The sequence below is a fragment of the Nyctereutes procyonoides genome, unplaced genomic scaffold, assembly GCF_905146905.1.
Source record: "Nyctereutes procyonoides isolate TBG_1078 unplaced genomic scaffold, NYPRO_anot_genome, whole genome shotgun sequence".
Taxonomy (NCBI): Eukaryota; Metazoa; Chordata; class Mammalia; order Carnivora; family Canidae; genus Nyctereutes; species Nyctereutes procyonoides.
The window spans coordinates 61,336,666-61,480,844 of record NW_026575135.1 but is presented as its reverse complement, the minus strand read 5'-3'; the positions used below and the strand labels follow the sequence as shown (position 1 = coordinate 61,480,844).

General features: G+C 43.8%; 1 protein-coding gene across 1 annotated transcript; it reads left to right on the top strand.

Moving 5' to 3' along the window:
• The first annotated feature begins 43,907 nt into the window (after positions 1-43,907).
• On the top strand, positions 43,908-143,921 carry PRDM6 (PR/SET domain 6). The gene is made up of 8 exons (XM_055302235.1): positions 43,908-43,956; positions 44,407-45,004; positions 54,007-54,314; positions 113,376-113,503; positions 117,010-117,134; positions 127,791-128,133; positions 136,584-136,760; positions 143,716-143,921. The coding sequence occupies exons 2-8, from the start codon at positions 44,422-44,424 to the stop codon at positions 143,828-143,830; spliced, it is 1,779 nt and encodes a 592-aa protein (XP_055158210.1). The 5' UTR covers positions 43,908-43,956; positions 44,407-44,421; the 3' UTR covers positions 143,831-143,921.
• The last annotated feature ends 258 nt before the right edge of the window (positions 143,922-144,179 follow it).

Here is a 144,179-nt window from a genome sequence, read left to right as displayed (position 1 = left end):
TGTTTTAATATATCGCTTTTAAGTAGCGTAACTTTGAAAATGCAGTTTGGTTATCTTTATCTTACATAGAATAGGTAACCTGTTTACATTTAACATATCTACTTACATGTTTAGATTTAAATCTTACATCCAACTGCTCCCTTTGTCTCTCCCCTTTTGCCTTATCCTAATTTGATGGAAAATATTTTAATATTCTGTATTCTTTCTCTTCCAGTGTGGTAGTTACACATTTCTTTTAACACTCTTTCAGTAGTTACACTGACAATGACAACATGTGTTCTTGATTTTTCCGAGCCTGACATTACCTGTTAATTTTACACTCTTTCTGGCGAATGTGAAACCTCAGGACACTTTTCATTCATTTGTCCTCCCTGGAATTTTACACAATTGTTGTCTTGTATTTTATTTATATCCCCACAGCACATAATCACTCTTTCCTAGTAAAGGCATACATTTAGATTTATTCACATATTTACACAATCATCACTCTCCATTACATCCTATATTTCTGACTTTACACATATAGTCACTTTCCTTCGGCCTAAAGAACTCCATTTGGTATTTCTTTAAGGGCTAGCCTGTCGGTGAGAAATTATTTCTTATTATCTGAAAATGTCATTCTTTTTTTTTAAGATTTTTCATCTGAGGGATCTCCTGGGTGGCTCAGCGGTTTAGCGCCTGCCTTTGGCCCAGGGTGCGATCCTGGAGTCCCGGGATCGAGTCCTGCATCGGGCTCCCAACGTGGAGCCTTCTTCTCCCTCTGCCTGTGTCTCTGCCTCTCTCTCTCTCTCTGTCTCTATCATGAATAAATAAATAAATAATCTTAAAAAAAGATTTTTCATTTGAGATTTATTTGTTTATTTATTTATTTATTTGAGAGAGTGTGCACACACTAGCAGGGGAAAGGCAGAGGCAGAGGGAGAAGCAGACTACCTGCTGAGCAAGGAGCCTGATGCAGGGTCTTATGTCTTATCCCAGGACCCTGGGATCATGACCTGAGCCAGAGGCAGATGCTTAACCGACTGAGCCACCCAGGTGCCCCTAAAAGTGTCATTCTTGAAGGGTATTTTTGGCCAGGGTAAAATAAGGGTTTTTTTTTCCAGAAATATGAATATGTCGTTTCTTTTGACTTACAGTTTCCATTATTTCTAATAAGAAATCTGCTATTATTCTAATTGTTCTCCTTTTTTTAAATTGTTACTCCTTTAAAGATAATTGGTGTTTCTTTTTTAATATATATATTTTTAAGTAATATCTATATCCAATGTGTGGCTCAAACTCACAACCTTGAGGTCAAGAGAGATTCTCTACTGACTGAGCCAGTCAGATGCTCCACACCTGTCTGTTTTTAATCTCAGTGATATTAGTACTTCTCTCTACATATTTTTTCCTTTAAGCACTGTTACCAGAATTTGCTTAGGTGTAGACTTCTTTTTATTTATCTTACTTGGAATCTTAGGGCTTCTTAATTCTTGTGACTTGATGTCTTCTGCCAATTTTGGAAAAATCTGTCATTAACTCTTCAAAAATCACTTACAATTAGTCTCACTACTTAATACGGTTGCTTTCATTTGTGTACATTCCTTTGTCATCTCTGTCATGTGTTTTAAAAGGCATTTGAAGCAATCATAGTGTAAATTGTACAATTAAAATTATAAAATAGAAAATCAATATTAAATCTATGTAAATATATTGCATGTGTGAATTATAAGAGGGATTAGTTAATCTGTAGGCAGCGATCTTCTGTAGTATCCAAATAAACCGTGAAGGTATAATACTGTTGTAGCTTGCCACTTTTATTGTTCTGGTTTTTATTCATGACAAAAAAAGAGTGCTTGTGTTCCACTTTTTAATGATTTATGAGTACCAGAGAGTATGGCTTTATCATATGTAGCTTTTTTCTTAGTATCTAGGAAGCGATTTTTATATTTATGCTACTTTTAAAATAAATGTGGTTCTCAAAGCCACATTTCAATGTCTTTCAAAACCCTTTATTTTCCCTCATTTATATAAATAACATCTTAGTTGAGTCAGATATTACTTTCCCCTCAAACTACAATGAAACTGACATAAATACCTTTGTTAAATTTAATTTGTGCTTAGCAAATAAATATCTAAGGCTTTTGTCAATGACTAGCTCTCTGGTGAGTTTTTGCCTGGACATTTCCTTCAAGTGTTATGATGAAGGGAGCGGACCTTAAATCATCAGAAGGTGGTAGGTCTACTGGCTGGAACTCAGGATTTGGGTGAAAATTACTGGGACTTTCCTATTGTTCTTGTTTTCATGTGCATGATGTATTTTTCTGGGGCTAGTCATTTACCCATATTTTCCCTTCATGGCTGCTGTGCCAAACTGTCAGTGACAAAGTCTCCAAGGAATTAAAAAGTAATCTTGCTTTCATTTGCCAACCTGAACAAAACCAATCAACACTCTTATTTTTAGTTTTTTTTTAAGATTTTATTTATTTATTCGTAATAGAGAGAGAGACAGAGACAGAGACACAGGCAGAGGGAGAAGCAGGCTCCATGCTGGGAGTCTGATGTGGGACTCTATCCTGGGACTCCAGGATCATGCCCTGGGCCAAAGGCAGGTGCTGAACAGCTGAGCCACCTAGGGATCTCCCCCTTTTTTTTAGTTTTTACTTAAATTCCAGTAAATGTAAAATATGATATTAATTTCAGGTGTACAGTACAGTGATTCAGCACTTCTCTACATCATCCTGTGGTCATCACAGCAAATGCTTTCCTTAATCCCCATTAGCTGTCTTATCCATCCCCCAACCCACCTCCTTTCTACTAACCAACATTCTTTTCTTACAAATTTTTTTAGATTTTATTTATTTATTTGACAGAGAGAGAACACAAGCAGGGGGAACAAAAGAGGGAGAAGCAGGCTCCTCAGTGAGCAGGTTGCCCGGGGCTTGATCCCATGACCCTGGGATCATGACTTGAGCCAAAGGCAGAAGCTTAACTGACTGAGCTACCCAGGCACCCTGACCAACACTCAATGACAGTTGTTTCCCCCTTTTCCCTCTTCCTGAGCTCCTTCACCAACCATAGAGGAAGCAATAGCATTGACATTTGTTGGCACTTGCCCATGCTAGACACAGGGGTGCAAAAGCAAAGATACATAGATGCATTGTCCTGCCCTCAAGGAGCTGCAGGTGGGATGTATACATGGAAAGGGCTTAAACTATGTAAAGTCACAGTTGTTACATGTCAATCATTGGGCCACAGGATATGAGGTAGGACATTCAGCCCCGTGAGAAAGATTGCTGAGAGGATATTGACCTTTCTCTTAGTTCCACTATGTACAAGGCACCTAGCGCACACTGCCCCTTTGACGCCTGTGAGGAGATAGTTAGATAAAACTGAGCAACTGAACTGACCTTGAAGCTTCCAACAGTCATGCTTCCCTGAATTTCAGGTGAGACCGGGACCTCACAAATCTGTAATGTAACGTAATGGTTCAAAATGGCAAGTGTAGGGGATATGAAAGCGTGGTTGGCTTTGAGTATGAGAACTGGGAAGCCAGGAGACATGGCGAACCCATGAATACAGGTTTTGGAACTTAGAGTGAAGTCAGAGATTGATTAAATATTGATTATCGTCCAAACATTGGGGAAAATCCTTTCATGTGAGGGCACTATAGTCAAGGGCTGTGGACGTCTGATGGTTCCTCCTTCGGGCCGTGTTGGGCTGAGAGCGGCGTGTGTCGACCCTGATGGTTCCCGTCACCCTTTATGAAACTCTGGAGGGCAGCCCGGGTGGCTCCGCGGTTTAGCACCGCCGTCGGCCCAGGGCGTGATCCTGGAGACCCGGGATCCAGTCCCACGTCGGGCTCCCTTGCATGGAGCCTGCTTCTCCCTCTGCCTGTGTCTCTGCCTCTCTCTCTCTCTCTCTCTCATGAATAAATAAATAAAATCTTTAAAAAAAAAGATAAAAATAAAAAGAAACTCTCTGGAGACCATCTCTTGTTTAATTGATTGTTTTCTCTCCTGTTCACAGTTATTTATTTTTCACCAAGGCTGCCAACTTTTAAACAGTCCTGGTATAAAGGTGTGTCCCTAACCCTTTGTTGACAGATGTGCTTTATGTGACAGTTATGAAGTGCATTTATAAGCATACAAAATGCCCTGACCAGATGCAACTGAAATAATAAATCCAAAGTCAAAGGGCCATTTATGAAGTTACTGTGAACATGTTTATCTACTTCAAAACCTGTTTTGTGGAACTGAATCATACTCTCTATGAGGCTTAATTTAAATGACAAAATACAAATTAACTCATTTCTGGGGGACGACTTACTGTGTTGAAGGAAACCGCGCTATTGTGGAAGAGAGAAATCCGACTGTAAATACACATATGTCAGATACATTCCTGGCGAAAGAAATTGCCTGAATGACATTTTTCTTTAAAAATTAGAAATTTGGGGAAGTTCAAATGGTTAGTATTTTTAAGGGACATTAAAAGACTTCCAGCATGCCTGTTTTACAAAAACACTCAATCCCTGGTAGCAGCAGTAGTCTAGAGGACAATTTCTCCTTGGCTGCAATTTGAGATAGAATTGGTGTCCTCAGATACGTCCCCTTCCCCCCCCAAAAAAAAAAAGTTAGCAAAGTGAAATGGCGGCATCTATCTCCTCGTTAAAACATCACATTGACAAAATCCATGTACTGTTCTGTTTCAAAAAGTTCCAGCTCTTTTAAACATTGACATTCTTATCATTTTGTGCGCTTGGTGCTGGCCACTGGCTCACAACATCTGTGTGGATTTCTGCTTGAATATCTTTCCTCCATCAGCTGATAAGCCAGTCATTCTGAGGATTTCTGCTCAAGAGCCCTGATCGAGAAAGCAAGCTGATAGTACATATTTGAAATTGTTACCGAAAATGTTCCTTCTCCTCTTACTCTGTCCATTTGTGTGTTTGTTTCTGTTCGAAGGTAGGTCTGAAGGGCCTACAGCTTTCACGTTGATGTGGCCTGGGCACCATAGTGGCAGTTTAACATGCTTTCCTAAGAGAGAAAAGACACTGGTATTGTAAATCTGGCCTGTACTCACTGTCACGGGGCTAATCCGTGGCCATAAAATTAGAGTCAAATATAAGATAAACTGCAGGCCACTGTTTTCCTGTCAATCCAAACAAACAAGCCTAAGCGTTATTTTAGGAGTGAAAACAAAATTCTTAATTACTGCTTAAACATGGGGCTCTAAGTATGGGCCTACTCTAACAAACAATTTTGAGCAAAGGAATTTTTCTTGTATGTAAAAAAGATTTTTTTTTATTTTTATTTTTATTTTTTTTACCATGAAAGAGGTTGTTATGCTTCAGGAAAATGAAAGGAAAATAGATTTTTCAAAATCCCAATCCCCCGGTGCAAACACTGTTAAGATATTGGTGTTTTTTTCCTTTCAGGCTTTTGGTTACTCCGCTCACCTAATTTTGCATTTCATTTTTTTTCATTGCATTCAGTTACTGTACTGTCCCTCAGATGTCTTTGATATAGAAGTTCTAAGTTTAAGATGGTTTTGGAAGATGTAAGATGTCTCACGGAAAGGAAAACACAGTAAGGTTTGTCTCTCCTGTGATTAATAAAAAGGCGAAAAGATTGTTCAAAAGACAAGATTTTCAAACCCTGTCAACACCACACGGTAGTTTCCAAATGTAGCAACTGAAAATGGAATTGGAGTAGGGAGCCGGCAGTGGTGGAGAAGTATCCTGGCCAAAGCGGGAAGGCCCTGGACGCCTGCTTGCTCCTCCGGGGAGGCCTGTGGCAGAGGCTGGCACAAAGGCCCTGTCCCCTCCGCCTGGCTCCTCGAGCCTCCCCAGATGTCAGCGGGAAAGCCTTTCATCTAGTGCCTGGGGCTTGACAGCCGAGAGGGCGAGGCCTGGGCGAGGAAGGAACCCCGCGCCGGGCTGGCTGTGCCACCACAGGCCCACCTGTCCACCCTGCACAGCTGCCCGGAGGACGGTGCCTGGGCCCCGGTCAACCCATCTGCCAGCGGGGGCCCCACTGAAAGGTTTTCAATCAGAGAGAAGGAGACCTTTTACCTCTCTTTTTACCAAGGGCATGTGGAAAGATGTTCAGAACGACTCTTTTTTTTTTTTCTTTTTAAGATTTTATTTATTTATTCATGAGAGAAGCAGAGACACAGGCAGAGGGAGAAGCAGGCTCCCCACAGGAACCCTGTTGCGGGACTCGATCCTGAGACCCCAGGTCGATGACCTGAGCCGAAGGCAGAGGCTCAACCACTGAGCCACCCAGGTGCCCCCGGAATGATTCTGAGAAGTCCCCAAGGTTTCCATTCACGGAGGGCACATGCCAGGGGACCTGGGACACTGAAGTTTCCAATAACAGGGCCTAGTAAAGTGCTTTAAGCCTTGATGTAGATGCTTCTGTTCCGGACTCTCACTGTCTGAAGGGGCTTCTTCTGGGGACATTCTTGTTAGGAGCGGATGACTTCTAAGCTGCAGTTCCCAAGAAGCCAAGGAGGTTATTAATTCCATCCTCAGAGGTCACTAAGATTCCCTCCCACCTTCCACAGCAGCTGTTACAAAATAGTATTTCAAGGGATCCCTGGGTGGCGCAGCGGTTTGGCACCTGCCTTTGGCCCAGGGCGCGATCCTGGAGACCCGGGATCGAGTCCCACGTCGGGCTCCCGGTGCATGGAGCCTGCTTCTCCCTCTGCCTGTGTCTCTGCCTCTCTCTCTCTCTCTCTCCATGACTATCATAAATAAATTAAAAAAATTTAAAAAAAAATAGTATTTCAAGTTTTCTTTTTTTTTTAAATAAAGATTTTTATTTTTTATTCTTGAGAGAGACACAGAGAGAGTTAGAGACACAGGCAGAGGGAGAAGCAAGCTGCATCCCGGGAGCCCAACGTGGGACTCGACCCCGGGTCCCCAGGACCACGCCCTGGGCCAAAGGCAGGCGCCAAACCACTGAGCGACCCAGGCTGCCCTATTTCAAGTTTTCTGAATTCCTGGACGACCACTGGGAAATTAGTGATCACGATGATGGGTGTGTTTGCCCTGGTGCGCACAGGGCGGAGTGGCTGGATTGTCCCGGATGCCGTTTTCAGTTCTAAGTCAGCCCCGGCTGGCAGGTAGCTCAATGACAACAAAGCCCAGCTCCCTTCCGGGTAGCAGGTGTCACGCGGGGGCTCCTCTCCTCCAGGGATGAGGCTCGCTTCCCCGCGCCTTGCTGCCGGCCGGGCGGCTTTGCTCCGGGCGATCGCGGTGGGGTGAGGCGGGCTCCCGGGCTGCTTCTCATGCAGCCCTGCGCTCCGCCCTCGCCTCTGGGAGCCCTGGGGACACCGGGGGGACACTGAAGGTCACGTGGGGCAAAGCCAGCTCCAGCGCCGGCACCGACGGCCACGCCTGTGAGGGAGCCAGTGGGGACCCATCACCCAGCCAGCAGCACCCAGCCACCCAGCCAGCAGCACCCCATCATCCAGCCAGCAGTACCCCATCACCCAGCCAGCAGCGCCCAGCCGCCCAGCCAGCAGCGCCCAGCCTTGGGGAGCACAGGGAAGGCTGGCAGAGGAGCTGCCCAGCCAGCACACAAACGTGTGATACCGCGTGAGTTGTTGCTTGAAGGTGCTAAGTTTTGGGGGGTGATCTGTCCTGCAGCCACTGATAACAGCTACACCCGGTCACAATCTTGCGTCTGTAATTATCCTATAGGAGCTTATTGCTTAAAAGAACCCTGTGCAATCCCTGCACAATCTTCCATTATTCCTCGTGGAGAGAGGCTGACCCTTAAGGAAACCTGTTCACTTTCTTGTTTTGTTTTAGGATTTCATTATTTGAGGGAGAGAGAGAGCATGGGCAGGGAGTGGGGAGAAGCAGGCTCCCCGCTGACCAGGGGGCCCCACTGGGGGCTCAGTCCTGAGATCCCAGGAGCCCTGCGGAAGGCGGATGCTCAGCCCACTGCGGCACCAGGTGCCCCTGTTCACTTTCTGAACAAGAGAACACTCCAGGCTTCCCAGGCTCGTGGCAAGGAGAGGCGCTCGTAGGGGAGGGGCTGCTCCTGTTCTCTGGGGTCGGTATCACCACCCTGGCATGGGTGCAGCCCTTTCCCCAGGGGAAATCGGACCCCCACACACACAGCACGCCACCCCACCCCCACCACCCCCGGTCACACAGCTAATAATCCACCCCTAGCTGACTGGTTCCAAAATCTACACTGTCAGCAGCTACACTCCACGGCCGCAGAGCCCTGTGCGGTGGCTCCCAGCTGCGGCCACCTCGAGAGCCCGGGGCACACAGCGCACCCTGGGGAATTTCCTGCTGTACTAGCTCCTCATCTAAGCCCCAGCCTGCCTGCCCGGCCAGATGCCGTTTGCCCCCCCACCACCTCGGAGCACCCTCCTGCTACAGCCCAGGCCGCAGGGTGGGAGCTCTTCATGCCAGCCTGAGTAATGTGGGGAATTCCTGTTCCCTTCCGGGCGGAGAACCCACATGCCTCCCGTAGTAGTACCTTGCTAATGTCCCTCTCAGGTTTCCTTCTGGTGCTGTGAAGGCTGGAATGCTAAAACTACATTCTCCCAAGGACTTCCTTGAGGCTAGTGTCCACGTGGGGTCCAGCTTTCACCAATGAGCGGTGCTTTTTCGGATTAGAGGTAGAGATGCCAAATGTGGGTGGTGGCCCTGCAGGGAGAGCTCACACCTTGCAAGTGCAATGAGTAAGGCACCTGGATTTCCCGGTTCAGCTGTGCTGTGTGTTGGGCATCTGTCCCTGGTGTCCAGGGTGTAGTGGATGGCAGTGGTAGAGAACTTTCACTAGAACAACCCAATAGAGTGGTTGGCTATTTCTCCTGGTTGCTTTGAAACTGGCAGAGTAACCAGCCAGCCCAGATATCTATACTTTCCAGAAATTTTCTGAACTACTTTATATCTTGTAATAAACTCCTCTCTGCTTAAACGCACATGAACTCTGTTGTGCAATCAAAAGGCCTGACCAATATAAGGTCATTCTGTACCCCCAACCATAGGAACGTGCCCTACAAGCAAAGCACATTAGAACACAGTAGCCCAGTGTCCGTAAAAGTAGCTGCAAGGCCATTTCCTTTTGATTCCAGTTTCCACCTGCCATCTCCACCATGATGGGGGAAATCCAGAGGTCATACTGAAGGAGCCCAAGAATGGGGCCACAGAACCTGATTCAAATAGCAAATGTTGGAAAGTTGGATTGAGGATAGGATGAGCCGACAGTGAAGTCAAACCCACAGAGACCTCAGGTCTGAGCAAAAATGAGCAAGAGAATCCCCATCTGAAGAGCAAGGTCAGGTAGGTTGGAGAAGTAAAACCAGGACGCCAGGTAGCATTTGGCCAAGTCAGGAACCCTTTATAAAGAACCCTAGGCCCCTATGACAGGCTTGCACGTACTACTCTTAATGGCACAAGATATAGGAGATGTCTTAGAACGTAATTAGTGACCTTGTTCCGTGTGTCATGAGGGAATGAGAAAGATATCTCCAACCCAGACATTAGAGAGATTTTTTTTTTTTAGAGATTGTTCTTTGGATGAATGAAGGGAATTTCATATTGAAGAAGCTAACATTAGATTGTGAATATATTTTGGTTTAAGATGTGAAATGAATCTGAAGTAATCTGGTGCAGTTAGCCAAAATATCATAAAAAAATATTTTCATTTCAAGTGTTACTTCGGTTCATCTTTGTAAGATCAAGTATAGTCAATGGGAAGACACGAAAGCAAAGCAAGGTGAAGTTCCAATGAGCCAAACCCTGTCCAGAGGAAGTATCAAGAACTAGTACTTCCTCTGACTGACAGGTGGTGGGGACTCTCAGAGGGGAGGAAGCCTTATGGGGCGAGGGAGGGCAGTACTGCCAACATAGCTTGCTTGTCTACGTGGTGCTGTGGGCCCCAACTCAATCTTCATGGCCTCCGCCTTGGGACAAGCCCAGGCAGCTGACCATCAGAGAAGGCTCTCTCCATCACCTGGCATCAGCTTCATTTCTCTGAAGGGAGAATGTCATTCGCTTAGGGCTTCCTCTTTATCCTCTTTGCCCACAGCAATTGCAGTGAATATATTAGGGTTGTTTTCCTTTTTTTTTTTTTAAGATTTATTGATTTATTAGAGAAAGAGAGAGAGAGACTGAGAGTGGGGGGAGGGGGGAGGGAGAGGGAGAGAATCTCAAGCAGATACTGCCCAGAGTGTGGAGCCCTATTTGACCTGGGGCTCAATCCAACAACTCTGAGATTATGAACTGAACCAAAATCAAGAGTCTGACACTTAACTGATGGAGCCACCCAGGCTCCCCAAAGGTTTTTTTTGTTTTGTTTTGTTTTGTTTTTTACATTTTGAGTATGAAGAACAACTGGAGACTTTTCATAAACTCTTTCCTTTTGCCCGGATTCTTCTAGAGATTCCATATGCAAGGCCCTGTGGCCCAGGTGACTGATACTGACTTCCTGGCAGGTGTCTTTGCCAAACTTAGGGGAGACACGAGAGGAAACGTGACCTGTAACAGGAGGTACCCTTTGTTTGGCACTTTCCACACGAATTCCTACTTTTTTGATGAACACGCACTAAAAAAGTCATTGCTTTTAGGGACCATCTTCTTTCAGATGTCCGCGCGAGGAGACAAACATGCTAACTGCAAGGCTAATGATTTCCATGTTACTATATTGACTTTATTTCAATATTGCAACATTATAATATTCCAATATTCTAATAAAGACTTTGGTTTTTTAGCGTAAAAAAAACATGAAAGGGGACTGATTAGGGTTTGTCTCTATTAAATACTCAGTAAGGTAGCATTGATCAGTTGTCAGGTGTTTTTTTTTTTCCTCTCTGCAGCTTCCTCTCTCCATAGTGGTTTAGGGACCATTTAAGGGGGATTTAGTCTACATTTATCTTTTTTGAGCTGGTCATTTCTATTTTCCCTGTTGGCAGTTGGAACTTAAAACATCATGTGTAATACATTAAAATTCTTCCTCTTCCTTCCTCCTGTCTGACCATTGCTTCCTTTAAAACTCAGAATTTCTGGTCCTCACCTCATAGTTTTATCTGGTATGATGATTCTAGCTGGTTAGGGAGGTAATTCGTGTAAGTCTCACAGTGACCTTTATCATATAATCTTGGATTACACACTTTCCACTGTTAGCACAAATATTTATAGTGGAGTAGAAAAAAAACATGGTAGAACTTTCTAGATGAAGTGACAGATTGAACCCACTTGTCCAATTTTGCTGCTTCCAGAAGCCCTATGAAACCACCATCAAGAGATTTCAAATAAAAGATAAATTTACCAGGGGCAGGGTGGATACAACAGGAGATAAGAACTTTTTGTAACCTGGAAAACAGATGGACAGGAGGCATCTTAGCAAATGCAGGGAACCAGATTCTCAACCCGGAGCCCAGGCGCGTTGAGACTCAAGTTTGCTTCTCTGAAAAATCCTCAGAGGCTAGGAACTGGCAGCCTAGAGGGCTCCTGGAACCCGATGGAAGGGGCTGGGATGCAGAGCAAAATCAGGAGGCCTGATGGGAGTTGTTGTGGGGGTAGAGGCCTGGAGTGTTAGTCCCCGTGGAAATCCAGAGGATGTCTGGACTAGGAGATGCCAGGCAGTGCTAAACAGGAGGGCGGGGAGGGGGTGACCACATGAAAACAGCAAAATTAAGGAAATGTTTTGTGCACTAAATAATGAATCCTCTCAGCTTCTTCTGCTCTCTAGCTCTCTGAAGCCAGGAAGCCAGGCATTTACATTCTAGGCAGGAGAGAAAGGAAGGTACTCCAGCTAGAAACTGACTGGCTCCAGAGGACAGACCTGCACCTACTGATATCAAGACTCCCCCCACCCCCATCCCCAAACAATTCAGCCAGATCATGCAACAGTGAAGCTCAACATGGATAAGCCCAAACCAAACATTTCAAAACTTCTGATCAGCTTTTGGGTTCCCCCTGTTAAACCTAAGCAGACAGCCAAGGACTGCCAGACTTCTGTGGGATGTCACTAACCCTGAAGATAGAAGCTAAAATAGACCAACAGGGAGAAAAGCAACTTGGAGACATTAGTGCGGTGCAGAGAGAAGAAAAATGACAAAACAAAACACCCCCCCCCAAATCATTACTATCCTCAGAGAGTTAAGGAAAGGTACTGCATTTAGGGGCAAATGCTATTGTCTAAAAGCACAAAACAAAAACATAAAACAAACAAACAAAAAAAAACCCCAAGAACTTCCAAAGAATGAGAAGGAATTTTTAGAAACTAAAAGCATAAAAACAAAAATGATAAAGGGTTGGGATTAGTAACATTGAAAAAGGAAGCTGAATAAATTTTCCAGAAAACAGAAGGGGGGAAAGAGGTAAATGTCAACAAAAGATTAAAGACAGTAAAATCAGGTAACTAGTATAGATGTTTCAATCATAGCTTAGGAAGAGAGGAAACAGAAGAAGGAGGGGAAGAAAGCATACAAAAAATTCTTTAGCAATTTTAATTTTAATTTAATTTTAAAAAGTTTCCCGGAACTGAAGAACATACACCTCAGCTAAAGGATCCAGTAGGTATCCAGGATCATGAATACAGGTGAGCCGCAGGAAAAGGACTTCATTCTAAAATGTCAGAATAGGAGGAAGAGCCTACAAGGTTAAAAAAAAAAAAAAGAGTCACATACAAAGATGCAGGAGTCAGAATTCATGTTTCTCAACTGCATCATGCAAAGCCATAAGGTGATGGAGGAAAGACTCCAAGTGCTGAAGCAAAGTTATTTCCAGCCTAGAAGGCATTGCCAGCCAAAATATCAATCAAGTGTAGAATAAAAACATTTTCAGATGTGAAAGCTCTAAAAATTTTTACCTTCTGGGCACCCTCTCTCAGGAAGCTCCTGGAGACCATGCCCTACCAAGGCAAGGGAGTAAATAAGCCATGAAAGAGGAAGACAGTGTGCGGTATGCAGGGCTGGAACTCAAGAGCATAGTGACAGCAATGCTCAGGGTAATTGGGAATGGGATGCCAGGATAACAGCTGCACAACAGGTGAGGAGGGAAACCAGTCCCGACTAGAGCAGCCGTGACTCAAGAGGTAGACATAGTCCCTTATGCTCCCCTTTTCTCCTCATGAACCTATTAGAGGCTGTGTTCTGCCAAAACAAGAGTGTACACCAAGCATGAGAATCAGGAGACAGAGAATCTAAACTTGGAGATAGACAAAGGTAGTTCAAGGTTGGCAGCCAAGGGAAAGGAGAGTTCTCTAGGAGATTATGCAATGTGCAATATATATATGTGCTTTTTAAATATATACACATATATTATATATATTTGTATATATCATTGAAGTTGGTCTGTACGGGAAATGCTTTAAAAGGCTATTGTTGGTATGGGAAGCATTAGTAAGAAACTAAGCAAAGACAGTAAGCAAATGAAAAAAATCAAGGCAGTTATTAATCTCAGGAAAAACAGAGTATACAACATAGAATATATATATATATATATTTTTTAAGTTGTGAAATTCTTTTATTAGTTTCTAATTTATAGGCCTCATCAGTGCCCCTGGTGGTACTGTTGAGACCATTTTACCTAGTTTAGAACTGAATGGAGATTTTTCCATTGCAGTCTCTTTCTACAGAAGAAGTTGGTCACTTAGCATTATCATAAATTACAAAGTGTCCTGTATGCTTTCTGCCACACTTCAAAGCAGCTTGAGAAACGGATTTCCCTTTCATAAAGCAGAAGTTTTAGGATCAAATAGGGTCTTTAAAGAATGCTCAAAATTTTAACCATTAGAATATATTTAACCAAAATTGTACTATAATGATACTGGGAGGATTGAGGTTGTGAAATAGATGGTGGTGTAAAACAAAACAAAACAAAACAAAACCAAATCTCAGTCCTCAAATCCCATAAACAGAAGTCCCATGACAATGTCTAAAAGAGAGGAAGGAAAGCTAGCATAACTTACATACAGTATTTAGAACAGAAGTGTCATGATGATTTTAACTTACTTGCTAAAGAATTCATCAAAAATGTGAGTGTGTAACTACATGGATGTGTATTTCTAAGCTCTTTGTAATTTTTCATGATAAGAACTTAGAGATAAAAATACATAACATAGGGCAGCCCCGGTGGCTTAGCCGTTTAGCGGCCGCCATCAGCCGGGGCTGTGATCCTGGAGATCCAGGATCGAGTCCTGCATCGGGCTCCCTGCGTGGAGCCTGCTTCTCCCTCTGCCTATGTCTCTGCCTCTCTCTGTGTCTCTCATGAATAAATAAATAAAATCTTTTAAAAAATACATGATATAGAAAAAGATGTGTAAATACTAGAGGCAATAATAACTCAGTGGTACTCCCTGAAGACAGAGACCAGGAGTATGGTGAAGAGGTTAAGTTAGGGACTGGTGTTTTTGTGTTCATTTTTGGTAAGAAATCTTTTAGTTGTTACTTTCTGACTTTGTAAATGATGACCATGCTTCACTTAGATAAAAATTAAAATTCACTTAAAAATTTAAAGAAAGAGAAGAAAAAAAGGACGTGTGGTCCACTTATGTTCTATCACCATTAGTCATGTGACTGGGCGAGTTGTGGAGCACAGAAGACCACAGGGTTCTGAACTGTTCCGTGAAGTTCCACTAGCCCTCACTTCAAGTCAAAACTGCCACTACTCTCCTCAGATACAGCTTATTTGTTTATTTAAATGTTGTTCTTCGTTGCTTTAAATTTTGCATGTCTGAAGGTCCAAAACGCTTTCCGCATTATCCATTCGCATTGAATAGTAAAGTAATTCTTAACAGTGATGACTTCAGCTGTTTGTCACAAAAATTGGCACTTGTCCCTGGGTCGATCCTCTTTACCGTCAACAAGAAAACCTGGTCTTCCTAGATTCCTAGTCTTTAACGTGGAAAAAAAGATGAAGCGTGTGGAACAAAAATAGCTCACATGTAGAATCGCTCAGGGAATAATTTGGACTTACATAGTTAAGTGAAAAATCTCCAAAGTCATATTCGCCAGAATTACATCCAAGAACAACGTTTTATTTAGCAACTAACTGAGATGAATAGCAGCTTCAGTAGCTCTAAGCAAAGGCCCTATTCATCAAATTTAAGGACACAGGCAAAGGAAATTGATTCATTTCTGGACCTGAATGAGTTTCCACAGTTGGATGCATTGGAGGGAGACACGGCCTGAATGCTTCAATTCTCTGGTCATTGCCTGCATGTCATCTGGTCTGGAACACTCTGCCCTTGTGTCCTCGGGTCCCATACGGAAGAGACTCTTACCGCCATACCACTTTTATGATAATCAGTGAGATCTTTAGGAAATACTTGTGATCTTTGCATGGAAGCACAGCCTTCTCTGAGGAGATGCAGTTGATGGGCAAACTAGAGATGCACGATATTTTGGAGCACCTTATGAAAAGGAAGGCTTAGCCTGGTGCCTTGGACTCCGTTGGTATTCTGGCAATGCTTGTTAATTCAATCAAAGGTCTCATGTTAAATTTACTATGTTTGACACGGTTACAGGATTTATTCTCACCTCCTCCCCCTCATCCTGTGAGTCTGCTTGGGAACCAGAAGGTCCTTCTCCTGTGGCATGTTATCACTGCCCCTTCTGTAGTTCTTTTGAGTCTCAAATCACACTGGCTCTCGAGGTGTCTTCGTCACCTCTAGAGCATCAAGGTGAAGACCATGTCTATTAATTCACCCTTCACAAGGCACCTAGCAGGTGACTGATAGATACTTGTTAGAGGAGCGGGCTTGGTTCTGGCTTACTATTCTCGTCACCCAGGAGGTTTGTTGGGTGTCAGGATGGTAGGTTCCTTAGTTCACTCATTAAATTGGGTTTGTAAGCCTTGCCCCCGAAGTCAAAAGCCCCTGGGTCTGAGCCCCACCTTGACCTATTAATTATGGGACCTCAGACCATCTTCTTAAACCCTCTGAGCTTCGGTGTCTTAGTTCTAAAAAGAAAGTGCTAACCTTCACAAGATTTTGATGAGAGTTTAATAAGATGATGTATTTAGGGTGGTCTAGGATAGAACCTAGTACATCATAAGTACTCAGTAATGCTAGGTCTTTTCTGGTCACAGATCAGGTTACTGATCAGTATCACCTGAAAGGAGCAAGAAGGGGCTGCAAACGTTTTAGTAGTTCGGAAAGACCAGTAGAATTGTTATAGTGACTTAAAATATTAACAAAAACGGTAAGCTCTTTAGGGAAATGTATCAACTATCTCCTGTTAGCCAACAATCTTCCTTCCTACATACATATCTCAGATTAATTACAAATGAACTACTCATATATGTAACTTAGTATATAAAAACTCAAAATTTATGAAGTATCTTTGGTTTCTTGGAACGACAGCAGACCTTCGGTTATTCAGAACCACCTGTTTCTTGGGCCTGGCTCCCAGCTCTGCAATTACAAAGAGCTTACAGAATTTTGGGTGCTGAGTGTTCACCACTGGACTTTGAGTATATTTAGTAATAAAACCGAGCCAATTTTACAACAATAAGAACACATATTCTCTCTAGACTGAGTATAATTTCGCCTGAAACTCATAACAACTGCATACATCTAGTTTTTGTTAGAGGATTTTATTGCAAATTACTAAATAGTGGATGATGGATCATTTTACCATAGGCTTTTATTATCAGATGGCCAGAATCTCGCAGTGGCATGAAATGACCATGGCATTCTAAAGAAAAATAGAGTTATATTTAAAGAGTCCAGATTACCTGTGAAATCCCCAAAAACTTTTAGCTCTCTTGCGTTTTACTCTTTAAAATGTTTCAAGAAGGCAGCCCCGGTGGCTCAGCGGTTTGACGCTGCCTTCGGTCAGGGCGTGATCCTGGAGACCCAGGATCGAGTCCCATGTCGGGCTCCCTGCATGGAGCCTGCTTCTCCCTCTGCCTGTGTCTCTGCCTCTCTCTCTCTCTCTCTCTCTCTCTCTCTCTCTCTCTCCCTCTCTCTCTCTCTCCCTCTCTCTCTCTCTCATGAATAAATAAATAAAGTCTTTAAAAAAATGTTTCAAGAATTCAGTATTCTCGCTGAATACTCTGGGGGAAATAAGGTAGAGATATAAAATCAAAGGAGAGTAACTATTCCCTAGCCTCCTGAATATGCTATACAAATCCTAATGATTTCATTAGACTTCACCTGCTTATTTGTTTATTATCAAATTCCAATGGGTCGGGGATCCCTGGGTGGCTCAGCGGTTTAGTGCCTGCCTTTGGTCCAGGGCATGATCCTGGAGTCCTGGGATCAAGTCCTACATCAGGCTCCCTGCATGGAGCCTGTTTCTCCCTCTGCCTATGTCTCTACATCTTTCTCTGTGTCTCTCATGAATAAATAAATAAAATCTCTTTTAAAAAATTCCAATGGCATAAGAAAAGCAAAAGGGGGAGGAAGAGAGAGATTTTTTTAAAGGTATTGTTAATTTATCTGAGAGAGAGAAAACACAAGTAGAGGGACAGAGACAGAGGGAGAAGCAGATTCACCCCAGAGCAGGGAGCCTGGTGCAGGACCTGATCTCAGGACTCTGAGATCATGACCTGAGCTGAATGCAGGGGCTTAACCACCTGAGCCACCCAGGCACCCCGAGAGAGATCTTTTGATGTGCTGGTGTATTTCCTTATTTCTCTAATAGGTGGATGATTTTTATGTTATTTTGTATTTTTATGTTAAATTTCCCATGATCCTGGTTTGAATTAGACTGAAGCTGGATTGAAATTGGGAGAAGGACATTTTCTTTCTTTTTTTTTTTTTTTTTTACTAACAGAGCAACTAAACGTTAAGTCAGTGCAACCATGAGATAAATCCTTACTTACGTTTCCTTAAACCAAAGATGTTTACACTGCCCCCTTCCCATATTTTTATCACTGCTCTGTTGATAATGTGAAAACTTGCTCCTGGGAAGACTGATAAACCACAAGTAACCATGTGTCGTATGTGCCTCTTGGGCCTATAACATGACTCACATTTCTGTCACCTGTCCCTAAAGAATTTGTGTTGTGTGTTGTATCTTCCTTCCGAGGATCAATTCCATGATGAGGCTTGATATTCCACAGTAAATCTTGAAGATGTTGGCTACTTATTTGGATAAGAATTGTCTCTTTTAATCTTTTGCTCACAATATATAAAATAATTAAAAAGAGTTAAAAATAGATCTGCCCTACGACCCAGCAATTGCACTGCTGGGGATTTACCCCAAAGATATAGATGCAATGTAAAGCCGGGACACCTGCACCCCGATGTTTCTAGCAGCAATGTCCACAATAGCCAAACTGTGGAAGGAGCCTCGGTGTCCATCGAAAGATGAATGGATAAAGAAGATGTGGTCTATGTATACAATGGAATATTCCTCAGCCATTAGAAACGACAAATACCCACCATTTGCTTCGACGTGGATGGAACTGGAGGGTATTATGCTGAGTGAAGTAAGTCAATCGGAGAAGGACAAACATTATATGGTCTCATTCATTTGGGGAGTATAAATAATAGTGAAAGGGAATAAAGGGGAAAGGAGAAAAAAATGGGTGGGAAATATCAGAGAGGGAGACAGAACATGGAAGACTCCTAATTCTGGGAAACGAACTAGGGGTGGTGGAAGGGGAGGTGGGCGGGGGTGGGGGTGACTGGGTGACGGGCACTGAGGGGGGCACTTGATGGGATAAGCACTGGGTGTTGTTCTATATGTTGGCAAATTGAACACCAATAAAAAATAAATTTATAAAAAAATAATTAAAAAGAGAACGTTATGAGCACATTTACCACAACTTGGATCTTGTAAAAGGATAGAAGGAAGCTCTCCATTTTCTTACCGAGTGTACGTTTTAATGACGAATACAACAATAATCATCTCTAGCATCCCATAATACTATTACATGATATTCACACGTCACATACTATGTTTCATTTCGCTTCTACAATAACCCTATGATGTAGGTGGTACAAATATGATGAGTATCACTGTATTGATGAGGAAACTGAAGTCAGAGGAAATCTAAATTACACGCCTGTAGTGAAATGGCCAGTAGGTAATACATCAGGACTCAGTCTCTGATCCTCTTACTCTTCTTTCTGTATTTCTTTTTCCTCTTTTAAAAAATGAGTTGAGGGGCGCCTGAGTGGCTCAGTGGTTGAGCATCTGCCTTTGGCTCAGGTCATGATCCCGGGGTCCTGAGACTGAGTCCCGCGTTGGGCTCCCCTCAGGGAGCCTACTTCTCCCTCTGCCTGTGTCTCTGCCTCTCTCTGTGTCTCTCATGAAGAAATAAACAAACAAAAATCTTTTTTAAAAATGAGGTGAAATTCACATACCATGAAATTAACACTTTTAAAGTGTACAATTCAGTAGCATTTAGTACTTTCATAATATTATGCAATCAGTACCTCTATCTGGTTTCAAAATATTTTCATCACCCCCAAAGAAAATTCTGTACCCATTAAGCAGTAATACCCATCCCCTTCCAAACACCAATCTGCCTTCCGTCTCTATACCTCATCCAGATATTTCATATAAATGAAATCATACAGTGTGTGACCTTTCGTGTTTGGCTTTCACTTAGCATGTTTTTGAGATTCACTCACATTGTAACACGTACGGGTAGTTCACTTTTTATGGGTGAGTAATGTTCCATTTGATGCTTATGCTACAATTTTTTTATTCACTAATGCATGTTTGGATTGTTTCCACTTTTTAGTTTTTGTAAACAGTGCCGAGAACCTTTGGACACGTGTTCAAATAATGCTAATTGCTGCTAATGGATATTTGAGTTCTTTTCAGTTTTTGACCATTATGAATAATGCTATGAACATCCGTGTGCAGATTTTTGTGTAGGCATATGTTTTCGATTCTCTTTTATGTATATCAGGAGTGGAAATGCTGGGTCATGCGATCACTCTTTAACTTTGGAGGACCTGCCAAACCCTGTTCTTCAGTCATTGTACTGTTTTACATTTCCACCAGAAATGTGGGAAGGTTTGAATGTATTCACATTCTCATTTACGCTTGCTATTCTGTTGTGTGTTTTAATTATACCCGTCCTAGTGGGTCTGAAGTGGTCTCATTGTGGTTTTGATTTGCATTTTCCTAATGACTAGTGATACTGAGATCTTTTCATGCGCTTATTGGCCATTTGCATATCTTCTGTGGAGATATATTTATTAAGTCCTTCGCCCATTTTTTTTCCTTTGCCCATTTTTGAATTGGGTTGCTTCTGTATTTCTTTTTAAACAATTATTCTTTCTCCTCTAAAATTCCATACTCGCTCACTTGGAAAATTTACCTTCCTGCTCTATCAGTGTGTACTTACATAAAGAAAATATGCTTACACATTCTTGAGCTATTTTTTTAAAGATTATATTTATTTATTCATGAGAAACACACAGAGAGAAGCAGAGACATAGGCAGAGGGAGAAGCAGGCTCCCTGCGAGGAGCCTGATGCAGGACTTGTCCCAGGACCGCAGGATCACGCCCTGAGCCGAAGGCAGATGCTCAAGCACTGAGCCACCCAGGAGCCCCTACATTTATACATTTTTTAAATGATTTTATTTATTCATTCATGAGAGACAGAGAAGAGAGAGAGAGAGAGAGAGGCACAGGCACAGGCAGAGGGAGAAGCAGGCTCTATGCAGGGAGCCTGACGTGGGTCTCGATCCCGGGCCTCCAGGATCATGCCCTGGGCTGAAGGCGGCCCTAAATCGCTGGGCCACCCGGGCTGCCCCACCTACACATTCTTTTGCTATTTGTGTGTGTGTGTGTGTGTGTGTGTGTGTGTGTGTGTTAGGGGGTCACCCTTACATGCGAAACAGATCTAGATCTCCACAGGTGGAGCTCATAACCTCAAACTCGAAGGCTGAGATCATTCTTGGTCTCACGGTTCTCATTCATGGTCATTTGCCAGTCACCACAGTGCTGTCCTCAGGAACAGCCTCGAGGAACCAAGGCTGATGGCAGATTTGGGGACATGGGCTTCTATTTAACTGAAGCCAGAAAGAAAAGAATCGCCTGGCTTGCTGTCCTGTGTCAGACAACAATGTGCTTTGAGAGGGCAGCGGGTGCCCCGGAGCCACCCGAGCGGGAGGGCGGGGAGGCTGAGCACCCGCCAGAGGAGAGGGCTGCGGAGCCACTCGGCTGCCTTCCCCTGGGGCCGCCCTGCCACCCTCTGCCTTCACCCCTCTCGCGGGGCTGTGTCCCGTGGCCAACATGACTGGATAATACTTGGAGATACTAATTTACAGACTTTTTTCATATTTTCCCCCTTTCACCTCCCTGCTTCTTCTTCTTTTTTTTTTTTTTAAGATTTTATTTATGTATGATAGACACAGAGAGAGGCAGAGACAGGCAGAGAGAGAAGCAGGCTCCATGCGGGGAGCCCGACGTGGGACTCGATCCTGGGACCCCAGGATCACGCGCTGGGCCGAAGGCAGATGCTCAACCGCTGAGCTACCCAGGGATCCCTCACCTCCCGTCTTTTAATCAGATGGTTGGCTCTGGTCCACACTTTCAGGAAAAGGGGATAACTGACTAAAATGCAGAAACACCCTATCAATGACTTATTTTTGTGCTCCCATAACCCAGATACTTGGGGGGGGAGCTTAGAAGATGCTGGATCTGAACAAAATGCCTGGTGGGTAAGGGGTGTGCTTTCCTTTTACCTCCAAACTTGAAAAGAGATTCTCCTGGGCTGAGGTGGGGATGCAGAGAGCTGAGGTCGGTACAGGGACAAGATTGTGGATGGGGTGTGGGGCCCAGAGCAGTTGGGGTAGTGCCCTCCTTTCCGGGAGAGCCTGAGTGGTAGTGAGGCCCCCGGAGGGAACAGCTCAGTGAGGTGTGCCAGGACCAATAACGGCCTGTCCCGAAATGCCCACATTCTAATTCCACAGTGCACGTGTGTTACTTTACATGGCAAGGGGGACTTGGTGGAGGGGCTTACGGTAAGGATCTTGAGATGGGGAAAATGAGCCTGGAGTACTCAGGTGGATGCTGTGTAACCCCCAGAGGCCTGCAAGAGGGAGGCAGGTGAGCAGGATCCCTGGCAATGTGATGGTCTCACCTGCTGGCTTGGAACATAGAGAGAAAGCACCCGGAGTCCAGGCATGCAGGGGGCTTCCAGAAGGTGGCAAAAGCAAGTTAAACTGACTTTTTCCTCTGGCGCTTCCAGGAGGAACCAGCCCTGCTGATGCTTTAATTGTAGTGCATCAGACCCATTTTGGGACTTCTGACCACTACACATTCATGTTGTTTGTAGTGATTTGTTACAGAGGCACCTGGGAGAGGAACAGTGGGGTGGGGGGAGGCTGGGATGCCCGGAGTCTAGGCCCCAGGTGCATCCCAGCAGCAGCAGGAAGCCAGCAGGACAGCTTAAGAAGCCATAACACACAGGGCCAAGGGAAGTCCCAGCACTGACTGTGTGGATTGGTGACCAAGGACCCAGTGCCCTGGCAGGACAGGAGCACCCCAGAATTTCCTTGTCACACTCCGAAGGAAGCCTTGTTCCCTCCAAGTAACATTAAGTGTGTGTCACCCAACCTAATTGAGAACTGAAAAATTAAATCAAGTAGGTGATCATTCTCATACACTGAACACGGAGGCTGAAATGCTTACTCTGTACATAATGTTTTCCTTTCAAGTGGAGGGGAAGGAGCATCCACTGTGAGCTCTGCGCTTTACGTGTGTTCTAGTGAGTTTTCACAATCCAGTGAGATAAGTATCCCTCATCATTGATTCAATTTGCTCCTGAAAATGTGCCAGGTAGAGGATTTGCAAAATGAGACTATATTCCATTATTTTTAAATACAAGATGTTATAGTGAACTTCAGTCGTATCCAAAAATTACAATCAACTCGCTCCAAATATCACCGAACGTCTTATCTATACAGCCATTCATCATGGGTTTTATATAAAGCATTAAGAACACCAGTCGTCTATTAAACACAGTAGTTATTTTGTGTTTGATACAGAATACTGGCAGTATTACATACCGACTCTATTTTCCTTCTACATTGAAGTCAACTATAATGAAAATAACCGGTAAGCATCTATGGTAAAGATACACATTGGGTGCAGGGAGCTCTCTGCCTTTCTGCAGGGTGCACGTCTGAGATGACTGTGGGGCTCTCGACAGCGTCCAGGCCAGGCGCAGCTGCACACCGTAGCTGCTTCTCAGCCGTGTCCCTGAGAATTCCTCAAAACCTGGGTGCCCGTAGCATTCATGACCGAGTTGGGACATATTTTTGTTGGGGGAAAGAGAGGGTACTGCTGATAATTTGATAATCACGCTGGGATAATAGGAAACACTGGAACTCTCTGGGGCAAAGGGGCATCTGTGGTCATTAGAGCAACTCTGCACTTCGGAGACTGGATTTTGCATTTTATGGTAAACACATGGATAGTAAGAGTCCAGGGTTTTCTTATTCCTGTTTTTCAGGCAAGAGAAAGCAGGATCGAAAGAGAGTAAGCCAAGGCCCAGGGTCCAACAGGGTAGAAATCCCGACCTTCTCCACACTTCGTGCTGTGGTTTTTGTGAGTGGTTTCATAGACTTTAACTTGGACCTCTTTCCTGAGACCCCAGGGAGTCTGTTCCAGCCTCACAAAAGGCGTGGGGAAGCCGGGGAAGCCGAGGGCTACTCTTCCCCCCTGCCCCTGGCTTACAGCCTCTGCTGCTGACTTTAAGGGGCTGGTGGAGGGTCCTTCATCTGGAGTGCCTGGGTCTCCATCAGAGGCTTCTCAACCGCAGGGGAGACAGGCAGTCATTCTACTGATGAAGAGCCATCAATCCATTCATCAATCCTTTGCACTGATATTTATTACCTTTTGCTTGGAACCACAGTTCTGTTCAGAACCCCTCCGTTACTTTGCTAGCGCTGCCATAACAAAGCATCATGAGCTGGGTGGCTTAAAGCAATAGAAACATATTCTCTCCCAGTTCGGGGACCCAAAGTCTAAAGTCAGGGTATTGGTTGGTGGGGTCGTGCTCCCTTCAAAGGCTCTAGAGGAGAATCCTTCCCTGCCCCTGCCAGCTGCAGGTGGCTCCTGGTGTTCAGGGGCTCCGGGCAGCCTGCCTCCATCGGAACCCCTGTCTTCATGTGGCCATCCTCCGTGGGTGTCTGTGTCTCTACGGGGGGCCTCCTTATGAGGCTATTGGTCATTGGATTTCAGAGCCACCCTAATCCTGTATGACCTCATTTCAAATACTTGCATCTGCAAAGATCTTATTTCCAAAAGTGATCACATTCTGAAGTTTCCAGCAGACATTCACTGGGTGGGTGGGTGGGAGGCCTGGGGGTTACTATTCAACCCAGCAACACCCCTTCAACTTCTCACAAAATCACCACCTCTGTGTTCCTGCCAAGACATGACCTAGAGTGAAACATCACTGAACTATATATGGGGAGAGTCTCGGGTGCCACAGTTTGGTGGCAAAAGACGGGTCGAGGAGGGCCAGGGAACTTGTCTGGAAACTATGTTGGCTTGGCTCTTATTACAAGATTGGAGAAAAGTCCATTTCTTTACATGAATAGGGGTTAAGGGGTCAGGGTTTCTGGTGGAAATTTGGGATCCTTAGAGTGCACAGAGCCGAGGCACCTGGCCAGCTTAGTCAGTAAAACATGCAACTTTTGATCTCAGGGTTGTGCATTCAAGCCCCACGTTGGCCTAGAGTTTACTTAACACAAACAAAAAACAGCTCTCTAGAGCCATTTTTTGCCATCACCACTATTAGGAGAGTTCTTTAGAATGAAGAAATTCTTCTCCACCTTCTTTTTTTTAAATTCAGTCTTTAAAAAATTAATTTTAAAAAGTCAATCTTGGGCAGCCCGGGTGGCTCAGCGGTTTAGTGCTGCCTTCAGCCCAGGGCGTGATCCTTGGACCCGGGATCGAGTCCCACATCAGGCTCACTTCATGGAGTCTGCTTCTCCCTCTGCCTGTGTCTCTGCCTCTCTCTCTCTCTCTCTCTCTCTCTCTCTCTCTCTGTGTGTGTCTCATGAATAAATAAATAAAATCTTTAAAAAATAAAAAAATCAATCTTTATACACAGAAATGAGCTAAGTCACATACATATTACTTGAGTGATTTGAGTTTTTAGACTTAAGGAATTTGGGAAAAAAACGTTTCTGTATTTTCCTCTCGATTTGTCTATGTCAGACCCTCAATTGTGGGGTCTCATCTCACACCATTTCCAATACGTAATTTAAAAATCTTACGTTTTCTTACATGAGGTGTATTCTTGCCGCATCTAACTCTCACTGTGTCATGGGCCAAATGCTTTGTGTTATCACTTAGTTTTCCTACTTCACTTTGATACCTCGGAAGGAACGTGCTAGATCCCTCAGTGCAACGTACTCTCAGCTTCAGTAGACTGCACGCATGCTGTACACACGTACTTCTTCATCTTGGCACCCCCAGTAGTGTACAGCATGCCTGGCACGGAGGGTACTCAGCCACATGCTTGGTGAACGAGGAACTACCACAGGCGAGAAAGAAACAGATTTCACCCCCTCGGCTAAATGCACTTGTCACCTTACCATCGTGTCCCTCCTCTCTGGAGCTGCCCCACAGAATGATGCATTGCTGCTCTCACCTCTCTGTGCTGGCGTGTGTTTCATGCCTCCACCTAACAGCTGTGGTGCCTCTGCAGACTTTGCAACAAAGACAATATGAGCTTCAAGTTCATCGTGATCTGAATCTTCTAGATTCCAGGTACGTGTTCAGATGCAAAGCACCTCATAAACATAGAGAGGTGAGGCCTTGACACACGCCAGGTAGACCCCTACTCAGATTCCATGCAGGATAGGCACCCTGCCTTACTGCCTTGGAAAATGGCTTGGGTTTTTATAATAAGAGAACAGCCTGATGAAGCTCATGCTCCACAAAGAGCACACAGGTGCTCCATGAAGAGAGCCTGTGGGTAATTCATGACCCGGCTCTAGGACAAAGTTTGGATCTTGCCAGCCAGTGTGCCTCAGTCTGAGCCTTCAGCACTTACCACCTGGGAATCACAGATCTTAGGTCATCCTAATTTGCATGTGTTTCAAATTCTAGTTCCTTAGGAGGACTGTTCACAGCAGAACTCTCTCCTAACCTTGCTAAGTATCTAGTCTCGAGAAACAACGAAGGATTAGTTCCCCTTCTCAAATCGCCATCATATTACCTACCATTAATTTCGTTTTGATGGTGGAGAGGTATCCTGAACAAGTACATGACATATATCACATTTCAATCCAGACAGAGAATTGAAGAAAAAGACTTTGATGCCATGGAAAATTAAATGAGTTATCCACCTTCCTCCTTTCCTTGTGCTCACCATAAGCTATATGGCAACGTCAGAGCGCTGGGGGTAATGTCTGTTCTTTATTGAGAAAGAAAGGCTCCCTCTTTGATCTCATGTAACAAATGTCTGAAGAGACTTCACTAGGATCCAAACACCCATGTCACTGCCACCCTTTACTTCTGTGCCACAAAATCTGTAGGGAATTGTATGGTCAAGATTTTGGGACACAGCTGATCACGTCACCTAACTGGACAAACTCTCCATTCAGTATTCATCTTGTTTCATTGTTCTAAATGCAGTCACTGGGGGCAGGCTGGGTGGCTCCGTGGTTTGGCGCTGCCTCCGGCCCGCAGTGTAATCCTGGAGACCTGGGATCAAATCCCACGTCGGGCTCCCCACATGGGAGCTTCTCTCTCTGCCTGTCTCTCTCTCTCTCTGTCTCTAATAAATAAATAAAATCTTTTTAAAAATAATTAAAAATGCAGTCACTGGTGCGGGGCCACTCTAGGGTCTGCATGTGGCCCTCGATACTGGGCAGCCATCACAGGATGGCACACTTCTGTTCCCACATGGCATGGGGCCGAATGGTCCCCAAGTTCGGAGTTGGTCACCTCAGGCATAGCAGGGCATGGGTATGGAGCTCTGAAACTCTGCACCTTACCGCATGGCATAGTCATTCAAAATGTATTAATTGAGAGCAGGTACTGTTCTAGGCACTGGGCAAGAGCAGGAAACAAAACAGGCAAAGATTCTGGTGCTTCAGGAGCTGACGTTCTCTTGTGGGAGGCAGATAAGACAAATAACAAAAATATGCACTGCATAAAATGATGATACACACCGTGGAGAAAAATAAAGCAAGGAAGGTGGATAAGCAAGGAAGGAGAAATCAAGAAGGTGACATTTCCATAAAGCCTGAAAGGGAAGAGGGACTGAACCATAAGGGTATCAAGGGGAAAAACATTCCAGGCAAAGGAAACAGGAAGTGCAAAGATCCTGAGGTGGGAACATGCCTGTGTGTCCCAAGGAATAGGGAAGACACCAGTTTAGCTAGAGTGGGGCTGACAAGGAGGAGGGTAGAAAGAGATAAGGCTTGTCAAAGACTTGAGCAGTAAGAGATTTAGCATTGTCCAAGGAAAATTGCATTTTTAGGATTAAAAAGAAATGTAAAGTATTTGATGGAGAGAAGAATAGATGTAACTGTCTTTGATGAGATCAGGTGCCCTTTTCATAGCTCAAGAATGACAAGAGTGGGAGAAGAAGAAGAGGGAGCAAGAGTAGAGGGGAGTAGAGAGAGGAAAGGAAGGAGATGGGCGAGCTCGCCCAGCCCAGCCTGGCTTTGTCCGGTCTCTCCAATACACCAGGATCTCTTTGCTGGTCCCCCTCTGCTCACAGTGGCTGCCCCTGTACAGGACATCCAGAAACCACAAGGAACTGGGCCATCCTGGGATAAGCTCGGCCACTACTCCAAGGCACATCTTCCATCTGCCCTGCCTGCAGGTTCACCTTTGATAGCCACCAGCCAGCTCCTAGTGGGAAGGCAAGATGGGGTGTATTTTCCTGACCCTAACGGAGAGGAAGAGATTATCGGGGACCTGGTTTATTTATCCAGTATTTGTTCATTGAGCAAATACCTCTTGAAGTCCTATTATGTGCCAGGCACTGCTACCTAGGATCAGACATCCTTGCCCCTACACCCAAGGACCTTATATGCCTGCTATGAATGAAGGGCACACTATTTCGCTGTTGAGGCTGCATTTTTTTTTGAATCTGAATGAAATGGGCTGAAATGAGCACATAATTGCCTGAACACCCTCTGGGCACCACTGAAGACCTATGTGTTGGTACTTCAGGCTGAAAAGGAGGAGACTCCAATCAGGATGCCCTAAGAGTCCATCCCAACCAAGGCTGTGATATCCTTTAAGAATCAACACAAATTTAGAGGATGAGCCATTATGTTCCTCAACAGCTGGCATCTTTTTATTCCTCACTTCTCCACTATGCTACTATGGGGAGACTCTGTTTCTTGCTCTCTCCCTCCAAAGAACCTGCTTTAAAAAAAAAACCTATATCTATGTCTGTGTATATCTATATGTATATGTATATCTATATTTATTTTAGGGAAAGAGTGCAAGCAGGAGGAGGGGCAGAGGGATAAGGAGAGAGAGAATCTCAAGCAGACTCTGTGCCAACCGCAGAGCTTTATGTGGGGCTCCATCTCATGACCATGACCTGAGCTGAAATCAAGAGTCGGGTGCTGAACCAACTGAACCACCCAGGTGCCCCTCCAAAGAACCTGCTCCTCAAGACTCAAAGATTTTTGTCTCAAATTCACACCACCTGAGAGAGGAGATCTGACAGGTTAGCATTCTTCTTCCAGCCCAGTAGGACTTTGGGCTGAGATCACGGACAAGGACACTGAGGCATGGATAGGTAGCTCTGATGGGTCAGGCTCTCATTCCTGGTCAGACTAGCTGTGGCCAGCGCACTGATTTCACAGCGTACACTTCGATGTTACATTTACCTGTAGCCAAACTTTCACTCAGAAAGTGGTAGAAATGATGGGCACAGTGAGGTTTCCCTATCAAAACTCCTGCTGGCTTTTTTTGAAGAATTTGACAGACTGATCTGAAAACACCTGTGAGAATCCAAAGGACCTTAGAATAATAAAGAGAAAAAAATCTCAAAAAAGAGGGGCAAAGTTGGAAGACTCAGACATTTCAGTTTCAAACTTTGCTACACAAAGTAGTAATCAAGACAGTGTAACGCTAGCGTAGGGACAGACATGTACATTTGTGGAATAAAATCGAGAATCCAGAAGTAAACCTCACCTTTATGGTCAGTTGATACTCCACAAGGATGCCAAGACCATTCAATAATGAAATAATGGTTTTTTCAACAGAGTGTGCCCAGCCAAATGGATTTCCACATGCAAAACAACAAAGTTGGACCCCTACTTCATGTCATGTTAAAAAACTAATTCAAAAGAGATTATAGACTTAAATGTAAGAATTAAACTATAAAACTATTAAGAGAAAACAGAAGAGCAAATCTTTGTTTACTCTTCTATTTGATCATAATAGGACACCAAAAGCCCCGTGACAAAAGAAAAAAATAAACAAAATTGTACTTCATCAAAATTTAAAACATTTGTGCTTCAAAGGACACCACCAGGAAAGTGAAAAGACAACCCCCAGAATAGGAGAAAAAAATTGCATGTTACAGACTTGTATCCAGGATATGTAAAAAGAAGTGTGCACAAAACAATAAGAATGCAGATAACCTAACTTTAAAATGAGGAAAGGATTTTCAAAAGCATTGCTCAAAAGAAAATATGCAAGTGGTCCATTAGCACATAAAACGATGCTTAACATCACTAGCATCAAGAGAAAATATTGATGTATTTAGTTATATAAAAGTTGTTTTGAATAATCTGCTCTGCACATACCACCATAACAAATTTTAATACCAAACTCATCTGGAGAAAAGATACAGGCAGTTCCTATCCCAGAGCAAGGGCTAATCTCCTTAACCTGTTAGGAGCTCTTACAAGTAATCATCATAATAACAAATACCACATTTTAGAGAGGAAAACAGGCAAAGGATGTGAATAGAGATTTTTTTTGTAAAAAGAAATGTTATTTTCTTGACAGAGAGTTTGTGTGTATGTATGCACTGGTGAGCCCCAGCAGGAAGTGGGGAGTAGGCAGGGAGAGGGGGAGAGGGGGAGAGAGGGAGGATCAAGCAGGCTCTGCCCAGGGTGCAACCCAATTGGTGGGGGAGCCAAGGGGAGCTGGGAAGGCTCCATCTCACCACCCTGAGACCATGACCTGAGCTGAAACCAAGAGCCCGATACTTGATCCACTGAGTTACCCAGGCGCTCCTGTAGAAAGAAATTTTAAAACTACATTTAAAAAGATGTTTATTTTCAATAAGTGGTATATGGATTACAACCTCATTGAGAAACCAATCTCCCTGATCAAAATGGTAAAGATCAATAATTCTGATAACACCGTGAGAATAATTCAGGAATAACTTTCATACACTGCTAGGAGAAACCCATGAAGGGTAATTTGGCTATATACATCAAGATTGCAAGCACTACGTACCCTCTGAATCAGCAGTTCCAATATTGAGAAAGTGTTCAGGGGAAGCTGTATATACTTAACAACCAACTATCCTCCAAAATAAGGGAATGGGGGCCTTTAATGTGTAGACAGTGCCAGTTTTAATGGTGTAAATACTTCTACATAGTTAATTTCAAGCTGCTCTCCTAACATCAGCCAGTGCTCAGAGTTCCTGAAATTTTAACAAATGGCTCTCAAAAGCCCTTGTGAGCCTGCAACAACACCTATTAAATATTCATCAGAATATGCAAAAGAATAATGCAAAATTGTACCATTATGTATAATAACAGAGAACAGCTTAAATTAATGATTAGATCATAAATTTATTTTATTTTTTAAAGGTTTTATTTATTTATTTTACACATACAGAGAGAGAGAGAGAGCACAAGCAAGGGGAGAAGCAGTGGGAGAGGGAGAAGTAGACTCCCCACTGGGCAGGGAGCCCGATGTGGGCCTTGAACCCAGGACCCTGGGATCATGACCTGAACCAAAGGCATATACAACCAACTAAGCCACCCAGGTACCCTATCATAAAATTATTTTAAAAATTTGAGAAAGCTCTTTATTGATCTGGAACAACTTCTGAGCTATATTACTTAAGTTAAAAAAAACCAAGGGGCATCTGGGTGGCTCAGTCAGTTTAAGTGGGGCTTAACCATGGGACTGGGCAGATTGAGAGCTTTTCTCATTTCCTCTCCACCTCTCAGGGATTACGGTCTTTCACTGCCTGATGGTCAATGTTTTGACAACTATCGTTTTACATATTTTGTTGAGTTTCTTGGTTGGGTTGGACAGAAGGGTGAATTCAGTCCTCGTTATTCCGTGTTGGCTGGAAATAGGAGTCCAATAATGGTTATCAAGAGAAATATATGGTAGACTATATTTGTGACTTCAGGATAGGGAAAGATTTCTTAATGAAGCATTAAACATTGATCATTTAAAAACGATTAAAATTTTACGTTAAAGTAAGGCCCTATAAAGAAAGTGAAAATATAAGTCAAAGAAGGGGAAAAGATATCTGGAGTGCATACAATAAACAAACAACTCCTAAATAGTCTGTATGAGGAGGGGGGGATATGTTGCAAATCAAGATCTAAAAATCAGACAACCCAAGATAGCAAAAGCCATTAATAGGTACCACTCAAAAAGAAACTCTAAATAGTCCATAATCTTATAAAGTGGTGCTCAACTCATTAGTAATCAAGGAAATGCAAGTTAATATTGAAATGTCAAAATTTGCTGAAATAGACCAAAAAAAATGTAAAAACCAACTCCAAGGTTGTTTGTTTGTTTGTGTTTGTTTGTCGGTTTGTTAACTCCAAGGTTAACAAAGTATGGTCCAGCAAAAACTCTGTTCTTCTGCTTGTGGGAGTAAAAGGTAAGGTAACTGTTTTAGAAAACATTTTGGTATTTTCTGGCAAAGTCTAAGATACACAAACCTCATGATCCAGCCAATCTACTTATGGGTCTGTACCATTCAGAACCTCATGCATACATGTAACAAGATTTAGGTTCAGGAATGTCCACAGCAGCATCTTTCATAATAACCAGATAATAAAAACCACTGAAATGTCCATCAACCTAAAATGGATAAATTATGATATATATTCTTATGATATGTAACCATAAAAATCAGTGAGCTAGGTCATATACAACAATGTGAATAAAGCTTAACCTTTTAATTTTGAGGAAAAAGAGGCCAGATTCTAAATAAAGCATTTGGTATGATTCTATTCATAAAATTCAGAAATGGTGAGATGAAGCATAATATTTAGAGATGTGCTCTTAAATAGCAAAACTGTAAATAAAATAACATAAATGTTTCTCTTAAAAAGTAATTCATATCAAAATGGAAATTACATGAAATGATACATGAAAAGCACTTAACCCATTATTTGATGCATAATCTATGCTCAATAAATTTTAGCTAAAACTATTTACCTTTGTCCTAAAACCCAGTCCTTTTCCTGGCAAACAGCATGTACTTGAGTTGGGGGTGAGAAGGTGAGAAGGTAGCCAATTAACTCCAAGCTGAGTGTCCTAATAATCAAGACAGTGACCTACCACTTAGCCTACTTGTTATAGACTCTAAAATGGCATGTATTTCTCCTGAGGCATTTCTTTTTGTGTGAAATATATGTGTTCTCAATCATAACTATTGATTTCATATCCAGCCTTTTCTTACAGTCAATGAGAAAATATATTCAGCCAAGGCAAGTAAATGGGCGTTTAAGAGATCAGCCCAAACATTGGAATAAATTTCTTGAAAGTGACTGGAACCAAGTTGGAAGAGAAAGATGAGGTCTATGGTCAAGGGGAACTTGGAGATGGCACAGACTCTCTTGACAATGCAGTCTGTTTATGGATAATGTTGCAATTCATAAATAAAAGGAAAATAAACTAAGGCAACCTCAGTTTTCAGGTAGAGTTGAGTAAGGAAGTTGGTGGCATCATTTTGGAAGTGGAAGGGGAAAACAAAAGGGCAAGGACCCGGAACAGGTAACCATCAGTGTCTTCGTGCCATGTGCTCCTTGCTGAACCGTATGTGTTACCTGGAGTTATCTCTAGCATACCAAAAATGTAGGGGCCATAGAATCTTAAGCAAATTTTTAAAAAATATTTTATTTTTATTTATTTACTCATGAGAGACACACAGAGAGAGGCAGAGACATAGGCAGAGAGAGATAAGCAGGCTGCATGCAGGGAGCCCAATGTGGGACTCAATTCCGGGACTCTGGGATCACGCCCTGGGCCAAAGGCAGGCACTCAACTGCTGAGCCACCCAGGGATCCCTCTTAAGCAAAATTTTAAAAGGCAATGTACATAGGAAGCTATAACATATAGAGAGTGCTTTCTGCATTGTAAGCATTTTTCCAGGACTAGCACATTGAATGCTGGTGACACTAGGAAATTATAGATGAAGTCCTTGAGGAAAAGAAAAGTTTAAATAATTTATCAAAGGTTACACAATTACCAGTTAAAGTGCTGGAGCTAGGTTTGAAGCCAAATGCCCTTAGAGTCACAGCCACTAACTATGCCGTCAGCTATACTGCCCGCGTAGACAGTACGCCTTTGTAAAACATGAAAACCATGAGCTCAGCACCTGGATAGCAAGAATAATTACTAAAACTCGAGTCATTAGGTATACCTAATTAATAAAACTCTTCTGTAAACCACGTTGTGAATTACACAGATGATTTGGAAGTTTGTGTATTAGTTAAGATTGCCTTTGGCTGCAAGCATAGGGTTTACTTGTCTTGCTTATCAAGAAAGCTAGGGGCAGATGGTCCAAGGCTAGGATTATAGCACAGTGATTCCACACAGGGCTTGGGCTCCTTCTACATTGTGGCCCTTCCCTGTGTCACTTGTAGTTCTCTTCCACAGCAGTGCAAGATCACTGCTATACCTTCACTCATGTTGCTTGTGTTCCAGGATGGAAGAAATGGGGAGGAACAAGACAAAAGTCAGAAGTCTGAAGGGCATGGTAGCTGAAGCTCTCTCCTTAAAAGCTTTGTTAGAAAGTTCACCCAAGTCTTTCTGCTTATATGTCCTCAGCTGCTTCTCTGTTAATCCTAGAAAGTGAATAGGAAAATAAGGGGTGCAAATGGGAGCCAGGTTGGTCAAGGACTGGTGTGGGTCACAGGATGACTTACTCTTAGAGCCAAATGTGATAGTTACAGCTCTGCTCCTGGGAGACATTTATGGTGGTTTCAGGACAGAAGGCCATCTATTGCTGCCTATTATCCAAGGAATGAATACAGAATTGCTATCACTTGCCTGGGCCTGTCAATGGCAATATTCCCTATTATAAGGGACTTGTAGCTATTAGCAGGCAAAACCGTCCTAGGGGAAGGGCCATCTATCTACTTTTACTTATTCGGCATTCATTTCTAAATCCACTAACAACACCTGATGTTTCTTTGAAAAACTATTCCTGTCCTAATCTTAGTCTCTGGATTTGGTTAGGGTAACAACCAGGCTTGGCCAGTCAATACACTCCATTTCCTAGGTTGCAGTGGTTATTAGTTCAGGGATAGCTGGGTGACTCAAATGAGCTCATTAAGACTCCACACCAGAACTTTCATTGCAGCAATTGGAATGAGTGAACTTTTCCCCTCAGATTGCTATCTGGAAGAATCAGGTGCGTGTGGAATTGCTGGGAGCAACTACATGGCAGATTTTGCATGAACTTAAAGTCAGAACACAGTGAGGCATCTGATGGCTCAGTGGGTTAGGCATCCAGCTCTTGATTTCAGCTCACGTCATGATTTCAGGGTCGTGGGATTGGGCCCATGTTGGGCTCTTTGCTGAGTGAGGAGCCTGCCTAAGATTCTCTCTCTCTCTCTCTCTCTCTCTCTCTGTCTCTCTGCCCCTACCTTTGCTCACACATGCATTCTCTCTCCTCTCTCTCAAAATAAAAATAAAGTCAGAACAGAGGAAGGCAGAACCAAGAGATCAAAGGAAATATCGAGACTTTATGATGTTGTTTGAACCCCTGAATCCATCTCTATTTGAAACCCTATAACCTGGTTTTTCATATGCAAGCCATAAAATCCTTTAAAAAAAAGCTATTAGTAGTTGAATTTGATTCCTACTATCTGTACTTGAAACAGACTTCAGTAATATGCAGCCAGACTACATCATTGCTGATTCCTCAAATCCCAGTGGCCCTCTGTCTTCACACACACAATACAGTCACTCAGAGACTCATGAGGGCTTGATCCTCTCTTTTTTGTCAGGGAGAAGGGAGCAGAGGGACCCATGCCATCTGCTTTCACAACTCTGTATCTGGAAATGAGAAGACAAATAGTGCCAATAATGGTATCACAAGTAAAATGCTATCTATGCAGATGAAACACTACTAAGTGCGCATGTACCTCCACTCCCTTTCTACCAAGAAAAAAATATCATCTTGAAAATGCTTACACTTGTCTTACAAAGCATTTGGGGGGCTAGCCTTGAAGAGCAACCCATGAAAATCTCTAAGAGAATGTGACCAATAGAAAATCTTGAAGGTGATGAAATCATAGTGATGAACGTATTGAAGAGATTTGCTGGAATGCTTGGCCTTCTCTGCTGGCTCCAAAATAAACATTTGTTTGAGGAAACAATTGTGAGAAATGCTTCTGTTTGAAAAACATTTGCTTAAGGAGCAAACATTTGATGTTGAAATCTATACTTAAAGTATTAGTTTGCTGCCAAATAAAATACTTGTCCACCCAAATATATGTTTCAATTGAAAAATGCTTGCCAATGTAGACAGACAAGAAGGAAATGCCCCAAACGTGGTCATACTTAACAGTATGTTTAAAAGTCAAGTTGTTAATTACTGAATTTTTAAAATGTTAATTTTCCAATCAATGTCCCAGTGTCCCTTGTCAATTACTATATTATAAAGATGGACTAAGGATGTATTACATGAGCATATGTAGCCTTTTTGAAGTTTCATTTAAGAATCTGGCAGTCTTGCCCATGCAAAAATGGTTATTTTTCTTTGTGTCTCAAGAATCTCATCATTGTTCTACAATTTCCTTTTTTTCTTCTTTTGAAGAGGGGTTAACAATTATGAATCTGTGAACATCCTTGGGAAATCTATCTGCCTATTCTAAAACATTTTCTTACATGATTTTTACCTCAGAAGGATCTTTTAAACTTCTCTCAGGCCTAATATATACGTTTTTTTTTAAACAGAAATGTATATTTATAATAAGTTTTGTATAATAGATAAGATATAAAAATATAAAGTAGATAAAATAGGTAAAAATATATTTATATTAAATTATATATAGAGGTGCCTGGGTGGCATGGTTGGTTAACAATCTGACAATTGGTTTGGGCTCAGGTTGTGACCCTGGGGTCATGAGATCAAGCTCTGAGTCTGGCTCCATGATCAGCAGGAAGTCTGCTTGACATTCTCTCTGTCTCCTTCTGCACCTCCTCCCACCTCTCTCAAATAAATAAATATTTTTAAAATTATATATATATGTATGTATAAATATAAAAACATAAATATATAAAATAAATATAAAATACATTAAATATAGAAAAATATATTTATATTTTGTACTAATTTAATATTTAATATATATTGCATAATATTTAATATTTAACTTTAATATTTAAATATTTATGTATATTTATATATAATGATATCACAAGTAAAATAGTATCTACACAGATGAAATATAATATTTATATATAAATTTAATATTTATATATCTATTTAAATATTTACATATTTAATATATATTTATATATTTTTTATATATTAACATAGTTCTTTATAGTTTGATAAAAGCAGTTTGGAGAGTCATAGCTTATACCATCCAGAGCCAGAAGTGGCCTTGCTGAGCTTACCAAATCATGGTCCAGGGTACTTTTTGCTGTGCTGATGGCTTTATATTGGAGCTTTCAGCAGTTTTCCACTTACCATACGTAAGAGTTAAGTCTCAGACTTGAGTGTATTAGTTAGGCACAGTCTCATAAAAACATTGTTCTGAATCTATGGAATATAACTACAGGGCCCCCAGGGAGGTGGTGCTCTGCCTCCGAGAGAGGGCAGCCAGCCATCTGCTTGCTATTTTCGTGAGCGGACGAAGAAAAGTCACCCAAGTCTCCCAGTTTATTTGTGTTGGGTCCTTTCTTTGTGTCTCTCTGGTTCCTCCTAGCCTATAATGCCTCACTTTCTCTCCATCTGCCTGAATGCAGACAATCCTTACAGCCCACATCGTTTGTGAAGCTTTGCCTCATCTTCTCCTGGCCTAGATGGTCTCCTCTCTTGAACTCTTATGTCATCAATTGGCTCCAGGTCCTAGGAACTGGACTGGGAAAGCTGGGAAACCATAAGATTTCCCCAGATCACAGAAGGGAGGGGCATGGTGATTTATCCGCTTTTGCTTTCCCCCAGCAACCTGCACAGGGTCTTTGTTTCAGGCTAAAGACAAGGTTTCCTGGTTCCAAAAGGGAAACTGAGAGTAGGTTCTATTCATTCATTCATTCATTCATTTCCTGGGAGGCTCTTAGATGGAGAACATAGATTCACCAGAAATCATACAATAAAAACACACTGTAGTGTTATCCTTTGAGCCCATAATTTGGAGGAGGGCAAGAGCACCAATCCAGCCATCCAGGTGTGTGATGAGGGGGCAGACAGGCTTCCCAGGGCTCCCACAGGTGCATGCGAGAGTGTGGGCCCTATATGCCCAGGCTGCCCTGGGACAAAGCCTTCAGGACCCACTTATGAATGGGGTAACTGGAAGGACTATTGCCAGGAACTCAGGGGAACCCACCACACACTAGGAACTACCAACCCTCGGAATATGATTCAGAATATGAATCAACCGGAGAGCATATGTTCCTAATTTCAAACAGATGCACCGCAATATGCCTGCCTCATCCTGATTAGAACTTAAGGCCTACAGGCTTCAACTAATTCAGGCAAATCTCTGGTGAACAAAAGCAGACTGCATTAGAACCAGGTAGCATTTGCTAGAAGAACATCCAAGGAGATTGTCCCAGAGATCCCTACCAGTGGTCTCTTGCACACAGCAGGCGTCCACTAGATGATGTTAGGTATAGCTGTTAATTTGTAGCTAACTTCAATTGGTCTTGTCTCCTCTTACAGATTCTGGTAAAAATGGAAAAGCAATTTGGGGGCCGTGGAGGCAGGGAATAGATAATATGAGGGAGATAGTGTAGGAACTCTAAGGGTTTCTGAAGGGACAGTGCCCCGTGTCTAATTATTTCTCTTTTCTTTTCCTTGTCAAGACGGGAAGAGAAAAGAACAGCTGGTTTTCACTCAATGGCTATTCATGAAATCTTTATGGGACCGAACTTCCTCGATATGTTTTAAAGCCACGAGGCCTCTCCAAATCATAATAGCTGACTTCCCTGCCAACGGAAGGGATATATTTAAAGGCTTTCCTGGGAGAATGAATGGGCCCCAGGGATCGGTAATGGACGGGAGAGCCTTTCACCTCGAGGTCAGCAGGTCAAATCCAAATCAGGCCTGGGGTGGCGGAGAGGCATTGTGTGAGTGACAGCTGTTGGGGGACCCTGGTGAAAGGCACTGGCGGGTTCGGCTGCATTTCAAGTGAAGTGAACAGGTGCTGTCTGCGGTGATGTTGGCAGTGGATGAAAGAGGGCGGTCAGAAATAGGCTGAGCTTGGGCTCCTGGCCCCAGAGGCTGTCCCTGAGCTGGCAAAGTGAAGCACTTGCTTTCCCCATCCAGTCGTGACAGGAGACGAGCAAGTGGAGATCACGGATCTGAACTGCCAAGGCCTCAGGAGGACACAGAGCCTCCTACTGCAGCCTCTGAGCAAAGAGCTGACTTCCTCTTCTTCATAGGGACCTTTCCAGTGTCTTCCATCCCCCTCACCCCCCAGCCCTGCATCTTACCCCTCCGCCTCTGTCTTTCCAGCACGCTACTTCTATCACCCCGAGTGGGGAGGAAGGAGTGAAGACAGAAAGGGGTTAGTGAGAAGATGGCAGTGATTAAGGTAAATGATGTGGGTTTCCTGGGTTCCAATTTCTCTGTACTTTTTACATACCACACGTGTAAAATCTTAGTTGCCTGGAGGTGGTGTAGAAAATGGGTGGGAAAGAGCAAGGTCAGAATTTGGTAGCTCCTTTATAAAAACCTTAGGACAGAAAGCCACAGGAGTCCCATCCTTTCATTTGAACATTGAAGAAACAGAGGTGGGGGGGTGCAGTGGGAGGAAGGTCACTAGATGAGGCTCTAAGTCACCAACAGAGGAGGCTTCCGGTATTTCAAGTCACCATGGGACTTCAAATGCTAACTGCCCATTGTAAATTCTTTCCCCTTGTCCTTTTAAAATTTTTTTTATTTAAATTCAATTAATTAAAATATAATGTATTACTGGTTTCAGGCGTAGAGTTCAATGATTCATCAGTCTTACATAGCACCCAGTGTTCATGACATCACATGCCCTTGTTAATGCCCATCACCCAGTTACCCCCTCCCCACCAGCGACCTTCAGTTTGTTTCCTATGAGTCTCTTACGGTTTTTGTCCCTCTCTGATTTGGTCTTTTCATTTTTTTTCCCTCTCCTTCCCTATGATCCTGTTTTGTTTCTTAACTTCCACAGGAGTGAGATCCAATGATAATTGTCTTTCTCTGACTTATTTTGCTTAGTGCAATACCCTTTAGTTCCATCCACGTTGTTGCAAATAGCAAGATTTCACTTTTTGATGGCTGAGTAGTACTCCACTGATATCCCCTTACCCTTTCTTAATTGCTCTCCACAGCTCTTATTAGCATCTGACAACCACGCATTCATTATTTCATTTTTGCTCCTGCTCCCCCTCCCCCCACCCCCACTTTTAGTGTAGACCTCATGCAGATCTGGACTTGGTGGTTCGGTTTTGTTTGAATGCCCCACTGTGCCTTTCAGAGGGGAGAGTGTCCACCAGAAGCTGCCTGTGCCCTTTGCAAAGGAGCTTCCTTTTGATTCCATTCCACATGGGGGCAAGTTGCAAAGCTCCTCCTCTGGGAACTTTGTGGTGGGGGTGGGTAGGTAGGATAGTCTCCTTCCAGAGATTTCCCCCCTTTGCCTGCATTCCAGAGTCCTCAGATGACTCTTCCAGATCTTAAAGCTGGACAAATGGGGGATTTGTGAATATGGGGGAGTGAACCAGTGTGCACATAGGCAAAAGGACCGCGTGGGCGGGGGGCAGAGTCCCCAGGCTGTGTTTGGATGCCACATTTTCTACCAAGTTTTTGTCAGCAGGCTGGAGCGACCTGCCCATGAATCTGGCTAAACAAACATTCCTCCCAGCTGTGTCCAGCTCTCTCTTCATTTCCCTTTTTCTCCATTTCCCTCCTTTCACCTGCAGCCCAACACCTGCCCCCCCCTCCATTTCCCAGGAAAATAAATCTCTGGAAGGAGGTGGCAGAGCGAGTCTCAGAGAACCCTTCTGAATAAATGTCTATATTAATGAATTATTAACTCAGCCATCCATGACCTTAAACCTAGAAGCCGGAGCGCCGAGGGTAGACAGGAGAGCTGCTGAATCCTTTATTGGAGTCCTGTCAAAGGCAACCGACCATTTGTTCCCCTCCTCCATCAGGAAAAAAAAATAATTAATATGAAAGGCAAACTTTAAAATTGTATGTCAAACGAAATCAGATAAAGGGTCTCCCTGACCAGATCCTCTCCTGGCTTTCCTGCCCCTTCTTGCCACTCCCTCGTGGCTCTGGCCTCCAGCTCCCTTCTTCCCCTCCCAGCTAAGGGTACAACGGGCTTCCAAGGATAATTTTCAGGGGAAAAAAATTGCTCGAGAAAATGATGAATTTGGGTAGTTAATTTATTGATCCAGGCTCCTCTTCCCACTTGTTTTATTTTAGAGGTCATTAATCAATGAAGAAAAACACCACCGTGTCCCCCCGTTTGCATTTAATACACTCACGCTCCTTATTTATTCCTCTGGAACAAATTCCCAGCAAATATTCACGCATCGATTTGGGGGCCATGGATTTTTATAAAGGTTTGATCGTTTCCTAAGTGGTCCAAGTGATTTGTTTCCATGGCCTTCTTCTAAATAATGAAGAGGAGGGGAGCGCATTTGAAGGGTGAAGGTCCTGGCGGCCAGTGGGCTCACTTTCTAAAACCCCGGGAGGAGACGTGTGCGTGTGGGGGGGGGGGGGCGGTGTGAGCCGGCTGGGTGGGTGGGCGGCGGCCTCCACCAGCACCCAGCGCCCCAGGGCCGAGGGCATTCCCGCCTACCGAGGTCTGCGCCCGCGAGGGAGCCGCTCTCCGGGGCCCTCCGCCCCATCCCGGCCCTTCCTGCCACCTCCGGGTGCCACCAGGGCCCCGCCACCCGTCGTGGGCCCACTGGGCAATGCTCGGACTCTCGCCACGCTCCCCCGCACACCTTGCCTTGCGCTCCCGGACTCCGGGGCCTTCTGAGCGCCCTAACTTTTAACCACCTCCCTCACGGAAGTTCTCTAAGGCCTCTGGACCCCGAGGGGCCCGTCGCCGGGAGATCTGCGTCTGCCCGGGGCCCCTGGCGGCGGCGGGGACCAAGGAGCTCGAACCTGAGGAGCCAGGCACCCCACACTCCGGCACAGCACACGGAGGCTCCGCGGCAGTCTCTGCTTCTTCCCCTGGCCCCCACAGCAAGGGGAGCCAAATCTCCCTCGAGGCGCCCCTACACCCTTCTGGCGCCAGTCTGGAAGGTGAGGGCAGAGGTTGGACCAGGACGGGCAGGAAAACACGTGCGGCGCCTCACTGTCCCGGTGTCTAGCACTCAGTAAGCGCGTGACCTTCGGCAACCTACTTTCTGAGCCTCGGTGTCCCCATCTGTAAGATGGGGTTAAGGATAACGCTTTCTCCGCAGGGCTGCGGGGCCGAATAAACGTAGTGGAAGCGCCTCGCCGCGCCGCGCCGGGCCAATCCGCGGCTCTCACCAACCGCTCCGCTAATCTGACGGGGAAGGCAAACCCCGGGCTTCCCAGGGTTCGGGCGCCAGGAGGCCTCGGGAGCAGTTGATGCAAGCAGCCTCTTAAAATCTCGAGATTTTCAAGTGTGTTTGGGGGGCGGTCCGGGGAGGAGTTCTCTGAGCCGGCCAGTCCCGGGGACCCAACGCTCGTGCGCAGCCAGCTTGGCCCCAAACGAGAAGGCGGCGGGGCCGCTGCCGCGGCGTCCGGGCTCCCTTCCCCGGGGCTCCCAGTCTCTCCCGGGGAACCAGCAGTGAACCAGGAGAGTGTGAGAAAGAGCGCTCGCCCCTTCTCCCGAGGCCCGACAGCTCCCCTTTGGCAGTTCCTCCAGCAAATTAATTGAGACGGGCCTGGAACTCCCTGGTCTCCTCCCGGTGGAGTCGTTCAAAGCCCCCGCAGACTGCTCGGCTGGCCTCGGGGGCCACCGCACGTGGGTTTTCCCCCGTGGCGTTTGCCTTAAACTTGGGTATTATCAATCTGTCCAAGAATGACTGATGGCCTTGTCACAACGACGCCAGTCAAAACATTTTCGGTCCAACTCCGTTCCAACCAGCGTCGAGGCATCCTGCGTGAGACTCGGACGAAGTCTAAACAGCGCGGTTCCCAGGCTCGGGCGAAATGGTGGGAAGACAAAAAAGAAACAAGCAGAAATCAGGAAAGAAGGGCCATCAATTGTTCAGAGTGGCGGGTGCTAAATAAGTTGGCTTGTTTGGGGAAAGGCAAACGTCATTTCTTCTCTGAGTGTGGACAGAGCACCGGCGTCGGGAAAGCGCCCGAGCGCCAGTTTCACACACCCCGGCCGCGCCCTGCCCCCGCCTGGAGGTGACGCGAGACCGCGCGGGGAAGGGCAGCCGCGGCCCGGGCACCTGGAGGGGTCAGGGTGGAGGCGGGGCCGCGCTCCCAGCCCGCACCTCCGACGCCGGGTTTGGGGCCCGAGCCTTCCACTGGACGCCCTCCCCCAACCCCGGGGGCAGCCCCTAGCAGCCAAGGGCAAAGGAGCTTGGCCGGGTCCCGGAGCGCTGGAAAGGCAGTGTGACAGAGCTCGGGATACTTGCCTCCGATGCCCACAAGGAGAAGGAGCGAGTCCCCCAGGGAGACTTCTGGAGAGTGAGCGGGCTTTAGGGCTGAGCCCCGGGAGACTCCGCTGCGGCCGGGACCAGCCGCCCTTAGGGACCCCGGGCTCGCGCCTCCCGGCTCACCGCAGCCTGCCTCCTGGGCTGCAGACCCAGGGTTTCACTGCAGCGCGCAGCGCGCAACCCGCCCCACCCCGCCTCCCCCCGCCAGGATTTCTGTGGGAAGTTGCGCGGCGGGCCGGTGGACCCTGGCACCCAGCAGCACTCCGGGAAGAGTGAGCCGGGCGAAAGCGCGAGCCGGGTGCTGGGACTTGGTCCACCCGCCGGCTGGGCGCGCCCGCGGACTTGCATCCCGCTTTCCGCTGCTTTCGGGATCCGGGCAGGGAGCTGGCACCTCGAAAAGACTTATCATGGGCAGAAAGAGACAACAGGCGAGCGGGAGACGTCACGCCAGAAACCGAGCAGGCGGGTGGGGGGGGGAGCGTGGAGGAGTTATCGGTGCGGGCGAGGCGCACGGGCGGCGTGGGGATCCAGCCGAGTCAGAACTTCCCTCTTTCCCTCTCCCCTCCCCTTCGATTATTCTGGCCTGCCTCCCGCCTCCCCCACTCCCACCTCTCTCTCTCTCTTGCCCTCTCCCTCTGTCTCTGTCTCTCCCTGTCTCTCTCTGTCACACACACACACACACACACACACACACACACACACACACACACACACACACACACACACACACTTGTATTTTGTGCTGTCGTAAAACCCACGTGTCCAGCCGGGAGGCTGCCAGAGCGCGGAGCTGAGGAACCGGGACCCGGCGGCGGCCGAGCGCAGCAGCCCAGCGCGGCTCCGGTCCGCGCCCCGCTCGGGCCGCGCTCCCCCGCCGCGCTCCGCGGGCCTCCGCGGGCCTCCGCCCGCTCGCCCGCCGCCCGGGAGGGTTCCGGCGGCCCGACCACATCTAGGGCTTTCCTTTCCCGCGGCGCAGGGGCATGTAGTGCGCCCGGGACGCACACTCTCCCGCACGCGCACCGACACACACACACGCACGCACGCACCCGCCGGCGGCCCCGAATTTCCAGGTAAGGCGCGGCTGGTCTGGGGCCGGGGTCTGGGGCCCCGGGGACAGGAGGCTGGAGGTCCCGGGCTGGGGGCGGGGGGCGAGACTGTCCCGCCTCCTGGCGCCGGAGGCCAGCGCGGCTCCCGGGCTGCGCCACTCCGGCTCGGGTCGGCTCCGGGCGCGGGCGGGGGCTGCGTCCTGCCGCCGAGTCCCGCGGGCGAGCGCCCGAGCGCCCGGCTTCCACGGTGCGAGGCGGGGTGCACGGAGCTCCCTGCGCGCCGCGCCGCGGCTTCAGAGTAAACTTTGCGCCCTAGCGGAGTTGGAGAGGGGGAGCGGCGGCTCCGGGCTGCCGCCGGCGGAGCCCGGGCTCAGCTCTCGCCCCAGGGTCTGGGCGGCCATCCTCCCCGCCCCTCTCGCCCCCGGCCCGCGGGCCCGGCTCAGGCGCCCTCTCCTCTCTGCCCTCTGCCCCCAGCTTGAGAGGTCGGACATGCTGAAGCCCGGAGACCCCGGCGGCTCGGCCTTCCTCAAAGTGGACCCAGCCTATCTGCAGCACTGGCAGCAACTCTTCCCGCACGGCGGCAGCGGCGGCCCGCTCAAGGGCGGCGGCGCCGCGGGTCCCCTGGGCGCGCCGCAGCCTCTCCAGCCGCCGCCGCCGCCGCCGCCCCCGGAGCGCGCCGAGCCTCCTCCGGACCCCTTGCGCCCGCGGCCCGCCTCGCTCTCCTCCGCCTCCTCCACTCCGGCGTCCTCCTCCACCTCGGCCTCCTCTGTCTCCTCTTGCGCCGCCGCCGCCGCCGCCGCGCTGGCGGGTCTGTCGGCCCTGCCCGTGGCGCAGCTGCCGGTGTTCGCGCCTCTGGCCGCCGCCGCCGTCGCCGCCGAGCCGCTGCCCGCCAAGGACCTGTGCCTGGGCGCCGCCTCGGGCCCGGGGCCCGCCAAGTGCGGCGGCAGCGGCGGAGACGTGCGGGGCGGCCCGCGCTTCCGCTGCAGCGCGGAGGAGCTGGACTATTACCTGTACGGCCAGCAGCGCATGGAGATCATCCCGCTCAACCAGCACACCAGCGACCCCAACAACCGTACGTAGCCGCAGCCCGCGCGCGCTCTCCAGGGCCGCTGGCGCCGTCGAGCGCGGGCGCCCATCCGGGAACGGGGTCGCGCGGCCGGGCTCCAGGGGGTGGGCTGCCCCAGGCCGCGGCCCCGCACCTCCCAGACCGTCGTGGCAAAATTTTTCCAACGTTAGAGAAGGAGAGAGAACGGATGGGATGCCGGGTGGCACCTCAGGGTTACCATTACCTCGTCCCCACCCCCCCCCCCTGCTTCGCAAGCCTTTAGACCCCAGCGGCTCGAGGACCCGGCGGACAGACCTCCGCCCTCCCGCGGGATTGTGCCCGGGGCCCGGCGGGCGCCAGCAGCGCACGCTGGGGGCTTGGCCCGGCCTCGGAGGGACGCGGGAGGGACCCTCAGCGTTTCTGGGGAGCGTGCACTCCTCCTGTCCCTCACCTCGGGAGTTAGCTACAGCAGCTCACTTTCCACCCGTGGGGTGGGCAGGGGACGCGCCGAGAGCTGCTGGCTGGCCGGGCCTCGCCCGAGTAGGAATTTTGCATGACACTGGGTCAGTCTCTCCCTGCAGGCAGGCAGTATTCTTAGGTCTTCTATTTATTTAGAAAAGGAGGAGAAGAAAACTTGCCAGCTGCTTAATGAGAAAACGTTTCCGACTTCGGGGTAGGGTCATTCCCAGCGGATCCCGCGTACTCCGCGCACCCTTGGTCGTTTAAACGTTTGTTCGCAATCCGTAGGCACGCTTGATTTGCCTTTTTTTTTTTAATGACTCTGACAGTAGTTCTGTATTAGCAGTGTACGCTCCTTGTTCCCGGGTAAATGGCAAATGCCTAATTGAAAAATTAAGTAAGTGCCTAATTCAAGCTACACGGTTCTCCTTCCGCTAGCTTCGATTCCTGTATTCAGATTTTCAGAGGCTTCTCGCAAGTACAGCTCCGTTTTGCGGTCTTGAGACAAAACGCTAAATGAAGACCAAGAATATGTATTGCTCTGTATCCAGTCCTTTTGGTCGTATCAGAAGTTAGGATACTGTTACACCTAAGGCATTGGTGTCAGTGCTCGATACACTTCCAGAGATCTCTGGAGAGAGTATTAAAGGTTAAGAGAGTCAAGTTGAAAGCAGTAGAGGATTTGAAAGATCAGCGCTCACTTAGCTCCTTTCATCTCATTCCCTCGTTTAGTTTCTGCATGAGGAAAGTTGATGATAAACGTGTATAATCATTCTGTTCTGAATAAGCCCCTTCTTGTAGAATGTCTACCGCTCCATGAACTTCTTAATTCGTTGTAAAAGCAAAATAACTACAAATTTTAGTTAAAGGACTCTCGGTGTCACTACTTTGATGAGAAAACACTAGCCACGAGCCTAGTGATGGCGGTGGTTCAGTCTTTTCATAAGGGATGGGGATCATTTTTCTGATGGAGATAATTATTACTAACCAAAAAAAGCAGTTGTATTTACTTTTTTCTCTCCAGAGTTTGAGGGTAAAGTACTAGTTTAAAATGAGGGTTTCAACTCAAATTTGCCCTGCTGTTAGGAAGACGTTTGTATTCCAGAGTTTAGAACATTTTATAAAATGATATCGTCCTAATGGGCTTCAAAAAAAATACTTCTCTTCCTCCTGAATTTCTTGAACGTGTTGTTTTCAAAGCAGTTCTTTTAAAAATGTGAACTGAAAAGACAAGAAATGCTTTGGAAAAGACAGTTCTTACTGCTAAGTGAAATACAGCCACTGTGGGCTGAGAGTACTTTATCAAACTTGCACTTTCTCTTCTGCATTAAATGATTGTTGGCAAAGATGCCAGCAGCACACCCCAAAGCCCTGGCTGTGCTCTGAGTGCCTGTATTGTTCACAATGCAATCTTGAGGTTCAGTGCATTTTCACCAGAGAAAAACCTAGATTGATCTGAGAAAGAACTGGGATAGATTGCTAATTAATATATGGCTATTGAGCCAGTTTATCATCCAGGTAACATTTTCCTCTGACTGGAGGAAATGAATTATGATGTATTTAAATTATTCCCATTGTGTTATCTTCTGGTATCTCTTTTTGAGTCAGCTGGACTGCTTCCCCTGTGGGAAGTGCAAGGGAAAACACAGAAGGCAAAGAAAGTCAGATTGCCCTGTTAGAGTTACACTTCACATTGCTTCCTCATTAAAGGGCATTTGAGAAAGAAAATAGAAAGTTGAGGTAGCTTTGTGTAATGCTGGCCAGCCAGGCCTGCCTTTCTTGCAGAAACTTCTCTGGGCAAGAGCGCACACTCGTTTGAAACCTTGGGGTGCATGTTTTGCAAAGATGGACTGAGAAGTGATTGGGTTTAATCTAACGAGGGGATCAAAACCAAACAGAAATGCAAAGGGTGGGAAACTGTTGGTCCCCCTTGGCGGGGGAAGTTGGTCTGCTGTTTGCAAGGTGGTGAAAACCAGAGCTGCTCCCCATTCCCAGGTTGTATGCAGGTGGGGGTGGGGGTGGGGTGGGGTGAGAGGCTGCTCAGAAGGGAAAGCGCCCAGTGATTTTTATCCCTACCCCCCACCCACATTTTCCTAGTTTCAGGTTCCTGCCATCCATCCTCTTGTAAGAGCATTCTGTGAAATGACCACTCAGCATCGCTTCCCTTTATTACTTTGTATTTAAAAGGGTGTTGAGTCATTTTCTCTTTTGCTCAGGAGGCAAAGACAGGGACCCCCTCACTTCTCTTCCCTTTAGAAGAGTCGCTCTTTGCCTGCAAGCCGCAACCCAGTAACACGTGTGAATCATTAACACTCGCTTCACCTTGAAACTTTATTGGCATCTTTGGCAAAGGCCACAGTGAAGGCATAGCGGAGGGTCCTTAAAACACACACACAAAGACTTAAAAACAGCAGACGCGGTATAAAGCTCTCCGGGTGAACTCTTCCAATACATTGCTCTTATCTGTGTGTGTTAATTTATTCCACGGTGGAAGAAGGACACTTTCCACGGACCCTCTGCAGGCTGCTGTGCCTCCTGCTTTCATCTCCCTAACACCGGTGGGCGGTTTGCAACAGAAAAGGAGGATGGGGGTGGGGGGGCTTCCTTCCCTGTCCTGTGTTACCGCCCGCACGCATTTGCCGCCCGGTTGCCTAAAGCCATTGATTACGTCAGGCGCCTTCGCTGTGGTCTCCCCCCGGGTTCTGGGGTTCTGGCAGCCGGTGCCTTGCCTGAGACCCTGTCACTCTTCTTGGAAGGTAGCGAAAGGCAGCCACAGGGCGCCCCTGGTGTTTGTAGGCGCGATACCTGGCGGTGTGTTGGGGGGCGATCACCTTTCCAGACCTCTCAGGGAAGGTGCTCCTTTTACGTATCTGGGAAGGGGTTGGGAGCTAAGTCCGCCCGGGGTCTCCGCGGAAGCGAGACGCTTCGCAGCTTCCCCAGCTGGAGGTCTCTGCCACTTCCCGTCTCGGGGGAGCTCTGCTGCGCAGGGAACAGTGGTGGGAACAGCACGGGCAGATGCTCCGGTGTAGGAGTCGGGCCGAGGCTCTCCGGCTGGGTGGCGCCAGCCTTTCCGAGGGCTGGGGAGGGGCTGTGGGCGAGAAGGAAATGCGGGGTTCGTTCAGAGGGGTTAAAGAGGGAGCTAAAAGGAGAGCGAGTATTTTCTGACCTTCCCTAATCTCTTCGCACCCAGTTGGGCGACGCAGGTCCGGTCTTCGGGAGCCCCCGAGCCCAGCAACCCCGCAGTGGGGTCTTCCTGCTACCGAGGCACGGACCGCGTCGGCCACTCCCGCCCGGCGTCCCCGCTGTCAGCCGCCAGCGACTTAGATTTCAGACCTGGTCCCCGGTGGGAGGGAGGCTCGGAGTCAGCGCGTGGGCTTTTGTGTTGTTCTATTTTTCTTTTTCTCTTTTCTCTCTTTTTGTGTGCAGGCCCAGCCCCATCCCGTAACATACATGATTTAGCTATTTTACATCATTCGTTATCTAGCGCCCTGAAACTGAACATAGAGCCATATATTAGACTGAGGTTAGAAGAGGTGGCGACTGTTTATTTAAGGTGATAAAATGGTCCATCAGCAGTAATCTCCATCGATATGTGCCACCAGGAGATGAAGGATGAGGGGACAAGCCACAATTAATTGCCCTATAGTTTTGTAGGAGAGAGTGGAGCCAGCCCAGACCCGCTTCGATCCCCTCTCCGTCCTATTCATCATCTCCGCATTGTATACGGCGGCCTCGCAGGGGCAGGGGCTGGCCAGGTTTATCTCGGCGCAATATTCTCTCGCCCGCACACCCTGGCGCTCCCATTTAATTTATTAATACGGTCATCGGAAGACAAATAAAATCCACATTGCCCCCCCCCGCCCCTCCGCTTTCTTCCCCTCCCCCTTTGTCTCCCGCTCGCGGTCCCTGGGCCAGGCCGGCAGCCAGGCGGAGCGGGGGAAGCCCAGCGCCTGTGCGGTTCGCGCGGGGAGCTTTCTGCTGCCCCACGGAGAGCCCTCCCGAAGGTTCCGTGCGCCCACGGTTGGCTCCCCTTCCCGGCGGTGGCGGCGCTCAGCCCGCACGGCCTTCCGGACGTGCCTCCAGGACCCCGCGGGAGGCGCGGCCCTGGCCCGGCGGAGGCAGGCGAGGAGGGGGGCGGCGCGCGGGAAGGCCGGGGCCGGCAGGCGGGGGCCGGGGCCTGCGCGGTTCCGACGGGGCTGCGGGGCCTCCAGCGGGCCCGGGCCCCGCCGTCCACCCCGCCCCGTCTAGCGGCCGGCCCGGGGGCTGGCGGAGAGGGCAAGGCCGCAGCCCGGGGGCGGGATCGCGCCGACGCGCTCCGCCGGCCCCGGACCCCGCCGGGCCTCGGGACCCCGGCGACCCCGCGCCCGCAGCGCGCACGGCGCGGCCAGCAGGCGGCACTCCCGGGGCGCTCGCCGGCGGGATCGATGCGCGGCCGCCCCGCCGGGCTCGGCCTGCGGGGCCGGGGGCCGCCACCTCCCCGGCGGTCGGGGAGGATTTATAGCTTAGTTGTCCCTGCCGCCCGGGCGAGAGGCAGGCTTCTCGGCTGCTCCTCGGTGCCCTTTCCAGAGGGGGGTGAGGGCAGGCGCAGGAGGCCCAGAGGCGTCGGGGAACCCAGGGTCTGGGTGTGGGGCGGGGGGGTGGGTGGGGGGCTTCCCGCGGTCCTGGCTCCTCCGCCGGGCCCACACGAGTCCGTCAGCCTCTGCAAACGGGGGGAAAAAAAAGGTCTCGAAACGTTTTAAATTTCACCTTTCCTAGAACAAGAAATGAAACACCAGAAAAGAAAACCATGCCTGTTTTGCCCCCCACTTTACCTTAAAAAATAGAGCCGCTTTCAATTGCCACAGTAGTGTACGCACTTGGGGAAATACCCAAGCAGTCCACGAGGATGTGAAAGAAAGAGTGGAAGTGCGCTCTTCGTGACACTTGGGCTGGCCTCCCGAAGTCAGTAGGTGGGTAAGTCTGTAACCTAGTGATACCTCCTTCCCTTATTCAGGGCCACAGGAACAGGAGCCCTGACAGATCCATTCACGATGAGAGGAGGGACCATGATCTCTGATATTGCCTAATTCGAAAATGGCATTTCAAAGTATCTTGCTTGGAGAATCTGATATTTCTCACAGATAGAGAAAACACTTTCCAAATAACAATTATGGACTTTCAGAAAGTAACCCTGATTTTAGGATAATCTAGGAACATTTATTTGCTTATTCTTTATGAATACAAATACACTTGTATTATGTATTGCTTGGCGTGGAATGCTGTATGTAATGTATGCGTTTACTATGTGTGTGTGTGTGTGTATATGTACATGCACATATATAAAATACATTTGGGGGGTGCACTTTGGGCATCTAGGCAGCCTTCTCCCTCCAACCTTCTCTTGTAGGCGTTTATGGCTCCTTTCTGGAAAACACTCTGCTAGCATGTTTGTCTATTTGTGCCACATTTGTCAACCCCAGAGTAAGAACTTGCTTGTTTTAAGCATCCTCAAGCTCCTTTGGGACTCTGAGACACAGAGTCAGAGGCCAGTTATTTTCAATGGCAGGGGTTTTGTGTATTAAAAAAAAAATCAGGATATAACATGTATTTGGATGTAATTGGTCAACTTCTCCAGCAGAATATTTTGATATAGCACAAAGTGGTTTATCAATTAAGACTCATGTAATTAAAGTGGATTAGCCTCCCTTACTCTCTGGACTTTACACACAGGTAGACTTCTGTATATTGGGAGAAACTCAGCTTTTTCTTTGGCAAAATGCCACTATTAAGTTTTTCAACACCTGCTGGAGGCAACTGAAATTTAGTTGGTAGAAGAGAGTTTTAGAGGACTTCTTAGAGAAAGGGCTAGCTGTAGTTTTATCATGCATAACAAATACAGGGAGTGAGTTTGCTGTCTGTGGATTGGTGGCTGGGGTTCCTCTTTATTTTATTACTGATGTAGTGGGGGTGATAGTGCGTGTTGTGGAGATGTTGGAAGTTGATGTAATCTCTGGTGTGGACTGGTAAGGAGTGAATACCAACTGCTTTTGCTTCTCACCATATGCCTCATGGAGCCAACCAGAAAGGGAAAGTAGGTTAAGCAGCTCCTTAGGGTGATTTGAGTTTTATTTTTACGGGGCATATTGTTTTTGCTTATTGTCATTTGTTTTAAGCTATTTTTGCTAACGTGCTGAAAGGTCATCTCTGAGACTAAAATCCAAAGTTATGGACATAATCTGTTCACTTTGCAGTACATTTAACCTCCCCAAACCCACGAGCGTGGGAGAGAGATTTGGAAATTTCTGTTATTCACCGATGCTAGAGCAATTTTTGTGGCCTGCCAAATAGTGCTTTCAGTGAAATACTTCAATTGTACTGATTATGAGTTTGGATGTAAAATTTTCCCAGCTTTCATTAGTCTCCCTAGATCTTTAGATTTGGAGGCTTTGAAGTCAGGCAAACTTGACCATGAATCTTTCTCTACCACTTTCTGGTTTCTGATCCTTGGTCTAGCTACATTGCTCGTGAAGCCTCAAATTACCTCATCTACAAAATGGGGGTCATGATATGGTGATTATTCTGAGATAGGTGTCTGGAACACTATAGACACTGGGTGACTTTGAATATTTATTGTCTTTTTTTCCATTCCCCCCTTGGTCTTGAAGTAGTTATTTTCACAGTCAGAAGCAAGAGAGGATGTGTGAAGTGTATCTGGAAGGGCTGACATGTGGTAAGGGTAGGCCCTAAAGGCAAAAGTAGAGCCTGACACAGTATTTACATTAGTTGGTATCACTGGGAGAGGGGGCTTTTGTGGGATGGAGGTCCAGAGCATGGGCACCTCCCCACCTGTAGAAACAGGTTGTCTCTTGTCACTTGAGAGGCCTGGGGATATCTCCAAGAAGCTGCAGTCAGAAGGTCCTGTCATTTCCTGGGCCCTCTTGGGAAGAGTGTGGGAGTAGGGGACTGAGGGGAAGGCACAGCCTGCTGGAGCCTTCTCCACTGAGATAGGATGTTCACATGGTCAACCCTGGGCTTGCTTTGAAAGAAAAGGCAAAACCAGGGTTTGCTCTGGGTGGCTGGGTTGCCCTTGGGGATTCCTTCCTTGTAGATTCCTCCCTGACTCACTTTGTGAAAAGTTAGGTAGGCTTGCCTCTGTTTTAGGATGGATGGAAGCACACTGAGAGTGACAGTGCCCTGTGCCCCGAACCCCAGACCTGGCGGACCTGAAGCTGGGTGCAGGTGCTAGGAGGCCTCAAGGGCCACCCGTCGCCCAGCGCTGGCGCATCCACCGATGCCCCAGCTCCCGCCACCCACCAGTTGGTACCCATCCCACCTCCTGATCGGTGCCCGGGGGCTCAGTGCGTGGGGGCGCCGTGGCTCCCCAGGGAGGCTGGGCCGGGGAGGCCGGGTTGTGCTGGCGGGCGCCGAGGCTGCCTCTCTGAGGCAGGTCTGCAGGGCCGGGGCGCAGACACCGCGGCTCCGCCAGGCCCATTAATAACCCGGAGGGCGCTGCGATTCGACAGCGCGGTCGCCGCAGGCTCTGCTTCCTGCGGCCGCCTGGCTTTTTCCCATCCAGTTTGAGTCGAGGGACACTGGGCGTCCACAGCCACCCGACCCAGAGGGAGGGTGAGGATCCCCTCCTCTGGGCTGCTGGCTGCCCCGGGGGAACCTCGGAGAGAGCCGGGTTCACGGCAGTTCTTCCCTCGCGTGTAATTCACGAGGAGGATCGCTTGCAGCCTGGGGACCCATCATCTGGGCAGCAGCCACCCTCTCCACTCAGCCATTACCCAGATCCTTAAATTCACTATGTAGTCCTTTTTGGCTTCTGGTAAGAGCTTGCACTCCACCACAGGCACCCCAAACCCGCTAGAATGGTCCCCCTTTCTCCACCCTTTCCTCTCTGGCTGGAGTGGCCCGTGTCTGGGGTTCTGCACCACCAGGGGCCAAGGATGGCTCCCCACTTTGGTGCCGGCTGTGGGCCGAGGGAGCGGGTGCTTCCCCAGGAGTCGGGAGGGTGCTTCGTGCTGGATGGGTCGCCCGCCTGCCCCGGTGATTTTGGAAGCATCTTCTCTCATTGTCGGAAGAGGAAAACCAAATATACCCAGGCGACCAAAGTAGAATCTCTCTGGGACATAAGGTTGAGGAAGAGATAGGCTCTTTTCATGGGACAGTGATAAACACACATGGAAACACCCTGGAGTGAGAGGACAGGAGAGAGAGTCAGAGGGAACTAGAGAGAGAAAGGAAGAGGGAGAGAGAGACACCCCCCCTCCCCCACCCCCAGAAGCAGAAGGGAGCTGGGGGTTCCACAGAGACAGCCATGCCACCCACACCCAGCAACCAAGGCTTTTGGGGCTCCGGGGGCTCGACCCCTACCAGGCCGATTTGGGTGCCACGATTTCCAAGGCAGGGGTGCAGATGAACCTCTCCCCCATTCCTAGTGGCCCGGGTGCCCTGAAGGTGTCCCCTCCCTCGCAGGTGGCATTCCCCGGGGAGGGGATGTGGTCGTCTCAGGATTGGCCCGAGGATGGGCCGCCTTGAGCGGCGGGTTAACCGTCTTCCTTCCCTCCCTCCCGCTCGCTCTCCGGCAGGTTGCGACATGTGCGCGGACAACCGCAACGGCGAGTGCCCCATGCACGGGCCGCTGCACTCGCTGCGCCGGCTTGTGGGCACCAGCAGCGCCGCGGCCGCCGCGCCCCCGCCCGAGCTGCCCGAGTGGCTCCGGGACCTGCCGCGGGAGGTGTGCTTGTGCACCAGCACCGTGCCCGGCCTGGCCTACGGCATCTGTGCGGCACAGAGGATCCAGCAGGGCACCTGGATCGGGCCCTTCCAGGGCGTCCTCCTGCCCCCGGAGAAGGTGCAGGCCGGCGCCGTGAGGAACACGCAGCATCTCTGGGAGGTAAGTCACTCATGGCTCAGCACCTCGCCATCCAGAGCTTTGGCCGGCAAACAGCCTGGCCCTTGGTGGTGGGGGTGGGGCAGCTTACGGGAGAGCCTCCCCTGTTCTTCAGTGGGTAGGGGAGGATAGATTTCTCAGGTCATGCACAGGCCGGGTGTCTGCCAACGTACAGCTCTTAGGTGCAGAGCTTGGCCTGGCGCCTCAGCAACCCAGCCAGGAAGACAGGGCCTACAGGTTCCTGAAGGTGGGATCCCCTTAACAAGCCTCTGTTCCAGCTGGGATGGATTTGATGTTTTGGTCTCCCTGGATCTTGGGAAAAAGAAAAGCCAGCTGAGGTTGATAGAGCAGAGGAGGCCTGGCATTGGGGTGTCAGCTAGGTGAATTCTTTGTCCCATTCTGAGCTCTTCCACAGTATGTTTTTTGGGCACTGGGCAAGAAGGGACATAGCATAAACAGGAGGAAGAGAGTCAGGCTCCTTTTCTCAGATAAAAACAATTTTGTAAACTCTGAGCTTAAGAGACTGGGGCATGTTTCATAACTTTCAAAGCATCCCGAGTAAGCAAATTACATCGTGAATCTGAAATCACAAATTCTTCTTCTTTTCTGACAAAGTACAATTAGGCAGCCTTCAGCAAGACAAAAAATCCAAACATAGGAAAACTTGGAGCACTTTGATATCACCCAATTCATGATAATACTTCAGTGGCACAATCTCATGTCATGCTATGATTTAAAAACAAGGAATGTATTTGAAAAATGTTCATCTGAGATTTCTTCCAGAGCTTTGTTGTTATTGAGATCCAGTTCTGAAGAGGCAGATTCTTAGCCATAGGTAATCCCCCCACCAGGTTTAGCCACCCCTCTCACCCAGGGGGTGATTTATGAAATAGAAGATGGTGGAAGTCTTACTCTTAGGGCCATATGTAAATCTGCCTGAGGCCAGGCAGTACAATGGAGTGGGAGTAGCCAGAAAAGAAAGTCACTTAAGTGCTAGAGGCCAACTTGGCAAGGACCTTAGGTCTCCATTAATGGGTCATTTCTACAGCAGCTTGTCTCATACAAGGTTCAGTGGCCTGTCAAGATGGGCATGCTGGCTGTGAGCAGCCTCGTAGTCACTAACTAAAACTCATGGGACTTGGTAATCCACTCACATTTTTGCTGAGCGCTCTGGACGGCACTATCTTAGGCTCTGGAGACACAGTGTTGTGAAAAACAAACCTGGTCTCCACAGCCATTACATGACTGTTGGCATGGGATGCTGGGGCTGGGGCCTGTGCCTGTAAAACCTCCTTTGATGGTGTAGGAGCTACATGGTGAGCTTACAGCCCAGGAGCCCAAGATGGCCTCATGGCGGCCATGGGCTGCATAGCCTATGGTTATCTTCTGAGGCCCTGTGCCTAGGCTCCCAGGTTCTGTTTCACTTCTAAATTGGAAAAAAACAATTACAAATTTTTAATCTCTCAGGATAGGATTCTTGAACGAGGAAGAAAACTTTGGGCATGTTTATGTCACCAAATAGTGCCCCCCCCTCCTTTTTTTAAACAGAAATTTTTATAGGGAAACAGGGCAGAAGAGAATGGCTCGGTACATAGAGCCAGGTTAGAAGTGAGAGCTTTTTGGATCGGAAAAACTGACAAGTGGGAAATAATCAAAGCATCTGGTTTTGAAATATTTCCCAGTTGGTTTTTGTTTCTGACTAATTAGTTGTAACCTCCAGTGCGGTTTAAAGTTTATAAAACACTTCCAGGCACTTTTCATGTTCCAGTAGTGTTATTAGGAGCTCTAATACCATACAGTTAAATGTCTGCCAATACTTTTCTGAGGAGATTGTTAAACGATTGTTCAATGGTACAGATTCACTCTATCGGCAAATGTTAAAACCAAACACTGTTATATTGCCCTCTCATGCCCCAGGTTTTGAGCTCATCTGTTTTTACGGTGCCAGGGGACGAAGCCATAAACATGAAAAAAAAATCCCATAGTTCATAGTTTCGTTATAAAGGATGCGGATGCTTGTGATGTTGGCTGGAGATCACTACGCATATAGAATATAATGATACATATTAATACTGAAAGCTGTGGAACCTTCCTTTTGTACCTTTCCTTAAGCTTGATTAAGTTAGCACTGTTGAAATAAGGAGAGTGGGGATTGAGAGTTGTTGATACCTCAGTGGAGAGGAAATGCGTCTTACCTATTGTTTCAGGTACTGAGTTGGTTCTGTGTTAGAAAAAAGACTTGCTGGGTGTATGCATGCTTGAAGGATCTCCAGATCCCTCCTTCTGAATTCAGAACATGACCTATTTATTTTTATCATCTGTAAGAAAAGTTAGAATAAGCAAACATTTCGGGGATTGAAGGGATATTAAAACTGCAGTGGTGCAAAATGTATCAGTCTACTGGGAGATCCTATAAACTGTGGCAGAGTACAGCCAGGTACCTTAGTGCCAATGTCCATTTGTTAAGATGAAACTTACTCTCATAGGGTTTCAGGTTTTTATTAGTATGATTATTTTTAAGCTATGAAGTCTTGAGTTTTTAATTTTTAAGCATTATGATTTATTTTTTTATGAAATGTGATGATTTGAATTTAAATTTATAACAGGAGAGTCTAAATCTTGGATTGTTCCTTAAACGTTAGTCTTTGCTTTCAAACCTCAATTTTATTGTGAAAAAAAGTGTAGTCATTATATTATTCATATTAGGAAAGAATCCATAGTCAGAATACAAGATAGATCTATAGGAAACTTTTGGCAATAATTGTTTAATGACTCACATAATAATTATCCATTTAAAAAAACACATTCTATTAGATATCTTCCAGAATAGCAGGTCGACATAGAGCAGATCTTTAAAAACTTAAAAGCAGTCGAATCATTACCATTTCATTTTAAAAGTCAACTGGAATCGTCTCTCTTCCTCACATTTTTTTAAGTCACTTGCTGATGAAGAAATGTCTTTATATTTAGAGTTCAATACTCAGGTCCTGATGGATCTTACCAGGGTTACTTATCTTTATTTCAGTACAATAAATGGATTGCTAATCTTTTCCCGTCACTGTTTCCAAGTAGATGATGGATTTTTGTTTCAGTTTACAGTTCATTGTTTTTAGTATGGCTGTACTTTATTATACACATGAAGGCTTATTACAGAAACAATCAGATTCACCTTAGTTACTCCCTTTGTTTAATCATTAAAAGCTCTCTTTGTACAAAATGACTTTTTAATATTTAACGTACCTCCGCCATTGAGAGCTTATTTGATTGTTTTGTCAGTGTGCTTTTAGTTAATATTTTCTTTGTGCTAATCATCCTGGTTCTTAAAAAATATAGCAACTTAAAGAAAGTTCAATATCATTCCATTATCTGCAGTATATTTTGACTCTTTGGGGTATCTATGGGCAATTCGAAGAGTTTTTTCTTTTTTTCTCTTTTAAAGCAAGAAGCCCAGGTGATTTTTTTTTTTTTTTTTTTTTTTTTTTTTTTTTTTTTGTCTTTTAAGGAGATGAACAAACTGAAAGCTCGATTACTAGTCTTTTTTTTGGGGGGGGGTCAGTTTCTTTTAGAATCAGATTTCACTTTGTTTTACAAAAAATAATAAATTCACAGAGTCTAAAACAACAACATTACAGGACGGATTAAACAATCACTCGTTTTGCTTATATACATTTATTCCAGCAAGACTTGGATGCATGGTATATTTCTAGCTATTTGACCATAATGAGAAAAATCTTTCTGAATGTTTCGCAAAGAAAACATACTCTTTCTCAGCAATTAGGTCTTATTGATGAGAGTGAGATAATTTTGCTCTAATATGTTTCCTAATAAAGAAGTGAAAAGACACGTTTGATTTCAGCATTTATGAAAACATTATCTCAATTATTAATGTGCCCTTTTTCCCTTGAGATAAATTAATCTAGTTGCACATGGTTTCCCCTTTCTGCTTAACATCAGAATTTAATATGACTGGACCTGAGGAATGTACATCGTGTAAACTTAAAATTCTAGTGGATAGAAAATACGGAAGTTTAAAATAAAGTAACAGTTTAAGATAGGCCAGAATTACCCAGGCCTTTCAAATCAAAGTCTAATTTGACAGGAAATTTTAGTGACAATGACAAAATAAATTGCACTTATTTTCACCCTAGAAAAATTATTCTGCTAATTGAAGTATGTTGTGACTTGTTAGGATTACGGTCAAGGTACTAGAAAGGGCTTTAATTTTATAGAATCTGTCTTTGCCTCTGTAAATTTGAGTGTCTCATTTTCGTTTACACTATGTGAAAACCTTCATTATTTTTCTTCAGAAAATCAAGGGGGAATAACATAATATGGGGTAGGATTTTTTTTGTGGTTTGATTTTATGCCATAATATTTTAGATTTAATAAGAGATTTGCTTTTAAGCAAATGGTCTATTTTTCATCATTACCATTTAGCTTAGGTCAAAAGACATTGATGAAACCAATATTAAAAATATATTACACGTTGCTAAATGTTTATATTTCAAAATCATCATAGGAAACTGGTGCTTGGAGGAAATGATATGACTTCATATTTTAAACGCATTACTTAGGTTTTGTATAATCACCCAATTCCATGTATAGTACTGTACTCATTTGTATATAAATATTTAGATGTTAAAAAAATAATTTAAAATTAATCATTTAAAATGAAATTGAAACCACTTAAAAATTTAACAGAAACCATTTTAAAATTGTTCTGGTGATAGCACTATAATTATATAGTCCATAGCTTTGCTTAATAGATTTTGGCTTGTTGGGTCTGATTCACCAAAGCACTAGGGGTTAGAATTATGTGGCTGTTCCAGTTATAGTGAAGTAGAAATTGTGCTTCTTAGTAATTTATCATTTAATATACTAGACTGCTTGTCAGCTTGGTTTTGAATATGTCAATTTCATGAACTCCAAATAAATTCTTCCTAAAAAGAAGCCATAGTCATGTTGCTGTTATGTTTTAAATTTACAGAGGAACAGCTGGTGTATCTCTCTGGCTTTGCCTCATTTGATTTGAAGATGTCTGCGATAGTGGTGCCCATTTGATAGAGTGTGAGCATTTTGTAGTTTTACATAAACTGTAAAACCATCTGCCGCCTCTTGGAATGGTTTCCAGCATTGTGTTCAAAATCAAAACTTGGTACTTAAAGTTGGCTTGGCAAAGGCCCGTTCAAGCCCTGGTTCTCTTATGTATCACCCTGCACAGTGCCACTCGTGGTTTTCCAAAATTCAAAAGTGATAGTGCTTTAAAAAAAAAAAGACATCTATTGTAGCCATTTGGAAATTCTCACACTAGTGAGGTTCAATCCAAATATGCATGTGATGAGACAGTGTTTCAGTTGCAAATACTTTATGAAGAGTGATATGTTCTGTATCTGTGGGACGATTTCTCTCATTAGTTCATTTTATCTGTTGTTTACAGATCACTTCTCTTATTGACAATATTTTGTCCATGTGGAAAAAAAAACCTCATAAGTATTTCCTGTCACAACTGCATATTTCTTTACATCAGGTGATTCTCTCTGCCCCCCCCCCCTTCTTCCACACTGACTGGAAAAGAGGATCAAGGAATTAAAATCAGAACCTCAGTCTTCCCCACTGGTAGCCAGCGAGCCGATGAAAATGTGTTGATGGTCATGTTGGACCTGAGGAACTTGCACAGGAGACTCTTTGTTTTATTATTTTACTGTGTCACTTAAGGCACTTTGAATTATTTGATTAATCTCTTTTGTTACCCAGAAATCACTTCATGGTGGTAGGGTAATATTACGGGTCTGACAAATGTCATGGAATACAAAATGGTGCTTGGTAGTTAGCTGAGGAATCAGGCCCACCATCTCCAGATCCAGCCCCCATCTGCCCATCTGAAGAATGCTGGGCCTGGAACCAGGGCGGGGACTGCCTTGCGTGCACTCTCTCTCTCTCTCTCTCTTTTTTAGAATCTTATAGACTCCCAGATTTAATGAGTTTAGACATTCCTTGTGTATTTACACAAGAAATACAGACCCCGGCATCACTACTTAGCATAAAAGCCAAGAGAAGCCAGAGCAGAATATACTTTTCCTTGTAAGCATTTGCCACCTCGCTCAGATAAGTTACAGAATTCCATTATCCAAATTGTTACACATGTGTGACAGAGGTTGACCTTTTGTCATGTCAATCCTTTTTTGTGTAGGCTCCAGGCTCCAGCCTAATGGCTCAAACCCTGATTTACTCACTGTAATAAGGGCAGGAGGTCGAGCAATTGTCAGGCTGCCTGTTCGTACTCTTCTCGGAGTCTGGTTGAAGGCTGTTAACACAAAGCTTTTCAAAGTGAATTTACAACCAGCCCCACTGACAGAGGCCAATCAGTGCACCATAAATGTCAGGTTAGTGAGATTGAGCAGTAAGTAAAGTACTGACAGTACACCATTGGCTGGAATCAATTGGCCAGGGTTTAACCCAGAAGAGCAATCTACGCGTGGCGGGTTGAGGGAAGGAGCCAAGTGTGCCGCCTGGGTGTCCAGGTGGGAAAGCATCCGTGTACCTGTTAGGGGGTGCGGGAGGGTGAGGATCAGGTCTCCTCCGAGGGGCCGTGCTGCACAATGCCCTGACTTCATGGGGGGCTGCTGGCCGAGCCTGCTGACTCTGAGGCTGGGTGGCGAGGAAGGGCTCAGTGTTAGGACAGGGAGGAGAACTGATCCAGTGTGGTGCTTTCAAAACCAGAGGACGCAGGCAGTGCCTGACTAGCCAAAAGGTGACTTTTGCTGCTCAAAACTCCAAAACCGTGACCAGGATGTCCCCTGAGGCCTAGACACAGGTCAGTGGCTTCCTCTGCCCTTCCAGAGGCTGAGCAATGCGAAACTTTGGTGGAGGTCGCTAATGAATGATCATGGGCTGAGGGCCTGAATATCCATGCGATGTGGCTTCCCCACCACGCGGAATGTTTTTATCATTTTGTGTCCTGACAGCCTGGACAACAATTCATTCCGCTCTGAAGGCATCAGCATTAAAATGGAGGAATCCATTAAAATGCTGTATGCAAGGATTTATAAATTAGGCAATTTCCTTGATTATTGCAATCATTTACAAAATTGATTGTCCCAGTGTGGTATAGACAGATTTCAGCAACTGTCATTGACAACAAACACATTCTCTGATATCTATAGCTACTGGCCACTAAACCAGGTCACTGGTCCTCACTGCCCCTCCCCTGTTGTGTGTGGTCTCAAGGTCAGGCCGACTTCTAGAGAAGCTTACAATGATCAAGTTTCAGTTGCCTTCAGAGGTGACTCACTTAGGCAGGCGCAGGTTCTTTTAAAGGTTGTAGCATTGTTTGCACAGGTCGAGTTCAAATTTTGGAGGCAGGTGCTGAGGATCCTAATGTGCTTGGGATCAGAAGCGCAGATTCTGAAACGATGCCAGCTTAAAAGGAGATGATTTTTGCAAATTGCGGCTATAAATATTTGTTTGATTGAAGATCTGAAAGTCAATAATGTGTTTTATTCGTTGGTCCTTAGAGTTCTAATTATCCAATAGATATATCGTAGAGTCACTGGATTTTAGGTCAATTAATTCTGGAAGGCATAATAAAGACATTGTTACAAGCGTGAGGCTCTCAAACGCTGTAGATTTTCCTATAGGGGAACACACACAACAAGTCCACTTGGTGCTTAATCACTAACCACAAACCACAGAGTTGCCTTTATTCCTGAAATATCAGAGGTGGGCATGCCAAATGTGTCTGCAGAGCTGTGTCCAATGAAAGCTGGCCATGCGGTTTATGCTTAGTACAAAATAACTGACTTTAGACATTTGTTTTTAATCATCATTTTGTTTTTAATCATAAATTTTCCCTTTTGGAACTCTGAAGCAAAATGGGGCTTGTAAAATAATAACACTTTAGAAAATCATTTCACACTGTTGTGAAGACAAAGAAGTTTTTCAGTTTGTCCTCATTTGAATACATTAATATTTGATATTAAGGTAGTCCTTTGTTTAAAAGGGAAAAACGTCATGTTTTAGGAAGTCCCTTGGCTTGGCAACATGTCGTTGGGTTTGTGTGGGTATTGTTGTCTGAGAAGTCAAAATTTCCTTTTCATTTTTAATTAGTTGTAATATTCATGGCTTAAAAATTCAGTAGAAAGGCAGTGTTTTCATTTCAGCGTCTTGATAGTATCACCCCATTTTTATTTAAAACGTTCTCTTCCACAGGTATTTCTGATTTCTGTTAAGACTTAAAAGCCACGGGACCAGATCTGTCTTGGGTCAACTGTGAAGGGAGGCACTCACTATTATAGATGTTTCTGCCAGTGCCCTTGCATATTTATTTAATAAACCGAAATCTCCAGCCTGCAACTGTGAAATAATGATATGGGGCTAAGCCCATTTTATTAAAATGAACAGTGTTTTTCACTCTCTGTGATCACTTTAAATTAAAGCTGCCTCGGATAATGAAGTGTCTTCTATAGAAACATTCAGTGTAATCTAATTCAGCAGAAACTTCTTAAGTGCTTTTTAATTGGAATCAAATTAAATGTAATCAAGTCATGTTTTCAGGGTCTTGTAAAGCACCGAGACCTAAGTGTTCTTAGCACACTTGGGAATATTAATGTTGATCACAAATTTAGTAAAACAGTGCTAAATTCTCACATATCCGTGCAAACTCCAAAATGGTAGATAAACCATAAATAAATTTTTGGTTAGAGTACAGTGCTTTCGGAATCTGTTTTGTTTGTCTCCAAACTTATCTTCAAATTCATTTGTGATCTTAATTTTAAAAAAAGCACAAATCATTCCTGGAGGCAGAGATTTCTGGAAAATGTTAGACTAGTGAGAAAAGCACTTAATTTCAGTTTGTTGCAATTAATTGCAACTTAGAATTTGACCTGGATAATCTACAAAGTGGAAAAATCTAATAATGAAGCTTTAAAAAATGGAAATGAGCTTTTCTATGGAACGTAGTTTATGCTCATCTTAAAAAAATTCAAACTATATAGAAGTATAAATCAGTGGTAACTATTATGACTTTAAAAAAAAAGATTTTTTTTTTCTAAGTAATCTCAACCCCCCAACACAGGGCTCTAATCCATGACCCCAAGACCAAAGGTTGCATGCTCCACCAACTGAGCCAGCCAGGTGCCACCACCCCACCCCCCACCCCCATTGTTGAGGATTTTTGTAATGACCTTTTGAGAGATGACTTGTAATATAATACATATTTATCTGATTGAAATCACAGTTTTGGTAAAGATATTTGCTCAGTGTCCTTGGTACTACAAAACACTTTGAAGGCAGCAACCAATGACATTGTTTTCATAGGATTTTCATCAAATGGTTAAATTTGGCTCAGCCATGAGTAGGCTTTGATTTTGGGGTCTAGTTCCATCCTCCTGTCTGTGTATTTCTCCTGGTGGGAAATTTCATTAGCGGTCTGCAGGCCCTGCTGTATTACAGAAACACTTCTGATATTTTTGTATGTTTTTAGTACGTGTCTTTAATATGACCAGAGGCTTTCTGGGGTGGATAGGGAGATTTTAGTGGTCCTCAGAGAGGAAAAAATTTCTGTGTTCCTTTTTATACATGAAGGTGTTAACAAAAAAGCATCATCAGAGCTCTGAAATGCTTTTCTAAGTAGGAAGACTCATTAATTTGCCTACTTGCATGTTAGACTTTAGGGAAACTACTAAATTTCTTCATGCTGCTACTTCTCCTTGTGTAAAAGAGAGTCATACTGTACTACTGTGCAATTTAGACAGTATTTATGACTTCTTAAAATAAGAGATTTTTTTCCCTTTTTCAACTGAGATTTTTATGGTAATTTTTAAGTCTCTAGCGTATTCTGCACATAGTTATAATGCCATTATTTATCTGTTAAAACAAAAAATTGGGCAGAGTAGACCATGACACACAGTTTGAATGGATTTGATTACTTACTATAAAATCAGGCTTAAATAGTATTTAAATGTAAACTTATTTAGTGCTGCTTACGCATAAGAAAAGATTATGTATTAAAGAGATCCCCATATAACATGGGTGAGAAAAAAATCATTGGATGGCTTCAACTTTTTTTAAGGTTTATTTATTGTTTTTGAAGTTTATTTATTTTTTTAGTAATCTCTATACCCAGTATGGGGCTCAAACTTATGACCCTGAGATCAAGAGTCACGTGTTCTTCCAGCTGAGCCAGCCAGTTGCCCCTGGATGGCTTTAATTTTTAAAACCACATTTCCAATGGAGGGCAACAAGGATAACCGTAAATATTAGACACATAAATAAAAGTTTGTAAGTGTATGATTTCACTAAGTGATTACTCTCCATCCTCATGATGAGAACTGACTTACAATATGAAATGTAAGGGGAATGACTGAGAAGCATCTAGAAAAAGTCACACAGAAGCCCCAAAACCTGAAGGTCCTTGGACCATAGACCTCAAACCAGGAACAATTCATTAGGTAGGATTGACACTGCATATTGAATTCTGAATAGAATAGCATCTCAATGCCTAGCATATTGTGGCTTGTCAATATATATTAAATGACAACAAATCAACATTGTGGCACATTTGCCACTGTCCATAAAAACACGTGTGCCACTGCATATGGACTCATTAGTACTGGTACACCATACGAATTTTGAATGTGTCAGTGTAAACCCTATGAAAAGCAATGATTCTAAACTTGTTTTTTTTTCTTCCTTTAAAGATTTATTTATTTATTTGTTTGTTTATTTATTTATTTATTTATGAGAGAAAGAGGGAATGTGCACAAGTAGGGGGAGAGGCAGAGGGATAGGGAAAAGCAGAGTCCCACCTGACCATGGAGCCCATGCGGCTCGATCGCAGGACCCTGAGATATGACCTGAGCTGAGATCGAGAGTTGGATGCTTAAGCAATGAGCCAGCCAGGTGCCCTGAAAACAAAGAATTCTATGTGACAGTTTGCAATTAGAAAACTTTAGATGAAAAAGTCAAAATAAAACTGAAACAAAAAATAAATAAATAAAACCGAAAAATATCCTAAAGAACTAAAATTTAGATTGAAATTAGTATTTTTAAAAATATATGTTTATTTCATGTTAATTCTTTCTATTTTGGTATCTAGAGTTACTACGTGGATGGCATTCTAAGCAGGGGTGATATTCAAAATATTTGACAAACTCAGCTCAGACTTTGCCCTGTGAACTGGGATGCCTGCCATTGGATCTGTGTCCCACAGGGTTGTGTATCAGCTCTCAATCTAGGATAGTTAGCTGAGCTTTGGCAAAACTATTAAATAAAATCAGGAAGAATAATAATCTATAATAGGTATAGGGGTTTGGTTTTATAAGGTAAAAAGTTCGGGAGATTGGCTGCACAACCGTGTGACCATACCTTATGCTACTAAACTGTACACTTAAGAATAGTTAAAATGGTAAATTGTGTGTATTTTACCCCAACTAAAAAAATAATCTACATTTTCAGCGACTTTTCTTCTAGCTCAGTAATTCTCAAACTCTAGCGTACAAAAGAATTTCCAGGTGCAGAGAGCCAAGCAAAATTCAATCTGGGAACTTGCTGCTAAAGGATTCTGACTCAGTCATCCTCTACTGGGGCCCATCACTCTGTTTTCTTACCAAATGTCTCACGTGGCCCTCCAGCTGCACTTTAAGAAAACGGAATATGCCAGACCCCACTTTTCTCTACCTTACTCCTGTGGTTGTCAGCTTCTCTTCCTGCTTCTTCTCTTGTTTTGGCGCCTCTGGAGCAAACCTGGCTTCTCCCTTGCTTTGTTTCTACTCCTGGTCTAGCCTCTTCTGTTCCTGTGTTAATTCTAGTCTCGCTTTCATTCCTGCTACACCTAGGCTAATGTCCAGGTATTTTCCATCTCCTACCTTACCGCCCCCATCCAGATAGATAGATGAATAGACAGAGATAAAGATAGCTCTAAATATGGATAGAGCTAACAGACAGCAGAATGCATACGATGACTTTCATCTTCTATATATTTTGGAAGCCTACCTGGCCAGGTGTCAGGAAGTGTCTAAAAAAGGCAGAAAGCTTTATACTACGTGTGTACTGCCGTGTGTCCTTAGCCCCTGGGTAATCAAGGTGTGTTCAGAAGGAGGCGGCCTTCTGGATGGCATTTGGTGATGTTCAGAGGGCCTGAGCTCCAGCTCTCTCTGGGGCTGAGCTCTGTGACAGCAAGCCGATCCCTTAGCTCCCTCAGCTCTTACCAAACACTCCTTACCTCTCTGCCAGTCCCTTGTGTGCAGTCCCTCCACTGTGTCGAGAAACCAGATGCTCCTTGCACAACACTTGCAGTCTGTAAATTGTCCATGTACCACCTCGATCTGCAAACTTGCTGATCTTTTTCTGTCTTTCTCCTTAGTTTCCAGTTTCTGCCCATTGACCGAGATGGTCTGCGGGCCTGCAGCCTGGCTCTGGGGCTTCTCTTCTCACGCTCAGCTCACCAGTTCTTATGGTTTCAATTGCTTTCTTGGCGGGGGCGGATCTCACATTCGGGTTTCCACCCCAATCTTTGCTAAGGCCCGTGTTTTCAGTGTTCTTTGGGACATTGCTGTTGGAAGATGTTTTTTCTTTCTTTTTTTAAAATATTTTATTTATTTATTCATGAGAAACGCAGAGAAAGAGAGGCAGAGACATAGGCAGAGACATAAGTAGAGGGAGAAGCATGTTCCCTACAGGGAGCCCAATGCAGGACTAGATCCCAGGACCTTGGGGTCACAACATGAGCCACCCAGGCACCCCAGTGGGAGATGTTTCAAATTGAATTCAGTCTCTGTCCTCCGCCCCATATCTCCCCAAGTAGGTGGCTCTTAATCCTTAATTTACAGGGCTATCATAGTCCTTTTTGCCCTTTGGGCCCAACGATTTGCAGTCATGCTAATGGTTTTTAAAAATATTTAGATTCCATGGGGGCAGCCTGGGTGGCTCAGCGGTTTAGTGCCGCCTTTAGCCCAGAGCCCGATCCTGGAGACCTGGGATTGAGTCCCACCTCAGGCTCCCTGCATGGAGCCTGCTTCTCTCTCTGCCTGTGTCTGTCTGTCTCTCTCTCTGTCTCTCATGAATAAATAAAATCTTTAAAATAAAAAAGAAAAATAATTTTCTTAAAAAAATATTTAGATTCCTGGAAACTAACAGAGTAATACACAAAAGGCACCTGTTCAACATGATCTGCTAGCAATGATAAGAACTAACACAGGTAATCTGAGATGGTGAGCTGGGTGCTCTGCTAATGAGCTTCACAGGGGTTGTCTTAACTGATCCTTAGAATAACCCAGTGAGGTAAGGACTCCTGTCACTCATTTTTCAGATGAAGAAACTTTTCAGATGTAGGCAAAAGAAGCTAAGTAACTTACCTAAGATTGTATGGAGTAAAGGTAGGATTTCCACTGTGCTGGTGTGGGTTGTAGAGTCCTTGCTCTAGACGAGTCCATTGCTATACTACCTACCCCCTTCCCTTTTAACCTCTGGACCCCATTATATTATGGGGCTCTGATGTGTGCCAAAGACTTCTTTCTCCATGCAGCTGCCCCTAGCTTCTGGGCCTGGATGTGAGTTTTCCCTCCTGGGTAGACACTGCTTTGGTTTCTCAGACATCTACTACTTGGTCCCTTGAAATGACCAGTCTACCCTGTGTTCTAGGACCATGGACACCATATTTATGACGCCAGAGAATTCAGACTTGCCAGCCTTCAGAGAAGTGCATTTATTGAAAAGCCTACAGGTGGGAGGTGTGGTGCAGGTCACAGAGATGGGCGCGACCAATTCTGCCCTTAAGGACCATAGTATGGTAGGGCCTTGAGGAATTCCACTTGGAAACAGGTGCAGAAAGTGCTATTGCAGTGCCCAGAGGTGGCTTCCTGCTGGGAAGCCCCGGGGGGGGGGGGGGAGCGCTCAAAAGGAGGGAGATAAATGGTTAATACTCGGGGAGTTGGGGAATGGGTGGGAGGTGCTTCTGGGGGAAGATCAGCCCCCATCCATGGATCCAGTCTTTCTAGCCCCAGTTGTATTGTCTCTGCCTCTCCTTCCTCTCAGCAAATGGCTTCCTATTTGGTATACCTGAGTCTTGCTAGTTTTCAGTGTTGTGATTTTTGCCTGAGCTGGTTCTCTTACTCAGACCACACTTTTGACTTTCTTAAGAGCCATGACTCCTCTAAGAATTCATTTTAGGCTCATTGCAGTTCTCTACCACCCTATCCATGTTCCCTTGTCTTCAACCATCCCCTTGAAGGTTGTTGAAATTTTGCTTTATCACCTAATGTTACAGTTGTAGCCTCAGGTGGTAAGCTCATATTTGGAACATACTTAAACCAAAAAATAATTGATTATCTAGCTGTAATTCAACTCTGACCAGAAGTCCTGTATTTTTATTTGTTTAATTTGGCAATTGTATTGGGATGATAATTGAGGAGAGACCTCCCAGAAAAGGGGATGACCCTTGAGACTGTCAGGAAGGCCAGTATGCCGGAAACTAAGGGATTTCAGAGAGGTATGGTGGGAGATAAAGTTGGAGGGACTATGGGAAAGACCGCATTTTATTGTGATGAAGTAGATCTTGGGCCAGAAGTATTAGGAACTGACTTACGTTATAAAAGGGTCATGTTGGGTTCTGTGTGGAGAAGTCTGTGGTGGAGCGAGGCTGGTTGCTGATAGCAGGAACCCACAGAAGGTAGATTTGGAGTTAATATGGTTATTTCAGTCCATAAGACTCCTCGAGCTCAACTGAGATGTGTGGGAAGGCAGTGCTTTGGCTAGAGGAAGGCTAACATGTCTCTAGTTCTATCCGCCTCTGTGAATTGGATCTATTAGTCAGATGTAGATTAAGGACCGTGCAGTTCCAGCCTAACATTTGGAGAGATGTAGGTATAGTCACAGATGTCCCTCCTCTGCCAGCAATGGGACCGGTCTTTACTTTTGCCTCTCTGGTTGGCATGGCAGTGAGGCACTAGTACAGTGATAACATAATGATGCTGCCTCTCCTGAACGTGTTGGAATCTGTGAACTGTGAGGCCATTATATGCTTCAGTTGGGGTGTATCCAGGAATCCTTCTCCCCTCATCTCTCCTACTCACAGGGAGGTATCTCCCCATGCACACAGGTACAAAGTGAACACACACATGTTCACTACTGTCCTCTTACACTTATTTTCACAATACTTCTTGTGAAGTCATTATTTTTCTGATTACAAAGGGTAAAGAATAGGAATCTGGAAAATGCAGAAGATTATTTTTGAAGGCACGAGAAAAAATGAGCTGTGAATTAATTTGGTGTCATTCTTATTGCCGTTAGGATTTTCTTTTAATATATAGATAACAATATGCTCTTTGGTCTTAGCATAGAATCACAATTGAAAATTCATAGAGTATTTAGCCAGTGATTCTTCTGGCTGTATACCCTGATGATGGTCAAATCCAGTTGTTCAGCATGTGTGTTGATCCTTCCTCCTTCTCTACCTCCATCCCTTCCTTCTTTCCTTCCTCCCTCTTTCCTTACTTTGAAGATATTACTAATCATTTGCTATCCCGAGTGTTTCAGATTGTGCTTGCCAAAATACCTGCAGGAGAAAACACACACAGAGAAACTATCTTTATACAAACAATAAGAATTCTAAGAACGACAGCAAATATTTATCCACCGCTTTGTTGACTTAAAGGAGATTTCATAATGGGCTTGCTGATTTTCTTGCTGTGCCCTGTGAGAGCAGAGAGCACTCTGTTCCACCTGGTGCTAGTGAGATGGGAAAGCTGGATCTTTGAGGCTAGGTAGAGCTGGCTCTTTTGACCTGTGTGCTCCAGGGGAGCTTTCCATCTGTCCAAATGTTAGGCTGGAACTAAACGCCTCCACACAGTGATGAAATCCCTAACAAATGTAGTGACAACACTGAACATAAGGCCTTAATTTTTTTCAAATTGCTTGCATTTACAGTTAATTCAATTTGAAAGATAAGTCACCTCCATGCGAATGACTCATGCACTTATTATTATGAGCTTTGTTTTCTGGAGTACACAAGACTGAGAAGTTGGTTTGCAAACTGTGCAGAGCCAAGGTAATATCTCAACTGGTTTCTAGTTGAGAAAGTTGTCTCATATCTTTATGCACCGTGCATTCCAGGTCTGGAGTTACACAAGAAAACGGAAATATCTTTTTTTAAAAAAATTTTTATTTATTTATGATAGTCACAGAGAGAGAGGGAGAGAGGCAGAGACATAGGCAGAGGGAGAAGCAGGCTCCATGCACCGGGAGCCCGATGTGGGATTCGATCCTGGGTCCAGGATCATGCCCTGGGCCAAAGGCAGGCGCTAAACCGCTGCGCCACCCAGGGATCCCCGGAAATATCTTTTAAAAGCATATTTGGACCACTGTCTGCAGTGGCAGTGGACGGGATAAATATGCAAATCAAACTTAACGTAGGTCACAAAGTGAAAAACAGTGTTTTCACTTTGTGAAATGTTACAGAGCATTTTGCTTCAGATCAGCTGAGACCCCTTTCCCAAGTCCAGGCCTTTGGGGATCTAGAGGGGCAGATAGATTGGGCCTTGCAGACTGTGACAGAAGGGAGGAAATGATTTCAAAAGCAAATCACTTCCACGCTGTAGCAAAAGACCAGAGGGAAACAGTAAGGAAATGTCCAGAAAACAACCATATAAATAGATGATTGCTGAGATATTTGGATAATTTTGAGAATAAATGCAGGCTAACATTTTTGGACAGTGAAATCAGCTTTTCATAATAACTCTGTCTCCCAGCCAGTAATTTCCTTGTTCTCCCTAATTTACTTCACTTCTCTGTAACTGGCAAATTCCTGTGTTCTGTACCTCAAATCAACTGGCTTTCCAGCTACCAGGTTTTGTTGTGAGACGCTTGCCTCCTCTCCACCTGCTTTTAATGCACAAATTGGTTCTCATCCCTGGGCCAGGGGGCTCCAAAGCCCTTCAAAGGGGCTTTGGGCTTTCTGATGACTTTCTGCATGGCACCTCCAGGGATGCCCAGCATCCCAACACTACATTTAATTTTGGACCTATGTCCAGAGTAACTCCTGAGTTATACAACTTGTGACAATCTTATGGCTCCTGGTAAGGGCAGTAGGGACCAGGAGAGGGCAGTCAGTATGCCCAGGCCTACTCCAGTAGGGGCTTATGGCACAAGTGGTCACTGCCAAGATTGGACTGCTGTGGAAGGCAGTGGGTCATTCCAGGTACCTTTGGATTTGGCATTTGTTTTTTTCCTGGCCCAGGGTGAGGAGCAGCAGCAGTGACTTCTCCTTCTGAAAACACTGTTCTGTGGCCCTGGCATGATGGAAATTTTCATCCTCTTGACTTTGGATGGCTTCAAGTTTGTGTCTGGAAAGTTGAAAATTGCTATTTTAGGGGCACATGAGAAAGGACTAGATAACCCATAGAAAACATGGTGGGTTCCATATTGATGTCCCATGAACTCTCTTGTTTGGCTGGAGTCACTGATGGGTTTTTCCTCAGATTTACCCCATTGAGGTCAGATCGCTAATGATGGACATTCTATTTTAAATCTTGCTGAAGCTAGAGCAAGGTGTTCTGTGTGGAGTGACCGTGGAGCATGTGGCAGGGGTTGCGTGTGAAGTCCGAGCAGCATTTGCTTTGTGTAGCATGAATGGTGGTGGATAACTGGACTGGAAATTGTGGAGTTGTGTGAAATGTTCACGGAGGCAGTCCAGGTTCTGGAGGAATGAGGAGAACCATTGATCTAGCCCTATATTTGACAAGCTTTTCCTATGTGCAAGGCACTGCACAGGGTTGATAGAGGATGGCGCTGTGTTCGAAAGACAGTGTTGTGTTGCAAGGTGCCTGGGTGGCTCAGTCTGTGGAGCATCTGACTTTTGATCTCAGCTCAGATCTTGAAACTCAGGGTCGGGAGTTCAGGCCCCACTTAAAAAAAAGGAACAGAGACATAGTCTATGTTTGGGAGGAGCTTACAACCTGTGAGGAAGGCCTCAAATTTTCGAGAGACATATTAAAGTGAAACAAGTCCGGGGAACCTGGGTGACTTAGTGATTGAGTGTCTGCTTTTGGCTGAGGTCGTGATCCCAGGGATGGAGTCCCGCATTGGGCTCCCCATAGGGAGCCTGCTTTCCCCTCTACCTATGTCTCTGCCTCTCTCTCTGTGTCTCTCATGAATAAATGAATAAAAATCTTTTTAAAAAAAAGTGAAACAAGTCCAAGAGATTATCAGTGGACACGTGATTGTGAAGATCCGGGGGGAGCTCTGAGGAGGTGAGTGAAGGTCTGGTTGGAGAGCAGAGCCCTCTTGTGCCTCCCAAGGCAGCTTTGCCAGTAGGTTTTTCAGGGAGAAGTGACACAGAGAAGAAGAGGGGGGTATAAAATGGGAAGAATAGCAAGTGCAGAAGGCCAGGGGAGGGGTCCAGAAGCTATTTTTGTCTAGAAGGTCGTCTTGGTCTCTGGGTCTCTCTCAGTGGGGCAATGGAAGTCAGGCTGCAGACACAGGAGGGCACATTAGTGAGTTTCTTGAAACCCCATTACAGGGTTGAGATTTGGGGTGTGTGGAGGAAACTACAACCTGCTCTTGGGCAAGGGAACACAAAGCAGACCAGTGGCAGATGAACAGGACCTGGATTTGACTCGACAGGTCATGTTTGGATGAGCACAGCTATAGGTATCAGAAGTCTCTGGGATGCATGAGATCTCCCCTTCAGTCAGGCCAAGGATGCTGGCACTAAGGCCAGGGGCACCCCAGGACAGCAGAGGGTTGCAGTGACGAAGCCCAGTTGAGCTGACCCGCGAGTCATCAGTGACAGGGTGCAGTACCTCGAAGGCACTTGGGTCTTAGATTTGGTCTGAAACTCCAGGTGGCATCTAGTTAGGTGGACAGGGAGAGCAGGGAAGCAGGGAATGGTCCTCTACATGGGAGGGGGACGGTCTGAGCTTTTCAAAGGTAGAGAGCAGTGCTCTGGGTTGGAAGCTTTTTGTTTTCCCCTTTATGGATGGTGATTGTAGTCACTGACAGGTGTGTATGATTGTCTTTTAGCACAAAGATGAGTGTCTTCAGCTTTGTGCCAAATGAATGCATCTTCTTCCATTCAGGATCTCCTTGTGTCTGCCCTTAGGTGGTCTTTCAGCCAGCAGCACTGACTGAGCTGTGCAAATTTGGAGGAAGAAACCCAGCAGAAACCTAGGGAAACTCTGTTGTCTAGGAGCACAGAGTAGAAAGATGCTCATGTGTGTGGGTGTGGGGGGGTGTTCACATGACACTTGCAGGAAAATTTGGATAAAGGACCAGTGACTCATGTGCAGCAGGCTACATTCGTGGTTATCATTTTCTGCACACCAACACCAAAATCGAAACACCAGTTCCACAGACTCAGAGGAACAGGAGGGAATGCAAACTGCTGAGTGTGTAGAGATCATCGGAGGGAAGACCAAAATGAGATGGATCTCAGCTGAAGGAATGAGAACAGAATGGGTGATACAGGTTAGGCATTGAGAGGGATGGGACCTGGGCAGGGGATAATCGTCTACTGAGAAGATGGAGAAAGGCCAGCCGAGGTGGGGAGGACCCAGTGATAGCAGGTGGTGTGCAGGTGCCCATAGCGTCCGTCCCCCCCCCTCCCGCCCCCTGCCGGGGCCACCATGCCACTTCCTCAGCTGCAATTTCTTTACTCCTGCTAGAGTGACCAGAAGCTTCCTCCGTGATGCCTGGCCCTGCCCTGCCCGCCCCCCCTTGGAATTAGAGGAATGCATCTGTTTGAGGGCAGGAGATTAGAGTTTCGGGCTGAAGGGTGTACAGGGAAAGCTGCCTTTTTGGGTGGCCTCACAAGACAGGCTTCAGAGCCGAAGCTGATACTTCAAAACTTTCTTCTCTGATAATCTATAATATGCTGTTTTTAGAACTACATTGTCAGTGGTGTCAGAGAGACCCTTCTCAGATGATTCATCCATTTAAGACTAGCAGTAATATCTCTTGTTTGGAAATTAAGCAACAGAAAGGAATTCAAGGGGGCAAGCTCAATAACGACGTTTTAAATGAAGATATATCAGGGGTTATGCCACCAAGTTGAGCCAGATCGGTTTTATCCCAGAGTTTGTATAAGGTTAAAAGATTATATCTTAATAGCTCTTTCAATTTTTTTTTAATTTGAAAAGCTTACGTTGAGTTAAAATTATTTTGGAAAGTCTTTCCCTTCCCGCGTCTCCTCTCGTGTAGATACACATTCAGTATCTTGTGAAGAGTGTTTGGTTAGTTTTGAGTATCTTTAGTTTTGTTAGAGACCTTTGTTTAGCCTCTGTTCACCTTGGTCCAGAAAAGTGGCTCTGGGAAAGTCTGAGTTTAGAGATGAGCAGGTGTTTCAGATGAAACTGGGCGGTTCGAAATAGAAACAAAGGTGCATAATTTAAACATATTTAAGAAACTTTTTGATGCTGGGATGTGTTATATCCATACAGTGTGGTTTTGGCCTGGTTCCTTGATGGATGCCTTCTCCAGGAGTTTTGTTGTCTGTGGGTTTGTGTGTAGGATGGATATGTTGTTAGCATGATGTGATGTTTTGCTCCATCATCTGGACCCATTGAAACAGCAGTAGAGTGAGATGTGCAGTCTCAGACTGAGATCTCATTCTGTGGGCCTTAGCTGACAAGTTGTTACAATGCTGGGTTTCTTTCTTCAATTGTTATTTTTGTCTTAATAAACAAATAACTGGTGCTATTATCAAAAACTGAGAAAATACAGAAAAAAATTAAATTCTTATAATCCACTACCTAGAGACAAAGTCTTCTTATACAATTTTACATGTATTTTTTCTAGAAAATTAGATATCCATTTATGTGTGTATATTCTTCTGAGAACCTTTTTTTTACTTACAATTATTAGCTAAACATGTCCTATATGATTAATACTTGGTAATCATCCTCTTGGACATATTGTCCATCAAATGAATGAGTCAGAATTTGCTTAACTATTTCCTGATCATTAGACACTTAATGTTTGTGTTGCTTACAGTTTTCATTATTTTAGCGAACATATTTAGAAATGTTACCTCATCTTTGGGAGTCATAATTTGGACTTTTCTCTCTATTGGGAATTATTTTTCTCTTTTAGGGGTTATAGTAATAATGAATAAAGTAACACATGATAAACAAATGCCTATGAAATATGGGTCCCATTTTTTATATAATAGGACTGTCTTTAGTAGGTGGAGTTGACATTTATAAACATTAAGTCATTGATGTTTTACAAATGATAATCCCCAAAATGTGAAGTTTCGTACTTTGTGCAACACATTTGTTAATATCATCTAATTTCCGTATTCCATTATTTCCTCCCCTACATCTTTCTTACAGTTGGAGGTTTGAATAACAGTCAAAACAGGATCTGCACATTGCATTTTGTTGAAATATGTCTTAAGTCTCTTTTCATTTCTAATAATTCAGTAGTCGGGGAGCTTTTTTATTTTTAATGAGAATTCTTGAGTCTCACCTTGAAGCTACGAAATCAGGATTATCAGGAATGTGGTCCGATGGTCTGAATTTTATAAAAGCTCTAGTGGTGATTCTGACTGACAAACAGCTTTGAGGACCTCTGCACAGAGGAATATTACTTTAAGACACCTTAGGAATGAATATTTTAGTAGAGAAGTAAATTGGAAATATAAATAATCACCCTCCTTGTTTCCTAGTTTATTTATTTTATAAATGTGAACCTTTTCTTTATTGGATTTTCCCCAAATGGGACTCCCTTTTTACATGGATGGTAGTTGAGATGCCTTGTGGCTTTTTTCTATGATGGCTTCTTTTTCTTCTGGTGATATGCCTTGTTGTGGGTGTTTTTACTGATTTCTGTTGAGAACTCTATGATAAATTTCTCAGTCTATTTGCATCAGAACTGTAGTTACTTGTCTTCACTTGACAAGAAATTTTAGAACTGAAAATATGCGGGGAAGTAGGAAGAGATAAAAATTACCTATAATCTCTCTGCTTAGAGGTAACCACTGTTAGTAGTTTCACTGTGTTTCATTATGATCTTTTACTATGACAATAAAAAACATGGGGCACCTGAGTGACTCAGTTAAGCGTCTCAGTCTTGGTTTTGGCTCAGGTCATGGTCCCAGGGTTGTGAGATCGAGCCACGTCTCAGGCTCCATGCTGGGCGTGGAGCCTGCTTGGGATTCTCTTTCCCTCTGCTTATTCCTCTCAAAAATGAAAAATTAATAAAAACAAAGTCTAAACTCCGACTTTGAAAATTTTTGTGACTTTCACACATAATATATTACAGGTGTGTTTTTGGTGACTAAACATTCTTTATTGTATGTTCTTTTTTTTTTATAAATTAATTTTTATTGGTGTTCAATTTACCAACATACAGAATAACACCCAGTGCTCATCCCGTCAAGTGTACCCCTCAGTGCCCATCACCCATTCACCCCCACCCCCCGCCCTCCTCCCCCTCCACCACCCCTAGTTTATTTCCCAGAGTTAGAAGTCTTTATGTTCTGTCTCCCTTTCTGATATTTCTCACACATTTCTTCTCCCTTCCCTTATATTCCCTTTCACTATTATTCATATTCCCCAAATGAATGAGAACATACACTGTTTGTCCTTCTCCGGTTACTATGGCCAAGTTCAAAAAGGGTGTTGCCTGAGTTCTCCTCTGGGATTTTGATGGAATCTTGTCTCACATTTAGATCTTTCATCTATTTTGAGTTTATCTTTGTGTATGGTGCAAGAGAGTGGTCCAGTTTCATTCTTCTGCATGTGGATGTCCAATTTTCCCAGCACCATTTATTGAAGAGACTGTCTTTCTTCCAGTGGATCGTCTTTCCTCCTTTATTGTATATTAGTTGACCATAAAGTTCAGGGTCCACTTCTGGGTTCTCTGTTCTGTTCCATTGATCTATGTGTCTGTTTTTGTGCCAGTACCACACTGTCTTGATGAACACAGCTTTGTAGTACAACCTGAAATCTGGCATTGTGATGCCCCCAGATATGGTTTTCTTTTTTAAAATTCCCCTGGCTGTTTGGGATCTTTTCTGATTCCACACAAATCTTAAAATAATTTGTTCTTTATTGTATGTTCAATGGCTATCTAGTATTCCAGCATATAGGTGTGGTCTAACTTTGGATATTTGTCTTAAATTTTTTTCTCTTGGGACACCTGGGTGCTCAAAGGATGAATGTCTGCCTTCGGATCAGGGCATGATCCCGGGGTCCTGGGATCGAGTCCCACATCAGGCTCCCCGTGGGGGGCCTGCTTCTCCTTCTTCCTATGTCTCTGCCTCTCTCTGTGTGTCTCTCATGAATGAATAAATAAATAAATAAAATCTTTAAAAATTTGTTTTCTCTTGTATTGATAACACTCTGAGAATATAGGGTTTTTTTTTGTTGTTATCTTGGGGTTTTTTTCTTGCACATCTCTGATTATATTCCTGATTTAAATTTCTCTATTTCTGAGTTAAAATGTTGATTCGTTTTAACAGCCTTTAACTTTGCCTAATTTGCCTTCTAACGGATTCAGTCAGTTTACATTTATCAGAGTGGCAGAGGGAGTGTTTATTTTGCTGATTTCTCCTCTATACTGTGCTCCTTCTCACTGTGTAATTTTCGTGTGTCCTTCCCTCTTTAATATTAGTGGTTTTTAATATAGCTGCTTCATTATGCTCTCTGAGTCACATCACATCTGATGAGGCATATTTGGCCCTTCTGAGTATGTGAGTGTTAGGAAAACACACTTTGGAGGGGAAACTCTGGGAAACCACCCGTGGTCAGTTCAAAAGCCCTCAGCTCTCATTACAGGGATCAAAGATGATCAGAACCATGTAGCTGGCTAAGGAAGTTTTTTTTCCATCGACTTTGAATATTTTAGATACTACATTATTGGCCGAGATCATGAAATGTCCAGGTTCTTACAGGTGGCTGCACTTCATGGGTAAGCAAAGTGAATCCAGAATAAATACATTTTGTCAGTTACCTTTAGGATCCTTGGGGGTCTAGGTTTTTAGAACAAATATTTTATAGTTGGTTGTATTACTTTCATTTTTGTTGCCCTTTGTTCTTTTTCTGCATTTACACTGATGCTTTAGTAACTGTGTAATCTCTCTCTCTTCCCAGGCAAACTCTGATACCATTCTGATAAAGTTTGAAACTTTAGCTCCATTTAATACAGACCCTTAGATGTGCCTCCTGATTTCTTGTCTGATTTTTCTGGCTGCCTCTGGTCGGGTCTCTTGTCTGAGATGGGAGCTCTGTGGGCTCTCATTACAGGGTGACTAAAAAAAAGAGTAACGTGGAGAAAAAAGGGAAAACCAGCCAAAGTTTTGGTGGGGAAAGGCAGAGCTAGGATATTTGAATATTTTAGAAAAATGGGAAAAATCTATGGTTTTGTGTGGAAATAGCCCCTTCAACAGAACTCACCAGAGTCGAATGGCAGGGTCAGAGAAGATAGGATCCCTGGCAGATTCCAACCCGGCCCCGGAATGAGCAGCCTTGGAGACTGACCTGCCAGGCTGAGCAGCTGCTCTTTCTATGTTGAGGGCAAGTTGAGTGGTACGTCTCTGCTCTGTGCTGCGATAGTCCTGAGCAGCCACACCAGAATGCTTCACATTTGTGACTGTTTATGTAGCACAACAGGAAGAGCCAATCTGGTGGTTTTCTAAATAATTATTTCAGGGTAGATGGCCAGCAGGATAATTCAGACGCCAATGGAAATGATTTTATCTTAAATTGTCCACTTTAGGCATTCACATTGGTAGAACGAATGTTGCCAAATTGCAGTTTACTTTTGTGCTGTTTAGACACACTTCATATGGTGCTTTGTTTAAAAGACCTCAAAGTATTTTTTTATGGAAGTATTTACAGGAAGTTTGGTTCTCAAGGGCTAAGGCAAAAATACTATTACCTCATTGGTAAATGTATTTATCCACATCTGCTTTATAAGACAATAGCCCAACTTTGACTCTAGCATTAAGTAGAATGGCTCAGGTCTTTCACAGATACAGTGTCTAATTCAGAAACTTTGCTGTTTTTGGCATCACACTGCCTTGATTTAGGTGGGACAGAGATCAGGGATTAAAATGGCTCTACCCAGGAGGAAAGGAGACAAGTTTGACAGCAATGAAAGCCAAGACATTGCTGCATCCAGGAAATTTATGGTTAAGACTAGGGAAGTCTGGAAAGTTAGACAACTCTGTCATTTATTGATTTATCAGCCTGCACAACATGTTTTACTTTAGAAGGCTGATCTATGACCTCTGAAAGAATATGTCTTCAAGCTCAGCTTTTTTTTTCTTCATATAAAATAAGGATAGTCTACATACAGTTTTCTAAAACAGAAAAGTAAGGGAAAATGGGAGCTGTACTTTTGCATCCAGATCTGTGAAAAAACTATACTTTTCCTCCATTCACATTTTATATACTCCAAAGTTTTGATGGCAAAACCTCATCATTACAGATATTTCTCGGGTGACGGAGTATAGGCGACTTGTAAATTTTTTTTTGTTTTTTAGCTTTATGTTGCATTTTCCTAAAAATTCTTTCCTATACCCTGCCCAGTCCATATAACTTCACACACACACACACACACACACACACACACACACACACAGGAGCCCAGAGACTCTTTAGCTCTGGGTACCTTTTGCACTACTCACCCAGCTGGGCTTGTAGTACATTTTAGATTTTGGTGATTCAGACTCTTATTTGTTTTGATGCCTCATTTGCATTGTGGTATCATAAATCACTCCATTTTTTAATCATTTGAGCAGCAAACACCCCAAAGCATTAAAGTTAAACAATGTTAATGGGGATTTACTTTGGATGCCATTGTTTTAATATGACAAATGGCCGTGCATCAAGCTGCGTAGCACGGTTTATTTATGCAGACATAATTAGGCCTTTGAAATGAAATATACAGTGAGCCATTTGCCAGAAATTCAAAGCCTACTTGACTTGGTCCCTCCTCTGATCTTCCTTCTCCTATGTGCTTGACAGCTCTCAAGCAAAATGTAAACTAGATGAATACTCTTCGTTGGGACAAAGTGTAATTTGGCTCAGGAGAGAAATCACCTGGTCTTCAGAATGGAATGCTTCCTCCTCTGTAGCTTTGGCCTTCATTTGGTGACTTCTAGTGGGAGAGAATTGAAAGTTAGAAGGAAAAAAAAATGTTTTTGGCTTCAGGCATCCAAAGAAAGAGGCATTTTTCCCAAAGTGGTCTCACTGAGGAGAAGGGACATTTCAGGCTCTAAAGGACCCTGAGCCAAGACATGTGGATTCTAGAAAGAAACTACAGGACGCACTTTCTCGGATCTTTCTCAGAAATCTAGAACAGCATGTGTGTGTGCCTTTTTGGGTCTTTGTCAAGGTTCTAAAGGGTCCTTGTCTCCACAATTGTATGTTGATAGTCTGCTGTGCTTATGTGTGGGTGAGAAGAGTTAGAGATGTAGTAGTACATTTAGTGCTGGGTAGATATTACTTTAAAGTCCTAGTCACTTAACACTTTGGGAGCTGGCAGGTGGGGACTCAGTTGGCCCAGCAGACAAGGCCTGGGAGTGGGGAGCCAGCCCTCAGGGAAGGAATTCTCACAAATTCCTGTCGGTTTCTCACTCTTGTTCATGCATAACTAGGTCTCATCTTCCTCATTCTGAGAAGGACCATGATTCCATGAGTTCTAGCACATCTGTGGCAATTACTGTTTCTCTTGCTTGGCGTGGAACATCAAGGAGGTGGGTGACTGCTTCAGATTCTGCAAGCAGGGAGTTGTTGACCTTACTGGATCATGGTATTTCTGGTCAAGTTTTGAATGTAGTATCTCTGTAGTGATGTATTGCTGAGATCCCTGGCAGGGACCAGGGGAACCAGCACTCTTTGGGTGGAATGAGCATTTTTTCTAGGCTTAGCTAATTAGTTCTGGAAATGGTCTCACGTCAGCCTCAGCCACTTAGTGTGGTACATTTTACTGAAAAGCTAGACTCCCAAAATGTCAGTCACCACCAGTGTCTCAGACTCCACTTTAATCAAGTTTTGGCTGTTTAAGCAGGATGTATGCCCTGGACAACAGATGATACATGTTCTTCCATGGTCTTAGAATGCAAGGAATAAGATTAATTTAAAGGAGAATATTTCTAGCCAATCGCATATTCCTAGCCAATCATAAGAATTACCCCTGTAATTGAATTACCCCTGAATTACCCCTATAACCTTGGTTTCCGAGAAAGAACTCTCCCTGCCATTTCACCTGATTCTAGCTTCCAAAGACTCATCATGATCATAATCACTAATAAGCCTTTTGTGTTTTATAACGTGATGCAAAGTGGCTTCTACTGTTGACATGAGGAAAATCCATGAATGTTTTTCGCTTTTATTGTTTTGGTACAAAAGACTTAGCGGCCTCTTGAGCTGAAAAGACAGATTCTGAAAATTTAGGGAAAGACCCCCCCCCCTCCACTCTCAACACTTACTTTCTCTTACTCCTGTTTCCTAGAATCACTGAGAAAATCTCACAGTTGAGGTGGAAGAAAAAAATTGAGAGGTTGGGGAAAAATTCCCATTTCCAAACCTTAGGACTGTAAATTTGAGGGGAAAAGATCTGGTCTCTTTTCTCAGTATAAAAAGATGGTGTCTGCAGCATCACTTAGAGAAGTAAATGGAGAAGTGACTTTTTGGGGTTGAAAAAAAATGAAAGGGATCCCTGGGTGGCGCAGTGGTTTAGCGCCTGCCTTTGGCCCAGGGCGCGATCCTGGAGACCCGGGATCGAATCCCACGTCGGGCTCCCAGTGCATGGAGCCTGCTTCTCCCTCTGCCTGTGTCTCTGCCTCTCTCTCTCTCTCTGTGACTATCGTAAATAAATAAATAAATAAAATTTAAAAAAAAAATGAAAACGTTGTTAGTTATGAAACATAGCCCTTTTTAAAATTTGTTAACTTCTCAATCTGTGCCTGGAAAAATCTGTGAATGAAAATAAAGCCAAAGAATTTGATCTTGAAAATGGAACTTTTAGAGAAATGATTTTCTAAGGGATTTCTCAGGTAATATGTGAGTATGAAGCCATTTAGCATCACATTGAACCCAGGACTTGGTATATAGATTATTAATAATAAAACAGCATCTTCAAATGCAGGGAGAACCTTCTGGGGTATTCATTGCAGCGGTAGGTATACCCTAACCCTGCTGAGGCCAGCTCTCTGATGACACCTTGCATTGTAAACAAGCACAACAGCATTTGAGGATATTTTAAAAAGGTTTTGTTGGTCTTCCATGCATCTTCTGGTGCTGCATAGAGAATAAATCTTCATGTGAAAGAAGCTCTGTGGGATAATACAATGAATAAAGCCTTAGCAGCCATACCTCTTCCTTCAAACCCTAACTACTTCGTGGGACCCAGACAAGTCTCTTTTAACTTTCCTTAGCTTCATTTTTCTCACGTGTAAGATGAGGAACACCAATCTTATCTAACTTTGATGAGGCTGTAATATGAACTTCACAGCCTGTTGTTTATCACATAGTAGGTTCACTGTAAATTTTTCTTTTTCTCTATTGCATTAGAAAAAAAAATCTGGAGTATGAAGTTCTGTTCCATGTAGGATCTAAGCCAGAGAGAATCAGAAAATCCAGGATTCCAAACCAAGCAGTTCCTATTTATTTATTTTTAAATTTAAAGATTTTATTTATTAGAGAGGGAATGAGAGTGGGGAGGGGCAGAGAGAGGGAGAGAGAAAGAGGCAGACTCCCTACTGAGCAGGAAGCCTGATGTGGGGCTTGGTCCCAGGACCCACCCCAGGATCTGGAGATCATGACCTGAGCCCAAGGCAGATGCTTAACCACTTAACCCACTGAGCCACCAGGTGCCCCAAGCAATTTCTATGTATAAAAACAGCCTCTGAACAAACTGCCCGCATTTCCTCCTCCCCTTCACTGTCTCCTCCTTCTTCCCTCCCTTCTCCTCTTTTCTCTTTAGTTGTTTCTCAATAGCAGTTAGCCCTGGCACATGTCTTAAGTATCAGGAAATCCTCAAGCATGGGGAGTAACTAATTTCCAAATACACTCAGTGGTGCTTGTATGATTTTGGCTTAGAATAGGACCCACAGGGTCTCCTTTCGTAATGGCTTTATTTAAATTCTCTAATTTATTTAGGGATATTTTTCAAATAATAAAGTCCATGTGTTTCTTTCATGGGTTTATTTCATTAAGAGATCAAAATTACACTTGAGCCAAATGATGGGCAATAAGCAGTTGTTAATTCTCTCAAGAAATGGTCTCAGAGGTTGATACAGCTACATTTCCGTTCTTACCAGCACATATTTCCTGCTACTCTGTTTATTATGTTAAAAATTATCCTTATTTGTATTAACAGCATTTACCATGTGCCAGGCATTGTTCTCTGTGCTTTGCACACACCATCCATCCTAAGCCTTGAACCTTCCCTTTGAGAGTGGTTTAATTATTTCCATTTTACACATCCATGACTGAGGCCTTGAGAGGCTGTACCTGTCATGATGCTGTGCTGCATTTTCATCATAAACTTCACTATCTGTGTTTCTCAGGAGATGGAATGAAAGGAACTTGAGGTCAGAGGTCGTGTTTGCCTCAAATGCGTATGCTCGTGTTGTGATACATATTTGTTGAATGAACAGTGGCGATGAGAGTGATTTCTCGATAGTGAATGCTTCCTGTGTGCCTGGGACAGTGTTAGTTGTTTTGCATTCAGAATGACATGGACAGGGGCATGGTTCAGGGTTCAGCTTTGTTCCCTGGTAGGAGGATGTCCTGGGGTGTTGCTCAGGCTTCCGATGTCACAGGTCCCTCAGAAGCAACATGGACATCATTATAGTATCTTTTCTGTAGAGCAGTTTGGGGATTAAGTGAGTTAACACAAAGAGCACTTAAAACAGGACCTAGTACAGAGCGAGCAGCCTACAGATATCACCCATCATTATTTTTTCCATCTCGGGCACATCTCATTCTGAGGTATGCCTCACCTGTTTTTCTCTGAAAAAGTTTATGTAATATGTGAGGCATACAACAGGATAATTCAGTATGCGTAGACGGAGTGAAATGATGCCTGTAGGCCAGCCAGCACATCACTACCTTCCACAGCAACATGGTATGTACGTGAATGAGCACTCTTGAAATATCTCTTAGTGCGTTTCCACTGTTCAGAATGGTGTTATTATTAAGTATGCTCACCATGCCTGCTCATTTGCTTTCTTAATGTCCTAATCAAATATGTGGATGCAGAGAGAGCCAAACTTCCTTTGTCTCATTACTGGAGCAAAATTCCTACGTTGTGGTCTCTTTAGTACCTAGAATCTCATCCATTCACACATGGAGTGCATAAGTGTGGAGAGACACCTCAGGCCTTTCAAAATTAGAATTATTGCGGCTCAGGCTTCATATAAGCAGGATAAACACAGTCCCCTGTCCAAGTAACCATGAGGTATGTGGCTTCTCTTGTTTGTTTCTCCTTCCTCACTTATCACAGAGAAGCTTCCAGATCCTGGATGCTCTGTAAGTACTTTCTAATGGGTTTCCTTGTTTAGTTTTTCACAAGAGCAGGTATATCATCCTCATATCTTTGGTGGAACACTCTCAAAGCGTGTTGACATTTCAGGAAGCCTTGGTTGTTTCTAAATGCATCAGTGTTTGAGGCTGAGGGGTTGGCCTAGATTCTGAGAACCATGTCTACACAAGATTGTTTCTAAGTATGATCTCTGACACGATACAGTTGTGGTTGCAGGTCCGTGTGTGTGTGTGCGCGCGCACACGTGTGTGTGTGTGTGTGTACCGGTCCATACCTCTTACGGACCCCTGCCCCGCTTCCTTTTTCTTAACATTATTATTTTAGACGTTTTAATTATATATAAAAATATATTCTCTCCCAGATATGTTAGCTTCTTGTTCATGTTTTTTTAAATTTTCCCCAGCATGTAAGTTTTCTAACTTTCCATTTATTGAAGTTTGGAAGACTCTTACATGTTGTCTTTAACCAATATTACCTAGAAGACTGTTTTCTGACAAACAGGGCATTTCATCCATTCACTTCTCCTAGCCCATGCATGTAGAGTAGTCTTGTAATTGTCACCCCAGTAAGGGGCCTGTAAGGAGAAGGACACGCTGATACAGATAACACAATTTATGTTCTGGGAAAGAGAAAATCAGGAACACCGAGACGGGAAGGCTGTGGGACACGGAAGTAAAAAGAAAATAGGACATGGTCGCAGAAATTGTGTAAATCACCTTTGTCAGAATCTTTTTCATTGAAAACAAAGTATTCTCATTATCATGAGTTATGCATTTTGCCAAACTGAGAGAGTCGTAGAAATCTCATAAATTCCTACTATAAGTGTGTGTGTTGCCTGTAAGTGAGGGAAATAATCTTGGTTCATAGCACTAGTATTCTTCTACTTTTAAAATGAAATCAGACTGAGAAATTCCATCCTAGAAAAGGAGGGGAAAAAATAGTTCTGGTAGCTTGTTGCACTTTCCTTGGGGAGAAAAAAAAAAAGACAAAGGAACAAAACACAACCAAAATATTTTTTTTCATTAAAAGTCAGAATTAGCATTGCAAATACAATCCAGAACTTCAGAGCTGTCACTTAGGGTGAACCTTTTGATAAATTAGATCTTGATATTTACAAAATCTATTAAAATACAACCAATAGTGTGTTTGTTTATATGTTGACAAGATGATATACACCCTGAAGGTCAAGGGTGATGTGAACTGTTATAGTGTTCTTGTCAAAGTAGCTAAAAAAGAGGGGGGCTATTTAAAGAGTTTTGATGGAATGATGGTTTCACCACGCATGACAGCAAATGCAAGAATCATTGTGAAAAAGTTCGATTGATTTGAAACAAAATCTGTGATGTTTATCAATCAAAAAAAAAAAAAAAGGAGAGAGAAACTTTCTCTTCCTTCTGTAACATGTTAAAAAATTGGCAGCTTAAATGGAAAAACAAATAGTGAAATTAAACAGAAAAGCATTGATTTAACTTCTTGGGTGGTTTATCAAAATGCCACAATGAACTTTTCGTTCTTCTTGTCATTTATTAATTATCATCTTTTAATCAAACCAGTTAAGGATCACTTTACAAATTTTGGGACTACTTCTATATAAATAGTTCCAAAACTGAAAGTCACTTTGTCTTTTCTTTTCCCTTTCTCTTTCTTTCTTTCTTTCTTCTTCTTTCTTTCTTCTTTCTTTCTTTCTTTTCTTTCTTTCTTTCTTTCTTTCCTTTTTTTTTTTTTTTTTACCAAATATCTTACTCCAATTGTCAGCCAAGTTGTAGTTCTTTTTCCCTTGGAAAAACTCAAAATGTATCCGAGAAATAAATGCGAGGTTTGCGTAACATTTTTCCTAGCATGATTTTGCCACTGCATTTGGGTTCCTTATTCTTTTTTCCTTAACAGTTGTAATGGCCTTAATTATTGGAGACTTTAGTTCTAAAATGTCACACCAGAAAGGACATAGATGCATTCAAAGTCGGTTAAGTTTTTCAGTAGAGGTCTTTATTTTGTACTTCAAACTAGAAGAAACAGTAAAAATTGTTCATGGTAATTTCAAGGGAATAGATGAAGCTTTAAAGAATAGGGTTTGTTAACAGGCTGTTAACAAAATGTGAACTGGTATAGGGAGGTAGACTTAGATGTTAGATCTCCTTGTATTTAGAAATCATTTTAATTTTTACATATTTTAGGTTATAGTAGCACATACAGAAAGCCATTTATTTAATGGGCACCTTTGAATTTGTTTTTGAAAGGAGCTGAACTTTTCCATGTGTCTGCCATAAAATGGATTAATTAAATGAAATTAAGCCCAAATAACTGAAAACAGGCATAAAAATTATTAACCTCATATCTCCACTGTTTTCACTCTAAGATTTCTGCTAAACAGATTTCTGCCCCCTCGGGAATTAACTCTTTGAGAACTTTTCAATAAACCGATTCATCTCAAGTTACTGCTCTCAGCATGCAGAGATGTGTAATAGGATGTTATATAAGGCATCAGTGTTTTAAGAAGCTAATCATATTGCAGTGCAGGGACATTTAACCTGCAGTGGTTGACACATTCAGCTTCTATGGGCAACAAGGACAAACAGATCTCAGCAAAATAAATGCAAGAAAAAGAGCAAAAATAGGCTCTAAGAAATACTGATCTGTGTTCTCCTTAAGTTAATTAAAAACTTTTGCTGAAAACAAATTTCTCTGGTTGTGTTCATCTAAAAGAACGTGGTTAACCCAGAATTAGCAATTGTTAGATGGTTTATACAGGCTGTTAGCCATAGTGAGGTCAATTATATGCAATTATTTTGAAACTAACAAAGTCCTACACAAGTGTTACCATTTGAACAAGGAGTGAAGCCACCTTTGTGTGCATTTCAAAACATATTACTCATCCTATCAGATGAAGTTTTAGAAATCAACAACTCAGATGAAAGGGTTAGTGGAAGATCTTTATTTAAGGCAGTATAGGATTGTGAGAGTCACATGCTGAAAAAGCTAAGGTGGTTCTCCAAAAGAAAACAAAACAGAACAGAAAGACATCACAGGCTGCAAGAGTGGATGTAGGAGTCCATCCCCCTCACCCCTCGGGTGGCTCCACTCTTCCTACATGCCCCCAGGGCTGCAATTCAGCTTCATATTTAAAGACCTGTGGATTTTAAAACTTTACAGTGTGTCCACTAATGGTTGCTATAGATGGGATGTTGGTAATGCAACATTACCCCAAACCCCTAAACTAAGCCACTAAGCTATTACTAAAGCTGATTAATCACCCCTGACTGCTTCGAAATAAAACAAATGATTTAAGAATTAAAGTTTCTGTATCCCATTATCAAACTCATTAAGTCATCTCAAACTGCCGAATTTTGGATGAATTTCTAAATTCCTAAGAATATATTCATGCACATTCATCACCCCCCCAACACACACACACACACACACACACACACACACACACACGTTACACAAATACTAAAATAACCAAACCAATCCATTTGGACAGCACAGTTCAACAATTATTTTAGAGTTTCATTAGTTTGTTTTGTTAACTGTCCCATTGCATTGGGATATTAAAAAAATGTTTTTAATACTTTTTCACTCCAAGTAAAGGAAATTAAAGTATTAAAGTTATGTTTGCAGATGGTCTCAGATCTTACCAAAAAAACAAAACTTCCTTGCCTCACCGTTTTGCTGGGTGTGCGTAGGTTTTAGAGAGTTCTTGGTGAAGTGGAAGTGACTAGATTTTTCATGAGAGTTTCAAGGAGGATTTAAAAGAAAAGGCCATCTTTTTGAAAAGCCCTGTCCCACTTGGAAGTCAAACATTTATCTCCTTTTGGAAATCATTCTACTTATGCGTTTCAAGACTATGATCGTATGGCTCCAGCTTTGAATGTATTCCTTGGCACATTGCATGGTGTAACGTGAACCACATAGGCCTAACATGAACCACACCACTCCTATTTTATTTCTGCCCTGACCGTTTTACTGTGTTTATGGGGTTCACGCTGGCCGCGAACAGCAGTGAGCTATAGAAGGTTGTTCACCCAGCACAGTAGACTATTTTACAAAGTAGATGTCCAAGAGGCCCACATGTTTCCGATTGTTATTATTTGCTGTTCTTGTGTAGAAAGAATGAAAGTGTAAAAAGAAAGAACAACCTAATTGAAAATTACTTAAGTAGCCAATCTAAGAGATTACAAATAGAATTTTGGTACATTCGACTCAATTTGGCAACATTTGCACCACAGTTTTTTATTTTTTAAAGATTGTTATTTATTCACGAGAGACACAGAGAGGCAGAAACATAGGCAGAGGGAGCAGGCTCCCTGTGGGGAGCCCGACATGGGACTCGATCCTAGGACTCCCGGGATCACAACCTGAGCTGAAGGTAGATGCTCAACCAATAAGCCACACAGGCATCCTTGGATCACAGTTTTTTAAAATTTAATCTTTTTTGGGTAAGAGGCTGGGGATATAATGTGATTTGAATGGTTTCAGTTTGACTTTTGGTTGTTTGTAGTGCTGTCCAAAGGTTTAATTCTGCTGATGTTATGCAAATTTATGCAGAGTAATACATGTTGTACTAGAATTTTTCTTTCTAGTTTTCCTTCTTGTTTTCCAGGTGCTGTTCACTTTCCGTATTATTTTTGGTGTTCTCTCTCTCTGCCTCCCACTGCTCTACTCACATCTTCAGAGTTGCCACCAAAGTGTGCATGGGAACCTCAGCAGCTGAGGGGCACCCCAAATCCATAGTGTGCTGTGGTGACAAAAGCCCACACTCTGTGGCCAGGCCCTGGGAGCCCTGATTCCCAGCTATGTTGCTTCCAAAACAACCCTATTATCTTGCACAAGTTACTTCTTTTACCTCAGTTTCCTATCTGTGAAATAGGTTAAGAGATAGTTTGTCAGTTTTTTTTAAGAGATAGTTTTTAAGACTAAGTGACGTAACACATGATCGTGTCTTTGCAAACACCCCTGGAGCAGGGCACGCGCTAGATATGCGTTTGCTTTCAGTGTGCTCATTTCCAAATCACTTGCACATTTGTGCGCACAGTAGGAGGAGAACAAAAGAGCACCAAATTGGGAGTCCAGAAACCCGAGGGTCAGATCTGGTTCTTTCCTGATTTACTGTGCAAGGTGACTGTCACCAGATGTTCTGGGAATGTCACATTTTAGAATTTAGAAGACTTCTCAGGTTACCCTATGTTCCACTTATGAATGAGCAAAGCAGGAGGTCTGCAGCGCTTGAAATGACTGGCCCCATGTCACACATACCTAGGGCACGAGTGGCTCTGGACGTCCTTGAGGTATTCTTATTTCTTAAGCCAGCCTCTCCCAAAGTGGGGCATGTTGTTGTATTCAAAATAATTTTAGGTCATCTGCAGAAAAGTGGTTTTAATGTATCTAATACCTCAAACCCACAATTTTATAAACATTACTGCTTTTGACGATGCCAACGTGAACAGACTGATTAGAATCATTTCAAGAAGGATATGAAGCATGTAACGGTACAGGTTGTGTAAAGATAAAGGAAAGCTCTGCAATGTTGATGCTCAAGTGTAGGAAATCCTGCCTGGTCCCGGGGCAGCCTCGTCCCTTGCACATACTAAGAGAGGCCAGAACTCTGTGACAGCCCAAAGCATTTTCTATGATTTAAGATTTTTTTTTTCAGTCATGATTCTATGTCCAGAGATCAAAATCTTTCAGGCTTGAGGAGTTTTTCCTGGTCTCATAACTTTTTGTTTTGTTTTGCTTTGTTTCTTTTAAATGAGAGCATAAGTGAATATTGGTTCACTGGATGACATACTCTTCTGGAATCCTAAGTGCAAAGGGAAGCAGTAGTTTTTGGCAATGGCACCAAGCTGAGTGAAAGTGTGAAACGCACTTTAGAAGAAAAAAGGCAGATATGAAAACCAAAATGTCAGGAATGGTTCTGATAGTGGTTATCTTATCACATGCATACGAACGTTTGCCCATTCACTTTCAGCAAAGATTGTCCAGAGCCTCTATGGCCTCATCTCCTTATCTGTGTCTACACACAGGTAGACCTCATTTCACACCTAGCTGTATTTTTGAAATGTTGTAAATACACTGAATTGTTTTTCTTCGAGTCATACTTTAGAGCTCCTGGGAAGTCAGATGGTTTAAGGAACTTAAGTAAAGCATTTTGTCAGGCAGAGTCACCTCTTTATCTCTGGTAAATTTGGATTTTGCTCTGTCACATTTTCTTAAAGCAAAGCAAGCATAATCAGAACTCAGAGTTTGGGGCCTATTAGATAGCAGGTGTCTGGTTTTGGTGCAGTTGTTTGTGTTTGTTGTTTATTTTTGGAGGCATGGAGGGAAGCCATTGGGAATGTCAGCTGGTCTTGGGGAGAGGAGAGGCAGGGACTCTTAAGCACATGCTCCCTCCGACCACCACCTTTCAAGTGCACTCCAAGGTCATTTTTTTAGATGAATTGAAGTTCTAACATTAAATTGCAGTTCTTTGACAAATAAGAAAAAGAAGTTTATTTTTTTTAAGATTTTATTCATTCATTCATTCATTCATTCATTCATTCATGAGAGAGACAGAGAGGCAGGCTCCATGCAGGGAGCCTGATGAGGGACTCGATCCCAGGACTCCAGGATCACGCCCTGAGCCAAAGGCAAACGCTCAACCACTGAGCCACCCAGGCGTCCCAAGAAATTTCTTTAAAAAGAAAAAAAAAGATTTTATTTATTTATAAGAGACACAGAGAGATGCAGAGACATAGGCAGAGGGAGAAGCAGGCTCCTTGTGGGGAGCCCGATGCGGGCTTGATACCACGAACCCAGGATCACATCCTGGGCTGAAGGCAGACGCTCAACCACTGAGCCACCCAGGGATCCTGAAGAAGAAGTTTCTTATGTCTCAAGCTAGAGATATAGCCTGGCTGAAATGAGCTTTAAAGGATGCCATGGAGGGATGCCTGGGTGGCTCAGCGGTCGAGCGTCTGCCTTTGGCTCAGGTAGTGATCCTGGGGTCCCGGGATCGAGTCCCACATCAGGCTCCCTAAAGGGAGCCTGCTTCTCCCTCTGCCTGTGTCTCTGCCTCTCTCTGTCTCTCATAAATAAATAAAATCTTTAACAAAAAAATCAAAGATGCCGTGGAATGTCTTGGTGGATGCTGAATGCCATTCCTTTTGAGGGTGGTCTGTGAGCTAATCTCATGTGGACAGTTTAGAAGGAGCAGAGCTCCTAATTACAGATAATACTTGGTGAAGTTTTGGTCTCACAGCTGCGTTGTTAAATTAGCATCCATTCTGTGTGTGTGAGGCTTGGTATGCTGAGCTTGAGAGGAGGAGGATGTGGACAATGTGGGCCATAGGATCTAGGATCTTTTGCTCTTCTTGAAAAGTTCTTTGGAGAATTTTTTCATTCCTGGCATATGCTGAACCCATCTTTGGGGACACCAGCTTCAGTCAGTGCAGGCAGGCTCTACTGACCCTGGTGACTTATTTCTATAGAAATCCGCCACATGTGGGCCACCTGTGTGGTCATGTCAGTTAAGCATCTGCCTTCAGCTCAGGTCATGATCCCAGGGTCCTAAGATTGAGCCCTGTGTCAGGCTCCCCACTCAGTAGGGAGCCTGCTTCTCCCTCTCCCTCTGCAGTTCCCCCTGCTTGTGCTTGCTCTCTTTCTCTCAAATGAATGAATAAAATCTTAGGGGGAAAAAAAAGAAGCCCACCACATCTAGTGTTTTGATTTCATTGATTCATCCAATCAGTCCTTAAAATGGGCAGATTTGGACTTTGGGTCCAAAGTTGAATTGAAAGAAGGCAGAGATTCTGGAATCCACATGGGCTGAACTAAATAGAAGTTTGTGGGATGGGCTGGGTGACAGAGGAGGGGGAAGGACCCGTGGCCAAGAGGATGCTGCAGGAATGGCCTCCATTTGACATAAATGCTTTTATAATTTGTTTGTGAAAAGATGCTGACATAACCGTAGCCCTTATTTCAAACTGCGGTAAGCCCTGCATCTGATTTTTTTTTTTTAAGAAAGGAACTGTGGTATCAGTCATCACAGTTTTTATGAAACCATTAAAAAATACTCTAAGCACTATTTGTGAGCTCCTAAGACTTTCTAAGTGACATCATAATTTCAGATCTTAATTATATCATAATTACTGCAATTGATGGAAAAAATGGGCTGAGTTCTAAGATACTATAACATCTTTAATCTGAAATTATCTGTGCTGGCCAAATTGGCTTGCCTGTATTTTCTTTCCCAAAACATTTGGTCTCAATTGTAGTTTTCTTTCTTTCTTTTTTTTTTTTAAAAAAAAAGGTCAGAAAAAGTTCAAAATGACATGATGGAATATATATTTGTTTGGGAAAATGATCTGGTTATTGCCATGGCAGCTATATTAAATTTTTAGGGTTATGTGATATAGTTTTTATATTAATACCATCTTTGAAATTTATTTACATGATGTAACAGCTCTGATGGTTACATTACATCCTTGAAAGCAAAAATGTACAAACTAGCCAAGATTTATGCAGCTTCTTAGCAGGAGACAATTATTCAATTTTAAAGGGAAAAAAGGTATTCGTTGGGTTTTAATTATACCATTGAGAAGATGGCATGTATTTAATTTATTGCCAAAGAAATGCAAAGATGGTTTATAGAAAAAAAATTCTTACCTAGTAAAAGATGTCTTAGTAAAACTATATTTTGCTTTGTAATGAAAGCAGTTGTCTGAGAAATGGGTTTCATGAGCAAGACAGTCTTTGTAGTCATTCTTCTCTCTCGTATGTGGAATTGTTATATGTGTTTACTCTTGCTGGGACTTGGGTTTTTAAAGAGCTTACTGATCAAGAGAAGCCAAATTGTTAGGACACCTGGGTGGCTCAGCGGTTGAGCGTTGGTCTTCCACTCAGGTTGTGATCCTCGGGTCCCAGGATCAAGTTCCTCATCAGGCTCCCCATGTGGACCCTGCTTCTCCCTCCACCTGTGTCTCTGCTGCTCTCTCTCTGTGTCTCTTATGAAGAAATAAATAAAATATTTTTTTAAAGGAGAAACCAAATTATTAATTCTTAAATAGAGTATAATTATAGGTGTTAGTGTTTCTAAAGTTGTTTATTGGCTTCTTTCAGACACATCTCCCCTTTTAAATTGAACTTTAGATTCTGAGTTTAAAAAGGAAGTCCTTTTTAAAAAAGGAAGTCCTTTTTAAAAAAGGAAGTCTTTTAATTTTAGGGTTAATTTTAATAGTCATTACAAGGGTGATCATAAAAAATGAAATATTGCTGATAGAAAAGTATACATTTTCTGAAGTTTCTCGTTATTATCCTTCCTAGGTTTTATAACCCAGTTTTGAGTGATTATACCCCAAGAGCAGAATTTTTCTATAAAATAAATATATCCGTTTTTTGACAAGATAGAAGTAATGTTATTTTCCCCCTTTAAACTGTTATTTTAACTTAAAAGGAAATAATGTATGAGCCACTGAGCTAAAACTGAGACGATTTGGAAATTCAGTTTCAAGTTGAAATGTGCCTCAGTTAATATTTATAAACATTGGCATTTATGTTTTTAATTAGTAACTATTTTTAAATTAACAAACAATTGTATAGAGGTTTTTCAAAATTTGTTATGATTTGACACTTTCAGTATTTAAGGTAGTGGGGTCACTGGGCTACAGAAAAAAATGGATTTTTATTTTTCTAGGAATTCTTTTTGTAGCTGCATGTGAGGCACTATCTTAACCCCATTATAGCCTTATTTTCCTTAATCCTTACACACCCTGTGGGGTGGTTATTCTCTTTTTACACCTGAGAAAACAGAGAAATTAAGTAATGTGCCCAAAGTCACATGGCTGAGATTCCTGATTCCTGCCTGGCCCAATTCCACTTAACACATAACACCTGAGGGTTGAAAAGTATGTCATTTTTCTTCTGTACATAGTTTTTTAGAAGTATTAAAGTGGATGGACATTTGTTTTGGAAAGGAAAACCCAAACCCTCCAGTAAAAAAACAATGAAAATGGTGTGTCTTATTGAGCACTTACTATGTTTGAGGCATTTATATGGATTCTCTTATTTCATCCTCATGGAAACCCTTGGAAGTTGCACAAACATCTTCCCCATCTTACAGGTGAGATAAATGTTTTGCTGAGGATGACACAGCTCATCACTGCCGAATCCAAAATTTGTACCCAGATGGGCTAATTCTACTCTTACCATGGCTCCTTTACACTAAAATCTAAATGTATTCAATTACATATTTGTGTAATTGAATTCACTTTCAATTACGTGGAACTTAAAAGAATATAACTGTGTAAAAGCTTATTCTTAACTTGGTTCTATTCTACCACTTGGAAAGGATCAATTGTAATTAAATTTGCACAGGTGTAATAGAAAAGCATGTGACTTTAAGGAGGGCATGTGACGTACCGAGCGCAGGGTGTTATATAAGACTGATGAATCGCTGATCTCTCCCTCTGAAACCAATAATACATTATACGTTAATGACTTGAATTGAAATAAAATTTAAACATTTAATTTAAAAAGAAAAGCATGTAATTTATGTTTATGTTGTTCTGTCTCCCCTATTGGGCGACAAAATATTTTTGTGTATGCTTGAAATGGTTGTGTTATGGTTTTTACCCTTTTGGATTCCAGCTGCCAAGTATTTATATGTGAAACATATTTTTACATAGCTGTCATTTCACAGGATCAAAGAAGTTGGGCTGGAGCATCCTGAAGATCATCTAATTTAATGTCCCTGCCTCTTATTGGAGGACGTGGAGAGTCAGATGAAGTGATTTACTGACACACAAAGTTAGTACTGCCCAAGTTAGAATTAGAACCCAGTATTCTTAATCTGTAGCTCATCTACTGATGTATCTACTAGGAAATATAAAGACAGAAGCCAAAGGAAGATAATCATTGCTTTCATTTATAAAAATTTTACAGCTTACAAAGCAAGTGGTTCTACAGGGTCGACTGATTCAATGTGAGTATGTACTTTCTTTTTAGTAGGAAAAAATGGCAACATCAAAGGGTTTGATCCAAGCTGGAAGGGAATGCTTTGGAGTATTAATAACTATTAACTCACTAAATCCAGCAACAGGGCAGTGTTTAATGTTCACAAGGCTTGAAAACACTGAGCTGCCTGATGTAATCTGGTCCACTCACATGATCTCTCCTCTAAAAATAGCTGTCTTAGGAACTAAACCAACCTAAGGACTCTATTCCAGTTTACTTTTCTAGTGCTCCTGAAAATATGGTCCAAGATCTGAGCAAAACCAATACATCAAAACACATCTGCTGTCAAATACAAAATGAAAGTACTGTAAAAAGGAACATAGGAAGCCCGAAGTCTGTAGACCTGGAAAGAAAGAAATGAGAGTGAAATATGGTGCTTCGGAGACCCAGAAGTCTGAGTCTGAAGAGAACTTTCTTAGAAGCACATAACCCATGCTAAGAATTCTAGCTCATTTGCTGGTGTTCTTCTCACTGTTTCTCCATTCAGTACTATCCTAGCTGAAAGTGTGGAATTGGCAGTAGTTTTGTGTGTTTGGGGCAGGGGGAGTAATATGTGTAGTGTGTGTATATTGTATGTCTATGAGTGCTGTGTGTGTGGTTGTATTCTGTGAGTGTGGTTATATAGGATGATGTGTCGTATGTGGTTAGATAGTATGTTGTGCGTGTGTGTGTGTGTGTGTGTGTAAACACACCCCTTTGAGAATGCCATGAGAGCTCTGAGACTTCCTCCCAAAGTTGATCCAGATGCACATACGCCATCTTCTTGAAGCTTTCGGGTATTCATAGCCTTGCCTGAAACCCCTCCACAGATCCCACTGAGAGAGCTTGACATTCTTTCATTTTGGCCTACAGATGCTTCCTGTGGAAAGAAGGGACTCTAAGTCTTGTCTAAAAATGAGGAAGTGTGCAGGTCATCACAAGGTGGTAATTAGGTGGTTGCTTTCTTAGGGTGTTGATGTTAGTTATACCTTTGCTCACCAGAGGTTTGGCACACCTCATGCCTGAGACATTGAGGTTTACTGGATCTCTGGGTTGGATTTCCGGGGAATCATGCCTTGTGGACTTGACTGCCTCCCCAGGCACACAGGGCTGTGTCTCAGTGAGAAAAGTCTGCGTCCCTTCCCCGGCTGCACACTGGCCAGCCCTCTGGAGTGACGGTGTGCATGGGGCTTTATTAACAAGCCCAGACCAGGGCTCTATAGAGGCCAGGCCACTTCCATGTCTTGAGACCCTTAATATATCGAAAGATGAAAAAAAGCCACGACGGGGTTACAAAAACAGTAGTACACTTTAAATGTTTACCTTTCACAACTTAATGCTTTTAATACCAGAAATGTAGAATCGTGCTATTCATAAGTTAATTACAGGATTTATAAAAATGTTAATATATGTCTAACTGCAGGCGTGTGGTCCTGTCAGGGGACCCGGTTGAAAGTGTGCAGGGAAGGTCTCTCAGTCTTCCCGGTCTGTCTCCGGGATTGTGTGCATAACCTCGTTTGGAAGGGACTTCAGAGATCTCCATTGGAGGCTCTTTATGACCCTGAGGCTGAATGGCCCTGCTGGCACGCCCTGGGGAGAATCCACAGCATCCTGTTATGCAGGAGGCACTGGGTTGCCCCTGTCACCAGAGTCTCCTCTGAGCTTCTTCAGGTGCCTGTGCTGCTGTCCCAGAGCCGAGGCCCTGTAGTGGCCTCGCCCTGTGTCTCTACGAGGACCCACCAGGGATCCTCAATGCCACAGGAGGGATGTCAGGAATGGTCATCTGTCCCCACCTGCCCCCCCCCCCCAGGGTGACTTCAGCCTTTGCTATGATGTTTAAATTCCTTTAAAAGGATACACCCATGTTCAAGGCTTGCTTGGAGACAAAGCTCAAAATGCAACAATTCTTCCTGGAATAATACCTTGACCTAGGTTCATGCTCCCAGAAGCCTGATGAGGGGAACCCTGGCCCTAGAAGTGAAAGGTCGGAACCTGATGAGGGGAGAACAAGAATTACCCCAAGGGAAGACTGGGGAGAGTGACCATCGTCAGCAGGGGACAGGTTTGGGGGTTGGAATGGCCTGAGGAACCAACATTTGCAAAGAGCTGGGTGCTCCAAGCTCAGGTAGTCTCCAGCCTTGCCATTGGCTGAAATCTCCATCCAGCTGCTCTGCAGCTGCCTCCCCTCTGCAGAGACTCTTGGGAATTTTTAAAGAAAATGGTAATTTTAGCCAGGAAACCTTGCATCTTTTAAAATACAGTTGGGTTCAGCTCTGCTTTTGCTGTATGAGTCTTCCCAGAGAACAGATGGACATGGTGCAGCACTTAATGCTTAGGTACCTAGAAGGTATCCTATACTTTCATCTATATTCTTCTGGCTGTCTTCGCATTCATCTTACCTGCCATCCCCACCTCCATGCAAACATGCATCCACACCTCTATCCACACGTGTCCACACTTCCATCCATACCTCTATCCACACCTCCATCCATACCTCCATCTACACCTCCATGCACTCTGCACCCACACCTCCTCTAAACCTCCATCCACACCTCTATCCATGCATGCATCCACACCTCTAGGTACACCTCCATCCACACATGCATCCACACCTCCATCCATCCACACATGCATCCACATTCCCATCCACTCAAGCATCCATACCTCCCGTCAACATCTCCATCCATACAACCAGCCAGGTAGTCAGACAACCAACCAAGGGACATTTCTTGAAAACTAAGCTCTGTGTCAATGAGTAAAGATACGATGGCAAATATGGCAGACTTTATGTTCACCTTCCTCAAGATTACAGTCTGGTAGGTTTTAATCCAATGTTTGTTTAATGCTGCCTTCACAGTCCAGAATTTGGTAAAATAACTCATTTTAACTCTCTAAGTCCTGATGTCTTTTTTTATCTTTGGCAAAATAGTAATGGATTGCCCTTCCTACACCCAGCAATGCCATTATGGACATAAAATGTCCCCAGGATTGTGTGGAAAAATCTATAGATTGTAGTGCTAGAATAAATGTCTTCTGATTTGCTTCTGTGTTTATGTCTCCTGTTGAAGTATAAATTCCTTTTTTTTTTAAGATTTTATCCATTTATTTGACAGAGATGGAGTACAAGCAGGGGGAGCAGCAGACAGAGGCAGAGGGAAAAGCAGTCTCCATGCTGAGCAGGGAGCTTGATGCGGGACCTGATCCCAGGACCTCCGGGATCATGATCTGAGCCGAAGGCAGATGCTCACCCAGCTGAGCCACCCAGGTGCCCCTGAACTGTAAATTCCTTGAGGCCAGGGACTGGGTCTTAAGTTTTTAATGCCTTGCATCACGTGCAGTGGCTGGCACATAGTAGCTGCTTACTAAATGTTGGTTAAAACAGTGCTGCCTGGGAGGTTGGGTGGCCACATTTGAGTATCACCATTACCGACATCGCCTTCTGTCCTTGGTGTCTCATCTCCTGGATACTGATGGGAAAGAGACCTGTGGCAAACCACTGGATTCATTCAGTCCTCTGTGCAACTGTGTAGTCCTTCCTTTAAGAAAAATGGTTCTGGGGAACCTGGGTGGCTCAGTCAGTTAAGCGTCAGCCTTCGGCTCAGGTCATGGTATTAGGGTCTTGGGATTGAGCCCCATATCGGGCTCCCTGCTCAATGGGGAGTCTGCTTCTCCCTCTCCTTCTACCTCTCCTTCTTGCTCTCTCCCTCAAATGAATAAATAAAAATCTTTTTTTTAAGATTTTATTTATTTATTCATGAGACACACACACACACACACACACACACACACACAGAGGGGTAGGCAGAGGGAGAAGCAGGCTCCATACAGGGAGCCCGACATGGGACTCGATCCCGGGTCTCCAGGATCACACCCTGGGCTGAAGGCGGCGCTAAACCGCTGAGCCATCTGGGCTGCCCTAAAAATCTTTTTTTAAAAAAGGAAAGAGAAATGCTTCTAATCCCTCTCCCATGTCTCTTGCTCTAGGACAGACTTAGATTTCATGAGGATTTTTCCCTGTGAGCAGTTATCTTTGGAAGACAGCTGTCTAAGGGTCCCAATCTGGGGGCTGTGCTGGGTCTCCACCATGCACGCATGGCCACTCCCACACTTTACAGTCTTAAGTAGCCTGAATTGGAGGATTTACTCTGTCTCTACCATTGTTCTATGATCAAGGGCAAGATGGTAAAACTGAGCGCTTGCTAAGCACTGCCCTAACTTGACGTAAGGAATGTCTCTCCTAAATTATATAAGATCTGAAAATATGTTTTCACTCTGGACAGATGGTCATTTTCCCCTTATAAAGTGTGTCTGACAATCACACTTTATTGGTGTGGTTAGGAAAAGAATGTCGTAGACTTGGGAAAACATAATAATTTAAGGAGTGACACATTTCAGCAAAGAAATAAAGCCGTAGACCATCGGAAAACCATTACTTCATTGGGACAAACATTCAGTGTCTTCAGAAAGTTCTTACTAAAAAAAACAGGTGAGCTCTAGGGCCTGGTGTGTGTTTGACTACACATACATGGAAGTAGCCTCTCTCTCAGGGACATTCCCTTTACAAACATTCCCTACTTAGTACCTTGTTAAGTATTTAATATGATTGCTAACATCGCCGTTTGCACCAGGCTCTGGTCCAAGCAGCTTCTTGGAAATCATATTCTTCAGTAGCTACCACGCTGAGCTGTAAAATTAGTAATAGTTTTCAGCAGGGCCTATATGGTGTCAGACCCACTAGAATTTGTAAACCCGAAATCTCTCCTACAGCAAGGGTTAAGTCGTATTCCGTAAGATATATTGCATGAACCATGTGGAGATTTCACAGTATACCACAGTGTAATAACTTGAATGTGTTATTTTACAGTTCTCAAATATTAAACTATTCAGTATCCTCTTTTAGTTTGTAAATCCTTCAGTTCACCCTGGTGTTATTTGTGGGCTTATTTTAATAACATAATGGTCCTCTTTCCTATTTGGTGGAAAGCGAAGGCTTTGGTTTTCCAAGTGGTGGAGCACGTTAATTCATATTTCCCTGTAATTTTATTTTATTTTATTTATTTTTATTTGTTTTTTAAAAGATTTTATTTATTCATGAGAGACACAGAGAGGCAGAGACATAGGCAAAGGGAGCCCAATGCGGGATCTGATCCCAGGACCCCAGGATCACCACCTGAGCTGAAAACAGAGGTTCAACCATTGAGCCACCCAGCTGGCCCTGTAATCTGTTTTTAAAAACTGATGCTTTCTCACATGCAGCACATCATTGTCATTTTTGATATTTTTTTGAAATCCCCTTTCATTTATGTGAGAAAGGATGGCAAGTAGCTGAGTGTGTTTGCCAGCCAGGTTCTGGAGTCAGCCCCGTGGCCCTATTCTCTGATGCTGGGTGCTGAGATCCAGTTCTGCTGATCCATTTCCACCTCCGCAGAAATGCAAATTTGAGAGAGGAGCAGGAAAGGGGAGGGAAGCTGGAACCTGTGGTGTCATTACTCATTCATTTCAGTATATGGAGAAAAACATGGTCATAACGTGCGTCGCCCTTTGTTTATAGCACACACAATTCATGGCAGCAGGCTTTATAACATACCCCCACCGGCACTTAATAACTAGGAGAAGATACAGGTTTTCTTGATTACGTAGATCTAAATGTTTATTCAAACTTTCATGAGAGTTTTTCTTCATTTACACAGAGTTCTCTCTGCTGAATGAATATCCATTTTAAAATGTGGGCTCTGTGCATACGAAACACGTTTTCATGGCATCCAGATTCATTTCGTTTGTAAATATATTTAGTGGAGGTCAGGACTTCTTGTCGGTTGCTTTGATTAAAACTGGATTTCTTTTTTTTAAACTGAACTGAAGCAGTTTTTAAATGGGTAGGTCGTGTCAAAGCATTTTACAGTTTATGAGAGACATTAGTGCTAATATTTTTGCAAAAAAAAAAAAGGGAAAGGAAGAAAAGAAATAGCCGCATGAAAATACTTGCAAGGCTTTTCTCAGCACCGGAGGATTAGCCGTATTTTCCTTTTCAGTGTTGATGTTGTTTGGGCACTGGAGACAGTGTTGCACTGTGGATATTATTGCTGTGACGGAGGAGAGATAGCATTGCAGCAGAGCCCGTGGATGGCACCAAGCCAGTGCCCTGAAAAATGGCAAATATGTCACAGCTAACAGCTGGATGCAGAAATATTTCTCTTTAATTTGGACGGATAAAATTTTTTTCACAGCGGGGCACTCTCCAAAGAGTCCAACATCAAAGAGGGCGGGTCTCACCAGTCAGACATCAGCTGGCTCCGGGATGGAGCAAAATGAATGAACTGTCAGGACTTTTCCAGCGTATATGCTTCTGCCAAGTGAAAAGTTAAAGGTTCAGTGGCTTGTTCAGATCACAGACAAAGTCCTGATAATGGGAGCCCGATTCCCCACCAAAGTCTTCCTCTGATCAACAGACAGAGGATGTCTGAAGAAGACTCCAGATTGATGGATGGCAGGCTTCCTATTGACGGCTGCCACCGCAGTCCTCAGAGATAAGTAGGATTCCCCAAATGCTCTCCAGCTCCCAGGAGTTCTCAGGCGGGGATCCTCCCAGCACCCCCCACCCAAAACACACACACACACACACACACACACACACACACACACACACACATTGTCTTCTGCTCGACTGACACTTAGCAGCAGCTGCCCCACCGTGGGACCAACACACCCGATTCTGTTTCTTCACATGGCCGGCTCTCTGATGCAGGCTTCGCCAACACCACCCCGGGTGTTTTACAGTTTATTGACACTTTTCAACTGTTTTTCTGATTACCATATTTCAGTCTTGACTTATATGTTAGTATTATCTGCAAGCTCAACATAAACCTCTAATGATTTTCTAATATTTCTGGAACTTGATGAATGTGAATTGACATAGTACAGTATATAGCTTTATATCAGCATTACTGAAAATACAACAACGGTGTATATAACCATTACTCATTTATTTTATGGGGCATTTATTACGTGACCTTTGAAGCCGCATCTTAAAATCTTGGCATTCCAGACATTCCCAAATATGCCAAACCCAAGGAGAAAGAAAGGGTTTTCCTGTTTGAAAGAACAACGAAGTAAGTAAATTCTAATGGAGGAAGGAGAAATTATTGAAATGAGACAACCCATGGGTATATATCTGAGATAAAAGTCGAAAAACTGAACACACATAAATATGGGCACACTGGCTGGTGTGTACTTTAATGAAGCAGCTTGCATTGTAAAATCTGCTGCTTCCTCTGTAGGCTTAATGTCCCTACCGTTTTTGATGTTTCAGGTCATTATTGCCAGGGCAAGGAGAGTAATTTTTCATAGAGCTGGGGGGTTGTACCTTTCTTCAGTTGCATGCTTGCTTTGTGCAAATTTTACCCACACATTAAGTAATTCTCGTTAAATGGGCATGTGCTCTGAAAATAGGAGTTTATTTCATGCGTGGCATTATTAATCATTATGAACATTTTTATGACCCTCACTTGGAGAATTTCAGATGCTTTTAAAGAAAAAGCTCTACATTTCTCTGTGATTGGACAGATGGGGTATGATGGAAAAAAGCAATAATGAGGTGTGGCCTATAATTGCGGGGCAGGGGGTGGGAGGGGTAAGGGAGTTTATCCTTGTCACACTGACCTATCAACCGTGTGACTGTGGACAAGTCATTTAACCCTTCTTAGCCTGTGGTTTTTATCTGTAAAATGGAGTAACATTCTAGCCTACCTTGTAGGTCAGTCGTGAGGATCCGGTGAGCTCGAAAAAGTATGTTGTAAGCTAAAATGCCACACGCACGTGTGAGACCTAGCCACTCACTGCGGCTCCTTCATTGTGTTAAGGTGGAGGCGGATGCTCTCCTCATTTTAAAAATGTTGCTCTGTGGTCTCTCTTCTCAAGCTCTGATCCGAATGGTCATGAGCGGAGAGGTTAGGAGCCCACAGTGGTGTGGATCTTTCTGTCTACCTCTCTAGCCTGGGAGGATGGTGTTCCCAGCCCATCCGATGCTCCAGGCTGCCATCTACAGATGTTCCCTGCTTCTCATCCAGGACATTTGATTGCTCAGACAGCTCACCTACCTCGAACATGTTCAGGGCTCGTAGAGAAATGAGGCAGTGTAAGTCGGGGCCTCCTGTGGCCAAATAATGTCACTGACCTCAGAGTTCAAGCAATGCTATGTCATAGGTGATATTCACTGAGGTGGTTTTGGGGTTGTGAAGCCACAGTTCATTAAAATGCATGTAATGACTGCCAGTTTGTTATAAATATGCCCCAGATATGTTCTTAAGAATATGCTGGGTACTTGTGTCTTTCGAATGACATTTTAATTTAATTTAATTATTTATTTATTTTAAAGATTTTATTTATTCATGAGAGACACACAGAGAGAGGCAGAGACGTAGGCAGAGGGAGAAGCAGGCTCCCCACGGGGAGCCCAATGGGACTTGATCCCAGGACCCCAGGATCACGACCTGAACCAAAGGCTGACACTCAATCACGGAGCCACCCAGGAGGCCCTTGAGTGACATTTTTATAACACTGCCCTAAACGGAAGACTGAGGAAGTTTAGGAAATGGGAAATGTAGAATGGAAGAGATACTTCTCTACTGTTTTCTAGATGGTGTTCACGTCCATGCAGCATTTTAGAATATTTTGTTTTATCCTGTAATAGCTTCATCTGGGGGATGAAAACACAAACTAGAATGACTGTTTTACTTGCACATCTCCCTCGTGTCATTTCAAATCCTTTTCCTCTCTCTCTCTCTTTTTCTCTTTGGACAGACGTTGATTTCCTGGTATGTACAGAGATGTGTGTAAGGTGCCTCTGGGGAAAGTTAAAAAGTGAATACAGCGTATTCCTGTCCTCAGTGGGCCCGGCGTCTGGGAACCACCTCCATAGTCATGAGTTTGCTTAGATTACACGTATTATCCTGTGATCAGAGTGTCCCCCAGCAGGTTGGTTGATTTGATGACATTCAGGCTGATGTTTCCTATTTAATTATAGCAATGGCCTGAGTGTAGCTAATATTCTTGGGGCTTCTACTGGGTGCCCAGCTCGAATTTAAAGACTTCCCATATACTAGCCCATCTGATTTTTCTGTTAGCCCTTTGATATAGGAACTGTCATTAGCATCACTTTTTCAAAGACGACCTCAGCTTCTTCAAGAGGTTCAGAAACCATCCAGAGTCACTTGGCCACCCAAGGTGGAGTCACGCTATCAGCTCACCCACAGTGGAGCTCACAGCCACATGCCCTCGGTGGTCGCTCCTGACTTTAGTGACTTCTGTGGTGTGCTTTCATTGGTAATACCGAAGAAAGCCTCTTGAACAATCCTACTGTCTTTTGAAAGAAAGTAAAAGCTTGTATTTAGCAACAGGTACATTCTGGTTTTTAAGCTTTCTCAGTCACAACAAGTCAAGAATTACTCTTTAGTGGCAGTGATCATGCAGATCTCCTCAGGCCACAAAGATTCTGTGCCCTCCCCCTCTGACACACAGGAATCCCACAGTGAAACATTATTATCCATCTTGGCGAATAATATATGTTTTCAGTGAAGATTCTCAAATTCCTAATACACTTGATTATTGCAACCCTGCTTTTCTGAATTTTATAGAAAGATGAGACCGTATTAAGGCGCTCTGGAGAATAGGTAAAGGAGAGAGGAGAAACCATCTTTCTCTCTGCTCTTCCCTGGCTCTTGGCTCCTCCAGATGCTGTAGAAGCACATAAAACAGTGCTGGGCTTTCAGGTCGAAACTGGAAAACTGCTGAAGACCACTTCTTGGCCCTTTCTGTGGAAGTGTTTATTAACATTTGAACCAGCACGTGAAACTCATCTCTGCATTTCATACAATTAAGAAAAGTTAGATTCAAGGAGGATGTTGTATTTTCTTTCATGAGCCCCAGGGGTTTGTGAAATCTTAGGATGGAGTTTTAATTATTGTGAGGCTTCATTTCAGCTCACTTCAGTATGTGTTGAGGTCCTCCTATGTGCCAGGCCCTGGGTTAGATGCTTGCGCCTTAAGAACCGAGGGCAGCTGGCATTTCAGCACACGACTGTCTGGGGCCTTGGCACAGGGACAGACCCAAGTGTAGAAATGAAGATGAGGGGGCCGCAGATGTCTCCATACTCAGGGACAATTGGCCAATCCTTTTCATATAAAGCCATTGGGTCTTTTATTTATTTTTTCTTTTTCTCCATACCCAAATTCAAGGACCCAGATTCTAGAAGGTACAGATCAGTGTTTAGCTGTAAAGTGAGTTCCTTTTGTGTAGTGTCATGGGCTTTCTTCAGGGACTTGTGAGAGTAGAGGAGGTGGGGAAGGCTCGGCACACTCCCAGTGGGAAGGCAGAGGGATGGAGGGTGGCAGGAGGCCTGGAAATGCCCTCTCCACACCACTGGCTAGTAGTCTCATTTTGTCTAAGTCACCAAATTTTGAAGCCCCCATTTCACTGTGATGGAAATGATGGTCTGTGAGGTCTCTTTCAAACTGATTATCCTGGGGGCTATATTTATTTATTTAGCATATAAAGATTATTTATTTATTTATTTATTTATTTATGTATTTATGTATTTATTTTAAAGGTTTATTTATTTGAAACAGAGAGTGCACACATGCACGGGGGTGGGGGGGAGGGGCAGAGGGAGAGAATCTCAAGCAGACTCCACCTTGAGCATAGAGTGCCACTCAGGACTTGATCTTACGACCCTGGGATCATGAACCTGAGCCGAGACCAAGAGTTAGACACTCAACCAACTGAGCCACCCAGGTGTCCCTGTAAAGATTTTTTTTTTTAAACAGGACCAAAATATGGGGAACCTGGATGGCTCAGTCAGTTAAGCATCCGAATTTCAATCTCAAGTCTTTCTTTTGTTTTTCATTTAAATTCAGTTTGTCAACATAAAGTATAACACCCAGTGCTCATCCCCTTAAGTGTCCTCCTTAGTGCTGGGCTCTAAATTTAGCCAAGGGTACTCAGCATTGTAGCAGAGAAATGGTGACTAAAATCTTCCCAGAAGCCCAACCACTGAAGGAAGTGCTCTGCCTGAGGCTTTTAAAATAGGGTCCCCCTAGTTCACCGTGGGCCCTTGGTGATATCCCCACAACCACCTCTTACAGGAAGCCTGAGGTGAGCTGATTCGGCGCTCTTTCTGGTGGGCTTTTCTTTTTCTCTGTTTTTATAGTGGAATTCCTTTTACAACTTCTTTGAGTTAAAGAGGATCTTTGCTTAAGAAGATCACTGAAAGCCTCCACTGGTAAAACTGAAAGAGCTGAACTCTGCTCTCTCACTCCTTGGAAAACTGCAGTCCAGAAAGCTTGAGTCTCAGCCAGATGGGAGCTCTGGGCAGCATAGGAGGAATGAATGTTTGCAGTGTTTCCAGGTTATCAGTTCAAAAGATTTTCCTTGAATGCCTCCTAGCTATCACAGGCTGATGTTTAGTGGTAACAATAATTTCTTTAAGGCTAGGATTACCAACTTAAATGCTTAATGAGGCCAAGCAGGTAAGTAAAGGAGTGAAGTGTGGAGAGTGCAAGACAATTGGGAAGGGTAGGGACTGTGGGGAAATGGAATAGTACATGGCTGATCTAAAGGGAGTGACCTTCTTTCCTCTGCTTCAGCGGGTTATTGCCAGAGATTGGGGACTCACGTTTTGATTTTTTTTTTTTTGAGAACAATTATAAATGACAGAAAATTTCCAAATTTTTAATACATTGTGGAGGAAAAACAAAGTTGATCAATTGCCTGAGTTCAGCCCAAGAGCCCCGGGTTTGCAAATCTCGCTTTGGAGAAAGACATTGCTCAGAGCTGCCAATATACACAAATTACTATCGTTCAGAAGATGGTTTTCCTACCTTATGTGAAAATAAGCCCAACTTAGTTGCTGGCTTACACTGTTGCTGTGATTATTATCCTGAACGCAAATTGGCAAATTCATAAACGACAAAGCTGTGGACCAGCTACTCAGGATTAGTGTTTAGAACACAACACAGGGTGTATTTTTTACTTATGCTGTTCTTATTTAAAGTAGATTCTTGTTCTAGGAAAGGAAGGCCATGGGAGGCAGTGGTGCTTCCTGATACCCAGGATTGTGATAAATGTGTGGCTTACACATGGTGGTTTTCAGTTAATGCCACTCAACGTTCATAATAAGCAAGAATGTGTGATCATTATTTCAACCACGTGTGTGGTGTCCCTATAAATATTATTGCATTGAAAACTGCAAAAATCCCTGTAAAATGGTAAGAATTAGCTTTCCCCCTTACTTATCTCTCCAGTCCCATTGATAAAAGAGAAAAGAGAAAGTGCCGACCAAAAACAATTGTTTTAAAACAGGAACAACAACATCATAAAAGAAATCAGTGGCTGATAATGTAGTGATACATATTACAAATATTTTCCTAGAAGGATAACACAGAGTTTTTAACCTTGGGTGAGATAATCTTGCTTCTCTATTTCAACAACGCATGCAAAAGCCAAACTACAAGGACATAAATGTCTAGGTTTTCATTTGTTTTTCTCTCTTTGATTTTTTTTTTTTTTTGAAAAACAATCAGAAAAGCACAGAGTAGGGATCCCTGGGTGGTGCAGCGGTTTAGCGCCTGCCTTTGGCCCAGGGTGCAATCCTGGAGACCCGGGATCGAATCCCACGTCGGGCTCCCAGTGCATGGAGCCTGCTTCTCCCTCTGCCTGTGTCTCTGCCTCTCTCTCTCTCTCTCTCTCTCTCTCTGTGTGTGTGTGTGTGACTATCATAGGTAAATTAAAAAAAAATAAAAAAGAAAAGCACAAAGTATAATATATAAATGTCAATATATAGGCCAGCAAAAAAGTGAGTGTTTAAGTGTTTGCCATATTCTCTTCAGATTTTTTTAAAGAAAAATGAAGCTTTTCAGATAAAGCTTCAGATAAATTCCTTTTATTTTGCCGGCATTCCTTTTTTCCCCAAGGCCAGTGCTCTCATAATGTTATCAAGTACCTTATCAATGTCTTTTCAGAATTTACTGTATGTATAGTTAATTATATGTATATTACAATATACACTGTTATAAAATATACTGTTGACTGTTATTTTGTATATTTTGAAATGTTAACAAATGGTATCAATCTGCACCCTGTTTTTCTCAGTCCGCTCTCTGTTCTTGATGTTTATCCTTATCAACCAGATCTGAATACAAACAGATCCACATGTTCATTTTCTTTAAGTGTTTTATACTGTTTTATTGGATAATTAAAGCACAATTTATTTATTCTTATGATGATGGATAGTTCCATCATTTCTCATTATTTACTTTTACAAACAATGCTACAGTGAATGCCCTTGGATTTGTCTCCTTGGTTTCAGTGGAATCATTTCCTAGAAGTGATATTGCTGAGTCCTAGGATTTATGCATCATCAGCTTTCTTTCGATGTTACCAAAGTGTTTCCCAATATGACTGTGCTTTCTTACCCTCCGTTTCAGCAAAGCTGGAGCTAGCTTGCTTTCTTTCATCCCTTTTAAAACAATTATTATTTTAAACTAGTTTTCTAGAACCAATATGCTAGATATACTTCCTATAGTTTTGAGAGTTGTCTACTGTAAAATTTTATCTTTTTCCCCACCAAGTATCCTGTGTGTTTCTTTACATATATTTTCCCCATTTTCACAAGGTCCTTTCTTTGCTTCTTTAGAAAGAACTGAGCAAGTATGAAACCTTTGGTTGTTCATGTTCATTCAGAACAAAGCGCAAAGTTTAAAGCAAAACTATGCTTTATTCAAGCTTTCTTCCCAAATGAATCTTCCTCTTAATATAAATTTCACTGTCTTGCCTTCATTGTCATTATTTGAATGAATAAAATTACTGACCTTGTTGACATCTTCAAAGATCCTGAGAGGATTGTCTTAGCACTTTGTGTATGAGTTTTGATATTTTCCTGCTTATTTTCAATTTTTTGAAAGGAAATGAAAACAAAATGAATATCAGCGTTAGCCTTAATTCAGCTCCTTAACTTCTTTAAGTTTTTTTAGACCTACTAGGTATCTAACTTAGAATTTCATTTTAGTGTCACACAAATGTAGATGTTAATATGACTGCCAAAAAATACCTTCCTGAAATTAAAATTGTTGCTGTAGCCTGAAACTTGTTGAAATACTTCCTTACTTATAGTTCCTTTTGTCTTGGAGGAAGGAAGTCAGCCCCTGTCCAGTAGAGTAGATGGATATGGGCACAGTGTTCAGTTACATGAGGACATATATATATATATATATATATATATATGTCCTCATGTAACTGATATATATATATATCCCCCTTTTAATTTTTTTTAAAATTTTTTTAGAGAGGGAGAGAGGTAAGGGAGAGAGGGGCCAAGGGAGAGGGAGAGAGAGAATCTTAAGCAGGCTTCACACCCAGTGTGGAGCCTGATGTAGGCTCAATCTCACGACCCTGAGATCATGACCCTAGCTGAAATCAAGAGTCAGACACTCAACTGACTGAGCCACCCAGGTGCCCCCACATATCCCCTTTTTAAAAACACTGAAAACACTGAACTCTTAAACGGAAACAAAATTGGACTGATGATGAAAGTTAAGGATAGGGTCCAGACAAGTACCTTGAGCTTTTCTGAGGAGATCATCCTTAGTTCCTGTTTAGGATCACCTTTGAATATCTTGGTTTTCCCACTATTATTCTCCTTTTACCAGAGGAATGAACAGAAGTAAGCATCAGTAATACCTCCTGACCCATTGTTCCTTTTTCAAGAAACACTGAGTTTAACTGTTAGCTCTTAATAGCACAGAGCAGAAAGGGTTCAGTATCGTTGTGAGCCAAGTACTCAGGCCTACATTTTTGGCCTTTCTAAATAACTTTGATAGGTGGTGCTTGGTCTTATTAGCATGTTGAGCCCAATTGAGGAAGTGCCACATGTACAAACATCTGTTGTCATGACTTGACATTTTATGACGTTCATGATGCATTTATTTTGAGGAGGGACCTGAGTGAAAAGGATGTAATCAGATTTGTTTTTTGAAAGTGCAGTCTGGCTGTGGTGTAGAGACTGGGTGGAGGGACCCGGGGAAGGTATAGGGAGGTCTGTGGGGAGCTAGATGCAGTGCCACAGGTGCTCAAGAAATCCTGCCCCAGCTGGGAGGGTGACAAGGCAAGGGGAGAGATGGATGCACTTGAGAAACATTTAGAGGGTGGTGAATTGAACTGGATTTGGTGGTAGCCAGGCACTGGGGGCTGAGGGAGAAAACAACATCAGGATCAAATGAGTTTCTTATACTTTGATTGGGTGCACAGCTATGGAATCTAACAGGGTACCTGAAATTTCCATCACCATTCCATGTGAAATAGTGTAAAATCAGTATTAGCTGAAGGCAGGGAGGCACATCCTCATGTCCTATGCTACATTTTGTGATGCTTGGAAAAAACCTTGGAAATAGCCATCTACTTTTCCTCAAGGCAGGTATCAAGAAGGCAAAAATGGTAGGATTCTTGTAGTTACACTCTGTGTAGATTGAGGAGATTTTTGCTGAAACAGGAGTGTAGGAAGAAACCTCTTCATACTCATTTTCAAGACTGACTGGCTAGTGTCTGGTGTTCAGATGTGCCATCGTTCAAGGCAGCACCCGCTGCACGCAAAGGTTAGAGAGTTTTATGTGCCGTTCATGACATTGGTTAGAAGCACAGAGGAGAATTGTTCTTCTCAAAATGCTTTGTAATTATTTTCAGCAGCAGCTCTCAAGGAAAGTTTGTTCATTGGGGAAGGATAGGGCAGAGGGCTGGGTCATCAACATTTTTGGCTCCATTTTAGATAAACATTGGTGTCTGAAGAACTGATGGCTTTTGTTCAATGTCGCATGGACTGTCAACAGCCGACTCAGGGTTGAGACTTTGAATCTTAGAGCTTCCTAGAAGGGACACAAAAGCAAAAGTACAATGGAATACCCACAGTGTGACCTAACCTAAATGCAAAATCTCTCATTAGTTTACTCAGGTGGCAGATGTGTCCACCCCGTGAAAGGATTCTACTCTCTGCCACGATCCTCAAACTAGGAATTTAGAGAAGCCATTAATCTTTAATATAATTTAATTCAGGAATCTCTTTATTCTTCTCAGGCAGCATTGATTATCAGCTGTGATCACGCTGGCAAGCCATCTAGTCAAAGCTTCTCCAACCATTGCCGTCATTAGATTGATGTCTGCCTTTTATTGGGGGTGGGGTGGTTCGTGTAAAGGTTGGGAGTGGAGACAAATGAGTTGAAGAAAAGCAAAAAAAAAAAAAAAAAGCTGTTTGAAAATGACTGGAGATAATAAAAGAAACTGTCATCACTAAGCCCTCTGGCCCCCAGAACAGAAATACTGAGCTGAATTAATATGAATGACGATACTAATTTTAGGGTCTAATGTAACCAGTGAGTCTCTCTGTAAGACGAACTCTCCATTTCTGTTTGGAAGAGAACAGTGGAAAGGCTGATCAGAGGGTAAGAAAATGATTTGTCAGGATGCTCTGGGGGACACCTCAGCAGTTACCAGGATCCCATCACTGATTTTATTTGAAAGGGACCAGCCATACCATGGTCTTTCTGATGACTCTACCCCTTATGTCTCAGATACCCCTAGGACTGGGACTCCCTTCTGGAGTTGTTGTACATATGTAAGCCCCTGGTCTCCCACTCATCGAGATAGCACATCCTACAAGGTGCCCAGGGCTGACCTGGTTTCTGGAAGTGGGAGCCCATTACCTCTGTGGTCGGCGCTGACTCCCGGGCCCGGGTATGCTGGACTGGCTAGCGTTATGCATGAGACTTTTTGTCGCATGCTCTTTGCTTTGAAGCACATTTCATTTCCTTGAGTATGATTTGAAAAGAAAATTTGCATAAGATGACCTTAAGCAATCATTATCAGACCAACCTCAGTTAAGACATAGAAAATCCATAGGAAACAATTTTTTCTATTTTTGAGGGTCTTTCTTTTTTGATGGTCCTCCTTAGAATTTCAGGTTCTGACAACTGAAGTCCCACATCCTCTGTGACATGAGAGTCCATTTATTTCATTTGAATCAGGGGAGGGGTTTTGGGTTTTTTTTGGGGGGGTTGTTTGTTTTTTCACCAGTTCTCTACATTTCCACACCGCTCCACCTGCCTTCCTCTGGGTGTCACTGAGCTTGTCTAGCAGATGGTTACTGCCTCCTGAATGCCTTCAAACAGTTATGTGTTTTGAGTTCAGAGGCCCGTCGTGTGGACGTTCCAGCCATGTCAGCGTGGCCTCTCTCTTCAGCTTGCTTTGTTTATCTGGCAGCTCATTACTTAAGAGTAGCCTGTCAAAATAGGTTTAAATATCCTTTGGGAAACATGGTCACTCACATCCTTGAGATACCAGAAATATGTTGAATACAGGGAAGATTGGCTTGATAAGAAAAACACGATCGGCTTGCATCACCAAAAAATATTTTCCCGTTATTCTGGTTGAGTTTCCACAAACATCAGTAAGTGCTCACAAACCTACAGGCAATACATTTCTGCAGCCGACACGTAAAGACACCGAGGGAAGCAGGGAAAATGATTGCTGATGATTCGTTCTAACTACTTGACCTTCTGACCTCTTCTCTAGATATATGACCAAGATGGGACACTACAGCACTTTATTGATGGTGGGGAACCTAGTAAGTCGAGCTGGATGAGGTATATCCGATGTGCAAGGCACTGTGGAGAACAGAATCTAACAGTAGTTCAGTACAGGTAAAGTATATCTTGATTTACCACTTACAGAGCTGAAGCCCTTTGGCTTGCATTTACGAATCCAGGCTTGCTGCTAGTTTTGAAAAAAAAGATCCTGCAGAGAGTCCTACAGACCCCTGTGGGAACTGGCAGGAAGTTTTCACTAGGTTTCTGGAATCTCCTTAGTTCTTGCAACAGTAATGCCGTGAGAATTCAGGAATCAAGATGCTAGTGGAAGGCCTCTTCCTCGGTGCACATGGTCAGGCTCCTCCCAGGTCACTTCCCCGAACATTCACAACTGCCTGAATGAGCCTGGAAACCCCAATGATGGGGGGGAGGGTGAGCCTCCCCTCAACCGCAGCACATGTGTACACGCACATAAATCACAGTGCAGAGATGCAGCCTTGGATCCCCTACAGCCCGTCATCTTCAGGCTTGCTGCCTCAGGAAACTGTCATTCGCACACAAAGGCGTGGGAAACGGAGGACTCACGCTCACCCTGCCCCGGGCTGCTGAGCCTGATTAACCTCTCCCGCTCCATCCATCGAAAGGTGCCAAAGGGTTTGGCTTTGGCTCTTGGACAATTCAGAATATGTTTTAGGTGATGAGGCAGTTTTAGGTGTTGAGAAGTTTGCTCAAAGCCCAAAAGGTAGCAAAGACGAGGCATGGCCACCCTCATTTCCCAGAATCCCATGTGGGGGATGCAGAGGAGCAAGGTGGACTCCCAGATCCCCGCTGCATCCGCTCAGCGCACCTGTTCATCCAGCATTTCCACTTAGTGCCAAAGAAGGCAGGAGGGGAGACGGGGGCCCAAAAACAGATCACATAGGGAAAAAGCTCTTTTTGCAAAATCCCTCGAAAACATGTGCCATATAAATATATGACCTCAGTTATAAACAGCCGTGTTCCCTTTAGAATCAGAAGCAACTGTTTCGCTTTATTAGGCACCACAGACACATCAAAGCAGAAGGCCCTGTACTCGGCAACTTGGAGCCCTGCCCCTGGCTATTTATTTTCTTTCTTTTTTTTTTCTTTTTTAAACACGGAGCCTTATAAAGGGAAAAAAAGGGGGGGGGTGTTTTATCCCCCTTATAGGTTAAAGGCTGCACAAATCTGGCTGGCTCTCCGAAGGTCTCCAGTTCAAAAGGAACGTATTTGGGCAGCGTGTGACTCGCTGCCATGGTTTCTTGTGCAGTTCTATTTCATTAAATAATGGTTTCAGTGAAACAGTGCATGACGGTATTTGGTTACACTGCCATGTGCAGGCTTTACCCACCTTTATTGCAGCCGCATTTCTGCCATGAAGGTTTTGTTTTGTTTTGTTTTGTTTTATGAAACTTGAAGCTCGAAAATTAGTAAACATCGTGCTTGTCCATTCAGCAAGAAATCATTTGGCTGGTTCTGTCATGAGCACCCGGGGAGATCTCGAGGCAAATTCTGAATTGGGGGAAGCAAGACGCCCCTAGGGGGGAGGTGGGCCAGGGTAAAGCAGTCACCTCTCTGTCAATAATAAGTGGATTTTACAGCTCCCCTTTCGTGATGGCGCTGAGACTTCTAGATCTCCATGCTGATCTGTTTTCGATTACTTCGGATCTTTCTAAAATGAACTACAAAAACACAATTTAAAAAAAAAAACTGGCATCCATCACCAGTGACCACGTCCAAGAGTAAGAAAATAGAAAAGTTGGACTCTGAAGAGCCAGCTTAATTTTTATTGTACATGAATGTCCTCTTCACGAAGAGTCAGCTGGTTTAGATTCATTCTGTTATGATTTGTAATATCTAAATGGTATTTTCTTCAAAGCGCCCTTGATTGATTGACCCTTTGCTGAACGTTTTGTTTTTATTTTGAGGCTGACAATAATGTTTGTTGGCATGTGTTCTGCTTCAACTGCGTTGGGACGCCATGAAGCTATCTTTATGAGTCATCCAACCACAATACTAAATACATGTCAGCAAAGGAAATATTATCTGAAAAGGGAAAAATCCCTTTGATGTGCTCCAACATGCAGAGATTTCTGCGAGTTTTGGAAGCTCTGCCCTCTTGTAAGGAACGGTGTACGCTTACACGGTTTCTTTTTTTTTTTCTCCCCCTCTCGGCCTACTCCGAGCCTCAGAAGACCACCCATTGCTCGAAAACAGTTCTGCTCTTTCAGCGGCAAAGTGTGTCATTTGGTTTTAGCACATTCATTTGCCGGGCGCTGTGTTTATATTAAGGGAAGCCAAACGGAGAGATGAAATGTTACAAGGGTGAAGTCCAAAGTCGACTCAATTTTTCTCAAGTTAGGAGATGCCAGTGATTTATAGCTCGGCTCCAATTTTGATTTTTTTTTTTTATGTAGCAGTGGAAAGAATTAATAAAATGCACAGCTCTTGGAGTTGCGCAGGGAGGAGGGTAGTGAGGTCTGGACAACTGGCTGGAGTTTTTGTCAGATATTCATAGAATGTTGGGAAAAACATTCTGCTTAGCTAGCAGTGCCCTCGTGAGACAGAATGGCAGCAAGTAAGGAAAATAACAAGATAAATGAAATTTTTGCAGCTGCAAGTAAAATATTGAGAATCTGCACTTTTTTATTGATCTTTATGATCCTATTGCCAAGAGCCACTTTGTGGTGACAAAATATGTTGACAAGTGCATATCTCACTGCCATGAAAAATGTGGTGAAGGATTCACCTTATGTCTGCAGTGTTATACAAGGAACAAATTGCCCCACTACAGCCAATTCCTTGCAGAAAGGCTAAATTTAAGGCCCACCAACCCTAAACACTTTTATCTTGAACTTGAGGCTAATATTTGTAGCAATTCCTCATTGAGGAAGCCGGTCACGGTCTCATTTTTTTTTTTTTTAATCTGTAGGTTTTTCTTTATAGTACCAAAGCTGTTATAAAAAATGTTTATTTCTTGGTGCGTTCACTCTATCATTTCAAAGGGTAATCTTTCAGCCAGAGTAAAGCGCTCCCCTTGTATTTATTGAATTTTCATTCGTTCCCCGTAAGAGGGGTTTTCTCTTCTCTTGTGTCAAACTTTAGAAGACAGGCAATGGGGGGAGATTTTTTTTTTTACTTCCCTCCATCCTTCTGTCACAAAGCAGCTTGATTTTACTGCAAATTTGGGGACTGCCAGTGCCAAGTCGCAGGAATACGTGTAATGCTTTTCCTTCAAATAAGAAATCAATAACATTAATTTATATATGAGGGTGAGGCACCGGTGTCTGCAATTTGCCAAGAGACAGAATTTTCTCATTAGTGTAAGATGGAATTTTTTTTTTTAATGAGCCCTGGCTTTCTGCTATCTCCTGGGCCCCATATCTGTCTCTCCAGCCACGATGTTCTGTGGAGGGACACTGTAGACATAAACTGGAAGGTGTTTATCACTCTGGGGTACAGGCTCTAATTGGTTGCTGGGAATGATAAGGGGTGGTGGTGCAGATTTTATTACAAACTGTGTAGATGGAGCTGGGCACAAGTTTTTCGGGGCAATAACAATGTACCTCTTACTAAGCTGGGTTTTCTTTTGTTTTGAATAGGTCGAATATATTCTACCGAGCCTGTATAGATATCCCCAGGGGTACCGAGCTTCTGGTGTGGTACAATGACAGCTATACGTCTTTCTTTGGGATCCCCTTACAATGCATTGCCCAGGATGAAAACTGTAAGAATTTATTTTAGCTCTGCATTCACCTCTCAAAATACCTCTTTGAAAGCTAACGTTTTAAGAGTGTTGCTTGAGACTCCTGAAATATGATTCGCTCTGATACGTGATGCAAATGTGCACGAGTCTGTTCCCTCGATTTCTTTTCCCCTCTGTTGTGCTTTGCTTTTTCACAGGGCATCTCGACTTACACAGGCCAGTCCTTTCTTCACCTGTTTACGATTTCAAAACCGTTGTCAGACTTCTAAATGATCGGTGGTAGCGATGTGAAGGCAGCTGGTATTTATCAAGCACCTACTATGTGTCTGGTTCTGTGCTTGCCGCCTTATGGGGTTACTAGAGCCGCACAAGGTACAGCTCCTGCTCTGAAGGGATGTATGGTCTCACCAGAGGCACATTATATGCAAAAATGAAATAATGAGAAAACAGTGCTATGGAATTAGGAGTAAAAGCCCTCTGGTTAATTGGGTGTGCCTCCTCCTAAGTAGTCATCGGGATGAGAAACAGCAACACTCGTAGACCTATGACTGAGGAATTTGTCTAAGTTTCTTAGTCTAAAATAAACCATGTGACTTTCTTCTATCTTTATGACCATGGCAATCACTATCTCTCAAAAAATCATCTGACGTCTGGGCAAATCCTAACTTGAAGCCATTTTTTGCTCAAAACGTTTATTTATGTTTTATCAGTTCTTTGGAAAATATTGTAAGGTGGTTTCCAGGATTTGGAACAGAATTAAGGCATTCTGTGTTTCAGTGATGTCATTTTTGCCTTGGCACTCAACTGGCAACGGATAATTGCGATGAGCTAATAATTTGAGATTATGTAACAGGAAAAGACCCAGAGAGAACAGATCTGTTGAAGAAATTTCATTTTGAAAAAGAAGTTTTATTTTTCCTTTTCTGCTTACTTTCTCCCCTGCCCCCCGCCCCAAACTCCACTAAAAAATATTCATGTTACTAGTGAGGAAAATTCTGATCAGATATTTCTTTTCCACGTTGTCTTTATTTTCCTTGCAAAAAATTAGAATCCTCAAAAAACATGTTACTGTCAACTTTCCCTTTCTACTTTACCCTAACCCCAAACCAATCTCAAATCAAAAAATGAATCTTTGGACGTATAGTACATTCCTCTTGCTTCCCAGGTTTCTACTGGAAAGTTCTTTTCTGCAGTCATACTCATGTTTGAGGGAGTGTCTGTTTTCATAGGAGAAAATCTCAGTGTTGGACATGAGTGTGCGGTTGCCATTAGAAGCAGATATGGACAGGACACCAGTACATGCTGTCTTCCCACAGTCACTCCAGGCCCTTGTTCTACTAAAACTAGACCAAAGTCCCTATACAGAAGGACTCTACTACCCGACCCCCTGACCTGCTGAAATGGCCTGTCTCCTGAATCTTTGATGTACCCTCACCTTCTGGAATGTGGAATCGATCCAACAGCATTTCTGAAATCCTGTACAGTCCTCTGTTTCCTCCACTAACAAAACCCACTACAGACTCTGAAGACGTTATTGTGGTATATGTGTCCAGAAATATCGGAGAATAAGCCTATCAAAGCCTAGAGTTCTGATGTACCTAGCACATAGTACAAGGATTATTCATTCATTGCTCACATATTTATTGAACACCTTCAGGGGGCCAGTGTCTTTGTAGGTGCTACATATACAGAGCCAAAAAAGCCGATGAGAATTTTGGCCCTTGTGGAGCTTATGTTCTAGTGGAGGGAGACATATTAATAAATGAATAAAGAAATGAGTAAATAAATGGTTTGTTAGGTGGTACGTTTTGTAGAGAGATGGAAACAGACAAGGGATGATGCATGCCAGGAGTTGGGAGTTGCAGTTTTTGAGAGTGATCAGCGTGGGCCCCACTGGGACCGTGGCCTTTGGGATGAGATTTGAGGAGGGGAAGGAGCAGCCACATTTCCACATTTGTTATTTGGGAGAAGGGTGTTCCAGGTGACGTGATGAAAAGTGTAACGGCCCTATGATGGGATGTTCCTGGCCTGTTGGAAGAGTGTCATGGAGTTTAGCATGGGTGTTTTGGAGTGAGTGAGGTGAGGAGAAGTTAGGTAGAGCACAAGCAAGGACAAGTTAGATGTCAGATAGGGCATGAGCAAGGACCTCATGGGGCCCAGGAGGCCCCTGTCAGGAGCCTGGTTTTTCCTCTGTGTGGGCCACGCAAAGGGTGCTACAGCTGAATTTTGAAAAGAAGAGTGATATGTTCTGGCTGCCTTTGTAAGAGGATTACTCTGGCCACTGAGTGGAGACCAGACAGTAGGGGCTAAGGGTAGAGCAGAGAATCCAGTCCCAGGCTCTTGCAGGAATCCAAGGGAGAGATAATGGTAGTTTGGGCCAGTATAGACACGGTGGAGGTGGTGAGAAGTGGTTGGATTCTGGATGCATTTCGAAAGTAAAGTCAACAGCATTTGCTGACACCTTGGGTGTTGAGTGAGAGAAAAAGGAATCAAAGATAACTCTAGGTCTCTGGTCTGAGAAGCTGGAAGGATGGAATGGCCATTTACTGAGTTATGAGTCAGAAATGGAAACCACCGTGTAATGACTTCTTAGGGAATGCATTTCAAACCCTTGATGTGATCTCTGAGGTGGAAGTCATACATTTACACCATTGCTTCCACCTCATGATGTTGTTATATGGATGAGACAGATTTAAGGATTGGGCTGGAGGATTTTGGGGTCTTGTGTGCCATTCAAAGCCACCTGACAATAAGTGTCTGAGAGCGTACCATCTGGTTTTTAGATTCAGTGCCGACGTGTCATCAAAAGAGTAGTTTCTGGAAGCACCAGATGCTTTGTTTTTTAATCCCTCTCTCTCCTAGAATCTGACTGTGTAAAGCACTCTTGAGGTTGCTTGTTAGAGTATTCCATTAACTCCCCCAGGGCATATGTTATATCATTTAGCACCTGAAACCCTTGGGAGAAAATTTGAAAATGGTTAGCAGCGTAAAGTATTGTGGAGCAGCTCTTTTGCATTGAGTTCCAAGCTCAAAGTGAGGGTGGAGGGAGAAGTTTAAAGAAAATTAAGCCATTGACCAAAATGCTGCACAGTGACAATCCCCCCCTTCCCCCTAAGGGTATTATAGGAATTTTATTTCAGTTCCCGTCTCAAAGTCATATATCTGTCATGTGATTGGCCACCCAAGGAACCAGCAGAATGCTTCATCAGATAGCGTAGGGGAGATATATGACTTGAACTCTAAGATGGATTCTCATTCCACATGATTCACTGAGAGAGCTGGAAATGCTTTATAATGAGGTTCCCTTATTCTGTGCAGAGAAAATACTCTGTGTGATTTAAAAGCACAAATGTGTGAAAGGGCAGGGCAGATAATTGAACAGGTCCCTTCCATAGCCCTGAATAATTTAAATCTTCTCAACCAGATTAGCAATTCCAAGAAAATTTTTATCCCACTGAACTGGCTACAAAATAAATGAGGTACCTTAAAAAAGAAGCTTCTTGATACCAGAGACGTATTTGACAAAAATGCTTCCACAGAGCCCCCTCATAGTGCTACACACGCACCAATTAATAATAAATGCCCACTGGATGTATATCAAGAATCTCATCCTATGATTTGGAGGAATTAAACATTTCAGCCTGGTTTTCCTTTTGCTGATGACACGGATATGTGGCCCAAGACAACATTCAAGGGAAATATGATTTCATTGAGCGAATAACACTAATTAAGCGCTTGCATTTATTAAAATCTCATTTTTCTCCCATTGTTCTTTCAACGGCGAAAGCACACATTTCCTCCTGAGCGTGTGTGGTAGGTCGAGGCTTGAGTGACCATCCCCCCTCCGGCGGCGCCCGTCGAGTGGTGGGCACACTCCGGGGCCCAGACAAGCCACTGAAAGCCGCCGAGCCTCAAGGCGAAGGCTGCCTTTCACACAGGCATTTGGGCTCTGGAAGCAATTCCTCTGTTATTTTCTTTTTTAAGAAACCGGGCTTACAAATGTAATAGAGCCCCAGGGAGAGAGCTGCTCCATCCACCGTGGGCCTTTCAGGAGATCCCGGAGGAAAGCCGGTGTCGACAGATTGCATCCGTGAGGAGGAATGAGGCTCCCCGAAGCTTCCAGTGGGAGATTAGCTCCTGCGGAGTGTAAAGAGCATCGTGTGTTCATATTCCTTTCAGAGGAAATTAAAAAGAAAAAAAACAGGGAATAAATGTTCAACAAGTCTTCCTGCGGCTCTCTCTGTCTTGGCATGTGACGCTGAGGTAGGCAGAATGTGGAACTCAGTGGCCCCACGGCAGTTCCCACACTGACGTAACCTCTGCCTCTTCCTCTTGATCCTCCAGAGCAGAGAACAAAAAGGGGCACTTCTGCATAGAGCCCCTCACCCTTGCTACCCTACCAACAGGGAGGAGCTAAAAGAGCTAGGCCCAGGCTCACGCCCTACCTCCAGGAAGGAGAGGCTTGCAGTAGAGCTGGGTCCAGCAGGACCGGCTGTGCGCTGAGCCCTGTTACAAGCCATAGAAACTCAGGCCCTGTCCTCACATCTAGAAGAAGGCACACAAGCATGCAGCTGCAAACCACACACAACACAGGAACCAGGTGACATGACCATGGCAGTGAGCCTGAGACAAGTACTAATGCAGTTGAGGGGAGTAAAGGTTCCAGGCCCCTTGTGTACTGTAGGAAGCTGGGATTGGACTCCTCACATAAGTCCAGGCACCGGAAGTTACTGTTCTGTCACTGACAGTGGACTAGAAAAATACTACCTGGTCAGTAAGCCAAGGAACTGCCTATCTCAGGCCACTGAGCACAACCAAGTGCCGCTCTCTAAAAATAAGCCCTGGCCTCTGGGATGTTGTGGAGCTTGATTTCGTACTACCTGCCAGGTTTAGAAGCCTTGAGCCAACAAACAAAGATTGATTCAGAACCACAGAAACCTGTAGAGTGCTAGCAGGAGCAAAGAGAAGTCACCCCATAGGGATCCTCTGTATCAGCATAGGACTCCCAACAGAAGGCACTGCCCACTGAAAATGTACCCATAGCAAGAAATGACAGAAAACACAGGGAAATCCACTATCGTGAAAGATCTGATCTCTTCGGGTGCTTTGGGATGCTGGGGCGTGCCACCTAGATCCCAACCATGTTGTCAGCTTGATGCACTCATTCTCCCAGTTTGTGGGAGAAGAAGGGGTTACCAGCTTTTAGATCAGTTTGTCCCCAAGAGTTACCTTCTGCCTAAGAAAGCCACTTTGCCCTTGTTTGTGCTCCTCTTCTGCAAAGCCCGTGTCCAGTGACTGGTTGGTGTGGGGGCTGCCAAAGACTGCTGACCTTGTCCCAGAGCAGGACAGCAGTGAAGGATCTCCCCGAGCTCTGGAGCTGCCAGTCTCCTCCATGGACATGGTCCTCCTGTGTCACTCTCCACGAGATGTTAATCCCAGGAGCACTCCTCAGTAAACCTCCTGCACACAAGACTGCAAATCTCCATTTCAGAGTCTTTTCCCAGGGGACCCAGATTTGCATTTCCAATCCAGATCTCTCTACTGAGCCCCATACTCCTATCCAGTTGTCTGCTCCACCTCTGCCTTTGGCATCTTCCCAGAGCGTCCGACTCAGCATGTACAGCTGAAACCATTCTGCCTCTCTCCCAGTTCAGTAGCTCACCCCCATTCATCCAGTTGTTCTTTCTAGAAACCCTGACCCTCTCTCTAAATCACCTTTCTATCCAGGTACAAAGCCCTGTTGATTGTGTCTTCTTAGGTACACTTCTCTTTACTTCTTCTGCCACCCCTTGGTCAACATGAGCATCAGCTTAAGCACAGATCACTGCCGTAGTCTCCTCCTTCATGTCACATTTTCCTTGGTGGCATCACAGCAGCCAAACTGAAATCTTCTTCATTTGCTTATTGTATTGTTTCAGGTCATTTGCATGTTTTGTTAATAGGTAATTTGGTTCCATAGATCAAAATCTAGAAGATACTGTGGTCATATAATTCCGCTGAGAAGTCAGTTGATAGATACCCAGGTTTCCTTCTAGACCTTTTTTTTTTTTTTTTTTTTTGGCCTACTCTATTTGAGCATGTTCTCCCCCTTTCTCTGGCTCTCACTCTGCCCCTTTCCTCTTTCTGCAGACAGCAGCATACTGTATACATTGCTCTGCACCTCACTTTTTCATTTAGCAGTATAGAATGATGATGCGTTTAAAGCATAAATCTCATCACCTCACACCCTAATTTAAATCCCTTTTTTTGGTTTGTCTTACTCTTATAATGAATCCCCAGTTCTTTAATATGATAGCCCATGGCTGTATAGAGTCTCCAGAAAGTATTTTGTATAGCTCACATTAATACAGAATTAGAGCTCGAGCATCATTGGATCTGGCCCTGTTTAGTTTGTTACAGACCCTACATCCTCTGTCAAGCTCTGTCCCAACTTGGCATCCACACACACCCTATGGCAGAGCTGCCCATGTTTCATCTTCTTGTATTGCCTTTTTCCCCCTTCCCACCTGTCTGACTACCTGTGTGCCCTACAGGACTCACATTCAGGATCACTGCCTTAGGACATCTGCCCCTCACACCCTAACTGTAGCCATCCCACGTATATGCTTGCTGGGCACCACTTCGTCTCTCTCATAGCACATAACACACTTGTAGCAACTGTGTATTGTAAAGAATGGAATTTTAGATGGGATGAAAAAAAACGAGTAAATACTTACTCTTAAGAACATTTGTTTGCTATCTATCTCACTAGAGTGTAAGTGGCATGAGGACAGGGGCTGGGGTTTGCTTGTTCCCACCCTCCCCACTCCCAACCCACCCCCAAACCCACAGTACCAGTGGTGTCAGGCATGGAGTAGACATGCTCCCTAAGTATTTGTGGACTGAACAAATGGGACCGAAGGTTCTTTTATGGCTTTTGCATTTGCCGCTCTCACTGTTTTAATTTTCCAGGATTTGATGAGTCCATGGCTTTGAGAGTTTGCCCTCTACCCCTTCATCTTTGTCTGGTGGATGGAAGAGGTTTTACCAGCTCCTGTGTCTTCATGTAGAAACCACTTCGTCTTCTAGGTCACATCAGTCATCTTTGGGCCTTTTGCAGTTGTCTGTATGGGCTGTCCCCTTTCTGATCATTTGCTGTGTTTTGTTAATACTTTCGATTATTGTAGCCAGTGAGGCTACAATTTAGGAAGAACAGTGTTCTGGGTCCAATAAGTCCTGCTTTAAAAAGCTATACTTTGTACATCTTTAGGGTCCTATGGAAGTGCACAGGAGCTCTGCAGGGCAGCGTAGAAATCAATTATGGTTGCTTTTGTGATACTTATTTCTTCCTATCCTTAACTTTTTCTTCTCTCTCCATTGCCTGCTCATTTAACTTAGTGGGATTAAATTGAGTCACACTTATAGTAATGGAGCATACCAAAAGTAGAGTGTCATTGTTGCTACTTATGTGTTGAAAGCATATTACCTTTGCTCTGAGGTGTCCCAGAGAGAAGGAAATAATGAGACAGGGCATAATTTTATCCAACTGTCTGCACTGTTATTGCCTAATATTATTACTACCCCAGATCCCATATATCCCAGATTATTTTACAAACTGGTATAAATTTTTCTTTATTACCATGTTGACATTGAGCATTAAAGTTAAATTCGTTTGCCCACCAATTCTCATGATTCATATAAAGGTGACGGGACCTTAAACAGTTTTTGAAAATTAATGTATTAGGTTATTTTTCAGGAGAAGTGAGAAGTCAGAATTTATAATCTATCCTTAAAGTCTCCTTTGCGTTAATTTCCCCCAAAGGTGTTACAGTCCTCTTCCCACAGTGAAGCTTCTGGCTGGTGCTCCTGCTCTCAGACATGTTGATGACATCTCCATTCGATGGTCTTTTCACTGTGTCTTCCCATTAGTCTGGGATTTCACACCCCACAAGAGCCTAGCATTGCCTGAAAATGTGTGGGTTTCCCTGTGCTTTGTTTCTTCTGGATTAGTTCTAAACAGGCTACACAAAACGGATTCTGCCCTGATCCGTGACAATGCTGCTGTTATTTCTCACTAAAAAAGTGCTAAACCATGGTAAAACATTCCTCTTAATCTTTTGATTCTTATTTAAAAAGAGTAGCATTCTGTGTGCGATGATTTTTTTTTTTGGAAGCCTAGAATGTGGTGACAGATTTCATATGGATTATATACTGTTGCCTCAGAAGTCGAAATTCCATGTAAATATTTGTGTATAAAATAAAGATATGCACATAAATGTGTATAGGTATATACATGTATATATCGCATATATATGCTATATATGTTTATACACATAAGATATGGTATTAGCTATACGATTTTCCTTTTATTTTTGAAGTACAGCTGGTAAGCAGTGACGAGATAGGAATATGGCCAGAGAAAAAATGCCTTGGAAGTTAAAAGGCTAAAGCTTCTAGCTCAGCTGTGTCCTTGACCACATGTGTGACCCTGGGCAAGTTCCAGTATTGGACCTTCTGGGACTTCAGATTTTTTTATTTGTAGTAAGAGAGGATTGACTTAGATCAGTGATTCTGGAACCTGATTGTCCATGAGAGGCATTTGGGGGAGCTTCTAAGAGTGCAGATGTCCAGGTCCTATCAAGAGATTCCGATTCCCTGTGAGTATAATGTATGCTCAACTCTTCCCAGGTGTGCAAGACTCTTGCTTTCTTTTCCCATCCTAAGATAGGATGGGCCACACTGACAGAGCCCTGTGGACAGAGCTGGTCCTTTTGGTAGATTTGTGTAATAGCTGTGGTTATGCAGAAAACTCTCTGGGTTGGAGTCGCTAATGGCAACACACCATTCCCTCTGTGTCTCCACCACTCATGGCATCTCCCTGTCCACTCAAGCACAGAACCTCCTGGTGGTCATGGTCCAATATCATTTGCTCTTTGTAGTTGAGCTTGCATGCTGCATAGGCATCTTAGCGGTGGTCCGTGGCAGGGAAGGATGAGAGCCCGCAGGTCATTTGTGTCCTTCTGTGTGGACTTGAACCAGTGGCCAAGGGCCATCATTTACTTCTCATCACCAGCCTTTTTTCCCATCAACTTCTTCAAATTTGGGGGCCTCTAATTTTCTTCTCTTGCCTGCTCTGTGACTGTTAGTCCTTCTGACCCCTGAAATAACCAATAAATACATTTTATTGACACAGTAGTTACTAAAACAAGAATGGTAGTTTTAAATCTACGCCTGTGGGTTGACCACTGAGTGCATGAGATAGGTTAACACCATAATGACTTTAAAAATGAAAACTATTTCACATATATTAGGTTCCCTTCCTTGGAAATGTTTCTTACTTCTAGTTCTTTCCCCACCATTGCATTTAACATATCTTCCTTCATTCTAGACTCTTCTCTATAATAAGAGTGATGGCTGCCTTGTTGATAGGAGGCCCTCTGATGGATACTTTCATTTGTTCATTTATGTGTTATCACAGGGGATTTACAGATGAAGCCAGTGCTCCTAGGACTCAACATTTATGGAGTGGTAACCATGGCATTTCTACTTACTATCTATGCATTGACTCACTCAATTCTTAGGGTGACCGTTTTACAATTCACCAAGGACAAAATTGTGGATTTCAACTTCTGTGCTTGCTAGCAGTCCCCAAGCCCATATAAACAGTAGAATTAAGACAGAGGCCATGTCAACCACTTAGCCATGGTGCTGTTACTTTGGAGATCCTTACTCCCCTGTCCTTACTTTACAGATGGAGAAACTGAGGCACTGAGCTATATATATATTTTTTTATGATTTGCCTAGGATCACCAAGCTAATGAAAGGTAGAATCAGGATTTGAACCTTGGTCTTCCTGATTCCAAAACCCAAGTTGCCAGCACCATATACTCTTTTGCCCCTCACAAAGGGGCTGCACCCCACCTGCAAATCACACCTGACTCAGACCTACCCTGCACACATTTCTCTTGCCATTTTCTTGCTTTTTTTTCCCTTGCTATTTCTGTACAGAGACACTCTGTGTCTATATCCTAGGTCTGACATCCTTTCTTTACTTATTTGGACTTTAAAGAGCCTCTGAGGCCTACCCCCTCTTACACTCCTTATTCCCACAGTGTTGAGAACCCATGCCCTGCTTGGCCAGCCTGTCTCCATCGCCATCCTACCAAGAGGGTGCCAGACTTCCATCTCTAGGTGTCTTTCACATTGTTCCCTTCATCTTTTAGTCAGTTTTTCTGGAATTTCCTGGGCTGGCAAGGTCCTGTGGAGGGCCTGAAACCCTGAGAGCTTGGATCTCTGCCTTCTCAACATTGCTTGGGGTTAGCCTCTGTGACTAGCCACCCATTCTCTCCTGTTCTTTTGCGAATTTTCCCTTCTGAGCTCCCTCTAAACTTAGGGCATAGTGTGGAGCCTCGTTATGGAGTCCTTATGTCTCAGCTCGTAAGTGAACTCTGGGAGGAAAGACAATGTGTGAACGATCCTGAGCATATAGTATTTGCTAAATAAACAGGCGTTGAGTGAGAGTAATTTATGGCTGTCGTGCTTTCCCTCTCAAGTCAAATAGGCTATTAGTATGTTAATTTGGAGTCCAGAAAAATTTTTTAAATCTTGTTGATATATGGGATTTTTTAAGTGTGTGTTGTTGTGCTTATTTTAAAAGCTAACAAAACTGATCTCCTAATACTATTACTGTTCTCCCAGTAAATGTCCCGTCAACGGTCATGGAAGCCATGTGCAGACAGGACGCCCTGCAGCCTTTCAGCAAGAGCAGCAAACTGTCCCCAGCAGCCCAGCAGCGCTCTGTGGTTTTCCCGCAGACCCCCTGCAGCAGGAACTTCTCTCTCCTGGATAAGTCGGGGCCCATGGAATCGGGATTTAACCAGATCAACGTGAAAAACCAGCGAGTCCTTGCGAGCCCGACTTCCACGAGCCAGCTCCACTCGGAGTTCAGTGACTGGCATCTCTGGAAATGCGGGCAGTGCTTTAAGACTTTCACGCAGCGGATCCTCTTACAGATGCACGTGTGCACCCAGAACCCCGACAGGTAACCCCGACTCTCCCTGCTCCCCACGTGTCTGCTTAGTGAGACCCACTGCTTGCCTTCCACCAGGCTCTGGGTACCTCCTCCAGCCACACCTCTCCTCAGGGCAGCGGGGGAGGAGTGGAGGCCCTATGATGGGAGGTGTGTGTGTCCTGGAAGGACGGAGATTAATGGTGGGGCCACTGCTCCACTTTATCGTTGAGACGGGCTATGGGAACGGGAATGACAGTGGTTGCAGGGAGGACTCTGCTCTTGCCTTCCAGGTGGTTCTGTCCAGGTCCAAAGGAGAGCAAAGTAGACAACACATTTCTGAATATCATAGATGGAAAAATGAGGTCAGGATAATCAGAATCCTCTCTGTCTTCCTAAGATAATATAGCTGGCTGCTCTGCTTGCTGTCACGGGCATTTCAGGGTTCACCTCCAGTGTGCCGTGGGTATGAACTTAATTAAGTACTAAGAGGTAATGAATTGGAATTTTTTGCTTAGTACTATTTTTCTTCGGAGCATGCAAAGCCATAAATCCTGCAAAGCTGTCAAAAGGAAATACCTACTCTGCTAGTGATGTGGAGGAAAACAGATGCCACTTATTCAATAAACTAATATCCACACAGAAGAAAAATGTTGACTAGATACCTCAGAGTCAAAGTTGGTTTGAAAGTTTGTCAATAAAGAATTTTATGGCCATGAACTGAGGATGAAATTTAGCTGAACAAGTGAATTAAAATTTCAGGTACTCTGACGAGTGGCACAGTAGATATAATGGAACTATTATTTATGAATCAAAACTGGTTTATTCGACAGTCTTGATAGCTGGGAGCGCAAAAGACAAAAATCAAAATAATTCAATAAGAAAGGATTGTGTTTTCTCTTTCATGTCCTATGAAGATTTGATTAAACCCAAAATATCTAAGAATAGCCTTGAAAACGCACTTTGAATGGAAAAGTGGAAGAGGATTTTTGGAAGGAAGATAGGACACTTAGGGAAAAAAAGTCTTCTGAATTATTTTCTTAATTTGGCTACTGATTAACTTAAGCCACTGAAGCTCTCTTTGCCTTATATTCTACACCTAGCCGTCTGCTCCCAGCCGTGCAGAAAACCCAGCCAGGGATACAGAGTGGAGGTGTGCTGAAGAGGGGGTGGAAGTCATCTAAAATAATAAAAAGAGGGCAGCCCAGGTGGCTCAGCAGTTTAGCGCTGCCTTCAGCCCGGGGCATTATCCTAGAGACCTGGGATTGGGTCCCAGGTCTGGCTCCCTGTGGGGAGCCTGCATCTCCCTCTGCCTGTGTCTCTGCTTCTCTCTCTGTGTGGCTCTCATGAATAAATAAATAAAATCTTTTTTAAAAAATAATAAAAAGAATCCCTTTTAGTGTACATGTACACATATATATGTGCATATGTTTTTATTTGTGCCTTTCTAGAAACCACTTGCTTAGCATCAAGCATTGTTGTAATTAATTAGTGTTGAAATGGTTGCATTAGGGCTGTTATGGCACGTGGGTCTTTACAATCTTTTATTTTCCATAGGAAAAGTGAAAAGTAAAAGTAAAGTCTGGTGAAAATATCATCATACCTCCAAACATCATAGTACTTTTGGGTTTAGAGGTGATACAAAAGTTTCTAAAATGTTTTCCTCACTGAAGGAGTTTTCTTAGAAAATTCCTCTCTTGCAAGTATACATAGGGCTTCAAGTTCTATCTATTCAAAGTTTACAATGCATTTTAGTAGTTTAAGTATAAAAGATCTATTAAATTGTATTATCAAATTACTTTCTAAATTGTGCATTCAGATGTATGGATCTGTTATTTGCATGGGTGCACTGTTGTCATAGTAATTGAACATGCGAAGTAAAATGACATGATGGTTGGGAGTTTCTGGATACTGGAACGCAAAGCTTAGCTTTGAGTATGATATGACTTCATGCTGAGTATCACATAAAGCAATGAGAATATGTTACGGTAAATTGATACTAAGACTATTTTGTCTGACCCAGGTACACTTAGAAAACCATATGTGTGTTATGGTTTGATTCCCTACAAAGTCTGTCCCATAAGATAATAGTGTCATGATTTGCAAAACATCTATGTAGACTGTCAAAAAAATATCTGACAAATGGACAAAATGTACATATACAAAATACATTCCTATGAGAGACTGTTGGGTCAATGCTGATTCCAAGCTAATTTAGAACTATTGGCAAAAATCCCAGTGGTATGAGATTTCCGTCCTGTGTTAGGCCCTGATGGGTTTATTTGACTCAGATGCTCAGGTGTGGTGTGGCCGACCTTCCCAGATAAGGTAGAGTGATGGGTGCTGGTTACCTAGGTAGCTAGCCAGAGTGGGATCAGATTACTCAAGAGGTGGGTTCCTTCTCCCTTCCCTGTGCTTTGTTGGTGACCTCTTGAGAGGTGATCACCAGCTTTCATGCATCAGTTCAGTTTACAATTTATGACTTCAAAAAAATTAGACTCTTTACAGGGAAAGTAATAAAGTACAGTGTTTCTGAGTAATGAGGAGGAGATACTTGAAATACCCCCATCATATTCCAGATTGATTATTGGAGGCAAGGGGCAAATAGTGGAAGATACCCACTCACTCTGATGCACTTGTTTCTCTCTAGATACCTAATATGCTGTTAGCCTCTAGGACTGGAATAGGTCTTTTCTCTTGTAGAACCTGGAATGCTGTCTTTGTGCCAGCAAGTTTGGAAAGTAAAAGATACTCTCCATAATACTTAACCACATAAGTGACTTGCTAAATAGGAGAAATGTATAGAACTATATTGGAGCATCAAATTTCTCTCTGATGGTCAGGAAACTTGAAGCCTCTTATTATCCACATGGAGAATTACAACTGCAGAATGTACATATTTTCTTTAGTTATTGACTTCATAAATCAGCTGGCTTTTCGTCTTTGGCAGTTTGCACCCATTCAGCCCTATACCAAGCTTAGAACCCGCCAGTCTTGACACCATTTCCCCTCTATTTGCAAGACTCAAACGCTTTTATTTTGATAGGAAAACCTTGCTAGAACCAGAGGCAAAAAAGAGAGACACCGAAGACAAAGTCAGAAGGTAAACAGGTTAGAGTTTCAAACAGATCCAAATTTGAAACAGGCCTCTGAATCCGAGGTCCAAAAGATTTTTCACTCAACGGATGGAGTATTTGGCCATGAAACCCAAGACATTTGAACCTTCATCAAAGAGACTATATTCGTGAGCTTTTCCATGTGAGAGACCATCAAAAGGTCTCTGCTTTGATATAAAAGAAAAGGATCTGGGGACACCTAGGGTTGCCAGCATTACCATTTTTCATTACTACATTATTTATACTCAATGCAGAAAGAAATTCCAGTTGACCTGGCCAGGTAGAAATTAGCACTAAAGGTAAAAGCACATCCATGAGGGTCCAGAATTATTGTTTCTTATTTTGTTCTGTTAATATTAAACAAACCCATAGTTCTCTTCTTCCTTTTTCCCGAGCTACTGACTTTTTCTCTTCCTGAGTTAAATTCAAAGGGAAGAAGATGTTAGGATCTAGATCCACCAAGATTTTTCTTTAGGGACCTCATAGACATGTGGGGTTTTGCGTTAGCTTATGACCTGGGCTAGGACAGCTTAAACCCCTTTTGCTTGAACCAGGAGTTAGAAATCCCTTTTCTCTTCTCTTCTGTTTTTCTGCTGCAGAAACTTTCAACCATCCCACTGGGGGGGCTCCAGAAAGGGGTAAGCAAAGCCTTCACTCTTGGTGGATTATTTTCTTGGATGAACATGTGTTCTTTTTATTTTCTGCAGAAAGTGTCTTTATAATGCTTATCTTTATGTTGTGTCCTTTTCTTTCCTTCTGTTTGATTTTTGCGTGGTACATGTTTGCCTGTTAGCCTCCTGGGTACCTGGTCAGCTGCTCATGTTTGTGTTGTTTTAAGTATCATTGTTTGTGATCGGATGTGGTGGCATCAGGGGACAAGGTGACCCTGGAAGGTGCTGTTTGGTGGGAGGAGCCTGGAGATAATCCATCCCGTAATAGTTTCTTTGCAATGTGTCAGTGTTCTTGTGTTTCACCATCCTCATCCACCATCACCCCCCGACGCCCCCTGCCACCTCCCTCCCACCCCGCCCACGAGTGTGAAACTTCTCTTCTTTCTAGGGCTCCATGTTCTCCAGGTCCTTTGGCTCTGCGCTTTTGCCACTTTCCTGAAATCTTTCCTCCTTCCATAGAGCTGCATTCTTTTCTCACTCCACCCAGCCCCGGCCGTGACCTAAGTAGAGCTCCCTTTGAAGTCTTGGAAGGTTTGCACGTGGGAGGACTTGACGCGGGGCAAGGAGAGAACGTGGACCCTGCCGATCAACTTTTGTCCCGGAGGCTTTCGTTGCCATGAAAGAAAAATCAAAGGATTAATATTTTAAACCAAAGCACACTTAATTTTGTTAAATGTTTCATCCTTTTTCTCTGTGTACACCAAACCAATTACAGACTCAAAGTAAATGAATTGCACATTGCGCCGGCGAGTAATCTTTGGCAGCGCTACTTACTGCCAGTTACAGAGTGCCAGGGGGTGTACGAAACTCTCGCCTCTCTCTCTGCTTAAAAATGTACCAACAGCAATAGATGTTAACTGACTCGACCTAGGCCTTTGTCTGTTTTTCAGTTGTTTTTTGTTTTTTGTTTGTTTTTGTTTTTGTTTTTACTGAGTACGGGGCACCTTCTCCCTTCTCATTTTTCATGAAGCCTTGACATATCTGTGTTGGAACTAGTCACACACAGGCTAGGTACCTTTTTTTTTTTTTTTTTTTTTTTTTGAGGCTAGGTGCATTTAAAGCAAAATTAAGTAAAATAGCACACCCCTTTCTCAGCCACCCTAATAACCACATTTCAAGAGCTAAACATGAGCTGTGTGGCTCCTGGCTTCCTTATTGGATAGGATGGATAAAGAACGTCTCCAGCATCGACAACAGTGCTATAGATGCCTCGAGTAGTAAAAGAGCAAGAAGTTTCTCTGGTTTGGAGATGTCCCCTGGTGAGGAATGCTGGTTGCGTTTGTTTGGCAAATAATGGAAATGTGGGAATCAGAGTGCTCTAGAAAGGAGGTTCCAATTTAGCTGGGAATCTGGAAAGAGAGGATCTAAGCACAGAGCCTGCTGATGTCAACTCTTCCGAGCTTCTGCTGGTAGGACACATCGGAGGGAAGGGAGGAAGAACTTTGGAGTGGAAACTGATTGTATCTACAAGTTTAGTAAAGTAAGCCTTACCTTTTGGACAGACCCTGACAAGTGAATGAGAATGTTAGTCATCAGAATACAAAGCCTAGCGATGGCAACAAATTCCATGCCTTCAAAGCCCTTAACTCCTGTGGCCACTTGTTCCAAGGAAGATTCCATAGTGGTGATAAGTGTTTTCTAAGCCCTACCCTCGGGCTTGGAGATTTTCTTTTGCCTTGAATGTATGCCTTTGTCCTTAGGTGAAACCCAATAATGCGGTCGGCGTTAACATTCCTTTTGGATCATTTCCTTTTATTCATTTTTTAGGAAATAGTGAAAATCCAGGGAAAGAAGGACTCTGTCCACTTGCTGTATGACTTCTGTACTTTCTCAAGGCTGACTTTCTATAAATTTCTAGGCTGAGAGACAAACTGTTATTATAGTGGCAGCTGGAGTACACACTTCAGTTTAGAATTCTTCATAAAGTGAGCTTCTGCAAAGATGAATGTAACCGTGTGGTGTAAAATCTTATCCTTCGAGGTACCTAAGAATGAAAGAATATCAGTTTGTTTCTTGAGAGCAGTTAAAGTAAGGTTTGAGTCTACATTTTGGTGCCAAATTTTCTTGTTGCCTTGATTCTCAACTGTATACTAAGTAAGTTTAAATCGTTCATGTTCTAAGTAGCATGAGCGCGCGTGCACACACACACACACACACACCATAAAAGACTGTGTCCAGGGAACTGGCTGGTACACAAAATAGAAGATGGAGGTCAGATTGTTGTTGCTGTGTCTCATGGGGCCGCATCTTGGACAGATCCTCCAGCATTGATTATCTGGAAGCAGGAACAGAGCATGATGGGATGCCAGAGAACAGCTAGTTCAGTCTATCCCTCTTAGAGAAGTAAGACAATAATCAGGAAGTCAAGTTGATTTGTCCAAGTCCCACAGCCACCTAATGCTAGTGGCTGAAGCAAGACTCTTCTTTGCTATCTTCCCTTTAGTCTAGACCCTTCCATTCAGTCACGCTAAATTCCACCAAGTTTTTAAACCTGCGCCTTAGGTCACTGGATACCTAGCAAAGGGGATGTGTGAGGATCCTATTTGCCTTTCCTCAGAATTACCTGGATATGAGAGTTCAAGTTAAGCCTCTCTATTTATTTCTGCTCTTCTGTGTGCAAATCTTTGCCACCGAGACTATGAACATCAAAAGACTGGATTGACTTCTGATTGTAGAAAATAAATCACCCCAACTTTTGACAGCAGAGTTAGAAAAAAAGAAAAGATTAATTGGCTTTATTTAGTGGCTTATTGTTTATTGTGATAGCTATTAAAAATAGATAACCAGAGGCTAATAACTTTTAATGGTCCCTTCAGCATTAGAAAAATCAATTGTCAGGGAATATAGCATATATTAATAAATTATTTTGTTTATTATCTTCCATAACATTTTACAAAGCTCACTCCTGAGAGGATTTGTTCTTGAGGAACACTAAGGTTAACGGTTACTACAAAAAAAAAAAAAAAAACAGACTTGGCAGGAGGACATTTGCATTTACGTACAATTTTAATGGCTTTCAAGGCATTATTTAATCATTGCAATCACATGCACGTGTAATTTATCAAGATTGATAAACTCCTTACCAAGGACGCTTATATATATTTTTTGAAACTTGTTTGAGAGCAGTTAAATAGATTTCTAAATGTAAGTAATTAAAATTGTATAGTATTGAGTTATTGACCAATCCTGGACTATTAATCAAGCTAAAAAATTCTACGATCAGAGCTCAGTGTGCTGAAGCCTAGTAAAATAATAGTATTTGTGTTCAGTGAGGCAAGTAGCCACAATTAAGCACTTCGCTTGACAAATGAGAGGGTACACTTTATTTTGCACTTAATTGAATCGTTGTACAGGCTCGCTCACCATCGTCTTCTAGCCCTTCGTTTTGGTTTCTGGTCTTTGATGCTTATGCATTTGTGGGAGGCAGAGCAATTAAGTCTCCCTCTGCCATTGGCTTTCTCAGTGTAGTCAGAAACGTCCAGGCCACAAACCAAGGGCTTTATGAGCACTGCTCATTCCCTCGTGACACATTATTAATTTTCTTAACAAAAATTTTGATAAACAAATTAGAGCGCTGTCAAAAAATGATGTGAAGTAGCTTCTAATGGGGGGAAAACTCCAGGTTTTCTATCACTCACCGGATTCTGCTTAAGTCAGCAGCAGAACTTCGGTGGAGAAGAACAGAATTTTAATCTATTTTATGAAAACCCCAAATTGATTTCCTTCTCATGAGCTGGAAAGAATGTTCTCTGATAATCTTGCTAATTATCAGGTATTTGTCACAACTTCCTTCCATTTGCTCTCACATCACCATCATCCCTTCTGTGAACATAGTGACATCCCGTCATTTCTGTGCTGCTATAAATCATTGCTTGCCACCAAATTAAACTGGGGAGCTGAAGTTTAAGGAAAAAGACCCAGTGGATAGATGTATGTGTGTGTGTGTGTGTGTGTGTGTTTGAAGAGTAAGCGCAAGTCAGGATTGCTTTTATAAAGAGACAGATCTGGGTACTCACCTGTGTCAGTCCACACACTCTCAGATGACCCCCAGTTGAGGTCGTGCTTGCAGACCCCAAGGCAAGTGAGCATATCTTAAAACCCGCATGCCGCTTGCTGACTTCTCTGCATAGTTTGCCTCAAGGTAACGTCCACACCCCCTACAGTGACCTTGGCCTTAAGAACTCTTTTCCAACTTGTTACCAATGAGGACCATTTATCCTCAGTTTTCTGAACTGGCAGAGATAGTAACAGATGCTTTTTCCATACCCAGGAGGATTAGCATGAAGGTGAAAGTGGGTAACAGATGAAGCGCTTTGAAAAGTTTAAAGTGCCACGGAATCAGGAGCAATAGTTATGTATCTCCTCTTGTAACCTTCTGCTTAGCCAGGGCTCCCAGAAGCCTGCTAACATCTGCCTCGGGTGGGGGTAAAACCGGGAAAGTAAGGGCTCTTGAAATGGCAGGGTTAATGCCAGAAAGGAATACTCGTCTGGGAACTAATGTGCCTCGGAAGCTCTGTGAATTGTGTTCCCGTGGCAACAAGCACGGGGTCCTCGGGTACCCAACAGCCAGAGCCCGAGTGCGGTTTGCAAAACTGAGAAAGTATCACCAGAAAGTTCTCGCCCTTGCCTCGTGATGCTGATTTGCCTTGATGGACACAGGCCAGGAATGACCAGGCAGTCTCTTTATTTGTTTCAGACCTTATCAGTGTGGTCACTGCTCCCAGTCGTTTTCACAACCATCTGAGCTGCGGAACCACGTGGTCACTCACTCCAGTGATCGGCCTTTCAAGTGTGGCTACTGTGGTCGCGCCTTCGCGGGGGCCACCACCCTCAACAACCACATCCGAACCCACACTGGAGAAAAACCCTTCAAGTAAGTAGAGCCTGACCCCCGAACCTCGTTTCCTCTCAGCCTTTTCTGAGAGCTACCAGATGAGCCGGCACAGTGCTGCTCGGTTCAGCCAGGGGGTGGAGACGGCTGCTTGGGAGCTCAGCGTCCAGGCTACAAGAGAACCTACCTGGTTAGTGGTGGGCATTTAGGAAGCAAAGTCAAGAAACCTATATACTGATCCTGGCTGAAGCTGTGCAGCCATGGACACAGAACGATCTTTCTGGATCTGTTTTCTCATCAGTGACATCAACAAGTAGGAGTAAGTCATTTTAAGATTCTTTCTAGTTCCTGAGAATCCGTGCTTCTAGAACTTAAGCTGGGAGCCCCTACCAGGTGCCACCTTTTGGCCACCAGCAAGCCCATGACCATCAGTGAGGTGACCCCCACGTTTAGGACATATAAATAGTCATCCCTTGGGAAACTTGAATGTTGTAGGATTCTGGTGGACTCTTTCCTCCTCTTTCCTACTGTTAAAGTGGTTTAAATCTGTGATAGCAGCCAATTTGTGGCTTTTCTGGTGTGACCTTCTGATCTCAGAATTACTATGTTGTGACCCAAAACAAAATGAAACACACCCACATAGAGGGCACTTCCCAATTCTTGAGGGACCAGGGAATGTGGAAAGAGATAGGACTGGACTCCAAGGACTTTGGCAAAGTAAGGGCACCTGAATGGGAGATTCTTTCTAGATATACAGTCATGAAAACAGTGGACATCTGATTCATGCAAGGTGGCCTGTTCTTCACTCATTCATTTATTCATGTGTGTGTCATCCATTCAGCAGATACTTACTGAGCATCTCCTTTTGTACTGGGTACCCAGCAAGGTGCAAAAGATACAAAGGTGAATGAGACCTTGCTCCCCCAGTCTTTGAAGACCACATAGTTTATAGGGAAGCCCAGTTAATAAACTAGTGTTACAACATAGGATATAAAGTATAAAAGTGAAGAACAGTAAGACATATACATACAGAGCTGCAAGGTAGCACAGAAATGAAGTCATCTGTTCTGTCTGGGAGACGTGATGTTCAAGATGTGTTTTGAAGGATGACTAGGAGTTTTCCAGACATACAAAGGAAAGAGGCATTTCTGGCAGCCCAAGCCACATGTGGAAAGACTTGGGGAGCATGAACCAGTACATGTGACATGATCGGTTGTCTCAAAGCAACTTCCACTGTCTGTGTAATGGACTCTTTTCTCTTCACCCCTCTGCATATCTCTTTACTCATTTACTATTTGGTGTTCCCTGGTTCAGAAGGAAAATTCAAAGATTTGAATTTTTGATTCTACACGTAGATGTGTAGCCTATTTATTTTCTTTAGGACAAGATCAAGCAAGAAGGGAGGTGACTTCAGGTAGTAGGAGATGAATCTCCTTGCTCAGTCTCAGCCTGTGAGTCTTTGTAGAGTCTTACTACCCATGGTTTTCCTCTTGGACCTAGTGGCATGGTACATTGTTGCCCTGGTGCTCGACCTGAGGCTAGGTTTGTCTCAGGGTAACAGTCCTCGGGCCTGGGCCCTGCCTGCCTCGGTGTCTGCCATCAGAGGGAGGAACTCATAAAAGGTTGTCAACTTCACTTACCACCCCAAGAATTAGTTACCTTTGTTCATTATCCTTAACTAGTTTCATCATGGTTTAATCTATGATGTTAATAGTAAAAGGAGTTTTAATTTTTGTCCGTGTACATGGGTACAGCTTGTTCACGGCACAAAAAGCATCTGGCCAAATGGACAGGAAGAGGTCTAAAATAGAGCCTGTGCTACACCAGCCAAGCTGGACCCTCTGGAGCTGTGATAGCCCAAATGGGCCACTTTTTTCTAATTTGCCTTAAGGGCCAGTGGTTAGCACAGGTACTGGAGTTGCTATTACAGGTGTTTACATCCTGCACAGTAGACTTTGTCATCACCCTCAGGCCTGACTCTCAGGGGGTTCACAGATTCTACTTCATCACTGCTCTGGAAGTGGAAGAGGACAGTGGCCCAAGTCCCATGCCTTTGAGCAAAAGAGCTTTTCAAAAGCAAAGATGCAGGACGATTGACGATCCTTCTGGCCCCCTTACATTAGAGAGGGCAGCCCGACAGACACAGTGCCAGGAATCAGATTGATTTTTATCTTGTTGCTGTGTAAATAGATTTTAGTAATTAATTGAAGAGGTTCCAGGGTCAAAATGGGAAATAGATTTCTATTAATGTTAAGGTGTTACTTATGTGTAACCTCTTTGACTCCACTCAATTTTTTTTCTCTAACATCCTATTTTTGTCATGTTTCCAATAGAGTTGCCGTTTTAACTTACTTTTAATTCAACAGATTAATATCTGAGGGGTTTTAATAGTTGCATCTTCTTCCTTTCATAAAATGTGTTTTTGTGACCATCACCTAATTTCATCTAGAAAATGAATTAAGGAAAACCAAGAGTTGGTTAAATTAGAGGCTGCGTACACCCTTTGGTTCGTTCTACTTCTACTGTTATTTGGATAGCTACATGCTGTATGTAGGGTAGGGTAGGGTTGTTTGATTTTTTTTTTCTTTTGGTTTATCAAATATATATTCCCAGGGGAGAACTGAGTGTACACCCATTTTAATAGTGTAAGAGTTAAACATCTTCTAGGACATGGAAAGCTAAATCCTTCAGTGTATGCAATCTGATCCTTCAGGATTGAACTATCCCAAGGGAGTTTTGGGAAGCTTCTCACCATAGCTCACAGATCTCCATCCCACGGACATTTGTAAATATTATGAAGATACCCTTTTACAAGCTCATAAAACAAACATTCAAAAAACTTTTGTTGCAGATTAGTCAATAAAACAGATTTCACCGCAACAGTTAATTTTACTACCCCAACTAATGGGCATTGGCTTAAACAATGTTACAAAGAAAGGAAAAGACCTCATAAAAATGTGGAATGCTAAACTGTATGCCTCAGGCAACTTCCACAGAGATGCCCCAAATGGCTCAGCCCCCAAATTGTCCCACCCACCCAGGGCCCAGCAGGCTTTCACAGAATTCTTAGGGGCCTGCCATGATTGGGGAGGGCCCTTGCCAACATCTAAAATCTTAAGATGGGATGTAGGTGTAGGCAGATCAAGATTATTGCCATCCAGAGAAGGCTGGAGAAGATCCGACATTAAGAGATCAGAGTCTCAGTCCAGGCTTTGCCTCACAATCTGATTGGCTGCGGTCCCACAGGAATACTCCACCCCCATGAAGCAGGTAGATCATGGGCCTGTGGGCAGACAACTTAACTGTAAAGTTAGAACTTCCAAAGTAAGCACATAGGAAAAATTCCTACCAAAGGGGCATAAGGAAGGCCTTGGCTTTCAGTTTGTACGGTGAGACTGGAAGTCATGGACAGGAAGGAACAAAAGCAAGACATCATTTCATTTAGTAGCAATTGCCAGCTCTTTACTGAAAAGAGGACAGAAAGAAGGAGGGAAGGAAGGAAGGCAATTAATTGGCATATAAAACTTACTCTTTATAGCGAGGACTCCTTTCTGCTTCTCTTCCTCAATATAATCTCTGAAGATTTCAAGGGGCTAGGGCTGCTCTGCTCTGATGGGTCCATGTGAACTGCTTGATGCCCAGCTTTGGAACATGGGAAGACCAGGTCTTCCCATAGGAGAGGCTCTTCTCTTCATGTTTGTTAGAAGCAGGGGAAAATACTCATCAGTATGTTTTTGCCTTAAGTCAAGACAGATTGGCTCACTATTTAAAAAAAAAAAAACCAGGATATTCCAAAAAGCATCTAATATTTTAACAAGATTTAGGCAACAGAGCAAAGAAAAACAGCACATCAGTAAATATGCCTCGAGCACATCATATGCATAAACCCTGTGCAACTGGGTTCAATCCAAGAAGTATTTGGTGACAGGCTGCAGACGCACAAAAAAAAAAAGCTTCATGCGGGTTTTCTCTGTATTGGAACTTGACATCATTTTGGCCTCTCAGTTTCAGGAGGTGATTTTTAGGCTCCCTGTACCTATAATTTACCCAGCCATCACATTAAGTAAGGAATGACTTCAAATCTAAAAGGAAACCATATCTAAGTAAGCTACCCCTACTCATATAAAGTTGGGGGCTCTCTCTATACCAGAGTATTCGGGTGACTTACACCTCAGCATTCCTGTGACGTACCCTTCAAGGCTGTGACATCCCCAAGATGAGGAAGAACTGTATGCAAGAGCATTTCTTTGCTCCTGCTCCTTCCCCTCATCCTTTTTTTCTTCTTCTTTTTTTTAAATAATAAATTTATTTTTTATTGGTGTTCAATTTGCCAACATACAGAATAACACCCAGTGCTCATCCCGTCAAGTGCCCCACTCAGTGCCCGTCACCCATTCACCGCCACCCCCCGCCTTCCTCCCCTTCCACCACCTCTAGTTCGTTTCCCAGAGTTAGGAGTCTTCATGTTCTGTCTCCCTTTCTGATATTTCCTACCCATTTCTTCTCCCTTCCATTTTTTCCTTCTTATTCTGCTTGCCACTGCATGAAGTGCGGGGTTACAGGTTCCCAGTCACTCGACTGGGTTGGAGCTCAGGGGTCATTCAGTGCCAACCCAGAGGAAATCTAGCTCTGACTTGCAAGAACCCAGGTATTTGCCTGGAGTCTTTCTAAGGAGTTTCATTGAGCTATAAAAATAACTCATAAAGGAAATTTTTCCAAAATTAAAGGCAATGAGCATAAAATGGAGGCTCTTCCTTCATTTAAAAGGATATTTTTTTCTGTCTAGCTCTCTTCGCCTCGTTGTTTGGTAAGGAAGCAACCCCCATAGATACACATACCTGCACTTGTTCCATTCTCCCTTGGAGCAGATGGCACTGGCGATGATATTTGGGTGAGGGTCCAGACAGACCAGACTTGGTGGATTTCCTTATTTTGGGAGTGTGAGCCAGTTAGGCACACTGCTTGAGAGAAACAGAGATCTGAAGATCTCTGTCCCGTCAGGATATTTAATGATCACATAGAGACATACACTTTGCCTTATGCGAAGGATGAAACTTCCTACCTACGAATTTTTCATATTCTAATACCCAAGATTTTGAGAAGTGTGGAAATGTGACACGGGTAAAAGGGCTTTCTTCCTAATTGTTCCAACAGTTCTCTTTGAAATTGATTCTAAAGCTTCAGAGGTTTGTTTTTTTTTTTTAAAGGAATATAATAATTTGAAAGTTTGTCAGCAGTGAAAGGTAGTATATTTTGACACACCGATCTGGTAACTAATCAGTTTTCTAATAAACAATCAGCCGTTCGCTAACATGTCATCAGCACCTCAGGAGCTCTGGAGAGAGGATGAGCTGCCCGTGGACGTTAATGAATACACCAAAAATCATTAGCTGATCAATACTTCTGAGTTATTTTCATTGAGCTGATAGGTCTGATACATTAAAGCTGACATTATACATTTGTCAAGATCACAGTGCAGTTTTTAACAGTAAAACAGGCTGCTAAAAATATTCCCAGGAAGACAATCAAAGAAACACAACTTCTTCACCCTGACACATTCAGCTGGCACAGGCGCTCTGAAAAATCCAAGCATGGTAGTCAAGTCCCCAGCCTCCCAACATTAAAAAAAAATACACAAGAACCCCCAAAGTGGATGGATGCATTCTGGTCTTTTTAAGGTAATTATCTCTGTGGCAAGGCACTTTGTGTGATGTACTTTAAAAAAGTAGAGAGAAGAGAGGACTGTCCACCAGATGATGTGGTGCACAATGGAGCAGTGAGGACTTGTCTGGAGAGCTCTAGCACAACCCAGTAGCACAGAGACCTGAGACCAAAGGTTGCATCATTTAAAAGAGAGACAAGTCTGTGCAGCGCTCCTGAGTATCTTTTCCTTCAAAGGATTGAGGAGAAGGCATTGAGGGGATGGCTATGGTGGCCGCTCTGCCCTAGTGCGTGCTTGGCTAGTGCTGCACACAACCCAGACATGCAGAATCGTGTCATGGAAGTCACCGTCTGTGCCACTTGCTGCTACAGTTTGCCTGTGTGCATAATTGTAGACAACCAGAATCACAGCCACCCCAGAAAAACTAGAAGCCACCATTGGATGTGTGCATGTGTGTACATGAGTTAGTTTTTTTTTTTTTTTGTAGATTGAGTCCCCATCGAGCTAGTAAGTGTGTTGCATGGGAAGTGGGTCGAGCTCACGGTCTCTAGGTTACAATCCTTGTTTTTTTTTTTTTTTTAAGTGAAAGACAAAAGATGTTCTTGAAGCAGGATGCCCGTTTTCTCCTCATCAGACACACTGACCCTTAATTATGGCATGCAGGTACATTCTTTACTGTACCTTCCAGAAGGGATGAACTTCTAGAGCCAAACATGTGTTAACTGTGAATTTTTCTGTCTGCCACCCCACTCTGCAAACACTCCTTTGGCTCCGCGTTTTGGCCACGCTGTCATACTTTTGCACAAAGGCAGCCTCCCGCACCCACCCACACCGCCCCCCAGTCCCGCAGACTGATGGACTGCTTCCTGAAGATTCCACATTCGGAGGTGGTGGCTCTTAGGCTGCTGTGCTGAGGGGAGGAGAATGCTCAATTCTAAATTAGCAGCAGGTGAAATTCTATTTGTCATCAATTTCTCTTTGGGGTTACGGAGCAGGAAACTGCAGACAAGCTGCTGCTTTGATGGCTCACTCCTAAAAATCTCTTTTTGTTCTTTATCTATTTGAACTGACAGTGATCAGAGCTGCAGCAGGACAGGACTCTCTGGAGAAATCACCTTCCCCCTGCCTATTGACAGATCCCTCTGTTCCGCATCAGACGGGCTTTGTCCCATTCCAGGCATCCAGGCCTTGGAAGGAGCCACCAATTAAACCTCTTGAGCCGGTAAAATCTGAAGCCACTTTGGAGTGTCTGTTCTCATTAGGCAGGATGAGAGGAAGCCCATCACCCTGCAGGCCCTGCTCCCCGGTCTCAATTTTCTCTCTTGCCTCCACCAGGTGCGAGAGGTGTGAGAGGAGCTTCACGCAGGCCACGCAGCTGAGCCGGCACCAGCGGATGCCCAATGAGTGCAAGCCAATAACCGAGAGCCCAGAATCAATTGAAGTGGATTAACTGATTGACTGGTTGGAATTAAACTGCAAGGAAAGTCATGATTAAATGTCATGGACACTTAAGCAAAACCAAAGATTTCCTCTGAGTAACTTTCAATCAGTCCCAGAAAACCAAAAGCAGTAATAAAATAAGTAAGATGTTCAGAGATATTGATCCTGGCGTGGAAGTCAGACCAGGAGAGAGATTATTTATTTATGACTAGGGATGAGACTTGTTTCGGTGGACAGTGAACCCGGGACGGCGCCCCATTTCCCGTCCCACTGCGTATTTGCTTTGTTTCTAAAAAGCTTTTTTAAACTGTTATTTAATACCAAAGGGAGGAATCCTGTGGGTTCTACGGCCCACACTT

Coding starts and splice junctions, on each gene's coding strand:
- PRDM6 (XM_055302235.1), top strand. CDS start 44,422: ATGCTGAAGCCCGGAGACCCCGGCGGCTCGGCCTTCCTCAAAGTGGAC. Junction 113,504..117,009: donor CTAACAGTAGTTCAGTACAG/GTAAAGTATATC, acceptor TGTTTTGAATAG/GTCGAATATATTCTACCGAG. Junction 117,135..127,790: donor CATTGCCCAGGATGAAAACT/GTAAGAATTTAT, acceptor CTGTTCTCCCAG/TAAATGTCCCGTCAACGGTC.